The sequence below is a fragment of the Jaculus jaculus genome, chromosome 9, assembly GCF_020740685.1.
Source record: "Jaculus jaculus isolate mJacJac1 chromosome 9, mJacJac1.mat.Y.cur, whole genome shotgun sequence".
NCBI lineage: Eukaryota > Metazoa > Chordata > Mammalia > Rodentia > Dipodidae > Jaculus > Jaculus jaculus.
This window is the reverse complement of record NC_059110.1, coordinates 115,670,465-115,811,093: the sequence shown is the minus strand read 5'-3', so window position 1 is coordinate 115,811,093 and position 140,629 is coordinate 115,670,465. Positions and strand designations below refer to the sequence as shown.

Sequence of the window (140,629 nt, the reverse complement as noted above, 5' to 3'; positions counted from 1 at the left end):
AGTCCTACCCTTCCTTTGGCTCTTACATTCTTTCCGCCACCTCTTCCGCAATGGACCCTGAGCCTTGGAAGGTGTGATAGAGATACTGCAGTGCTGAGCACTCCCGTCACTTCTTCCCAGCACCATGATGCCTTCTGAGTCATCCCAAGATCACTTCCATCTGAAAAGAGAAGGTTTTCAACCAAAAGTGAGAGTAGCATTAATATGTAGGTATGAAAGCTGGGCGTGGTGGCACATGCCTTTAATCCCAGCACTCAGGAGGCAGAGGTAGGAGGATCGCCATGAGTTTGAGGCCACCCTGAGACTCCATAGTGAATTCCAGGTCAGCCTGGGCCAGAATGAGACCCTACTTCAAAAAAACAAAACAAAACAAAATATGTATGTATGTATGTATGTATGTATGTATGTATGTATGAACATTAAGAGAGGTGCTTACTGGGCAGTTTGATGAGCATACATTTAGCCAGACAGCAGCAGATGTTACACCCCTAGGGCTCATGATGACCCCTGTTTTAAGTTTTCAGTATCAGGGATGTATTCCCTCCCATGGAGTTGGCCTGTAGTCTGATTAGAGGGCAGTTGGTTTCCACCATGACAGATGTGCCACTATTGAACCCATTGGCTCATTTGGCCTGGCTGGCAAAATATAAGGCTTGCAATGTCCACTGTTGAGTATCTTCACTGGTGATTTTTCTCTCTCCCATTGAACTGCATGCAGAATGGCTTTTTCAAGGTTTTTGTCAGCTGGTCTACATGGAGGAGGTTATCAGCTCAGTTCCAGCAGGATTTTTCAGTGGCCTTGGAGCCCAAGTATGTGGAGTCTTCAGCAATAGGGTCTCACCATCTATTCCTGGTGGGAAACCAAGAGTCTTGGCAATACCCTGTAATGTTTTGGTGGCATCAGGCACCTTCCTGGCCAACAACTCACTGGAAGGTATCCCATCCCTGGCACTGAAAATTTTCTAGTAACAATCTATGGCTCCTGAGTGTTCCATTGTCCAAAAAAGTAGGTTTCCATATGCGTTATTTATATTGTCTTAGATTTTGATTAGCCCTCCCTCCACCTTTCCTTATTCAATCTCTTCCCCTGACCTCACTTGGGCCTTTTCATCCCCATTAATCTGTTCTTACCTACATATATACAATGCCATCCTTTTAAGTACCCCCCGCCCTTCCTTTATCTTCCCTTTATATCTCTTTTCTAGCTTACTGGCCTTTGCTACTGAGTTTCCTGTTTTGGTTTTTACTATTTTTACTTATTTATTATTAGAAGAGTGAAAGAGAAGGAGAGAGAGAAAGAGAATGGGCCTCTAAACACTGGAAATGAACTCCAGATGCATGCGCCACCGTGTGCATTTGGCTTACATAGGATTTGGGGAACCAAACCTTCGCAGGAAAACACTTTAACCGCTAAGCCATCTCTCCAGTCCTCCTGTTTTGTCTTTTTGTTGTTGTTGTTGATTTTGTTTTTTCGAGGTAGGGTCTCACTTTAGCTCAGGCTGACCTGGAATTCACTATGTAGTCTCAGGGTGGCCTTAAATTCACAGTGATCCTCCTACCTCTGCCTCCCAAGTGCTGGCACTAAAGACATGGACCACCATACCCGGCTTATATTCCCATTTTGAATAGTTAACAATTTAATAACCACATGTGGCAAGTGACTACCATATTGTATAGCTCAGGATTCAGTACCCCAGGCACCTGGGACCCCAGAAGCCTTTGGACCCACACACGTGAGGAGTAGATGTGGGGTTCCTCTGAGAGCCCTGTGACACACAGACCTGCCCTCAGCAAGGCAAGGAAGGAGCTCTTCCTGGGCAGCCTTGGGTCTAATTCTTCCCTGTTCTCCCATTCTTGTCTCTGCTTGGCCATTTTCCTGGTTTGAACAAATCACCCAATCTCTCTGGGCCCCAGTCTCCATATGTATATAATGAGGCTGCTTTGTTTGTTCTGTGTGGCTATAACAGAATGATTGAGACTGGGTATTTATTTATTTATTTAATTTATTTATTTTTAAGGGAGGGAGGGTTATTTATTTCAGTTTGTAGTAGCAGGTTACAGAAGAAGACATACATGCAGGAGCTTGAAGCAGAGCTGATCACATGACTGGGTCCTTTATTAAAAAAAAAGTGAGATTTATTTCTTACCTATCTGGAAACTGGTGCTCCATCACTGAGAGGATGACCCTGGTGAAAATCTTCTTACTATCTAACCCTGTGGTGGAAGGTATCAGGTGTTAAGAGCACACACAAGGCGGGGGCAACCTTACCCTTTTATCAGAAACCCATTACTGGGATACCAGTATTAATCTGTTCATTCATAAATCAGCCTGGGCTAGAGCAAGACCCTACCTTGAAGAACCAAAAAAAAAAAAAAAAAAAGTGTGTACACACACACACACGCCACACGCATACATATTGAGAGATAGAAAGAGAGAGAGAATGGGTACAACAGGACCACCTGTCTCTACAAACAATCTCCAGTCACTCTTGATGCATGCAACATTTGGGAAAGTCCCTCTTCCCCTATGCTTGAGATTGAACCCAAGGTTTACATTCTAAGCAAGTGCTCTACCACTGTACCTCTGAGCTATGCCCTCAACCTGTATACATAGAACTTTTTGTTTGTTTTTCAAGATAGGGTCTCACTCTAGCCCAGGATTACCTGGAGCTCACTATGTACTCTCAGGGTGGCCTTGAAGTCATGGTGATCCTCCTACTTCTGCCTGCTGAGTGCTGGGATTAAAGGCATGTGCCACCTGCCAGGTTTATATAGAACTTTAAAAAAATTTCTTTTTTAAAAAAAATTATTTATTTATTTTTCATTTTTTGAGGTAGGGTCTCACACTAGTCCAGGCTGCCCTGGAATTCACTATGTAGTCTCAGGGTGACCTTGAATTCACAGGGATCCTTCTACCTCTGCTTCCTGAATGCTGGGATTAGAGGCATGTGCCCTTTAAATGGCAATAGTCACTGAAATCTGAACATCAAACTGTGCCAGGCAATATGCCAGGAGCTTTCCACGAGTTACAGGGAGCAGGACAGCAGCCTGCAGGGCAGGTCTTGGTTCTTGGTCACACCTTTAATCCCAGTACTCTGGAGACAGAGGTAGGAAGATCATTGTGAGTTTGAGGCCAGCCTGAGACAACACAGTGAATGTGAATTCCAGGTCCGCCTGGTCTAAAGTGAAACCTTATCTCAAAGGAAATAAAAAGTGGGGGGGCGCTGGCAAGATGGCTTAGCAGTTAAGGCATTTGCCTACAAAGCCAAAGGATCCCTGTTTGACTTTTCAGGATCCGTGTAAGCCACATACACAAGGGGGCGCACGCATCTGGAGTTCGTTTGTAGTGGCTGGAGGCCCCTGAGTGCCCATTCTCTCTCTGCCTCTTTCTCTCTCAAATAAAGAAATTAAAATAGAAGGAAAAGAAAAGAAACAAAGGAAAGGAAAGGAAAGGAAAGGAAAGGAAAGGAAAGGAAAAGAAAGGAAAGGAAAAAAGAAAGGAAAGGAAAAAAGAAAGGAAAGGAAAAAAGAAAGGAAAGGAAAAAAGAAAGGAAAGGAAAAAAGAAAGGAAAGGAAAGGAAAAAAGAAAGGAAAGGAAAAAAGAAAGGAAAGGAAAAAAGAAAGGAAAGGAAAAAAGAAAGGAAAAGAAAAGAAAGGAAAAGAAAAGAAAGGAAAAGAAAAGAAAGGAAAAGAAAAGAAGAAAAGAAAAGAAAAGAAGAAAAGAAAAGAAAAGAAGAAAAGAAAAGAAAAGAAGAAAAGAAAAGAAAAGAAGAAAAGAAAAGAAAAGAAGAGAAAAGAAAAGAAGAGAAAAGAAAAAGTGTCCCAGGCCCACAGGTGAGAGCACCGGATGTTTAATCACGCAGGCAGCCCAGGCTGAGATTAAACAGTACCACCAGCAGAGGGAGATAGAGTTCAAGGCCAAGAAAACTGGTGGCCCTTGGAAGCTACAGCATGGAGGTGGATAAGCGGACCCAGGAGAAGATGACCGTCCTCCAGAATGGGGATGAAGTCTTGGATAAACTCCTGGCCTTTATGAGAGACACTGGCCAGAGAGAGATTCACATGAGCAGGAGAAGGAGCACACGTCCCATGAGTTGGCACTGGAGATACCCTCGTGGACAGGAAACCTTGGCAAAGCTCAAGTTCTGTTCTTACGAAAGGCATTAAATAGCCAGGCATGGTGGCGCAGGCCATAATCCCAGGCAGAGGTGGGAGGATCGCTGAGAGTTGGAGGCCACCCCAAGACTCCATAGTGAATTCCAGGTCAGCCTGAGCTAGAGTGAGACCCTACCTCGCAAAACAAAAGATAAATAAATAAAATAAATTAAAATAATAATAATAACAATAATAATAAATAAGGAATTAAATTATTTCTCGGGCTGGGGAAATGGCTCAGCAGTTAAAGATGCTTTCTTGCAAAGCCTGCTGGCCTGGGTTTGATTCCCCAGAACTCCCGTGAAGCCAGATGCAAAAAAAGGGGTGCACATCCATCTGGAGTTTGTGAGTTTGCAGGGCATGAGGCCCTGGTAGGCTCATTCTCTCTCTCTCCCTTGGCAATAAATAAGGTTTTATTTTACTTCTTGGTTTTTAGAGGTAAGGTCTCACTCTAGCTCAGGCTGACCTGGAATTCACTATGTGGTCTCAGGGTGGCCTGGAACTCACGGTGGTCCTCCTACCTCTGCCTTCCCGAGTGCAGGGATTAAAGGCGTGCGCCACCATGCTTGACTTAAATAAGTATTTTTTTAGAAAGATAAATACAAAAGAAAGGGATTGAATTATTTCTCTGTGCTGTAGTAGGCCCCTTCACTTTTTGGAGAGCAGCAGTTTTAGCTCTTTGTACAGCTTCAGTACTTATCCAAAAGTTTCATATTTTCACTTTGTGTACCTTAGCAATTATATACTGTTTTCCTGTGTATATCAAGCAAAATATAACAATGTTGACTTTTTTCTAAGAATTTTTAAAGAGGCTTTATTAGATTAAGAGGGAAAGAGGAGAAAGTACAGAGAGCTCCTGCTGTGTGGCTGGCAGGAGCCAGTAGAGAGCCCATGGCGGAGTAGGGGCCCCCATCTCAGCCAAGCAGGACCAAGATGAGGGGCTCATCAGAAGCAGGGACCTGGAAATTCAGGAGAGGTGAAAAGCCAAGACAATGCTGACTTTTACTTTCTTTCTTTATTATTATTATTATTTTTGCCGAGGCAGGAGGATTGGTATGAGTTCAAGCAATAACAAATGAGCAAACGAAAAAAAAAAGTGTAAAGCCAGGGGTGGTGGCGCACGCCTTTAATCCCAGCACTCAGGAGGCAGAGGTAGGAGGATCACCGTGAGTTCAAGGCCACTCTGAGACTACAGAGTGAATTCCAGGTAGGGTCTCACTCTAGCCCAGGCTGACCTGGAATTCACTGTGTAGTCTCAGGGTGGCCTCGAACTCAGGGTGATCCTCCTACCTCTGCCTCCTGAGTGCTGGGATTAAAGATGTGTGCCACCACGTTCATTTCTTTTTAAACTTTTAAAAAATTAATTATTTTTAAGTAGAGATAGGGGTGGTCAGAATAGGCATGCCAGAGCTTCTTGCCACTGCAAATGAACTCCAGATACATGTGCCACTTTGGCTTTATATGGTTACTGGAAAATCAAACCCAGGCCATCAGGCTTTATAAGCAAGTGCCTTAAACTGTTAAGCCATCTCTCCAGCCCTGACTTTTTCTTAGTCTACTAGGGAAAAAAAACTCCATTCTTTGAAGAAAGGAAAGGATTGATTTTCTTTCCCTTATACTTTCTTAAAGGTCAGGGGCTTTACCTGTGAATAGTAAGTAAGTAAGTTATTTGTAACTTGCGTGATGTAGCAGCCAGCCTTAAAAGGTCCATTCTGGCTGAGGGTTAGAAGAATGAATAGTAATATAGTTCTTTGGACTGCTGTGAGTTTATCTCAATCAAAATGACGAGAAGATAGGACTCAAGGACTTGTTACATGTTACTATTTGGTGTACTGAAAATTATTTACAAGTGAAGGCTGTCACACATTTAAAAAGAATGATACGGGAAGAAGTTCACTGGGAACTTCTGCTCCTGCCTCTGTCCTTGCCCTTGTTCCCTCAGCACCTTCAAGACACTGCTCTTGTGATTTTCCCTCTGCAAATTCCAACAAGTAGAAATAGAAATCTTTCATCTTCTTTTCTTTCCTTCCTTCCCCCCTCCTTCCTTCCCCCCCCCCCGAAGGAGGGTCTCACTCTAGCCCCGGCTGACCTGGAGTTGGAGTCTCAGGGTGGCCTCAAACTCACAGCAATCCACCTACCACTGCTTCCCAAATGCTGGGATTAAATACTGTTTTTGTTTTTTTTTAAGGGTAGGGTCTCATGTAGCCCAGGCTGGCCTCTAACTTACTATGTAATAGGGATTTGACTTGAACTACTGATCCTTTTTGCCTCAACCTTTCAAGTGCTGAGATCGCAGAGATGTACCCCTGCCTGCCTGGATTTTTTTCTTTTCTCCTCTCCCTCCTTCTTCATCTTCTTGTTTTTCTATTTATTTATTATTGGTTTTTGTTATTTCAAGATAGGGTCTCACTCTACTCCAAGCTGACCTGGAATTCACTATGTAGTGTCAGGGTGGCTTCGAACTCATGGCAATCCTCCTACTTCTGCCTCCCGAGTGCTAGGATTAAAGGTGTGTGCCACCATGCCCAGCTTTTTTCATCTTGTTTTTGTAACAAGGTCTTGCTTTGTAGCCCAGGATACCTTTGAACTCATAATCCTCCTGACTCAACCACTCAAATACTGAGATTTCAAGCATGTGCCACCATACTCTGTTCACCTTCTCCTTCATTTATTTTCTCAAGGTATTGAGGGTTGACCCTTGTGCATGCTAAGCAGGCACTCTACCATTGATCTATATCCCTAATCCTCCTTTTTCTTTATTTTATTATATTTGATTTATTGGAGAGAGAGAAAAAGAGGGAGAATGGGGGCACCAGGGCTCCAGCTACTGCAAACAAACTCCAGATGCATGTACCACCTTGTGCTTACGTGGGACCTGGGAAATACAACCTTGGTCCTTAGGTTTTACAGGTAAGGGCCTCAATCGCTAAGCCATCTCTCCAGACCTCTTTTTATTATTTATTTATTTATTTATTTATTTATTTTTAAATTTTTTATTTATTTATTTGAGAGCGACAGACACAGAGAGAAAGACAGATAGAGGGGGAGAGAGAGAATGGGCGCGCCAGGGCTTCCAGCCTCTGCAAACGAACTCCAGACGCGTGCGCCCCCTTGTGCATCTGGCTAACGTGGGACCTGGGGAACCGAGCCTCGAACCGGGGTCCTTAGGCTTCACAGGCAAGCGCTTAACCGCTAAGCCATCTCTCCAGCCCTTATTTTTTAATTTATATTTTATTTATTTGCAAGGAGAAAGAAAGAATGAGAATGACAGGGCCCCTTGCCATTGCAAATGAACTCCAGACACATGGGCCACCTTGTGCATCTGGCTTTATGTGGGTACTGGTGAACTGAACTCAGGCTGTCAGACTTTACAAGCAAGTGCCTTTAACCATTGAGCTATCTCTCCAACCCTGCTTTTTTTTCTTTGTCTAAAGAGGAACCTACTGGGCAAATATGCTCAGTCACCTGAATTCTTTTAAGGTTTGAAAAAATACTTTATTTTTCTTTATTTATTTGAGATAGAGAAATAGGCAGGGAGAGAGAGAGAGACAGAGAGTGTGTGTGCCAGGGCCTCCAGCCACTGCAGATGAACTCCAGATGCGTGCGCCCCTTTGTGCATCTGGCTTATGTGGGTCCTGGGAATCGAACCTGGGTCCTTTGGCTTTGTAGACAAGTGCCTTAACTACTAAGCTATCTCTCCAGTCTTTTTTTTTTCCCCCTAGTCTTTTGAGGTAGGGTTCCTGGAATTCACTATGTAGTCTCAGTGTGGCCTTGAACTCATAGCAATTCTCCTACCTCTGCCTCCCTAGTGCTAGGATTACAGGCGTGAACCACCATGCTTGGCTTCAGTCTGAAATCTGAATGCCCTCAGTGACTGCACAGTTCTATCAGAGGTGATAAAGTGACAGCAGTCTGGCAATGTCACCTGGGCTGTGTGAGGCCATCCATCATCTCTGAAGCCTTGCTCTGTCTTGGTTGTCATATCACCTGTTCCCAGAAGGGGGCAGCACAGACTTATCAAAGCATTGGTATCAAACTTCACTATAAGCCTCTGTAGAATTTCTTCCTCTGTGGATCATAATTTGGGATGATATTTCCTGCCAACCCAACCAAATTTAATAGGTAATAATTGACTACATCTTATTTTGAGACTCACATATCTGGTTAGCAGGAAGCATAATTGTAGGCTCACTGAGATTGTTATTTTCCACACAAAAGATCCTTATTTCATCCAGCCTTATTTTTAATAGTTTCTTTTTGGGGGGGTGGGAGGTGCTCAGGGAGAAGAATGGTGGTTGATTGCGAATATCCTGATGATCTCAAGGATTGAGAACACAGGCTGGCACTTTTGTTTGTTTTTTCGAGGTAGGGTTTCACTCTAGCCCAGACTGACCTGGAGTTCACTCAGGGTGGCCTCGAACTTATGATGATCCTTCTACCTCTGCCTCCTGAGTGCTGGGATTAAAGGCATGTGCTACCATGGCCGGCTTAAGGGTGCCAATGTTCTAAAACGATATTTTATTTATTTGCAAGGAGAGAGAGACAGAAGAGAGACGGAAAGAGAGAATGGGCGTGCCAGGGCTTCTAGCCACTGCAAATAACTCCAGATGCACACGCCACTCTGCATCTGGCTGTATGTGGATACTGGGGAATTGAATCTGGGTTTGTTAGGCTTTGCAGTCAAGTGCCTTGACCGCTGAGCCATCACTCCAGCCCCAAGGAGTGTCAATTTCTGGTGATGGGGCACACTCCCAGCCTCTCGGTGTCCTTTAGAGAAGTAGTTCTGTGCCAGAGGAAGCATGAATACTGACTGTTTCCACAGGCTGCCTCAGAGCAGCCAGAGGTTAGACCCTGTCCTTTGTTAAACTGTGAACAGTCCAAGAACAGGGACTTGTCACCAGTCACCGAAGCCCCAGGACCAAACACACTGCTGGGTACACAGCTGGCAAGAAGGAAGAGTTTATTGATGAAGTCAGACAGCTATACAGGAATCAGGAAGTAAACTGTTTTTAGAAAGAAAACATGTCTCAGCTATTTCAAGGCCCCAAGGGCCAGGGTCTTGTGTATTCCAGGCTGGGGAAGATGGCAGTGTGGGATTAGATCATCTTCCCAGCAGGCCCAAGGAGACTCCTGCTTTGACCCACGGAGGAGGCCCCTAGTCAGTCCGTGGAATAAGGATTTCATCTCTCACTCGTGCGTGCCAGTGCTAGTGACCTTGTCGGGAGAAAAGCTGACTGAAATCAGGTCGGGCTGGGGGAAGGGGGCTGGTGCATGTTGGGTCTTCCTCAGATTAGATAATTAATTTTTCAGCGTTTGCTTAAACTCTTGTCAGTAGTTCTGAATTTGAGGACAGGAGGAGGAGGGAACTATATCAGAGGAACCATCTCTTATGGCTCTTTGCCTGGCCTGGAGAAAGTCCAGGGCTCACTCCGTGCATGACAACCGCCCCCCCCTCATCCCCTAGAGCAGCAGTGCCCTGGTAGTGTTTGGAGGATCCAAACCTCACAAATAAAATGGGGAACTAGAGGAGTGAGTTCAGGCTGGAGACTGAGCCAGGCCTGAAGGTTGACCTCCCCCCCCCCCCCCAGTCCTCTCCCACCCTGGATAAGAGGGACGGGAGACCAGGCCAGCCGCTTCTAAGAGAGTCTAGATTTGGGAGGTGGACAGAGAGACTAGGCCTGCTTCTGCCTTTTTTATTGGTTGTGTGCCCTTGGACAAGTCACTTAACCACTTTGAAATGAGAGCATCCATACCTACCTTCACTGGTCATTGTCAGGATGAATGAAAGAAGAATCGGAGGCATTTCTGTAATCAGCAGAAGAGAGGCCGCCGAAGGTCCTTAGTGGTGACAACATCAAGATTTTTTTTTTTTTCCTCTCCTCAGCGATGCCTCCTCCTTCCCCAGCCTAGCAGCTGGCTTTCACCCTCCTCCTCAATGCCCCTCTCTTTGGCATCACCGTGGTGGTTTTTCCAGTAGGCGCCCGCATGACAAAGTCACTGAAGATGCCCGGCAGAGGCACAGTCCGGTGCGAGTGGGACCGGTGCTGACTGTCGGGGCTGGCTTGGGTCTGTGCCCCCACCCCCAACCTGTCCTGAGACTCTTCGTTTGCAGACGGTTCTCTGTGGTCCTCATCCCTCTGCTCAACAGAGGAGAGACACAGAGGTGGGGGACCTGGGAGGGGGGCTCCCACCTCCTCAGTCAGAGATGCAAGCAGGGACCGCAGTCCTTGCACACCTCCGCCCCCGCCCCCCAACACCGTCTCAGGTCCCCCACGATGCGCTGGCATGCGTTGGCAATCTTGCTCCGCGGACTCCAGGCCCAGGCTACGACCCCTCTCACCCGCTGAGCGGAGCGCTGCGGTTCTAGGACCCGGAGGCGCCGGCGAACGCGCATCCGCCGCCGCCGCCGCCTCCACGGCCTGGGTCTGTCGCCTGTGGGGCTTCGGGCAGGTGGAGCGGCAGGTGCAGCGGTCGGCAGCCGCCCTCCCCCAGCCGCCGCCGCCGCCGCCGCCGTGCCATGGCTGCGGAGGACCCCCGGGCCCGCGGCCGAGCCCGCCCCCTCCCTGCAGCCCGCCCCCCTGGGGCTGGGTGCGCGGCGGCGGCGGCGGCGGCGGCGAACTGCGGTTTGCGCGCACCGGGAGCCACAGCAGAAGTTCGAAAATCGCCGAGGGGGGAGCCCGCGCCGCAGCTTCCTGCCCCCGGCACAGCCCTCTGGCCCCGGCGGCCTGCAGCCTGACTTCCTCCCCCCACTCACCCCAGCCGCCCTGAGCTCGCCGTCCCGCTCCCCCCGGACGGACGGACGGACGGACGGACGCACGGACCGGGCCGCCCCGATGGGACGTCGCGCCCCGGCCCCTGCGCGCCGCTGAGCCGAGCGCCGCCGAGCCCAGCCCCGCCGCCGCCGCTGCTGCCGCCGCCAGCCGCGGCCCCTCCACCCCACCCCACCCCACCCCACCCCCGGGCCCGGAGCCTCAGCCCCGATCCTCCCGGAAAGCTGGATTTCCGAGGCTGGAGACGCCTGGCCGGCTGGGTGGGAACCACCATGGGCAACGCGGCCGGCAGTACCGAGCAGCCCGCGGGCCCGGCTGCGTCGCCCCCGAAGCAGCAAGCCACCCCCAAACAGCCGATGCCTGCTGCCGGGGAGCTGGAAGAGAGATTCACCCGGGTGCTGGTGAGTGTGACCCGGTGTGCGCGGGCAACGGGCGGTGGGTAGGTAGGTGGGTGGGTGGGGGCGACCGAGGCTCGGCACGCGTCCCCGCCTACCCCCCCTCCCCGGGGTTCAGGTGGCGCTTGGAGATCCCCGGCCCACCGGCGGTCCCTCCAGGGAGTGGGAGTGATACCGGTTTCTTTCAGAGTGACTTAGCACTCTCCCCCCAAAACTTTCTTATCAGTCTGCTAAGATCCCCACCAACCCCCCCTCCCCACACACACCCGCCCCACTTCATGCTCCTGGGTCCAAAGGTATCAAACAACAACAGCAAAAATGTCCCGAGGAGGATGGGAACGGAGCGCGCAAGGGACCCCTGGCGACCCCCCCCCCCCCACTTTCCTATGCACACAGGCCCAGCCGCAAGGTGCGGGTCGGGAGGATCCGCCCTTCTGCGGCTTCAGGGTCAAAGATGGAAGAGGTTACGGTTTAACCCCCGGGAAGCTGCGGACCTCCTGGGAGTGTTTGGCTGGGGTTTGGTGCTGTGGTCTGGGCTGCGAGTTGGGCTGTGAGGTCCTGCAGAGAGGGTGTCTGCTTCTTAGCCCGTGCCTGGAAGAGGGTGCCTGCAGCCCCTCAACTTGGTTACCCATTCCTAACCACTGAAGGGGTAAGATTAGGAAGGGTGAGGTCCGGGTGGGTTGGCCCCACTGGCTTGGAGTAGAGCAAAAGTCTGGCAGTATCCCCCCCCTTCACTGTCACCTGCGTGGGAAATGGAGAGGACCTGGGGGAGACGGAGTCTAGGCCATCAGCTTGGGCTGGGATGCGGGGCGGGGGGGAGGCACTCCAGTGCAGGCGGGGGTCTCTGAGACTGGTGGGAGGCAGAAGCAAGGCAGGAAGGGAACCGGCCACTCATTCTCACTTCCCCCTCCCTACCTCAGCTCTCTCCCTGCCCTTCTCTAACTAGTTGTCCGGTGGCCTGTGTGCTGTCAGCCTTCCACTGCTGGACACCGGGTGACAGGCATTCACACCGGGCCGTTTCCCCAGGGCCGCTAACCAGTGTGAGCAGGCACTGCGGGTCTGAGGGTGAGCACGCGTGGGAGGTGCAGGCAGCAGAGAGGTCCTGGTTCCACTCACTGTCCCCTACACCCCCTAGACAGCATTTCTCCTCCCTGGCTGGCAGGACTTTAAGCCCTGCTTGACAGACCCTCTCTCTGCATGACCTCCAAGGGTCCCTTTCTAGCAGTTCGTGGCAATTCTGGCTGCTGCTGCTGCTGCCTCCAGGAGAAGGTTAAGAGTAGCCTTGGAATGGAGTGGGAGCTGTCCTTGTGAAGGCACCACTGCTTGGTTAAGGGAGAAGTTAGGACTCTGAGGGACACCTCACCCCAGGCTAGCCCCTGACTTCTGAATTGCTCCACCTGCCCCTAAGTCCTTCTTCCCCAAACCTTTGGCGAAGCTCAGCTGAGCTCAGCAGGTGGGGGAGGGGAGTTCCTGATGGGTCCAGCCAGACTGGGGAGGGGCATGGGTCTGCCTTTCTCCCCCGGTGTATGAGTGTCTGTGCCGTGGACAGGGGTGGGGCAGGCTTTGCAGGCGAGATTCAGAGCCCAGGCTGTTCTGTTACACCAACGGCGAGGAACCATGTGAATAATTAAGATCATGGAAAATCCAAAGTCAGGTGGAGATGCTCTGAGGCAGGTGTGCAACCCAATTGCCCTGAGCGGGTTTGCAGCTGTGACTTGACTGGCTGGTGCCACTGGGAGCCCTTGAGTGCCAGGGCATAGACGGAAGGCCCAGGGATGGATCATCGAGGGTGTCCTGGTAGCTGGGTGGACATGTAGGGCAGCAACATCCTCTGGGACCCCATGTCCTCCAGGGTCCTTGGAGCACCAGCCTGCGCACATATCTCTTTCCAGAGGAGGTTTCAGCCAGTCCTTTGTCCGCTTGTGGGCAGGATGAACCCAACCTCAGGTCACTTGGCTGGTGACTGGCTTTTCTCTTGTCCCACCAGCAGGGGCATGAGCCCCACCCTGGGGTGATAACTTTAATCTCTGCCTGAGACTGCCTGGCACAAAAGATCTGGTGAGGCCAGCCGTGGTGGTGCACACCTTTAATCCCAGCGCTCGAGAGGCATAGGTTGGAGGATCACTGTGGGTTTGAGGCCACCCTGATACTACATAGTGAGATCGAGGTCAGCCTGGGCTAGAGTGAGATCCTACCCGCCCCCCAATAAAAAGATCTGGTGAGCCCACAGGCCTGGCAAAGGGTGTGGCTCCATCTGACTCCCACCTCTAGGGTCCCTACCGAGTCTAGCAGGGGAAGATCTTGAGGGTGATGTGGAGACCCTCCCTAGGGATCTCCCATTGTTGATGGGAGAAGCTCAGTTATGTGTTTGGGGATAGTCACATGGCCCCAGGGAACCTCTTCCTGTCTCATAAACTTGGCTCTTGCATTTCTGGTGAGGAGTAGGATTCTACCCCCTTCCCAACTCCTTCTCTCTTGGCCATTGGATTTGGGGTGCCCCCAGAAAGGCAGGAGGTATAGGGAGCCCCTTTCCCATGCAAAGGTGGATGGCAGAGCCCTGTCTTCCTGAGAGATAGAAGTGCCCTGCTTAAAATTGGAGTGGGGAGAAAGAGCAGGTTGAACTAGGGTTTCTGGCTGCTGCCTTAGCAACGGTGGAGGAGCGATGGCTGCCCAGCTACAAGGGCCTGCTGTGATGATGGGAACACCAGCCAGCTAGGCTCTAAGCTCGCGCCTCTCCTACGCCCGTGCCCAAGGTTGGGTGTTTTCCAGCGCCTTTGTGCCTTTCCTGTGAAGCGTGTGGGGTGAGGGGTTGGAATGGCAAGGCACTGTGTCTAGGACTGCCAGGGATTCTGTGTGCATAGCCGGCCACAGGGCAAGCATGATCTGCCAGGGCAGACAGGGCCGAGCCTATGGACTTAGGGTGAAAGGATTAAGGAAGGTGCCTGGTGATGTCTGTGTAAGGCTGAGTGATGCTGTACCCAGGAAGGGCTGTGCCATCTGGAGTGAAGTTTGCTGGAGTAGGGTCTACCTCTCTGGGGCGCTTTTACTGATTGCCAGGGACATGGACACTTGGCTAGACAGTGTAGGGCAGTTGGGAGAACACCAAACAGGGTGTGGGTCCTGGAAGCCCTGCCTCCAGCTTCTGAGGCTGCTGTTGGTCTCTACTCTGCCAGCTTGTGACTGGGGTATGTCTGCACCCAGCTCCTCCTGTGGGTTGGGGCAGAGGGAGTTGGAGCAGGCAGCTCTGGGCCACTCAGGCCCTGTGTCTCCCACAGCAGGGCTGTCTCTTCAGAGAATCTTATTGGGGTGTGACCCTGTGGTGAGACGTTTGGTTGGGCAGAAGCCATGGGTGACATTCCCAGCAGGCAGGGCTGGCACATGCTGACCTGGAGATGTAGGGATGTGGTGGGCATGATTCACCATGGCATCTGGGGCTGGTTGGCAGAGGGCTGGATGAGATGAGCGGCAGCAGGTGCCCTTGCTGTTGAGGCCACCTCTGCATTCTTTCCTGTGAATACAGAGTTCTAGAAGGTGGTTTAGGTCTTCCTTGCTTTTGAGGGGACAGAGACTGCTCAGGAGCAAAGGCAGGGAAGGTTCCTGGGTTTGGGAGTTATGCAGTTTGGCAGATGAATTTTACCCTTGTCACTTGTTATATGTGTGACCTTGGGCAAATTAGCCTCTCCGAGCTTCAGTTTTCCTTATGTGTAAAAAGAGAATAAGGGCTGGAGGGATGGCTTAGCGGTTAAGGCATTTGCCTGCAAAGCCAAAGGACCCAGGTTCAATTCCCCAGGACCCACGTTAGCCAGATGCATAAGGGGGTGCATGCGTCTGGAGTTTGCAGCAGCTGGAGGCCCTGGCATACCCATTCTCTCTCTCTCTCTTTCTCCCTCTTTCTCTGTCAAATAAATAAATAAAATAAAAAGAGAATAAGCTGGGCTAGTGGTGCAGGCCTTTCATCCCAGCACTTAGGTGGCAGAGGTAGGAGGATCGTTGTGAGTTTGAGGCCACCCTGAGACTACATAGTGAATTCTAGGTCAGCCAGGGCTAGAGTGAGACCCTACCTAAAAAAAAAAAGAGAGAGAGAGAGAGAGAATAGAATACTATATAAACATTATAGGGATGGCCTAGGATTATTGAGGTTCAGGATTGAGTGGAGGGTTTAGCACCCAGTGCCTGGTCAGGAGCAAGTATCCGTAGTAAATGCTCTGTCAGAGGAGCAAGGGGAGCAGACCTGGATGTCCCCGTCTTATCTCCTCCCAAGTAAGAACATCCCAGTGGACAAGCATTCCCAAGATTCCCTCCCTCTCCGCTCCATCTGGCCTTCAGCTGCCACAGGCCAGGCACCCTCCCTGTCATTGCACAGGTCAGGAGCCGCCTAAGACTGAAAACTGCCTGGTGGCCGGAAACCGCGAGAGGGAGGGCCCAGCTCTCCTGGAGGGTGGGGTGGCGTGGTGCTAACGGTGGCAGTGTGCGCGTGAGGAGGGGTAGGAGGCCTCCACTTCCCCACACGAAGTGTTCTGGGGAGGGGGGGCTTCCCCAGTGAGTAAGAGCTCAATGTGGGCAACAACAGGAAGTACAGGGTGCTAGGTGGCAGGAAGCCATGCTTGCTGTTCCTGGTTTCTCAAATGGGGGCCACTAGGGCCAGGACTATTTGCAGAAGACCCCCGGTGGGCCAGGACCCTGGTGCTCTTTCATCTGAGAAAACTGTTTTTGATTATTTTTAAATTTATTTATTCATTTATTTTACGGTAGAGTCTTGCTCTATCCTAAGCTGGCTTGGAATGCACTGTGGAGTCTCAGGCTGGCCTAGAACTCATGGAGATCCTCTTCTGCCTTCAGAGTGCTGGGATTAAGTGTGTGCACCACGCCCAGCTTTTATTTACTTATTCACTTATTCCAGATGGTGGAGAGAGAAAGAACAGGCTTGCCAGGGCCCGTAGCCACTGCAAACAACCTCCAGATTCATGTGCCACCATGTTCATCTGGCTGACGTGGGTTCTGGGGAATCGAACCTTGTCCCTTAGGCTTCGCAGGCAAGCACCTTAACCACTAAGCCATCTCTTCTGCCTCAAAACTGACTTTCCTTAGTGTGCTTGCCAGCTAGATCTCCTTGGGCAAGTAACTTAATGTCTCTGTGCCTCAGTTCCCCATATGTGAAGTGGAGATTGTAATGGAAATTACTTTGCAGACTTGTCAACATATAAATGAGTGAACAATGGACGTCACACCCTTAGAATGGCACCTGGCCCAGAGAAGAATGTTTCGGGAGTATTTCTTCTTATTATTGTCAGTGTTACTCTCTCTCTCTCCTCAGCCTGGTGTCCTGGCTCCTACCCTACTTGTCCCTGTTTCGGCTGTAGGGATCCTGGAGATCAGACTAAGAGAAGCTGGTAGCTTTTGGGGTTCTCAGCACCTGAAGCAGGGCGGGTCACCCCACTGCTTCCTCTAAGCCATGCAATTGCTTACAAGAGCTCCAGAGAGTCTGTGTCTGGGGATTTTAAGAAGTGGATGCAATTGATTGTTTCTGCATATGTGCAGAGAGCTTGAAAGCCAAGGTTGAGACAACACAGAAGTGTGTGCCTAGGGTGGGGTGTGGGACCTGGGGGTGAATCTGGCTTTTGGGCTCCTCAGGCTGAGGAACTCCGTGGCTGGGGCAGGCCTAACACTGGGATTGGGGGTCCACATTCAGGACCATCCTGGAGCTTGAGGGGTGGGGCTGGACCTAGATTCTGTACAAATTGAAAGCGAAACTGTAGGGTGTGGCTGTGTCCAGCTGTGGCTGGAGCCCCCTTGGGACAGCCACGTCTCTGAAGTCAACACTTCAGGCCGTGCCCAGCGGGGGAGGCTCATGGTGTGCGTTCACATGGGCTGGGCTTGGATAAGCTGAAACTAGGGTTCTTTCATGGAACTCCAGGAGGTAGGGCCAGAGTGGGAAGAAGATGGTTCCCCCACATTCCCACAGAATAAAGAACGGAATCAGTTCTTTTCTTTTTGTCTCTCTCTTTTTTTTTTTTTCTTTTTAATATTTATTTGGGAAAGAGAGAATGGGTGCACAAGGGCCTCCAGCCACTGCAAATAAACTCCAGATGCATGCGTCACCTTGTGCATCTGACTTTATGTGGGCACTGATGAATTGAACCTGGATCCTTAGGTTTCATAGGCAAGCACCTTAACTGTTGAGCCATCTCTCCAGCCCCTGCTTTTTTGAGGTAGGGTCTCATTCTAGCCCAGTTTGACTTGGAATTCACTATGTAGTCTCAGGGTGGCGATCAACGGTGATCCTCCTACTTCTGCCTCCTAAGTGCTGGGATTTAAGGTGTGTACCACCATGCCCAGCTGTTCCCCCTGTCCCCCACCCTGAAGTAGGGTCTCACTCTAGCTCAGGCTGACCTGGAATTCACTATGTAGTCTCTGGGTGGATTTGAACTCACGGTGATCCTCCTACCTGTGCCTCTTGAGTGCTAGGATTAAAGGCATGTACCACCACACCTGGATTTTTGTTTTTACATATATATATTTGAATGAGGGGAGAGAGAAAGAGGCAGATCGAGAGAGAATGGGTGTGTCAGGGCCTCTAGCCACTGCAAACAAACTCCAGATGCATGCCCTACCTTGTGCACCTGGTTTTATGTGTGTACTAGAGAATCAAGGCTGGGTCCTTTGGCTTTGTAGGCAAACACCTTAAACTCTCTAAGCCATCTCTCTAGCCCTCAGCTCTTTTTTTTTATTTTTTAAAATTTTAGTATAAGGTCTCGCTATGGAGCCCAGGCTGGCCTACAACTCACTGTGTAGACCAGACTAGCCTCACACTTGTGACAATCTTTCTTACTCTACCTTCCCAGTGTTGAGTTTATAGACATGTACCACTATGCATACTATGAGCTCCTTTGCTTGGTCACACCTCCTACGATAAACTCCATCTGTCTAACTCAAAGTTCAAGAAATGCAGGGAAATGGGCTGTTGAGATTTGGCCAAGCCATGGAGCCAGGTCTCTCTTATGTCTCTATGTTTTCATAAGCTTTGGCTCACTCTACCATCCTTACCTCAAGGCCTTCTGTGCACCCCTCTTGTGCCCCAGATGTATGAGATGCTTCCTTTTGGAATTGGGTCACCGAAGAATATTATTACATCAAAGCACAGCTCTTGGGCTGGAGAGATGGCTTAGCAGTTAAGGCACTTGTCTGCAAAGCCTAAGGACCCCAGGTTCAATTCCCCAGGACCCTCATAAGCCAGATGCAGAAGGTGGTGTATGTTTCTGGAGTTGTTTGTAGTAGCTGGAATCCCAGGAGTGCCCATATTCTCTCTCTGAAACAAATAAATAAAATGATTTTTAAGATTAATTTATTTATTTGAGAGTGACAGACAGAGAAAGAGGCAGATAGATAGATAGATAGAGAGAGAGAGAGAGAGAGAAAGAGAGAGAGAGAGAGAGAGAGAGAGAGAAAATGGGCACAACAGGGCCTCTAGCCATTGCAAATGAACTCCAGATGCGTCTGCCCCCCCCCTTCTGCATCTGGCTAACGTGGGTTCTGGGGAATTGAGCCTCAAACCAGGGTCCTTAGGCTTCACAGGCAAGCGTTTAACTGCTAAGCCAACTCTCTAGGCCTTTTTCTTTTTCTTTAAACGTATATTTTATTTATTTATTTGAGAGAAAGAGGGAGGGAGAGAGAGAATGGGTGTGCCAGGGCATCTAGCCACTGCAAATGAACTCCAGACACATGGTGCCTCTTGTGCATCTGGCTTACATGGGTCCTGGAGAATCGAATCAGGATCCTCTAGCTTTGCAGGCAAACGCCTTAACTGCTAAGCCATTTCTCCAGACCTCATAAAATGTTTTTTTTTTTTTTCCGAGGTAGGGTGTCACTGTAGCTCAGGCTGACCTGGAATTCACTATGTAGTCTCAAGCTGGCTTCAAACTCACAGTGATCCTCCTACCTCTGCCTCCCGAGTGCCGGGATTAAAAGCATGCACCACCTTGCCCGGCCATAGCTCTTTTTTTTTTTTTTTTAAAGAAATTATTTGTATGTGTGAGTGTGTGTGTGTGTGTATGGGTGTGCCAGGGCCTCTTGTTGCTACAAATGAATGCTAGATGCTTGCACCACTTTTACATCTGGCTTACATGGGTGGCTTGGGAATTGAACCCAGGCCAGTAGGCTTTGCCTCTAACTAGTGAGCCATCTTTCTTTCCAGCTTCCCAAAGCATAGCTTCTTAAAAGTGTTCCCAGGTCCTCCGTGAGTATGCCACTTTACAGGGGAAGAAGCTGAGGCTGAAGGAGGCTGAGAAGGGCTAGGTGGACCCGGAGACTGGGTCTTTTGAACCCAGATCCAGTCCCTGCATGTCATAGCTGCCCCTCCCCCACCCTCTCAGGAAGTGGGTGTACCTCTCTTACACATGTGGACCACTTGTCTTTTCCTGCCCCATAGAGCAGTGTCAGCCAGCCATCTAGTTGCTCCCCCAGCCTATGGCTCACAGTGTGGCCTTCATGCTGAGGGCCCTGTTGAGGGGCTTGGCTTCTGTTTTCAGGGAGTTTTCACCTCACCCTGAGCACATGGCATGTTCTGGCCCCTCTCCCACTCCCTGTGTGCCCGTGTCCTGGGCGGGCACAGGCATAGCCACAGCCTGGGAGCAGCTGCTAATGAGTTCTCCACGCTGTCAGAGCTATTTCTGATTTCTGAGCCTAAATTTAGCTCGTCTGGCAGGCTGGCACGTGGGTCTGGGGCCTGAGGAGACCCAGGTGGGGAAGGAGCAAGAGGTATTCTGCCCTTTGCCATTGTTGGGCCAGGCATACCAAGCCCTCCCCACCCCGCAGTGTCTCCAGCACTAACCTTGAGGTGGTTATGGGGGGAGTTCAGCCCAGACTGGGGCTCAGAGCCAGCCAGCTCCCATCTTGCTGGCTTTGTAGGTAACCTTGGGCAGGTTACTGGACTAATCTGTAGCTGCATCTGTGAGATGGGCATGGTGATGGTGCCAACAATAGTGGTGGACACAGGAGGTGGTTGGCAGCGTGGGAGCTTTGCACAGTGCTTGGCACAAAACTCAATTTAGGTGAAACTGGCCATCTACCCTGACTGTTGAAGTCACAATTATAACTAGAAATATCACTGGATCTTTCTAGAGTCAGACACGTTCCTGGGTGGGTTGAGGGCCTAGGCCACCCCTGTTAGGAAGGCCATCCCCTCGAAGGCTCTGATGATGGGGTGTAGTGTTCCCCTTGTCTACTGTGCTAGCCCCTGCTCCAGGCTCCTGATGTCATCTGGTCTCCCACTTCCTCTTTGCCTCTGGCCTGACAGCGCCTCAGCCACCGTCCCTTTGTGTAGAGAGGGGATGGATCAGATAGGCAGGGCAAAGAGTGTCACAGGCCCCCTTTAGCAGAGCAGGCCCCCAAGCCAGAGTTTCAATACCTGGTCCAGACAGTTCCTCTCATGTAGCGGGAGCAGGCCTGGTGTGACAGTTTGCTCAGGCCAGGCTCACTTTTGCAATGGGGACAGAGATGATGTTGTCTGATTTTCAGATGGCCTTGGAGTTCGGTGGGTGGGCAGTTTCACCTCTCAAATGGGGCCCCGGCAGGAAAGCTTAGGCAATACGGGCTGAGAACACCCAGCTTCCTGTTCTCTGAGGCTGACTCAAGGCAGTGATTTTGGGGTGAGGTCTGGCCAGAGCTCCAGACTTAGGCCTAGCACCCAAGAGAGGAAGCTGGCCATCCAGCCTCAGGTGGGTGTGGCTCCTCTCTGCTCTAGGTCTGCTCTCAGAGCCATGAGTCAGACAGTATGCTGTCTAAACCACTATAGTGGGTTGAAAGACATAGCCTGACTCTGGGTTTGGGCTCCCTGGGGGTTCCCACATCCTCAGTGGAGACTTCAGCTAAACTAGGAACTCTGAGGTTAAGAACTGGCTTTGGAGCCAGGCATGGTGGCGCACGCATGCCTTTAATCCCAGCACTCTGGAGGCAGAGGTAGGAGGATTGCCATGAGTTGGAGGCCACCCTGAGACTACATAGTGAATTCTTTGGTAGCCTCACACATAGGTCCTCACTAAACCTTGGGTTTCCCATATTGGGATGAGCTAGCCTTGTCTTCTGGGCCTGTTAAGAAGACTTGCTGAGTTCTGGGGTCCAGGGAGCCCTCGTTTCTGGCAATACCTGGTTGAATCCACAGTCCTGGTTGGGCTCTATACCTGCCTTGTGGTGGTGACAGGGGTGCTGTGGCCAAGGGAGGAAGACCCCGGCAGAACTCTGATGACCTTTCTTAGGTCCCTTGGGGAGTCCCAGCACGTGACTCTGTGGCTGAATGGCCTTAGTCCCTCAAATCCCCCCACCTCTGTGGCTGTGAGCCTGCCTAGAACTCCTTGTTTGGCCGACACCCTGCCGTCAGCCTCCTTGGTCCAGAGTACCAGTGTCCTGGGCCGGGTCTGTGTCCACATGGCACCTGGGGACATGTGGGAACAAGGCAGTGACTGCTGGCTTTGCCTGAGCTTGGCTGAAGATGGCTCCCTGTTTGCTTCCTGCCTGATTTGGGGTAAAGGCGATGCCTCCTTATCACCGATGGGAAAAACATCGGATCCCAAGGGGTGTTTGAGGAAACGTGCTCATCTCTTGTCTTATGGCAGGTGTGCCAGGAAGGAGATGTGAGTGGGGTTGGCAGAGCCCAGTCTGACTTGGATTCAGACAGTGCCTTGGGTTTCTTTCTAGCTGTTCACCCCTGGGAAGGTCTCCACCTCTCTGGGCCTTGGCTTGCTCAGTAGATCACACTGCTTTAGTTCCTGGGGTGAGAGCACGACACACCTTTGAGCGCTTCATGGATTCCCTGAAAATGCCCATTCTCTCCTTACCCACGGTGCTGGAGCCCAGGGCTCAGGGGTCTTTGTCTTCCACAGAGCTACATGAACTTGCCCCCCGACAAAGTACAGCTGCTCAGCCAGTATGACAGTGAGAAGAAGTGGGAGCTCATCTGTGACCAGGTACGTGCAGGGAGCCCTGCGGAATCTGCCCTGGAAATGCCAGGCTGGCAGAGGAGCCTGCCGGTGCTGTGCATGGGGTGGTTTCTAGGGAGGTGCTAGGGCCCCTTGGGGGGGGGGGGACTCTGAATACTCCCTCCCCAGGCATTGGCCTCCCCAGAAACCTTCTGATTCACCAACCCCTACTGAAGGCTGCCTGTCCCCCTCTGCAATGTTGGGAAGTGAACCTCCAGCTCTGTGCCTGCTAAGCAAGCACTCTGCCAGTGAGCTACCTCCTCCATGCTTAGGTTTTGTTGTTGTTGAGGTAGGGTTTCACTCTAGCCCAGGGAGACCTGGAATTCACTATGGAGTCTTAGGGTGGCCTTGAATTCGCGGCGATCCTCCTACCTCTGCCTCCTGAGTGCTGGGATTAAAGGTATGTGCCACCACACCCGGCTCTCAAGGATTGGTTTTATTTTTATTTATCTGTTTGAGGGTGGGGGGAAGGGGAAGAGGTGTGCCAGGACCTCCAACAACTACAAAGGAATTCCAGATGCATGTACCACCTTGTGCTTCTGGCTTATTTGGGTCCTGGGGAATTGAACCTGGGTCCTTAGGCTTTGTAGGCAAATGACATAACTGCTAAGCCATCTCTCCAGCCCTCAAGGATTAGGTGTGTGTGTGTGTGTGTGTGTGTGTGTGTGTGTGTGTGTGTGTGTGTGTGTTTTGTGAGATAGGGTCTCACTCTAGCCCAGGCTGACCTGGAGTTCACTATGTAGTCTCAGGGTGGCCTTGAACTCATGGCAATCCTCCTACCTCTGCTTCCTGAGTGCTGGGATTAAAGGTATGCACCACCGCTCCCGGCTAGTGATTCGATTTTTAAGACAAGATATTGCTGCTATGAAGCTCAGGCTGGCTTTCAACTTGTGATTCTTCCACCTCAGCCTCCAGTGTTAGGATTACAGGTGTTGGCCACCATGCCGAGTGGCTGAAGCTCTCTCAACCTTCCCACCCTGTGTAGCATCTTCATTTCCTGCTGGTGGGGGAGGAAGGAGCAGGCTGACTTATCCGTTTTTTATTTTTTTCCTGAGGAGTGAGAGAAGACACAAACAGCCACCCTCCTAAGGCCAGTCAGGTCACACTGCTGCCTCTCAGCTGGGTCCAGGCTCTGGGCTCACAGCCCACTGGACTGCCCCTGTCCCTCAAGCTGCTGAGGACCCAGAGGACTCTCCCAGTGTGGGGGTGGGGTGGCCTGGCTGCTGCAGGTTCATTGAAGAGGATGCAGGAGGCGCTGCCTTTAAGTGGAGGCCTCAAGGCTGGGGGTGGGGAGTTGGGGAGCAGGGCCTCCTCTGAGACCCAGTGAAGCCTTCTGCTAATGGATTGGGATGGGATGCATTGGCTGGGCATATCTATCTCGGGTAAGGCTGGGATGTGGGTAGAGGAGGGAGTGCCTCAGAGGCTCAGGCTGTGGGTGGGAGGTGTCCCTGCTTGGCCTGGCCTCTCAGAAGCTGGGCTCAAAGGCTGCAGAGGAGAAGGTGGAATGACGCATCTGGGCACATCTGAGGGCTCTGAGCTGGGAAGGATAAAGCCCTGTGGGGGTGATGGGGGAGCTTCTGCCACGATCTCGGTCTCTGTGTGAGACGTTGCCAGAGTTGGGACTGGGACAGTGGAGGTAGGAGTTGCTCTGTGGGACACAGGAGAAGGGCATACACACCTTATCCACGCAGGAGACCAGGACTGTCATCCTGGAGCTGTGCCTCTCAGCCTGCCTGGGAACCGGCCCCTGACTCTACCCTGGACTCTACCCCAGGAAGGACAGGGCAGAGTGTGCCATCTATTGCCCTGAGCCCCCCCCCTACACCCCCCAGGGCAGGACTGGCCTCTGGATCCACAGAATGCTAGGACTATAGTCTGCCAAGAGGGTCCAAAGGAAGGGCAAGCCAGACCTGGGCCAGAGTTTCTTGGGTGTTGAGTTTGTGCCTTTTTTTTTTTTCTTCTATATCCAAGGCATCTTATTCAGCCTGAAATCCCAGGCCGGAGCTGAGAAGGGGACACGGGGAGAGCTGGCCATTAGGCAGCTCTGGCTGCCTCTCCCCATATACCTTATCTGTCTCCCTAGGAGCGGTTTCAAGTCAAGAACCCCCCTGAAGCCTACATTCAGAAGCTGAAGAGCTACCTGGATACTGGTGGGGTCAGCAGAAAGGCAGCAGCTGATTGGATGTCTAATCTGGGGGTAGATGTCTCCCCTTTTATTCTGTTCCTTTCCCAGCTCTGGGCAGCGGAGGCAGCCATGTGTACAGACTTTTTCCTGAGGGCCTGTGTGAGTGAGTGTGTGTGTAAGTGTGCATGTGTGTGCAAGTTACTTCTAGTGGACTGTGTGCCCCTTGGACAGGTACTTTTCTAGATGCCTTTATACATCCTCCACGTGTTTACATGGGTGTGCACAGGTATACAGGTATTGCTTTGTATGTGTGCCCTGTGTATCCATGTATACATATGTGGAGGGGTTGGTGAATACTTTTGGGGCTCTTTCCCCCCTCTCTATATATACACATACATATATAAACACACACACACATATAAACATATATATACATATACATATATGTTGTATGTGTACACTCCTGAGTATGTCCATGTAAAAGGTGGGGGGAGAATGGAGATGAATGTGTGTGCTCCATATCTACATGTAGGGGTTTGTGGTCACCCTTTATATACACACATCCAGGGTGCTCTGTGTGGATGTGTATGCTTGTGTCTGGATGTAGGTAAGGATGTGTGTGCTGTGTGGCAGTACGTGTATACACCCTGCATCTTCATGTGTGTATATGCACATGTGTACACCTGCATGTCAGTGGGGGGCAGGGCACATAGGTCATGAGTGATCATTCTACTGCACAGGTGTGTGGGGGGGAGGCAGAACGTGAAAGGCCTTGCGTGCAGGGAGGGGTGAGTATTGCTGGCTGGTGCAGCAAGACCTGGTGGGTCTGTGGAAGGCCAGACTCTTCTCTTAGACTTCTTTCTTTCTTTCTTTTGGTTTTTCGAAGTTAGGTCTCACTCTAGCCCAGGCTGATCTGGAATTCACTATGTGGTCTCAGGGTGGCCTCGAACTCACCATAATCCTTCTTCCTCTGCCTCCTGAGTGCTGGGATCAAAGGGTGCACCACCACACCCTGCTGACTTCTTTTTTTAAAAAACTTTTTATTTATTTGAGTGTGAGAGAGAGAATGGGCCTCCATCCACTGCAAACGAACTCCAGATACATGTGCCACCATGTGCATCTGCCTTAAGTGGATTTGGGGAATTGAACCTGTGTCTTTTGGCTTTGCAGGCTAGGGCTTTAACCACTAGGCAATCTCTCCAGCCCTCTTTTTTTTTTTTTTTTGACTCTAGTTTAAGAGGCGAGTTCAGGAGTCCACACAGGTGCTGCGGGAGCTGGAGACCTCTCTAAGGACAAACCACATAGGGTGAGCTGGGCTTAGATCTCCCCTTTGGGGCCTAAGAAAGCTCTGGTAGCCTCTGGGACTTCTAGTTCACAGACACACCTCCAGGGCTGAACCTAGGAAGGATCCCCCCACCCCCCGCCCTTACCACTCTGTTCTTGCACACAGCTGGGCTGTGTGTCCCAACCTGGCTCCCAGCATCCTCTACTATCTCTGGTTCTATGGATATTGGGGTGTGGTGGGGTCTCCTGGAACAAGGTGGCCTAAGGGCCCTTGCTTTGCCTACTTGCTGCCGACTGGGGCAGAACCACTTTTTGGCTGGCACTCAGGGAGCCCTGTACTCTGCAGGTGGGTGCAGGAGTTCCTCAATGAGGAGAACCGTGGCCTGGACGTGCTCCTTGAGTACCTGGCCTTTGCCCAGTGCTCCGTCACGTAAGTCCTCTGCCCCAAGCCCTCCTGCTGCTCTTCCCAGCCATAATCCAGGTGTCCCAGGCCTCACTGGCTCCTCTGGCCAGTCCCAAGCAGCATCTCTTCCCCAGCCCAGGAGACTTGCACTTGGCTTGGTGGGGTGCTCCTTCCTGAAGGCCTGCCCCAGCCAAAGGCGGCCATTCCCTGTGTCCCCCGCTATGCTCAGCCTAGAGCCCCAAGTGCAGCCTCTGCCCTAGTCTCTCCTGCAGATCTGTCCTCCCCTGCAGGTCTCTCCGACCTCTCCTTAAGTGTCCCCTGCAGTGCTGGCCTCCAAGGCCCTTGCATCGCATCTCCAGGTACGACATGGAGAGTACAGACAATGGAGCCTCTGGGGCAGAAAAGAGCAAGTCCCTGGAGCAGTCCGCGGAAGATCTCAGCAAGGGGCCGCCGGCTTCGGTGCCCAAAAGTCGTCACCTCACCATCAAGTACGCCGGGGCTCCAAGCGGGAGGATGGGGTGGAGGAGGGATAGCCGAGCATGGGGATCAAGGGGGTGGAGGAGGGATAGCTGAGCGTGGGGATCCAGGGGGTGGAGGAGGGATGGCCGAGCATGGGGATCGAGGGGGTGGAGGAGGGATAGCTGAGCGTGGGGATAAAGGGGGTGGAGGAGGGATAGCTGAGCGTGGGGATCAAGGGGGTGGAGGAGGGATAGCTGAGTGTGGGGATCGAGGGGGTGGAGGAGGGATGGCCGAGCATGGGGATCGAGGGGGTGGAGGAGGGATAGCCGAGCGTGGGGATCAAGGGGGTGGAGGAGGGATAGCTGAGTGTGGGGATCGAGGGGGTGGAGGAGGGATAGCCGAGCATGGGGATCGAGGGGGTGGAGGAGGGATAGCTGAGTGTGGGGATCGAGGGGGTGGAGGAGGGATGGCCGAGCATGGGGATCGAGGGGCTGGAGGAGGGATAGCTGAGCGTGGGGATCAAGGGGGTGGAGGAGGGATAGCTGAGTGTGGGGATCGAGGGGGTGGAGGAGGGATGGCCGAGCATGGGGATCAAGGGGGTGGAGGAGGGATAGCCGAGCATGGGGATCGAGGGGGTGGAGGAGGGATAGCTGAGCGTGGGGATAAAGGGGGTGGAGGAGGGATAGCTGAGCGTGGGGATCAAGGGGGTGGAGGAGGGATAGCTGAGTGTGGGGATCGAGGGGGTGGAGGAGGGATGGCCGAGCATGGGGATCGAGGGGGTGGAGGAGGGATAGCCGAGCGTGGGGATCAAGGGGGTGGAGGAGGGATAGCTGAGTGTGGGGATCGAGGGGGTGGAGGAGGGATAGCCGAGCATGGGGATCGAGGGGGTGGAGGAGGGATAGCTGAGTGTGGGGATCGAGGGGGTGGAGGAGGGATGGCCGAGCATGGGGATCGAGGGGCTGGAGGAGGGATAGCTGAGCGTGGGGATCAAGGGGGTGGAGGAGGGATAGCTGAGTGTGGGGATCGAGGGGGTGGAGGAGGGATGGCCGAGCGTGGGGATCGAGGGGGTGGAGGAGGGATAGCCGGGCGTGGGGATCGAGGGGGTGGAGGAGGGATAGCCGAGCATGGGGATCGAGGGGGTGGAGGAGGGATAGCTGAGTGTGGGGATCGAGGGGGTGGAGGAGGGATGGCCGAGCGTGGGGATCGAGGGGCTGGAGGAGGGATAGCTGAGCGTGGGGATCAAGGGGGTGGAGGAGGGATAGCTGAGTGTGGGGATCGAGGGGGTGGAGGAGGGATAGCCGAGCGTGGGGATCAAGGGGGTGGAGGAGGGATAGCCGAGCATGGGGATCGAGGGGGTGGAGGAGGGATAGCCGAGCGTGGGGATCGAGGGGGTGGAGGAGGGATAGCTGAGCGTGGGGATCGAGGGGGTGGAGGAGGGATAGCTGAGCATGGGGATCGAGGGGGTGGAGGAGGGATAGCTGAGCGTGGGGATCAAGGGGGTGGAGGAGGGATAGCCGAGCGTGGGATCGAGGGTATGGAGGAGGGATAGCCGAGCGTGGGGATCAAGGGGGTGGAGGAGGGATAGCTGAGTGTGGGGATCGAGGGGGTGGAGGAGGGATAGCTGAGTGTGGGGATTGAGGGGGTGGAGGAGGGATAGCCGAGCGTGGGGATCAAGGGGGTGGAGGAGGGATGGCCGAGCATGGGGATCGAGGGGGTGGAGGAGGGATAGCTGAGCGTGGGGATAAAGGGGGTGGAGGAGGGATAGCTGAGTGTGGGGATCAAGGGGGTGGAGGAGGGATAGCCGAGCGTGGGATCGAGGGTATGGAGGAGGGATAGCCGAGCGTGGGATCGAGGGGGTGGAGGAGGGATAGCTGAGTGTGGGGATCGAGGGGGTGGAGGAGGGATAGCTGAGCGTGGGGATCAAGGGGGTGGAGGAGGGATAGCCGAGCATGGGGATCGAGGGGGTGGAGGAGGGATAGCCGAGCATGGGGATCGAGGGGGTGGAGGAGGGATAGCCGAGCATGGGGATCGAGGGGGTGGAGGAGGGATGGCCGAGCGTGGGGATCAAGGGGGTGGAGGAGGGATAGCCGAGCATGGGGATCGAGGGGGTGGAGGAGGGATAGCCGAGCGTGGGATCGAGGGTATGGAGGAGGGATAGCCGAGCGTGGGGATCAAGGGGGTGGAGGAGGGATAGCCGAGCATGGGGATCGAGGGGGTGGAGGAGGGATAGCCGAGCGTGGGATCGAGGGTATGGAGGAGGGATAGCCGAGCGTGGGGATCAAGGGGGTGGAGGAGGGATAGCCGAGCATGGGGATCGAGGGGGTGGAGGAGGGATAGCCGAGCGTGGGATCGAGGGTATGGAGGAGGGATAGCCGAGCGTGGGATCGAGGGTATGGAGGAGGGATAGCCGAGCGTGGGGATCAAGGGGGTGGAGGAGGGATAGCTGAGTGTGGGGATCGAGGGTGTGGAGGAGGGATAGCCAAGTGTGGGGATCCAGGGGGTGGAGGAGGGATGGCCGAGCATGGGGATCGAGGGGGTGGAGGAGGGATAGCTGAGCGTGGGGATCAAGGGGGTGGAGGAGGGATAGCTGAGTGTGGGGATCAAGGGGGTGGAGGAGGGATAGCCGAGCATGGGGATCGAGGGGGTGGAGGAGGGATAGCTGAGCGTGGGGATCAAGGGGGTGGAGGAGGGATAGCTGAGTGTGGGGATCGAGGGGGTGGAGGAGGGATAGCCGAGCGTGGGGATCGAGGGGGTGGAGGAGGGATAGCCGGGCGTAGGGATCAAGGTAAAGCTTCACACACAGCTCAGGATGCTTGTATGCTGAGAAGACTTCAGGTGTGTGCGTGGGTGGGGGTCACCTAGAGGCCAGACTCTGGGACAACCTGGTATAGGGAGGGATGTCTGGGTTGCTGGGACCCCGTTTGTGCCCATCTAACCCCTTGTTTTTTCCCATGCGGCCTTCAGGTGCCCCCCTTCTCCCCGGTACGTAGCCCCCCCGGGGGCAGATGCATGCCTGGCCTACTCTCTGGGGCGGTGGGTTGGTAGAGACATTCAGCTACTGTGGATTGGTCTCCTCATCCTAACGCAGGGCTTCCTGCTGGCATGCAGGGAGGGGGAGTGTGAGCCCCGAGCATCACATGGATCCCACATTTTACCCTTGGGTATAGGAGACCAACTGGATATTGAGCACCAAAGCCTCACACTACTTCTTTGTTCATTCACCCACTTAGCAAACTTCTTTTTTTTGCATGTGTGTGTGTGTGTGTGTGATATGCATGTGTATGTGCTCCTGTGGCAACCAAGGGCCTGCCTGCACCCTACACTGGCCTGCGGTGGCTGGAATGGAAAGTCAGGCGTGCCCCACTCCATCACTCTTCTGCCTGTTTTTCTTTGAGCCGGAGTCTCTTACCCCAGAGCTTGCAGGGTCCCCCCATCCCCCCCCCCAACTCCAGTGACTTGTGGCTCCCTGCCCTACCGCAGGACTGGAGTTACAGGTGCACGTGGCCACACTGTGCTGCTCTGGGAATCGAACACATGTGTTCTCAGTCCCCTCAGGCCTTCATGCTTTGGCTGGATGTGCACTTAACTGCTGAGCCATGTCTTCAGCCCTAAGGGTCTCACTCTAGCCCAGGCTGACCTGGAATTCACTATGGAGTCTCAGGCTGGCCTCAAACTCACATCAAACTCACAGCAATCCTCCTACCTCAACTTCCCAGCTGCTGGGATTAAAGGCTTGTGCCATCACACCAGGCAGCAGACATTTTTTTTAAAGTACTTACTAAGAAGCATATGCTGTTAGATATGTGGAAAGTGCCCTCAAGGAGATCATTGTTTTTGGAAACCATGGTCTGGGGATGGGGGAAGGGAGGGAGAAGAGAAATTCAGTGTGACACATAATCACATTGCTATATCCTATATCTCTGAGAAAGGAGGTGGCCAATTGCCTGGGGCATCATGAAGACTTCCCAGAAGAGGTGATCCTGGTGCCATGACAGTGGCTTCGTAGGCAGTAATGGGGACAAGGAAGGGCATTCCAGGGATAAGCACTAGTATGGGCAAAAACAGGCAAGCTGGGCATGGTGGCACACGTCTGTAATCCCAGCACTTGGGAGGCTATGGTAGGAGGATTGTTATGAGTTCAAGGCCAGCCTGAGACTAATTCCAAGTCAGCCTAGGCTAGAGCAAGACCAAAAGACAAAAACAAAAAACAAAAACAAAACTGAAGCGATCTGGGTGTGGTAGAGCACACCTTTAATCCCAGCACTCAGGAGGCAGAGGTAGGAGGATCACTGTGAGTTCAAGGCCATCCTGACATTCCAATGTGAATCCCAGGTCAGCCTGGACTAGAGCGAGACCCTACCTTAAAACATGCCCCCCTCAAAAAAAAAGTGAAGCAAACCAAACAAAAACGCAGCTAAGGCATATTTGAGCAGCAGTGGGAAAGGGGGCTGTGGCGGGTAAGGGGAGGACTCTGCTGGGGGGATTCAGGGCTGGCCAGTGTTGTCGGAAATGTGGCAGAATTGTTGAGGATTGACTGACATGTGGAAGTCATGGTTGGCAGTTCTGCAAAAATGAAAACATCACATGTCTCCTGGCCAAGAATAATTGAGCACACCAGATAGCGTAGTACATATTAGATGCCAAGTACTGTTCAGAGCTCATTACATAGTCTCTCAACAGCCCTCTCGAGAAAGTACTATTGCTGGGCCTGTGAGTTCGAGGCCAGCTACATAGTGAATTCCAGGTCAGCCTGGGCTAGAGGAAGACCTTACCTCAAACAATAACAGCAAACAACAAAGAATTGTTGGGGGTGGTGGTTCAGGGCTGTCTGCAATCCTTACCATTCTGGGCTACACTAGACCCTGTCTCAAAAAAAAAAAAAAGGTACAACTGTTATTTCTTTCACAAATGAGGAAAGTGAGACACTGGAGATTGAGTTTTAGTACTGGTAAACTCACTAGCTGGAACCAACACAGATTCACAGTCAGCCTCTCAGATGTGGGAATACAAATGGTTGTGAGCGCCATCTTGTGGGGACACACTCTGTGGCTAGCTGTTTGCAAGCTTTGGTCATTATTCCCTTGGTGTTCTCTCCATAGCACAGCAGCCCTCACCCCTTTTCTTTTCAACAGGGTCTCATGGAGCCCACATTGGTTTCAAACTTTCTGTATAACCAAGGCTGGCCTTGAATTCCTGATCCTCCTGCATCCACCTCCCAAGCACTCACGTTACAGATGATGTGCTACTCCTGGCTCACATCAGCCCCTCCCTTTATTTATTTTTTTATGTATACTTTTGTTTGTTTGTTTGTTTGTTTTTCGAGGTAGGGTCTCACTCTAGCTCAGGCTGACCCGGAATTCACTATGGAGTCTCAGGCTGGCCTCACACTCATGGCAATCTTCCTACCTCTGCCTCCCAAGTGCTGGGATTAAAGGCATGCACCACCACACCCGGCCATATATACATATTTTTTATATTTATTTACTGATTTGAGAGCTACAGAGAGAGAAAGACAAGGAAAGAGAGAGAGAATGGGCGCGCCAGGGCTTCCAGCAAATGCAAACGAACTCCAGACATGTGCGCCCCCTTGTGCATCTGGCTAACGTGGGTCCTGGGGAATCAAACCGGGGTCCATAGGCTTCACAGGCAAGCACTTAACCGCTAAGCCATTTCTCCAGCCCCTCCCGTTATTTTTAAAGGCAGAATTTTAATATAGCCCAGGCTGGAACTCACTCATTAGCCCCAGCCTGGCCTCAAACTCACTACCATCCTCCTACCCAAGCCTCTTGAATATTGGAACTAAAGGTGTGTGCCACTATGCCTGGCATAGCAGCCTTCCTGTCTGCCTGCCTTCCTTTCTCTCTCTGTTTATTTATGGGGGGGCAGATAGAGAGAAGGGTGCACCAGGGCTTCTAGCCATTGCAAATGAACTCCAGACCATGTGCCACTTTGTGCATCTGGCATATGTGGATCCTGGGGAGTCAAACCTGGGTCCTTAGGCTTCGCAGGTAAGCACCTTAACCACTAAGCCATCTCTCCAGCCTGTAGCAGCCATTCTTAATGTGAAATCTTTGTAAAGGTCTTACTTCTTTGGCCCATTCTGACTACCTTCTCTGAGCATGCCAAACCTGTGAGGGAGATTGCCTGCCTTCAACAGGTCTCTTTGGTTGAGTAGGTGGGAAGCAATGGCTTGAGGTTCCAGATGTATCCCCCTCACCGCAGGGGTCATTTACTGGTGGGCGAGCAGGAAGAGGGAGATTGGGGCTCTGACCCTATGGCCTCTTCCACACCTGTCAGGCTGACTCCTGCCCACAGCCGGAAAACCCTGCGGAATTCCCGCATCGTCAGCCAGAAGGATGATGTCCACGTCTGCATCATGTGTCTGCGAGCTATCATGAACTACCAGGTCTGTTGGTGGCATGGGATTGGGGCCCCGGGGGGAACTGGCCTGTCTGTATGGGGCCTGTACAAACTGCTGTGCTTCGGGGACACCCACACCCCACACTGAACAACCCTGAGGGCTCTGCTCTGTTGGTGTGGGATGTATTTTGAAAGGAAGCCCATCCTTTTTTGTATGCTTTTATGGCTCCTTGTTAGGTCTGCTTGAATGTCCCTGGACATGGCTAGGGATGTTCATGTTCTATACCTGGGGACCGAGCAGGGCTGGGCAGTGAGGTCTGTGGAGTATGGGGTTTGGGGTACCAGCTGGTATGCTGATCTCTTGAGAGAGAGGGAGCGAGAATGGGCACGTCAGGGCCTCTAGCTGTTGCAAACAAACTCCAGATGCATGCACCACCATGTGCATCTGGCTTAAGTGGGTCCTGGGGAATTGAACCTGGGACCTTTAGCTTTGCAGGCAAGTGCCTTAACCACTAAGCCATCTCTCCAGCCCCAAATAGACTTAAAATGGGGACAGGGCTAGGATTTTGGCTGCTGCAGAAGAGGTTATAGCTGAGTATAAATAAAAACTTTAGAGCTGGAGAGATGTCTTAGTGGTGAGACGCTTGCCTGTGAAGCCTAAGGACCCATGTTCGACTCTCCAGATCTCATGTAAGCCAGATCTCATGTAAGCCAGATTCACAAGGTGACACAAGCACAGAAGGTCATCCATGTGAACAACATGGCACATGCATCTGGAGTTTGACTGCAGTGACTGGGGGCCCTGGCATGCAAAATCTCTCTCTCATTAAAAAAAAAATAGAAGCCGGGCGTGGTGGCACACACCTTTAATCCCAGCACTCAGGAGAGAAAGGTAGGAGGATCGCTGTGAGTTTGAGGCCACCCTGAGACTACATAGTTGAATTCCAGGTCAGCCTGGGCCAGAGTGAGACCCTACCTCAAAAAACCAAATTTAAAAAAAAAAAGAAAAAAAGTAGAAAGAAAAAAGGACTTTAGGGGCTGGGATGGCTCAGTGGATAAAGCACTTGCGATGCAAGCGTGGGTACCTGAGTTTGGGTCCCCAAAACAGCCTCTGCAATCCCAGTGTGTTTATAGTGAGAAGGGAGTGGAGACAGGTGAATTGCCTGGGAGCTCACAGGCCAGCTAGGATGGCATATGAATGAAAAACCCTGCCTCGCTGAGCGTGGTAGTACACACCTTTATTTGGGAGGCAGAGGTAGGAGGGTTGCCATGAGTTTGAGGGCACCCTGAGACTACATAGTGAATTCCAGGTCAGCCTAGGTTAGAGTGAGACCCTACCTTGGAAAAAAAAAAAAAAGAAAGAAAGACCCTGCCTCAAACAAAGTGGATGGTGAGGACCAACACCTGAGGTTGTTCTCTTTCACATGTATGCCATGGCATGTGCATACACGCACGTGCACACACAGAATAAAAAGGAACTTCCTGGGCTGGAGAGATGGCTTAGTGGTTAAGGCGCTTGCCTGTGAACCCTAAGGACCCAGTCTCAATTCCTCTGGACCCACATAAAGCCAGGTGTAAAAGGGGGTGCATGTGTCTGGAGTTCATTTGCAGTGCCTGGAGGCCCTGGGGGGCCCATTCTCTCTCTCACTCACTCTTTGCCTCTTTCTCTCTCTCATAAATAATAAAAATATGTTAAGAAAAAGAACTTCCTGGGATGGGGAAATGGCTCAGTGGATAAAATGATTACTGTGCACATATGACAAGCTGAATTCAGATCCTCAGAGTGCAAGTAAAGCCAGACGCTAGTACAAGTGCGCCGTGATCCAGCATGTCTACCGCCAGACGGGAGGCAGAGTACAGAGCCCTCTGGAAGCTTGCAGGCCAGCTAGCCTGGCCTAGGCAGCAGTGAACAGGAGACCTTGCTCCAAACAAGGTGGAAGGGGAGGACTGACACTTAAAGTTCTCCTCTAACCTCCACACGTGTGCTAGGGTACGCTCACATAAACACTTAGACACACATACACACACACAATTAATAATGAAAACAGGACCACTTCCTAAGCTTGAGGGCATCAGAAGCTGGGACTATGCTGGAGGTGCTGGAAGTCTCGGCTGCCTGCCTGAATGCTAACTCTTCTCTTCCCCAGTCTGGCTTCAGCCTGGTCATGAACCACCCAGCCTGTGTCAACGAGATTGCTCTCAGCCTCAACAACAAGAATCCCAGGTGGGGTCCACGCTCCTAACTGGCCTCCCGCTTCTCTCCCCTTGCCTAATCTGTCCTCTCGTTTCCTTGACTGCTCCCCAGGCTCATCCCACGCCAGCTCCCCTGCCCTCTTCAAGCCAGGCCCATGCTCAGCCATGCTGTGGGGGCCTGCCCACTCTTCTCTCCTCAGAACCAAGGCTTTGGTGCTGGAGCTGCTGGCAGCTGTGTGCCTGGTGCGGGGAGGACACGACATCATTCTTGCAGCCTTTGACAACTTCAAGGAGGTACTGGAGACCCAGCTGAATGCCTGCTTGCCCCTCTGGTTCAGCTTGGAACCGGCTGCTGGCAGTTGTTGCCCCTGATGGGGCAGCTGGGGACGTCGGGTGGGCATTTGTGGAATCCAGAGGACAATGTGCGATGGACAAGTTCTGAAAGGAAGGTGCAGTCAGGCAGGGGCACTGCCTAGGGTGACAGGGACAAACGGGACTCTGCTGAGCCTCGGTCTCCCAGCCTTCTCGGTGGAGATATCCTGGCATTGCCAACTCTGGTTCACAGGTTCACGGAATTGGGTGCATAGGAATGTGATACACAATGCTGGGTATGAACCAGGCATGGTGGCGTGGGCCTGTAATCCCAGTACTTGGGAGATAGAGGAATGAGGATCAGGAATTCAAGGTCATTCAAAGACACATAGTGAGTGTGAGGCCACCTACATGAGACCCTGACTCAAAAAGGGAGAAAAATCTATTTTTCTGTAAACAATCTGAGTTCCTCCCTAGGTAGAACTTCCCCTTTCCTAGAATTAAGATTTCAGGGCCAAGTGTGGTGGCTCACAGCTTCAATCCCAACATGTGGGAGGCAGAGGTAGGAGGATCTCTGTGAGTTGGAGGCCAGCCTGAGACTACATAGTGAATTCCAGGTCAGCCTGAGCAAGAGTCAGGCCCCCAAAACCAAAACCTGAAAAATTAAAAATAAGTAAAAAGGAGAAAAATAGCTGGATATGTTCATTCCTTCACAAATGTTTACAGATGATTGGGGCCTTGGGATTGTTCAGTGAACCAAAGAAACCCAAAGGTAGGGAAGACAGATAACAGGTGAACAACTTCCATAGAGAATGCTGAATGTGGGCTGGAGGGATGCCTTTGCAGTTGGGGTGCTTGCCTGTGAAGCCTAAGAACCTGTGTTCTACTCTCCAGGTCCTATGTAAGCCAATGCAGTGACACAAACGTGCTAGGTTGCACGTGTGCACATGTCTGGGGTTTGATCACAGTAGCTGGAGGCCCTTGCGTGCCAATTCTCTCTCCTCCCCTCTACTCTTGGAAAAAAAAAATAAAAGTGACATGGCCTGATTTAGATGTAACTGGAAAGGCATCTACAGACAGCACAAAGAGCAGCCAAAAGATGGTTCAGGAGATGGGGTACCGGGTCTTTAGTGCGCCATCCCCCTCCCCAGGTGTGTGGAGAGCAGCACCGCTTTGAGAAGTTGATGGAGTATTTCCGGAATGAGGACAGCAACATCGACTTCATGGTAAGCTGGGAGGCCAGCAGGCTGAGGCTCTGGTGGGTTCCAGGAGCAGCTTGGGGATCTAGGTGGTTGGGCTCTGGCCTTTGACCTGGTGAAGTGTGAGGATTGAGTGGCGGGGGGGGGGGGAGGGTAAGTGATGGGGGGTTGGGAGCTGCACCCCAAGGGGACACAGAGGTGACAAAACTTGGTTAGTGGAATGAGCACTGTGGAGAGGGAGGGAGAATTAGTGACAAATGTGTGTGGGGGGAATGATGGAAGATACTGAGCCCCCCCTATGAAGAGGGCCATAGATTTGCTGGTGTCCCTGGCCCCCAGGTGGCCTGCATGCAGTTCATCAACATCGTGGTGCACTCAGTGGAGAACATGAACTTCCGGGTCTTCCTGCAGTATGAGTTCACCCGCCTTGGTCTGGACCTGTACTTGGAGGTAAGCCCTGCACCACCTCCTATGACACCCTGACATAACCACCCACTCTGTCTGTGGGGTTTGGCCATATCGTTAGCAGATTTGGGCTCCAATCCTCGTTCTAATAACCAGGCTTGGTCATGCACACCTGCAATCTTAGCCCTTGTGAGGGTAGGGAAGGAGGACCTTGAATTCAAACTAGTCGGAGCTACATAGAGAAACACTGTGTTAAAATAAAACAAGGGCTGGAGAGGTGGCTTAGCGGTTAAGGAGCTCGCCTGTAAAACCAAAGGACCCAGGTTCGATTCCCCAGCACCCACGTAAGCCAGATGCACATGGTGGCACACACATCTGGAGTTTGTTTGCAGAGGCTGGAGGTCCTGGTGTGCCCCATTCTCTTTCTCTATCTGCCTCTTTCTCTCTCTCTCTCAAATAAATAAAAATTATTTTAAAAACTTAATTAAAAAAAAACCCAAAGCAAATAAAGCCCCAGTTCTGCCACTTCCTAGCCCGCGAACTTGTATATGCCTGTAACTGTCTGAGTCTCTTTCCCAACTGCCGGTCACCAGCAGTAATGACTTTGGGTGGAGCAGCGTCTTGTAGGCAAGACTGGAGCCAGCTCAGGCGCTCTAAGTCCAGCCCATAATGGGAGCTCAGAGACACTGGGCAGATGTGGAAGCTGGCTCAGGCTAGAGGTCTGGGTCCTGGGAAAGGGGACAGAGGGACTTGGGGCTTCCTGGGCTAGCCTGAGCAGAGAAACTGCAGAGTTTTGCCTTGATTCCCTTGGGAGGATTCCTGGAGGAGTGGGGTCTTTGGGACTTTTTATTTATTTATTTATTTTAAGTTTTTCAAGGTAGAGTCTCACTCTAGCCCAGGCTGACCTGAAATTCACTCATTCACTCTGTGGTCTCAGGGTGATAATCATCACACCTCTGCCTCTGGTGTGCTGGGATGAAAGGCATGAGCCACCACGTCCAGCTTGGGAGTTGATATTTTTTCTTTGATTATTGCGGGTAGGGTCTCACTCTAGCTCAGGCTGACCTGTAATTCATTCTGTAGTCTTAGGGTGGCCTCGAACTCATGGTGATCCTCCTACCTCTGCCTCTTGAGTGCTGGGATTAAAGGTTGTGTGCTGGGATTAAAGGTTGTGTGCCACCACACCCAGCTGGGACTTGATTTTTGAAAGCTAAAATTGGCAAAAGGCAAAGGGATTGGCAGGCAAGGCCAGCATACCCCCACTGTGGTAGGGTAGACGCAGCCAGAAGGAAAGAAGGGAGGCTGAGGAACGCTACAGCATCCAAGAGCACTGGAAGAAGAAAAAAGAGTGAATGAGGCTACATAAGTGATTTTAAAAATATGCAATGTCTAGAATGGCTAAATCTGTAGAGACAGAACATAAGTTTGTGGTTGCCAGGGGCTGGGAAGGAGAGGCTGCGAGTGACTGCTAGTGACGACATGTTCTGGAATCAGCGGTGATGGTTATACAACATTGTGTCTCTACTAAAATCTACTCAATCATATACCTTTATGTGGTCAATTTTGTGGTATGCGGATTATATAAATAAAAAAAGATATAGGAAAAAGTCCAGTGTGGTGGCTCACGCCTTTCATCCCAGCACTCAGGAGGCACTGTGAGTTCAAGGCCACCCTGAGGCTACAGAGTGAATTCCAGCCTGGGCTAGAACGAGGCTCTTACCTGAACAAAACCCACCAAAAATAAAGAAAAAAAAAATTAGAAGAAGCAAGCTAGGCTCTGGCCCGTTCCTCTGGGTCCCAGTGGTGGCGCTGGCTAGTGGGCCCGTCACCTCAGGTCTCATCACGCTCCTGTCTGGGGACAGAGGCTCCGGCTCACAGAAAGTGACAAGCTGCAGGTGCAGATTCAGGCGTACCTGGACAACATTTTCGATGTGGGAACTCTGCTGGAGGACACAGAGACCAAGAACGCAGTGCTGGAGCACATGGAGGAGCTGCAAGACCAGGTGGCCCTGGTGAGAGCTGGCCCCCACCTAGTGGAGTGCCCAGTAGGCCGGCAGGACGGGCCTTGGCACGGCTCTGCGTGGGGTGCAGGCAGGGGAATGGCAGACAGTATGCTGGGTGTGGATTGGAGGTGGCTCTCAGCCCACCCCCCAGGTTTGACCCGAATTCAGATTCAGAGTCCTTTCTGTGTCTTTCTCAATGAGTCTTCAGTCAGTGCCCACGCTACGTGGGATTTATGCGGAAGGCAGCACCCCCTATCCCCCAAGGATGCTCAGATGCCACGCCCTGACTTCGGTGATCTGGGTCCTTAGAGTCCCTTATAGCTTAGTTTCCTTCCCTACTGCCTTCCTCGTCAGTGGTGCCTTGGTTTCCCCTCCTCATCTATTTGGGTTCAAGTGCCAGGCTCAGCCCACCCTTGGCACGCTGGGCCAAGCGGATGTGGGAGCCTCCCCCAGCCCTCCCGGCAGGCTCGCCTGATGCCGCCCCCTCACCGGAGGTGCCAGTGCCTGGCCGAGGGTGGTAGCTCACCATGTGTTGGTACCATAGCTGACAGAGCGGCTTCGGGACGCGGAGAACGAATCCATGGCCAAGATCGCTGAACTGGAGAAGCAGCTCAGTGAGACCCGCAAGGAGCTGGAGACCATGAGGGTGAGGCTGGGGGCGTGGGGTGGGGGCAGGGGTGGGCTCACGAGAAACGCCACTGGGACTTCTACTCTTGACTTTCCTCCTTCACCCCAGAAAGAGGATTGGATGGGTGGGTTGAAAGGGGGGTGGGAGTGAAGTGGTTTACACCCCAGGTCATTTTTTTTTCTGGGGTTCACAGGAGCGCGCCACCGAGTCAACCCCCATGGGCTCCTCCAAACGCTCCCCAGAGCCTGAGAAAGTCCCTTCCACTCGGGAGCGGCGACCCTCGGCCCTAGAGCTGAAAGTGGAGGAGCTGGAGGAGAAGGGGTTAATCCGCATCCTGCGGGGGCCCGGGGATGCGGTCTCCATCGAGATCCTCCCCGGCGCGGTAGCGACGCCCAGCGGCGATGCTTCAGCTCCGAGGATACCCGCGGGCTCCCCCAGCCCAGGTGCGCCCGAGCTTCCGCCTGGGGAAGGGAATCTTGGGGGACTCACCTGACGGCGGGGAGACACCCCAGAGGGAGGTTTAGATTGTGGGTGTGGCTCGGGTCGAAAGCAGCTGGGTGGAGATGGGTTCTGCACTCATGCGTAAGGCAGGGAGGCAAACAAGACCCCCCAAAGCCAAGAAGCTGACGTGTTCCCACCCCACCCGCCGTCATCGGGCCCAGATCTCCCACCTGCGCCAGCGTCCGTTCCCGGAGTCGCCTCACCACCGTCACCGCCACCGCCGCCCCCACTACCTAGCCTCCCATCCCAGCCGGAAGCCCCTCCCTCAGCTCCCCCGCTGGCTCCGCCTCTCCCGGGCAGTCCGGAGCCCCCACCTGCGCCACCGTTGCCAGGAGACCTGCCACCTCCACCCCCGCCACCCCTGCCCGGCACCGATGGGCCCGTGCCGCCGCCACCGCCGCCGCCTCCACCTGGAGGTCCCCCTGATGGCCTTGGAGGACCGGGCCCAGAGATGGGTACAGGTGAGTGGCGTGGACCACATCGCACCTAGGGTAGGTAGGGCAGCACCCCCACCCCGTACCTCGTACTTCGCCTCAGCGTCCTCCAAGACCCTTGATGGGTCGGTTGCCTCCAGCGGCGCCTCATTGCTTACTGCTCGCTCCCTGCTGGTTCCAGGAGTGAAGGCCAAGAAACCCATCCAGACCAAGTTCAGGATGCCACTCTTGAACTGGGTGGCCCTGAAGCCCAGTCAGATCACAGGCACTGTCTTCACAGAGCTCAACGATGAGAGGGTGCTGCAGGTGAGTGGACTTCCTGCTTCCAGGGTGAGCACCAGAGGAGGGGTCCGAGATCAATCATGCTGGGTAGAGTGGATGGTCATCTCCACTTGGTTTTGCAAGTGAGGATGTGGAGGCCTGGGAATCAGGCTTTAGGACAAGACTGGATTATCCAGTCCATTACCCTGAATCCTCCTACAGGCTTTCCTCTCCTTCCCTGTAGAGGGCGCACCTCTTCTCCATGTAGCCTCTCCTTACCACAGGTCTGCGTTTTCAAAAGGGTTGTGTTCCTTGCTTGCCTCCAGGCTGTTGCTCACAGTTTCTTCTGCCTGAAATAACCTTCCCTTTAAGCCCCTTTTCCTGTCACCTGTTGTCCTTCCTTCAGCTTTAATGGCCCAGTGTCGGGGTCCCCTGGCTTGGTCCCTCTCTACTTCAAGTATAAGGGAGGCCCACTCCAGCTCTAGCTCTGTATGCCATGCTTAGCCAGGACTGCTTCATGCTTGGCCTCACCCAGCCCTACCTTCTTTTCCTGCCCCCCTCAGGAGCTGGACATGAGTGATTTTGAAGAGCATTTCAAAACCAAGTCCCAAGGCCCCAGCTTGGACCTCAGTGCTCTCAAAGGCAAGGCATCCCAGAAAATCCCCACCAAGGCAACGCTCATCGAGGCCAACCGGGCCAAGAACCTGGCCATCACCTTGCGCAAGGGCAACCTGGGGGCAGACCGCATCTGCCAGGCCATTGAGACGTGAGTATCCATGCCCTGCCTGGGCTGGTACACAGCCCAGCCCCTCTGCTAGCAAGAGCCCCGGCTATAGAACAGAGCTCACCAAGCTGCATGCCAATCCTGGCCAGGGAATCTTGTTCTTATTTTCAGGCCAAGAAAACTAAGGCTATACTGTGAGTCCATGCCCAGATTGGGACATCCCCACTCTATCCCTGTTTCTGCTCAGCATGGGCACTCAGGCTGAAGGATTTACAGCTGGGCATCTGCCAGCGATGCCTACCTCCCAGTTTCCCTCAGCTCCTACAAGACTCTTATTCTTCAAAACTGTGGACAAATAGGAAGTATTAAAATTCATTCATTCAAGCTGAGCATAGTGGCGCATGCCTTTAAGCCCAGCACTGAGAAGGCAGAGGTGATAGGATCACCATGAGTTCAAGGCCACCCTGAGACTACATAGTGAATTCCATCCAGGTCAGCCTGGGCCAGAGTGAGACCCTACCTCGAAAAACCAAAACAAAAAAAAGTCTACTTATTCAGGGATAGAGGGATGACTCAGTGGTTAAAGGTGCTTGAAATGCCTAACAACTTGGGTTTGACTCCTTAGTACCCATGTAAATCCAGATGCACAAAGTGGTACATGCATCTGGGGTTTGTTTGCACTGTCTAGAGACCCCGGTGCACCCATGTTCTCTTTCTCCTTAACAAATGACATATTTTTAAAAATTCATTTATTCAATCAAAGTCGGGGACATAGTTTTGGGCTCAGGGACCGGTGAGTGTAGGGTGATTCCCACTCTCTCTTCTGCTCCCCTCCACAGGTATGACCTGCAGACCCTCAGCCTGGATTTCCTGGAGCTGTTGACGCGCTTTCTGCCCACGGAGTACGAGCGCAGCCTCATTGCCCGCTTTGAGAAGGAGCAGCGGCCCATGGAGGAGTTGTCCGAGGAGGACCGCTTCATGCTGCGCTTTAGCCGAATCCAGCGCCTGCCTGAGCGCATGACTACACTCACCTTCCTGGGCAACTTCCCTGACACAGCCCAGCTACTCATGCCGGTGTGGGCGCGACGGGCAGGGCTGAGGGGTGGGTGGGGTGCTACCACCTGGGCTGGGAGTTGGGAAGAGACAGCTTCCAGTCCCTCCCCTTGCAAGAGAGGAACTACTGGTATTAGAGCCTCCTGATAGGGGAGGCCCCGACTTACCTCCCCTCCCCCCCCCCCCAGCAACTGAATGCCATCATTGCAGCCTCAATGTCCATCAAATCTTCTGACAAGCTCCGTCAAATCCTGGAGGTGAGAGCACATGGCAAGGCACCCGGAGGTGGGGCCCACCCTTGCCTGTTCTGCGTCGTGTGAAGGGGACACTCAGGCCCCGCTCACCTGAGGCGCAACAAAACTGTTCCATTGCTCCCATGCGTGCTGTGGGAGACGAGCTAAGGTGGTGGCGGCGGCAGCAGCCACGTGTATAACATGAACCTGAGAAGACTCTGCCTCAAGGGCTCGGCTGTGTAAGCGGCAGAGCCACTGCACCAGCTCAGTGGGATGTCTGGGGACCAGTAGAAATAGCTTTCAGCAGGATCAAGGAATCACAGGTGTTGACAAGCCAATTTTGGGTTGGACTAATGCAGGATACAACTGGGCGTGCTTCGTGGTGTTCATGGTGCACGCGAGTTATGAATTCAGGAGGGGCCGAGTGTGCAGGCTCCTTCCTGAACAGTGTGGACTTATCCCCACCCCTGGGAATGTGTTGAGGCTCTCCCTGTCTCTCCCAGATTGTCCTGGCCTTTGGCAACTACATGAACAGCAGCAAGCGAGGGGCAGCCTACGGCTTTCGGCTCCAGAGTCTGGATGCGGTGAGGAGGGGCCCCTGGCCTGGGGGCTGAGGGCGGGCTGGTGGTCAGGGACTTACGACAGGTCATTGCGCAGCTGTTGGAGATGAAGTCGACCGATCGCAAGCAGACGCTGCTGCACTATCTGGTGAAGGTCATCGCCGAGAAGTACCCACAGCTCACAGGCTTCCACAGTGAACTGCACTTCCTGGACAAGGCAGGCTCAGGTATGGGAAACCAAGGCCATGGGGTGGGAACTAAGGGAACCAACCCTGGGTCACTTGGCTGGTGTGGGCTGGGAGAAAGCAGGGACGGACCCAGAGGATGTAGTCGGGTGTGTTTGCTGCCTGATTCTCTAACTCCATGCTGTCCACTCCAGTGTCCCTGGATAGTGTCCTAGGGGATGTGTGCTCCCTGCAGCGAGGCCTGGAGCTGACACAGCGAGAGTTTGTGCGGCAGGATGACTGCATGGTGCTCAAGGAGTTCCTGAGGGCTCATTCACCCACCATGGACAAGCTGCTGGCAGACAGCAAGACGGCTCAAGTGAGCCGGGGATGGCCTGCCTTAGAGGTGGGAGGCTGGGCTGGGGGGGTCGGCAGAGGAGCACGCTGGCCACTGGAGCCCAAGGTGGGAGTGTGTAGCCACAGCCTGGAGGGGTGTGGCCATAGGTGGGGCCCTTGGAGGACAGAACAGGAGAGGCCACCCTGTGTGAAGGAGCAGAGATGATGTGGCCAGTGCACAGAGCATCACCAGGCTCCAGAGGGTCGGTGGTGCTCAGGGGCTGTGCTTACAGGAGGCCTATGAATCGGTGGTGGAGTACTTTGGAGAGAACCCCAAGACCACGCCGCCCTCCATGTTCTTCTCCCTGTTCAGCCGCTTCACCAAGGCCTACAAGGTACTTACTTAGGTGTGCTGGGTAAGAGGCCGGCTCTGTGGGCCTCTCTGCATGAATGTGGGGGGGGGTCAGGGAGCGGGGACTGCTTTTGTCATGGATGGGACTGGAAAGGAGGGAGTGCTGCCCTCAACCAGACCTACCTTGGCCCCTCAGAAAGCTGAGCAAGAGGTGGAACAGTGGAAAAAAGAAGCAGCTACCCAGGAGGCGGGCGCCGACAACCCGGGCAGGGGAGAGGCCCCAGCACCCAAGGTAGGCGGCTGTTCCCAAGCCTAGTTCTGAAGTATAGGCGTGGGCATTGCCCTCGTCACCCCCTCCACCCCACACCCAAGCACCCAGAAACAGTCGTCCCAGGAGCCAGGAGAGGAAGTGGGTCCCTTCTACCCTAGCCAGCTGTCCTTTGTGCGAAGGACCATGGCAGATGTTCTCGGGTGGGTGGGGGTGAGAAGAATTCTAAAGCTGTCACTGTACATCCCCTCCAGTCCCCGCCCAAGGCCAGGAGACAACAGATGGACCTCATCTCTGAGCTGAAACGGAAGCAGCAGAAAGAGCCACTCATCTACGACAGTGATCGGGATGGGGCCATTGAAGACATCATCACAGGTGAGGGCGTGGGCCAGGCTTCTGTCCTGTCTCCAGTCCGTCCCCGCGTTCTCGCTCTGTATCTCCCTCCACCCCCGATGGGTCTCGCTGCTGCACTGCCTTTTGCTACCTTTTTCTGTTTTTCTTTCCTTCCCTCCCCCCTTCTCTTTCTCTGCTGCTCCTCCTCATCCTGCAACCCTCAGTGCTCAAGACAGCGCCCTTCACGGCCCGCACTGGAAAGCGGACATCCCGGCTCCTCTGTGAGGCCAGCCTGGGAGAGGAGATGCCCCTCTAGGCCCTTCCCCCCACCCAGGTACCCGGATGGCCTGGCCTTCCATCCCACCACTGGGGCAACTCTGGAGATGGGGAGGTGCACAGTCGTGTGTGTGTGTGTGTGTGTGTGTGTGTGTGTGTGTCCGTCCCTTCTGGGCCAGTGCACCGCTGGGATGTTGGGGGGGCTGATTTCTGGCTAAGGTAACAACAGGGTCCCCCTCCCAGATGCACACAATCTGGGTCTTCAGCAAGGTGGGTGTGTGCCCTGGAGCCAGCTCTGGGCAGACTCCTGATGGACCAACGTGTCTCCCCTGCCACCAGATCTGCGGAACCAGCCCTACATTCGGGCAGATACAGGCCGCCGCAGTGGCCGCAGTGGCCGCAGGCGTCCCCCAGGACCTCCCCTGCAGGTCACCACCGACCTCTCGCTGTAGCCCGCTACTTCGGCAGGTGGATTCTGCAGGGGGTGAGGCTGTGGGTAGGATGGGGCTCAGAGAAGGTGGTCCTGTAGCTCGGCTGGGTCGGGCGGCCCCTCCTCCTGCCGTAGGGGCGGTCTCTCGTAGGCCTAGTCCCTCAAATGCTGCTCACAGCACCCCCTTTCCTCCCAATAGCCATACTTAGCCTGAGCAGGAGCCTGGCCTGTAACTTATAAAGTGCACCTCGATCCCCACCCCCCTGAGCCCTGAGGATTCTCCTTGGAACCTTATTTTTATACAAGATTAATAAAGATGTTTGCAAAAGATCTGCGTCGGCCCGGTGCCTGCCGCCACCACGCTCAGCCAAGTGTCACTCAGCGCACGCTTTACTTGAGCAAGCTCTTTGTGGCAGATCTCAGGAAGCAGGCCGGCGGAGGAGGGGAGAGGGGGGGTGCCTCTGCACTAGAGTTGGCGGGGAGGTAGCCAGCTTCGAGGGGCGCACCTGCTCCAGCCGCTGGCCCACTAACCCAGCGGGAGGGCGGAGGGGACCTGCGGAGGAGCAGGGTCGTGAGAATCAAGTTCAAATTAGAGACATCTGGGTTTATCTCCTGGCCCCCCTCCTTTTTTTTTTTTTTTGGCCCACCTGCCCTTTGCGCCGGCGCTTGCCTCGTCCCCATCGTCCCCCCCCCCCCCACGCCCCGGAGGTAGAGTTTCTCTGTAGCTCAGGCTGGCCTGGAATTCACTCTGTAGTCTCAGGCTGGCCTCGAACTCACAGCGATCCTCCTACCTCTGCCTCCCAAGGCGTGCGCCACCACGCCCGGCTCTTGTCCCATTTCTTTCGGCTCAGTGCCCACCCTGCGCCTGCCTCTCCGCGCCCCGGTCAATCACGTCCCCATCTGCTGTCCCGCCTCCAGCCCGCCTCGAGCCCCGGTCCTCGCGCGGTCCATCTCGGGCTCCGGCTCTCACCTTTGCTGAGCGGCCCCAGGTTGGGAGGGAGCTTGGGGCGGCCAGGCTGGTAGGCTTTCGGTAGGCGGATTTCCGGGCACGGGACTCGGCTCCGCGTCCTGCGTTCCGGCCGGATCCTCGCCGCCAGTTTGGGTATCTGACAGTAGGGGCTGCACGGGCCTTGGGTGGAGCGCGGGGCCGGGAGGAGGAAGAGGAGAGAGCGCGTTGGGAGCGGATGCACGGCGACCGGAGGTTGGGGTGGAGGCTGCGAAGGGGCCCCCTGAGCGGGCGACCGTCCCCGCCCGCGGCCGGCTGGGGACGCACCTGCTCGGTACAGCGAGTGCAGCGAGCGCGTGAGCTCGGCGCTGGAGAGGCCGATGGTGCGCGCCGCCTGGCAGAAGAAGGCGAGGCCCGCGTGCGGGCGGGCGAGCCTCGCCAGGCCGCGGGCCCTGCTGCTCTTGCAGGCTGGGTTCAGTCGCAGAGCCCGCTGCTTCTTGAAATAATAGCTTGGGAGGAAAAAGATCGGGCTTCAGACACCGCCTCCCCCTCCCTCGCCCTCTCTCAAGTGGGGAACCCCAAGCAGGACGGGAAGCCACTAATCTCTGGTGGGCCGAGATGGCTTGGCACCCAGGAATGGACCCGTATGGTTCCAGGGCTCCCTTCTCTGGGGCAGCAGGAACCTCAAGGGGCTTCTCCAAGTGATAAGCTGAGCTCCCCCCATCCCGGGCCCTGGAGATGGAGATGGTCATCCTCACCTGGTCACCTCCTGCCCCGATTTGAAGGGCACAAGGCCCTGGCTGAGCAACTTGAATAGCACTTCTAAGAACAGCGTCTTCAGGCCTTGGGGGTCACAGTCCCGATTGCTCCTCTCTTGGCATGTGGGGAAACACACATGGGTAATAGTGAGCAGAGGGTCTCCCCAGCCAGGTCACCCTTGCCCACCAGCTGTATCCCTCACCCAAGTACTGGACCAGGTGTTGGTTGTCAGTGAGGACACCCAGGAAGTCCTTGAAGCTTACAATTCCGTCACCTGTGAAAAGAGGAGAGCGCTGTGGATGTCTGCTTCTGTAGAAAGTCAGCCCTGGGCAGGCTTTAATCATTTGCCAACAGTTCCAGGTGTTACAGAAGCAAAAAGGGGGGTGGGGTGGTGTGTGTGTGTGTGTGTGTGCACGCGCGTGTGTCTGATTCAGCAGCGATGTTTAAGGATCAGGAAACAGGGGTGTTGATCTGGGCAAACTTCCTGGAAGAAGGGACTTTAAAATAGGATCAGGCTGAACAGCATGTGGTGGCGCAGATCTTTAATCCCAGAACTCTGGAGGCAGAGGTAGAAGGATTGCTGTGAGTTGGAGGCCAGCCTGATACTACACAGTGAGTTTCAAGTCAGCCTGAGCTAGAGCAAGACTCTACCTTGTAAAACAAACAAAAAATAGGACCAGGGCTGGAGAGATGGCTTAGCAGTTAAGCGCTTGCCTGTGAAGCCTAAAGACCCCGGTTCGAGGCTCGGTTCCCCAGGTCACACGTTAGCCAGATGCACAAGGGGGTGCACGCGTCTGGAGTTCGTTTGCAGAGGCTGGAAGCCCTCGCGCGCCCATTCTCTCTCTCTCCCTCTATCTGTCTTTCTCTCTGTGTCTGTCGCTCTCAAATAAATAAATAAATAAATTTTTAAAAAAATAGGAACAGTCCAAAGATTTTGTGGACAGGGGCAGCATTCATCAGTACAGCGCCCCTGGTGGTGGGAGAAGACAAGAGGGTCGAGATGGGGCACCTACCATCCAAGTCGGCCAGACGCAGAGCCTCACACATCTCCTGTGGGCCCAGCTGGATGCCCACGTTACGCAGGGCCACTTTCATGCTGCGCATGTCCACGGTGCCAGTTGGGCTGCAGCTGAACAACTGGAAGATATCCTGGAAGGCTGAGGGCAGAGAGGGGGCAGGCAGCATGCTGAAGTTCATGCAGGGGAGCACTGAGACCTCCCCTTTTCCAGCTGGGGTAGGACAACTTCCAACACACAGGACAGTAAAGGGCTGGAGAGATAGCTTAGTGGGTAAAGGCATTTGTCTGCAAAACCTGCTGGCCTGGGTTCAATTCCCCAGAACCCACATAAATCCAGACACACAAAATGGCACATGCACCTGAGATTCCTTTGCAGTGGCAAGAGGCCTTCATGCACCCATTCTCTCTTCAAATACATTTAAAAAAAATTTTATTTATTTGTGAGAGGGAAAGAGGGAGGGAGGGACGGAGGGAGAGAGGAAGAGAGAGGGAGAGAGAGAGAGTGAATGGGCACATCAGGGCTTCCAGCCACTGTAAACGAACTCCAGATGCATATGCTACCTTGTGCATCTGGCTTATGTGGGTACTGGGGAATAGAACCTGGGTTCTTTGGCTTTACAGACAAGCACCTTAACTGCTAAGCAATCTCTCCAACCCTTAAAAATGATTTAAAGCCTGGTGTGGTGGCACATGCCTTTAATCCTAGCACTTGGGAGGCAGAGGTAGGAGGATTACTGTCAGTTCAAGACCAGCCCGGGTCTACAGAGTGAGTTCCAGGTCAGCCTAGAGTGAGACTCTGTCTTGAAAAAAAAAAAAAAAAAAAAAAAAAAAAAACTCCAAAGCCACACTAGGCAGTCTGGCTCTAGAGCTATTGTGCTTTGGTGCCCTGTTAGTGCCTGGCATATAGCAGGTACATGAACCTCATCTTCACAGTACCTGCTGCATGCAAGGCACCAAAAATGGTTGATGGTGTGGAAAATGAGTCTTTTTTTGATGGGTCCATGGCAACATCAGGTGAACTCTTTGGGGAATGTTAGAGCATTGATTCCTTCTGTACTTACTCCTTGTCCCCCATTCCCAGACAGTGGGAAATGGGAGTGCTGGGATTAAAGGTGTGTGCCACCAAACCTGGCTGGGTGCTCTCTTTTTTAAAAGTGTGTGTGTATATGGTGGCACATGTACCACGCAAGCACCACTTTCCATCTGGCTTTATGTGGGTGCTGGGAAATTGAATCTGGGCCAACAGACTTTACAAACAGTGCCTTGAATGGCTGAGCCATCTCTCCAGCCCATCATTCTTTTTTTTTTTTTGTCCTCTGTCCTTCCCGCATAGCTCCCTTCTTCATCTTGTCTGTCTGTCCTATCCACCCATTTACTTTCATCCACCTATCCAGCAGCCTGTCTAGTTTTGTTTTATTCGAGGTAGGGTCTCACTCTAGCCCCAGCTGACCTGGAATTCACTATGGAGTCTCAGGGTAGCCTCGAACTCACGCGACCCTCCTTCCTCTGCCTCTTGTATGCTGGGATTAAAGGCATGCGCCACCATACCTGGTTCCCTATCTAGTTTTCTCTCCTCACTTTGGCACACACACACATGCGCGCGCGCGCACACACACACACACACACACACACACACATTCCTGAGGCCAGACACATCAGTGAGCCCTTGGGTCAACAAATTAGAATGGGAAGGTTACAAGGATCATAAATATGCTAGCCCAGGGCAGGCAACCTCTTGAAGTTTGGTCCTGAGCACCCCCTAATTTTCCTCCCTACCATCAGCCCTGGGTAGGGCTCTCACCTGTCAGCTGCCGGGGTGTCAGGGGCAGCAGACTCTCATTTGTCAAGCTACCTCAATGGAAGAGGTTGGACAGAACTTTGTACCTGTTGCAAAGAGATCCCAGGGCCAGGCAGGGCTTCCCCCAAACCCAGCCCTCCCCCCTCCAAAGTCTGGCCTCCATCCAGTCCCCACCCTCTCCTCTGAGACTTGGCATCTGGGTCCGACAGAGCTGGGTGTGTAGCCATAGGGCTTTCACATTCTCTTGCCCTCCGTGTGGTCTGCTCATCCTTTGTGGCCGTGCCTGCTGCTGGCTGTATCGGCAGCTGCACCCTCCCTTTCCGCATCCTGCCAGTCGGCTCCTCTCCTGAGTCTCGTGTGAGCAGACTTCGAGCCTTCTGCGGAGACCTTAGAGGCAGAAGACAAGGTGAAGGGGTCTGGTCCTCTTGGAGAGCACAGACTCCAGGGGACCAGGCCCATGGGAAAGTAGGTCTACCTCCTCCCAGGACCCTCTGTACCAGGCTATACCCACAGCCCTCCATCCAGGGGATTCTGCAGCAGGGCTAGGGCATGAACCCTCACCTCAAAGGACAGGGACTACCCCTCAGCCTGATCACCTGTACCTTCTATGTGTCGGTGGGGATCTCCTGATCTTCTGGTCTCTGCTGCCTGAAAGGCAGAGTCACAGGCTCTGAGGCTGCCCCTACGTTGCCTCTGTGGTCGTTTTGTCTTTTGAAAGAGCTACAAGCCTTCTTTTACTTTTACTTTTTCCTGCCAGGTACCTGCTGCTTTATTCTTCCGAGTTTCTGCCTCCCTTCAGGCCTCTGAACTTGTACCTCCATTCTAGATGCTAAGTCACGATGGCAGAAGCCCAGGAAGATAAGCAGGCCACACAGTACCAAAGCCAGAGTCTGAAAGGATGGGGTCCAGCCCAATCGAAACCCTCCTACTCCAGTTAAAAAATATTCCATGACAGCTGAGCATGGTGGCGCACGCCTTTAATTCCAGCACTTGGGAGGCAGAGGTAGGAGGATCGCCATGAGTTTGAGGTCACCCTGAGACTACATAGTGAATCCAGGTTGGCCTGAAGTAGATTAAGACCCTACCTCAAAAAAATATGTATATTATATAAATTATATTACATATATATTCAAATATATATAAGTATATATAAATATATATTCCATGAAACCTTAATGATTTGAAAAGAATAGAAATCAAACAATGTCTGCTTTTAGATCATAGCAGAATTAAGCTAGAAATCAAAAACAGAAAAACAGTTGGAAGATCCCCAAATACTTGGTGACTAAATGATATACTTCTAACTAACTCATGGGGCCAGGTGTGTGTGTGTGGGGGGGCATGCCTATACTACAGCATTATGGAAGCTGAGACAGGAGGATTATGAGTTCAAGGCTATCCTGCACTACAAAGCAAACCTTGTCAAGGAGAGGAAGAGAAGAGAAAGTATATTATTAAAAAAGAGAGGGAGGCTGGAGAGATGGCTTAGCAGTTAAGGCATTTGCCTGCAAAGCCAAAGGACCTAGGTTCGATTCCCCAGGACCCACATAAGCCAGATGCACAAGGTGGCGCATGTGTCTGGAGTTTTTTTCACAGTGGCTGGAGGCCCTGGCACACCCATTCTCTCTCTCTCTCTCTCTCTCTCTCTCTCTCTCTCTCTCTCTGCCTCTTTCTCTCTCTTGCTCTCTCAAATAAATAAATAAAATTTTTTAAAAAAAGAGGGAATGGAGCAAGGGTTCAGTTGTTAAAGGTACTTGCTTGCAAAGCCTAACAACCTGGGTTCAATTCCCCAGTACCCATTTAAAGCTAGATGAACAAAGCAGCACATGCATCTGGAATTTGTTGCAGTGGTAGGAAGCCCTGGCATGCTCATTTCCCCTCCCATTGATCAAAGGCTCTTGCTTGCAAGGCTGGATGGCCTGGGTTTGATTCTGCAGTACCCACGTAAAGCCAGATGCACAAAGTGGTACTTGTATCTGGAGTTTGTTTGCTATGACAGGAGGCCCTGGTGCACCCATGGTCACTGTCTTTTTCTCTTTCTGTGAAATAAATAAAAAATAAATAAACACATGGGGGCCAGGGAGAAGGTTCAGCAGTTAAAGGCATTTTCTTGCAAAGCTGCATTCAGGTCAGGCTGGTTTTTAGTGGCACCTCACAGGAGGTGGAGCAGAGACAACGTCTCTGACCCCCACACTCTGCCCCATGGCATACATGTACCCTCACAAACATAGATAAATAAACTTAAAAACAAATTAACAAGAAACCGCGAAAGCTGGGAAGTAGAGACAGGGGTTTCAGGAGTTCAAGGTCATCCTCAGCCACATAGCAAGTTTGAAATCAGCCTGGGCTATATGAGACCCTGAAGCAGGGAAGGAGAGAGAAAGAGAGAGGGGAAGAGAAAGAGAAGGAAACATGGGACAAAAAAGAAAATTTGGGCGCAGCGCCCCGGGAAGATGGCGCTGGAAGCTGGCGATGTGGAAGACGGGCAGCTTTCCGACTCGGATTCCGACATGACGGTGGTACCCAGCGAAAGCACTAGGAAGGGTAGTGCTGTGAGAGCGTTGCAGAGTACTGCAGCAGCATGTCCACCAGTTTCACATTATCGCACTGTTCAAAGTGTGGATTCAAGTGAAGAGAGTTTTTCTGATTCAGATGAAGACAGCTCTCTTTGGAAATGCAAACGGCAGAAGTGTCTTAACCCTCCCAAACCAGAGCCTTTTCAGTTTGGCCAGAGCATTCCAAAACTGGCTGTTGCTGGAGGAAAGAAAGTGAACAACATATGGGATGCTGTGCTGCAGGAACAAAACCAAGATGCAGTGGCCACGGAGCTTGGCATCTTGGGCATGGAGGGCAATATTGACAAAAGCAGACAATCTGAGACCTACAACTATCTGCTAGCCAAGAAACTTAGGAGGGAGTATCAAGAGTGTACAAAAGAATTAGACAAAGAGTTGGATGACTATATGCATGGTGACAAAAAACTAATGTCAAAGGAAGAAGCAAATGGACAAGGGCATCTCAAACGGAAACGCCCTGTCAAAGACAGACTAGGAGACAGACTGGAAATGAACTATAAAGGTCGATATGAGATCACAGAGGAAGATTCTCAAGAGAAAGTAGCTGATGAAATTTCTTTCAGGTTACAGGAACCAAAGAAAGATCTGATAGCCCGGGTAGTGAAGATAACTGGGAACACAAAGGCAATTGAACTTCTGATGGAAACTGCAGAAGTCGAACAGAATTGTGGTCTTTTTATAATGAATGGTAGTCGAAGAAACACATCAGGTGGAGTTTTCCTGAATCTTTTGAAAAACACTCCTAGTATCAGTGAACAAATTAAGGACATTTTCCATATTGAAAATCAAAAGAAATATGAAAATAAAAAAGCTGCTAGAAAGAGAAGAACACAGCTATTGGGGGAAAAAAATGAAACAGGCCATTAAAAATCTGCATTTTCAAGAGGAGGATGACACATCCCGAGAGACTTTTGCAAGTGACACAAATGAGGCCTTGGCCTCTCTGGATGAACCACAGGAAGGACATGGGGAAGCCACATTGGACACAGAGGAAGCCATTGAGGTGGATCATGCTCAAAATTTGGACATCTTTTAAGTGCATTTTGAAGAATAAACCTTCCTAAAATAAGATTGTAACTATTTGTACTGAGGTTGCTTTACTTTTTACTGAATGTGGAGAAAGAAGAGCTGTTTCTTCTAAAAAGCAAAGTACGTGGGAAGATGGATGCAGATAGAAGGATTTAAAGATGGTTTACATCTGACAAGTAGATAGCATAGGATTTAATTTCTCAGTCTGCTGCATGTGCTGATTATTGTAAATAGTACTAGTTGATAATCATTGTCTGCCAGTCCATTATAATATGCCATTCAAAAGTATTTTTTTTCCTGTTTTATCTTTGTAGTTAACTATACTTTGGTTTAAAAACATTCCATTAAAAGATTTTACTAGGATGCAAAAAAAAAAAAAAAAAAGAAAGAAAATTTGGGAAAATTTAAAATACCTGTTGGGGATAGAAAAAATTCTGTAGTCAGAGGCACTTGTTTGCAAAGCCTGTCAGCCTGGGTTTAATTTCCAAGCCACCCATGTAAGCCAGATGCAAAATTGGTGCAAGCGAGATGGAGAGTTTGCTTAGCAGTTAAGGCGCTTGCCTGCAAAGCCCAAGGACTCAGGTTTGATTGCCCAGTTGCCACTTAAGATGAATGCACAGGTGGAGCATGCATCTGGAGCTCATTTGCAGTAACTAGAGGCCCTGGCACACCCATTCTCTCTCTCTCTTAACTAAATAATGTTTTTAAGAATTGGTGCAAGTGTCTGGCATTTATTTGTAGCAGCAAGAGGCCCTAGTACATGCACACACACACACAAATACATAAATAAAAATTTAAAATCTCTAAACAAAAATAAAAATGCAACTTAATCAAAATATGTGGGATGTAGCAAAAGAAGTATTAGGGTAATTTTTAGCATTATATGCATATTTTAGAAAAGGAGAAATAACTAAAATCAATAATCAGAGCTTCTATCTTAGGAAATTAGAGGAGTGCAAATTAAATCAAAAATAGAATTAGGATAATAAAAATTAGAACAGAGGTAAAGATTGAAAGCAGGGACTCAATAGAGAAAATAATAAAAGCCAAATGATGGTTCTTTGACAGAGCAATAAAAATAAGGCTCTCAAGCTGGGCATTGTGGCCAATGCCTTTAATCCCAGCACTTGGGAGGCAGAGGTAGGAGAATCACCATGAAGGTTTGAGGCCACCCTGAGACTACACAGTGAATTCCAGGTAAGCCTGGACCAGAATGAGACCCTACCATGAAAAAATAATACATAAATTAATTAAATTAAAATAAATAATTTGAAAAATTAGGACTGGAGGGATGGCTTAGTGGTTAAGGCATTTGCCTGAAAAGCCAAAGGACCCAGGTTCAATTCCCAGGACCCACATTAGCCAGATGCACAAAGTGGTACATGAGTCTGGAGTTTGGTGGAGGCCCTGATGAACCCATTCTCTCTCTCCCTCCCTCTGTCAAATAAATAAATAAATAAAATATTTTTTAAAAAACATGAATGAGTCTATGCCTATAAATTTAATAATCTTAATGAAATAAACAATTTCTTGATAAACGGAATGTTCCAGGACTTACATGTGAAGAAATAATATGAATAGATCTAAATCTACTAAAGAAATTAAATTAAATAATTAACAGCCTTCCAAAGCAGGGAGTAGGAGGCCCCAATGAATTCATTACTGAATCTGCTAAATATTAAAGAAATTTAAATATCTTTAAAAAATTTAAATTTTGCTCCTGTGTGTGTGCATGCGTGTGCACACGTGTGTGTACAGGGGAGAACCAGTGCCTCTTGCTGGTACAAATACCAAATGTTTGTGCCACTCTTTGTCTGGCTTATGTGAGCGGCCTGGGAATTGAACCCTGGGCAGCTAGCTTTGCCTGGACTAGAGTGAGACCCTACCTTAAAAAACCAAAATAATAATAATAATAATAATAAATAAATTAAAAACTTTTGGCTGGGCATGGTGGTGCACACCTTTAATCCCAGCACTCAGGAGGCAGAGGTAGGAGGATCACCATGAGTTCGAGGCCACCCTGAGACTACATAGTGAAATCCAGGTCAGCCTGAGTTAGAGTGAGACCTTACCTCGAAAACAAAACAAAACAAATTAAAACCTTTTGGGGGTGGGGAGATGGCTCAGTAGCTGAAGAGCTTGCTGTGTGAGTGGGAAACTGTAGTCCAGTTCCTCACGCACACAATGCTGCATGAACACGGTAGTCTGACTCTAACCCCAGACCTCGGTGGGCGGAGGAAGTGAATCCCCAGGACAGGAGGGCTAGGTAGACTTGCTGAGTCAAGCAGCTCTGTGTTCAGGTGAGGAACCCTGCCTTCGTAAATAAAGGGGAGCAAGTGAGCAAGACACCCAATGTCAGCCTCTGGCCTCCATATGCTCTGCACACACGTGTGCCCACATGCATAGGAACAAGCCCACATACACGCACGGACAGCACACACATACACCTCCCAAGAACATTTTGGAAGCTGTACTCTGCAGATGACAAAGCCAAGAGAATTAGAAGACAAGTCAGAGAATGGGAGAAGACATTTGAAAAGGAATATTATGCAAAATATACAAACTACCTGTTAAAATAAGAATATTAGAAACGGGCAAAGCCAGCCATGGTGGCACATGCTTTTAATCCTAGCACTTGGGAGGCAGAGGTAGGAGGATCTCTGTGAGTTCAAAGGCAGCCTGAGACTACAGAGTGATTTCCAGGTCAGCCTGGGCTAGAGTGAGAACCTACCCCAAAAATAAAATAAAATAAAATAAAATAAAATAAAATAAAATAAAATAAAATAAAATAAAATAAAATAAAATAAAATAAAATAAAATAAAACAGGCAAGGAGCTGGGGAAATGGCTCAACAGGTAAGAGTGTATGCTGCAAAAGCATGAAAGGCTGATTTGCCTTGAGTTCAATTTCCCAGGTACACATAAACAGCTGGGTGTGGGCCACACACATCTATAACCCCAATCCCATGGGGTTATAAAAACAAAAGAGGACTGGGGAGATGGCTTAGAGGTTAAGGGGCTTGCATGCAAAACTAAAGGACCTATGTTAGATCTCTCTCCAGATCCTACATAAGCCAGACACACAAAGGTGAGGCAAGCGCAAGATTGCACATGCCTACTAGGTGACCCAAGTGTCTGGAGTTTGATTTCAATGGCTAAGGTCCTGCTGTGCCAAATCTTTCTCTTTCTGTGTCTCTCTCTCTCTCTCTTTCTCTAAAAAAGAAAAAAGAAAATAAAAAAGAAAAGCCAGGCATGGTGGAGCACACATTTAATCCCAGTACTTTGGAGGTTGAGGTAGGAGGATTGCTGTGAGCTTGAGGCCACCTGGAGACTACATAGTGAATTCCAGGTCAGCCTGGGCTACAGCAAGACCCTACCTCAAAACAAACAAATAAAAAGAGCAGCTCTGGGTCCAGTGGGTGATTCTATCTCAAGGAAACACACAGATCAGTGAAAAGAGGATACCTGGTGTTCTCTGGCTTCTGCATGCATGTGCATGGAGTGTGTGCATTTGAACACACACATTTGCACACACATGTACGCACACACTAGACAAATATAAAAAATGTGCAAAAGTAGGAACATACACAAATGTATTTGAAGTGTTCGGCATATGTCATTAGGAAATTGCAAATTTAAACGAGGAGACAGCACTGTCTAGCTACTAGAATGCCAAAGTCCCAAACACTGACACCATCAAATGCTGATGAAGAGTGGAAACAGCATGCTGGTGGGAAAGCAAGTGGCAGAGACTTCGGAAGAATGTTTGGCAGTTCCTTACAAAACCTAACCCACCTTTATCATCTACAGATCCAGTATTCACAATCCTTGGTATTTGCCCAAATGATTTAAAGGCAAATCCACACAAAACTTGCCCACAGATGCATATGAGCATTTTACAGCAACTTACTTCAAAATTGTCCAAACATGGAAACAACCAAGATATACTTTAGCAAGCCGGGCGTTGTGGCACACACCTTTAATCCCAGTGCTCAGGAGGCAGAGTAGGAGGATTGCTGTGAGTTCAAGGCCACTCTGAGACTATACAGTGAATTCCAGGTCAGGCTGGGAGAGAGTGAGACGTACCTCAAAAAAAAACAAAAAAACAAAAAAACAAAAAAAACAAGGGGCTGGAGAAATGGCTTAGCAGTTAAGGCATTTGTCTACAAAGCCAAAGGTTGCTGGTTCAACTCTCCAGGACCCACATCAGCCAGATGCACAAGGTGGTGCATGCATCTGGAGTTCATTTGCAGTGGCTGGAGGCCCAGGCATGCCCATCCTCTCTCTCTCCCTCTCTTCCTCTTTCAAATAAATAAATTAAAAATATATATATATATTTTAAACAAACAAAGAAGATATCCTTTAGCAGATGGATCAATTGTGGTACACCTGGATATGGAAAAAAATGAGCTATCAAGCCAGGTGTGGTGACGCACACCTTTAATCCTAGTACTTGAGAGGCAGAGGTAGGAGGATTGTCCTGAGTTGGAAGCCAGCCTGGTACTACATAGTGAATTCCAGGTCAGCCTGGGCTAGAGACCCTCACTCAAACTCTAGTCAAAAAAAAAAAAAAAAAAGAGCTCTAGAGCATGAAAAAACACGGAAATAGGGAATGTTCACTACTAAGAGCAAGAAGGTAATCTGTTCAGGCTGCATATGGAACTACGCCAATCCATTCTGGAAAAAGCAAAAGGAGATGACAAAAAAGGGCACCAGAGGCTGGGGGCAGGGAGGGAGGGACGAATCAGTGGAACAGAGACTTTTAGGACAGTGACATTGTTTTATAGGATGCTGCAATGTAGACTCATGTCACTATATATGTGTCACAGCCCACAGGAAGTACAACCTGAGTACACAGGAAGTACCAGAGTGAACCCTAATGTAAACTGTGGGCTTCAGGTGATGGTGTGCCAGTGTAGGTTTGATTGTAACAGTGTGTGCCTGTGGTTCAGGGTGTCCATAGTGGGAGAGGTTGTGAGAGATGGGGGCAGGGATCATGTGCAAACACTCTGCTTTCAGCTTAGTTTTGCTGTGCACCTAAAAGTCTGTAAAAAATAAATTTGTTTACGCTGGGCATGGTGGTGCATGCCTTTAATCCCAGCACTCGGGAGGCAGAGGTAGGAAGATCGCTCTGAGTTTGAGGCCACTCTGAGACTACATAGTGAATTCCAGGTTAGCCTGGGCCAGAGTGAGACCCTACCTCAAAAAACCAAAAACATGGTGCATGCATCTGGAGTTCATTCTGGTGCCCCCATCTCTCTCTTTTCTTGCAAATAAATAAATCAAACATATTTTTAAATCGGGCGTGGTGGTGCACACCTTTAATCCCAACACTCGAGAGGCAGAAGTAGGAGGATCGCCATGAGTTCAAGGCCACCCTGAGACTACATAGTGAATTCTCGGTCAGCCTGAGCTAGAGTGAAACCCTACCTTGAACAACAACAACAAAAAATAAAATAAATTTTAAAAAGTATTAAAAAACAAGAAAACATCAAAGTTGGGCGTGGTGACACACGCCTTTAATCCCAGCACTGTAGAGACAGAGGTAGGAGGATTGCTGTGAGTTTGAGGTCGGCCTGGGACCTACAGTGAGACTCTACCTCAACAATAAATAAATAAATAAAATAAAACACCAAAAGTGTTCGTGAGAGGATTGCTCAGTGGTTAGAGACACTTGCTTGCAGAACCTGCTGGCCTGGGCTCAATCTGCAGCACGCACATAAAGCCCCTCATAACCAGATTCATTTGCAGTGGCAGGTGACCCTGTCTCAAAGAAAGTGGAACAAGACAGCTCTTCTGACCTTCACACATGCTTCCATGGCACATGTGTACCTGGGCATGTATGTGCGCACACATGTGCACATACACACACACACAAATAAAAAAAGTTTAAAACCCATCAAAACAACAAATTACAAAACGATGATCCCTAAGAGCTGAATGTTACTTCTGGCCAAGTCCCTCCCCAGCCACTCACCTCTTCATCTCCTCATCTTCTTGAACCCTCCTTCCAGCCTCCTGTCCCTTTTTTCTGGCCCAACCTATGCTCAATCGCTCACCCTGCCTCCTAATCCCTTAGTCCTGGGTGCACCCCTGCTCTGCCCCCTCCCAGGGTCTTGAAGATGAGCTTTCCCAGGCAAGGGAGGCTGGGGCCCTGGTCAGGAGGCTACACGGGGCTGAGCCCGGAAGCACAGCCCTCTGGAAACCCTGGTAGCAGTTGGGAAAATGAAGCAGGGCAATGGCGAGCTCACAACGAAGCTGGGAGTGGTGAGGCAAGCCTGCAGACGCAGCACTCTAGAGACAGAGGCAGGAGGATGGCAATAAGTTCAAGGCTAGCCTGATCTGCATAAGAAGTTCCAGGCCAGGCATGGCCAGAAACAGCAAACAAACAAATGCAAGCTGACCAGGCCCAGGTGGAGCTTTTCTCTTTCTCCCTTCCATACTCCAAATTCCTTTTCCCACTGGCCTGGGCCAGAAGCTACACTACATTCCTCTCTTCTGGGATCTCCAAGGTCTAACAGCAGACATGGGGTCACGTGTGCATTGGTGTGTGTGTTTGTATTTTATTCATCCATGTGCCTGTTTCCTACGTCTGCGTGCGTACATGTGTTATGCAAGTGCCAAGCAGGTGATGTGCGTGAGCACCATTGGGTTGCATGTGGACGCATCGTGACTCAGGCTCTCCCCACACTAGAAGTGAAGCCAGTTGTTCAAGGACTATGGCTTCCTGGAGGGACCTGTCCAGGGGCCTCAGTCTTCCCTCCTCCTCCTTTTTTTTTTTTTCCCAAGGTAGGGTCTTGCTGTAGCAAGACCCTGCCTTGGAATATATATATATATCTCAACCAAAAAAAAAAAAAAAAAAATCCAGGGGCTGGTGATGATGTAGGTCAGTGGTACATACTTGCCTACTCTTCCTAAGGCCCTTGTGTTAGATCCCCAACACCTCAAGAAAAAATTAAGAAAGGGGCTGGAGAGATGGGTTAACATGTAAGGCACTTGCCTGCAAAGCCTAAGGACCCAGGTTTGATTCTCCAGGACCCATGTAAGCCACATACACAAGGTGGTACATGTATCTGGAGTTCGTTTGTAGTGGCTGGAGGCCCTGGCACACCATTCTCTCATTATTTGCCTCTTTCCCCCTCTCTCTCAAATAAATATATATTTTTAAAAATTAAGAAAGAAGCCGGGCGTGGTGGCGTATACCTTTAATCCCAGAACTTGGAGGCAGAGGTAGGAGGATCGCTGTAAATTCGAGGCCACCCTGAGACTCCATAGTGAATTCCAGGTCAGCCTGGGCTAGAGTGAGACCCTACCTTGAAAAACAAAACAAACAAAAAAAATTAAGAAATAAAAATAAGTCTGAGCCGAGGCTAGCACTGGAGGCTTTACTGCTTTTGTCTAGTCATTTCTCTGGGGCTGAAGGGGAGGACAGCTTAAAATGGATTTTCAGCAGTAATGGATTCCCTTTCTTGGTACTTGGCACCGAGCTGCAACACAAAAAAGACAGTGTCACTAGGGTCCCAGTGAGATGACAGAGATGGGGCAGGCGTGCCAGAGGGAGGAGGTCACTCAGCTAAGGGGTTTCCTACTGGGTCTGCTGGGAAGCTGGTGTTCTGTGTCTACACATCACCAGAGGCCAGGAGCCCTGCTCCCTCACTCTCCTTCTCCGAAGTGTCCTGCGCCTCGGGACTGCGGCCACGGGGACCTCAGAAGGGCAGACACTAGCGGAACATTTCTGCTCCTGTCCACTTTGAACCCCCAAGTCTCTTCCCCAGCCCTGGACAACTCACCCTCCATGGTCCCTAGGTCTCTTCTGGCTCTGGCCTTTCTAATGTATCTTGGGCCACCGGAACCTAACTTCCAGTGTGCTTTGTGAGGTCACTGAGGCTGGGTCCTCAGTCACCTGCTTGTGTCTGCTGCCCAACCCCCCTCCCTCCCTGCCCCACTGGACACCCCAACCTGACTATGGGGGGAGTGAGCCCACCCCAACACGTTAGCACGTAGGCCAGCTTCACTCACTCTTCCTTGACTTCTTGAAGCTGGGTTGATGAGGGCAGCGGCTGTAGAAATTTGACTTTCCCTTTGAAGGTGGCCTTCTTCACCCCTGGCTGGCTGAAGTATAGGTGACAGGGGATGCTGCTGTTTTCCCAAGTCCAAGGTTCGTGTAGCTCCCCAGCTTCAGGTAATTTCTCTGGCAGCTCTTGGTTCTCTGAGGCAGGCTGGTCAGTCTGAGTGGACTGTTCAAATTGGGTGGACTGGTCAGACGTCTGGATGAGGATGATGGGCTCCTCATCCCTGTGGAGTGAGGCTCTGATCAGGTTCTCCAAAGTGGGCAAGTCTATGTTACCAGAGGAGGCCATGGCCAGGGAGGTTGCTAAGTTGATCAGCTCTTTCAGGTCCATGGCTGTGGGCAGGTTGGCGCAGGGCACATGGGGGCTTGGTGACAGTTGGGTGTTTTCTCCTGGGAGAAGTGGCTGGGTAGGGGGGATGGACTTCTGCTCTGGAGGACTCTTGTCACCCAGCATTTCGACGGTGCATTGTAGGCTGTGCTGTGATGTCTGGATGAGCTTGTTTGCCCAGAAGAGGTCCTCCGAGGTCTGCACGCCGATGGAGCAATACGTGGGGGTCACTGGCTCCTCCTCCAAGTGTTTGTAGTTTGCACTGATATTCCAGGGCTTGATCTTCTGCACGGACGACAGCTCGTCCATGTAGAGCTGGAGGGTTTCTATCCTGTAGCTCTGCGGCCCCCACTTTTCTCGGTAGCACACAACCTTAGCTTCAGATATGGGCTCAGGGTGCCATTGCTTCTCCTCCTCCGGCTTCCTCGTCGCCTGTGGTTTCAGGTCTGAGTCTGGGGCTGGGTCCCCGTGTGGGTCTAGATTCAGGTCTGGGGCTGGGTCCAGGTGTGGCTCCGGAATCAGGTCTGGGTCTGAAATCAGGTCTGGACATGGGTCCGGGTGTGGATCTGGATTCAGGTCTGGGTCTGGAATCAGGTCTGGAATCAGGTCTGGGCATGGGTCCAGGTCAGGCTCTTCTCCGTGTGGAGTCTCCTGCTCTGGCAATGAAAGGTTTTCGGCTGAAAGCTGAGGAAACAGGGGCTGACCCCGCGAGATCCCCAACATCAAGCCCCTGCCCCACCTCTGCAGGTTTACTGCCTCCTCCAGAGGCCTGCCTGGGGCAGGGAAGGGGCAGTGCGGGCAGGTGGTGAGAGTGGGTGCTATAGGCATGTGACCATGCTGGCCTAACAGTATAGGCATAGGATTGTCAGTGACAAGGGTTAAGATTTAGGAAATAAGCCAGACAATGAATCTGCTTATCTGAATGTGTTTCTGCAGAAATTTAGAAGTAGCTAGTAATAGTGATGCCATTTTATGAGCCATAAGGACAAATTGAGATCATTACAGTCCCTCACAATGACTACAATGTAATGATGAAGTGATAAGCTTAATTAAAATTTGACTGTAGGGGCTGGAGAGATGGCTTAGCGGTTAAGACATTTGCCTGTGGTGGTTTGATTCAGGTGTCCCCCATAAACTTAGGTGTTTCTGAATGCTAGGTTCCTAGCTGACAGAGATTGGAGAATTAATGCCTTCTGGAGGCAGTGTATTGTTGGGGGCAGGCTTATGGGTGTTATAACCAGTTTCCCCATGCCAGTGTTTGGCACACTCTCCAGTTGCTATGGTCCATCTTATGTTGGCCAGGGGGTGATGTCCACCCTCTGCTCATGTCATTTTCCCCTGCCATCATGGAGCTTCCCCTCGAGCCTGTAAGCCAAAATAAACCTCTTTTTCCCATAAGCTTCTCTTAGTTGGATGATTTCTACCAGCAATGAGAACCTGATTGCAATAATGTTGAAGTGAAAAGACTTAATTAAAATTTTACTGTATGGGCTGGAGAGATGGCTTAGCGTTTAAGATATTTGCCTGTGAAGCCTACGACCCAGGTTCCATTCCCCAGTACCCAAGTAAGCCAGATGCACAAGGTAGTACATGCATCTGGAGTTGGTTTGAAGTGGCTGGAGGCCCTGGCATGCCCATTCTCTATCTGCCTGTTTCTCTCTTAAATAAATAAAAATGTTTTTAAAACTTTACTGCAACTTGTTCAAAGTTAATAAATTGCACGAAAACAATCAAACAAAAAACTTAGGATGGGTGAGTCTCAAAGAAACCTATCCTCTTGCCCGCCACCTCCCCACAAAGGGTGACCTTCTCACCTCTGTTTCCTTTTCTTCTTGCTCTTCATGGGGGTGGGACTGGAAGCTGTCAGTCCTGTAACAGAATGAGTCAGAATGGATGATAGGTTCTATGGGTGAGGGGTGGGCTTCAGGGGAAGGTAGTCTTTAGGTCCCTCAAGTTCCCTGGCTTTGTATAGGGCCTGGGAAGATGTCCTCAGCTCATCTACTCCTTATTGACTCCACTTCCACTGGGAACTCTGGGAAGGTATTCTTAAACTTCCCTGAGCTTCAGAAGCTTCTGGAAAGCTTGCTGACCCATCCCTCACCTCCACAGCAGATTCAGTTTGTTGGAGGAGAGGCCTGAGAATCTTCAATTTTTTGTTTTTGAGGCAAGCCCCACAAACTGGCCTTTTTTTTTTTTTTTTTTTTTTTTTTTTTTTAATGAGAGAGAGAGAGAGGAAAGAGGAGAGAATTGGCATGCCAGGGCCTCCAGCCACTGAAATCGAACTCCAGACACGTGTTCCACCTTGTGCACATGTCTGACCTTGCGGTCCTTCCATTGCTGTGAGGCTGGCTTATGTGGGAGCTGGAGAGTTGAACATGGGTCCTGAGGCTTTGCAGGCAAACGCCTTAACCACCAAGCCATCTCTCCAGCCCAGAATCTTCATTTTTTTTTTTTTTTTTTTTTTTGGTTTTTTGAGGTAGGGTCTCACTCTGGTCCAGGCTGACCTGGAATTAACTCTGTCATCTCAGGGTGGCCTTGAACTCATGGCGATCCTCCTACCTCTGCCTCCCGAGTGCTGGGATTAAAGGCGTGCGCCACCACGCCCGGCCAGAATCTTCATTTTTATCAAGCATTGCATGAGAACCAGTGCCCAGAAAGTGGCTCCCTTATAGAGGGAAAGCCCAGAGTAAGGCCCAGTTTAGCTACTTACTTACCCACTCCAAGTGGGCAGAACTGGGAAGCCAGATGTTTTACTATAAATCTTTGGTGAGGGAGGGGTGGAGAATCTCAGTTCACCTCTGTTCTTGGCCAGTGTGCTCCCATCCTTTCTTCAGCTAACTGTCTACTGAACTCACTCTGCAAGGAGCTTCACCCCTCTAATGTGCCGCACCACCCCTCAACCCTCCATCCTGCGTGGCACAGAGAGGAGGGGGATTCTAAACAACCCTCTTGCTTTGCCAGCTTTTGCTCTGGACACTGGTCCCAAAGAGCAAAAGTGAGGAAGATCCTAGTTGGGTGGGGTCCATGGTGACAGGAGAAGTGAGGTGAAGGGGGTCTGCAGGTTCGGGGTAGGGGGGGAAGTCCTGCGATGAAAGAGACTGGTTCTCACGGTCTCTCCGCGATCTCCACCGCGTTCTTGCCGCAGCAGGGAAATGTGCTGATACCTGGCGGGAGGAAGACAGCATAGGGAGCTTGGTGGTGGGGGCCGAGAGGGCAGCCCACCAAACCTCCTCCCTCCCTCCTTTCTCTCCCCTCATCTCATCCACGGTTGCCTCTCCTGTTCACCCCTCCTTCTGTCACCCTCATCGCTGGCCATCATGTCCTGTCCGCTGCCCTCCTATTTGCTGTCCTGTCCCTGCCCCAACTTCTGAGACCCGCCCTCCCCTGTCTGCAAGCGTGAATGACCGCAGTACCTCCCCATGCTGCAGCGGCCCACTTCACGTGCTCGATCCCACTGGTTCTGTACAAAACATTAGAGGGATGCATCTGCCCAGGGTTCCCACAGCTCATGGTTGCTAAGGCGTGGACTTGAACGCAGGCTTATGAAATGATTAACTGTGTGTGTGTGTGGGGGGGGATGGTGCAGTGGATAAAGTGCTTGCTGCACAAGCATGAGTGCCTGGGTTCAAATCTCCAGACCGCATGTAAAAGCTGGACGCTATGGTGGGCTTCTGGAATCCCAACCGTACATACCTAAGCCTACTGCGAGGTGGGTGGCAGAAACAGGAGAATTTTCCAGTAGTTCAAGGGCTAGTTAGTCTGGGGAACTAAGTAGTAAACAAGAGACCTTGCTTCAAAACAAGGTGAGAACACACACCCAAAAGCTGTCCTCTGACTTTCACATGTGTGACATGCCACATGGTGCCTGCATTTACACACATACACTCTTTCTTTCTTTCTTTCTTTCTTTCTTTTTTTTTTCTTTTCTTTTTTTGTTTTTTCATGGTTGGGTCTCACTTTAGCCCAGGCTGACCTGGAATTCACTGTATTCTCAGGGTGGCCTTGAACTCACAGCGATCCTCCTACCTCTGCCTCTCGAGTGCTGGGATTAAAGCGTGTGCCACCACGCCGGCTTTGAAGTCTTACTTTTTCACATAATAGATGATTGGTGTAACTTGAGCTGAGTTATCCATGTTATAGTTTTGTTTTCATTCAGTTCACAATATTAATAAGTGGTTACACTCCTTCTTTGACATGTCATTCAGAAGTGCATCATTCTCTAAATATCTGAGTACTTTCCAGTTCTATTTCTGTTATTACATTCTATACATAGAGCTTTTCTTTTCTTTTCTTTTTCTTTTTTTACTTTTCTTTTTATTTTTTTGAGATAGGGTCTTACTCTAGCCCAGACTGACCTGGAATTCATTCTGTACTCTCAGGGTGGACTCAAACTCACTCCTACCTCTGCCTCCCGAGTGCTGGGATTAAATGCACATGCCCCTATGCCTGGCAATTTAGAGATTTTAACTGCCCTTAACACGGTCTTGTTTTGTGAACTGAGAAAGAGTGTGGATTCTGCTATTGAGCCGAATGTTCTGAAAAGGTCAATTAAGTTATGTTAGAAGGTTGTACCATTAATCTCCTTATTGATTTTGTGTCTAATTAGTCTATCAATTCTTTTTTTTTTTTTTTTTAATTTGAGTGAGAAAGAGGCAGAGAGAGCGAGAAAGAGGCAGAGAGAGAATGGGCGCACCAAGGCCTTCAGCCACTGCAAATGAACTCGAGGCGTGTACGCCCTGTGTGCGTGTGCAACACTATGCGCTTGCATCACTGTGCATCTGGCTTTGGAACACAAGTTCTTAGGCTTCGCAGGCAAGCACCTTAAGCACTAAGCCATCTCTCCAGCCCACTTATCATTTTATTTATTTATTTATTTATTTATTTGAGAGCAACAGACACAGAGAGAAAGACAGATAGAGGGAGAGAGAGAGAATGGGCGCGCCAGGGCCTCCAGCCTCTGCAAACGAACTCCAGATGCGTGCGCCCCCTTGTGCATCTGGCTAACGTGGGACCTGGGGAACCGAGCCTCGAACCGGGGTCCTTAGGCTTCACAGGCAAGCGCTTAACCGCTAAGCCATCTCTCCAGCCCCACTTATCATTTTTTAAAAAGATTTATTTTTATTTATTAGAGACGGGAGGAGAGGGAGAGAAAGTGAGTGAGAATGGGCACACCAGGGTCTTTAGCCATTGCAAACGAACTCCAGACACATGCACCACGAGGTACATCTGGTTTAGGTGGGACCTGGAGGATTGAGCCTGGGTTCTTAGGCTTCACAGGCATGCGCCTTAACTGCTAAGCCATCTTCCCAGCCCCCGTCTATCAATTTTTTAAAAATTAATTTGGAATGTGTGTGTGCGTGTGTGTCCCAGAGGACAGCCTTGGGTGTCAATCCTCAGGCACTGCCCCCCATTTTGTTTCTAAAACAGGAGGTCCCAGAGACCCAGAGCTTGACAACTATGTTAGCCTGGCTGTCCAGAGAACCCCAAGAATCCTTTTGTTTCTGAGCTCCCAGCTCTAAAATTGTAGGCATGGGCCACTCAGTCCAGCTTTTATTTATTATTTATTTATTTATTTATTTATTTATTTATTTATTTATTTATTTATTTTTGAGGTAGGGTCTCGCTCTAGCCCAGGCTGACCTGGAAGTCACTATGGAGTCTCAGGCTGGTCTAAAACTCCCAGAGGTCCTCCTACCTTGGGCTCCTGAGTATTGGGATTAAAGGTGTGCACCTTCATACCCGGCTAGTCCCGATTCTTTTACTTGGGTTCCAGGGATCAACCTTAGGTCCTCATGCTTGCTAGAGAAGCACTTCACTGACTGAGCAATCTCTCCAGCTCCTTACTCTATTAATTATTAAGTGATAAAATCTTTTAACTATAATTTATTTATTTGAGAGAGAGAGAGAGAGAGAGAATGAGAATGGGAGCTCCAGGGCCTCTAGCCACTGCACACGCACTCCACACACATGTACCACCTTGTGCGTCTGGCTTACGTGGGTCTTGGGGAAATTGAACCTGAGTCCTTTGGCTTTTTAGGCAAGTGCCTTAATCTCTAAGCCATCTCCCTAGCCCTTTTCCTAATTCTTTTTTTTTTTTTTAATTTTATTTTTAGAGAGAGAGAGAATTGGCACGCCAGGGCCTCAGCCATTGCAAGTGAACTCCAGACGCTTGTGCCACCTAGTGGGCATGTGTGACCTTGTACTTGCCTCACCTTTGTGCATCTGCCTAAAATGGGATCTGGAGAGTCAAACATGGGTCCTTAGGCTTAGCAGGCAAGCATCTTAACCACTGAGCCATCTCTCCAGCCCCCTTTTCATAATTCTTTTTACTTTTTTTTTTGTTCATTTGTTTTTCGAGGTAGGGTCTCACTCTAGCCCAGGCTAACCTGGAATTCACTATGTAGTCTCAGGGTGGCCTTGAACTCATGGTGATCCTCCTACCTCTGCCTCCTGAGTGCTGGGATTAAAGGCATGCCCCTCTTTATAATTATTTGTTTTAATTTTTTGTTTATTTTTATTTATTTATTTGAGAGTGACAGACAGAGAGAGAAAGAGGCAGATAGGTAGAGAGAGAATGGGCACATCAGGACCTCCAGCTACTGCAAGTGAACTCCAGATGCATGCATCACCTTGTACATTGCTAACGTGGAACCTGGGGAATTAAGCCTCGAACCGGGGTCCTTAGGCTTCACAGTCAAGCACCTAACCACTACGCCATCTTTCCAGCCCCCCTTTTCATAATTCTTTTTTTTTTTAAATCAGCCTGGTGGCACACACTTTTATTTATTTTTGTTTATTTTTATTTATTTATTTGAGAGCGACAGAGGAGAGAAAGAGGCAGAGAGCAAGAGAGAGAATGGGCGCACCAGGGCTTCCAGCCTCTGCAAACGAACTCCAGACGCGTGCGCCCCCTTGTGCATCTGGCTAACGTGGGTCCTGGGGAATTGAGCCTCGAACCGGGGTCCTTAGGCTTCACAGGCAAGCGCCTAACTGCTAAGCCATCTCTCCAGCCCCCTTTTTCATAATTCTTGATGAACTAGCTCCTTTATCATTATGAAATAACACCTCTTTATCTGTTCTTTGATCTGAAATCTGTTTTGATGTTCATACAGTTACCTCAGCTTTCTTTGTTTCGGTGCTTTCCTCTTTGTGGTGCTGAGGATAATCCCAGGGCTCTCATATATTAGGCAGAGTCAGCTAGCTAGCTCTCTCTAGTTCCTTAAATTATATTATTTATTTACTTAAGAGAGAGACAGAGTATGGGCACACCAGGGCCTCTTGCCTCTGTAAACAAGCGCTAGATGCATGCACTGCTTGGTGTATTTGGCTTTTCATAGGTACTGAGCAATCAAATGTGGACTGGCGGGTTTTGCAAACAAGTGCCTTTGGCCACTGAGCCAGCTCCCCAGCCTTCTTTCTCCTCCCTCCTCTTCCTCTTTTTCCTCCTTCTGTTGTTGTTCTTCTTTTTCTCCTTCCTCTCCTCCTCCTTTTTATTTATTTATTTTTTTAATTTTAAAAATTTTTATTAGCATTTTCCATGATTATAAAAAAAATGTCCCATGGTAATTTCCTCCCTCCCCACACTTTCCCCTTTGAAATTCCATTCTCCATCATATTACCTCCCCATCTCAATCATTGTACTTACATATATACAATATCAACCTATTAAGTACCCTCCTCCCTTCCTTCCTCTTCCCTTTATGTCTCCTTTTTAACTTACTGGCCTCTGCTACTAAGTATTTTCATTCTCACGCAGAAGCCCAGTCATCTGTAGCTAGGATCCACACATGAGAGAGAACATGTGGCGCTTGGCTTTCTGGGCCTGGGTTACCTCACTTAGTATAATCCTTTCCAGGTCCATCCATTTTTCTGCAAATTTCATAACTTCATTTTTCTTTACCGCTGAGTAGAACTCCATTGTATAAATGTGCCACATCTTCATTATTCCTCCTCCTTCTTTTTTTTTAAATTTTTATTTATTTATTTATTTATTTGAGAGCAACAGACACAGAGAGAAAGACAGAGAGAGGGAGAGAGAGAGAATGGGCGCGGCAGGGCTTCCAGCCTCTGCAAACGAACTCCAGACGCGTGCGCCCCCTTGTGCATCTGGCTAACGTGGGACCTGGGGAACCGAGCCTCGAACCGGGGTCTTTAGGCTTCACAGGCAAGCGCTTAACCGCTAAGCCATCTCTCCAGCCCTTCCTCCTCCTTCTTAATCTTCTCCTCTCTCTGTCTCTCTGTCTCAGTCTCTCCCTCTCTTTAGCCACAGACTGAGTTGGGACTCACTTTGTAGCCCAGGCTGAACTCATAGCATGAGCCACCATGCCCTGCTCAGAATCAGCTTCTTATGAGTGTTGGCCTAGGATAGCTTTTGTATCCTTTTACCTTTAACTTCTTTGAGAAGCATACAGTTGGGTTTTGCTTTCTATTTCTTAGGACTGAGGATTGAACTCAGGGCTTTGTGCCATGCCAGGCAAGAGCTCCACCAACCAAACTGTCTCTCGAGCCCAAGTCTTCCTTTTTCTGTCTACCCTCAAATCTCTGCCTTTCAACAGTGACTATCAACCAGGCTTGGTAGCACATGCATTTAATCCCAGCATGCAAGAGTATTTTTGTGTCTAAGTTTAAAAAAATGTATTTATTTGTAGGTGTGTGTGCATACACCAGGGTCTCTTGCCACTGTGAACAAATACCAGACGCTTGTGCCTCTTGTTGCATCAGGCTTTATGTGGGTGGCTGAAGAATTGAACCCTGGGCTGGCAAGCTTTGCAAGCAAGCGCCATTAAGCCATTTAGCCATCACTCCAGCCCTGATTTTTGTGTTCCAGTGAATCATTTTGTTATTTGCTTTCCACTTGTTCCATCTGTTCTTTGGTCCTTTTCCTTCTTTCTTTTGTAGTTTGGTTTTTCTTTTCTTTTTTTCCCTAGCCCCCACTTGTTTTTATTTTATTTTTATTTTTTTAATTTTTATTAACATTTTCCATGATTATAAAATATATCCCATGGTAATTGTAGTTTGGTTTTTCAAGGTAGGGTCTTGCTCTCACCCAGGCTGACCTGGAATTCACTATGTAGTCTCAAGGTGGCCTCAAACTCATGGTGATCCTCCTACCTCTGCCTCCCAAGTGCTGGCATTAAAGGCATGCACCACCATGCTCGGAAGAATTTTGTATTTTTTTAAAAAAATATTAATTTATTTGAGAGAGAGAGTGACTGACTGACTATGGGCATGCCAGGGCCTCCTGCCACTGTAAACTTCAGATGCATGCCCACTTTGTGGGACTGGCTTTACATTGGCACTGGAGAATCAAACCTGGGCTGTCAGGCTTTTCAAACAAGCACCTTTAACTGTGAAGCGCTCTACCCAGCCCCTGGATTATGTATTTTATGATTCTGTTACTTCTTTTCTGTTGGCTTTTATGAGCTTTGACTCTACTGTTACTCTAGTTGCTGTAGGGTTGAGAATACATGTCTTAAACTTATCCCAATCTACCTTCAAACGGTAATGCACTGCACTCCCCATACAGTGTAAGAATTCTAAACAGGTACCTTCACTGTTCCCCCTCCTGCCCAGGCCTTTCACACTGAGCTGAGAAGAATGACAGCGCGCTGGAGATTCAGCTCAGTGGTGGGACACCTGCCTAGCATAGGGGAGTCCCTATGCTCAATTCTCAGCACCACAAAAATAACTGCAGTGTATGAAGCTCCCAGTGATTAAGTAGGTCAGGGGAAAAAAGGAACAGTACACAAGAGAGTGCTTCATGCTTCTGGGATGTGGGAAGAGAGAAATGGCATGTGAGGAAGAAGCAGAGGCAGAGGCAGCTGTGGCCAGGAGGAAGACCATGTAGGATCGTAATAGTACACTCTGCACAGGTGAGTCCCAGGAGGACTCCATCAGAGGCACCATGGAGATGGGACTATGGGCTGAAATGTCCCCGTCCCTTACCAAGTATGGAATCAGAAGATGTCCACATTCAGGTTGTCCCACAGATATGTCTAGCTCCTGCCTTATCACCCTAAAGTGACACCTGTTAGGCATTGAGTCCTATGGTCACAGGGATCCCTGACAGCTCTATATGATTTTTTTATGTGTTTTGGTTTTCGAGGTAGAGTCTCACTCTAGCCCAGGCTGACCTGGAATTCACTCTGCACTCTCAGGGTGCCTCAAACTCATGGCGATCCTCCTACCTCTGCCTCCCAAGTGCTGGGATTAAAGGCGTGCGCCACCACGCCCAGCTTTATTCTTTATTTAATTTATTTATTTTTATTATTAGAGGCAGGATCTCACTTTAGCCCAGGCTGACCTGGAACTCACTCTGTAGCCCAGATTAGCCTTAAACTCACAGCTATCTTCCTACCTCAGCTTCCAGAGTGCTGGGATTAAAGGCTACGCCACCATGTCTGGCAGCTTTTCTTTCTTTCTTTCTTCCTTTCTTTTTTTTTTTTTTTCGAGTTAGGGTTTCAGTCTAGCCCATGCTGACTTGGAATTCACTCTGTACTCTCAGGCTGTCCTTGAACTCATGGCAATCCTCCTGCCTCTGCCTCCCGAGTGCTAGGATTAAAGGCGTGTGCCACCACACCCGGTTTTCTTTTCCTTTTTCCCTTCTTTCTTTCTTCTTCTTTTTTTTTTTTTTTTGTAGGAGGAGGGAGAATCTTGGGTATAATAAACTAGTTGACTATTTATGTTGAGGCTGAAGAAAACCATGTCTATGATTAAACCAATCAGTGTAAAAAAAAATCAAGTAGGGACTTCAGGCTATGTGGGGAGAAGGGGGCAGAGAGCTGCACAGAGAAGAAAGATGACTGTGGTACCTTTCCTGCCTTTGCAGTGATGTGCTTACAAAAATGTGCACTTGGCCCATTCATTTCCAAGTTTTGGACTCAACCCGGGAGGCTGGATTAAAGATGTGACAGGCAGCGCTGGGGATCCATCCTCCCTTCCCTGCCTGGGTTTTCCCCCTCCCTTGATTATCTACATGGATCATTTCCAGAGCACAAGACCACTTTTACTATGGGCCCAGGACCCCTCCAAGAAGGTGCGGAATTTAGCGCATGTGCGCTGGTGCGCACGCGCACGTCTTTTGCAGGGCTGAGGAGGTGGGGGGCTCAGGCGGGGGTCCGCCTTTCCAATTTCTCCGCTGCTCCGCCCGCGCCCTCCTCATCCCCCCGCGTCGCCCGCTCGCACCTGTCAGCCCCATGCTGATAGAGGCTCTGTCCGGGAGGCGGGGCGCGGGCTGGTGGCTGCTGCCCCTTCACCTCCAGTGCGCTCTTTGGATGGACTGGTGGGGAGGCACTGGAGTTGTTGGGGGTGCTGGGGTGCCTGTGAGGTTGCCGCCTCTGTGACGTTCCCGCTGGGGTCTGGCAGGTAGGAAGCCACGCTCAGTCTTCCCGACCTGGGCGTGCATGGTGACTGGCCAGGGACTGCGGGTCCTCGCGCAACGGGCGTTTGTAGCGTGTGGACAGCGAGCAGCGGCGGGTCTCTGGACAGGGCTTGGAAAATGCCCTAGGCACACAGCTACTGCTGGCTTCGCATTCTGGCACCAGCTCTGAATCAAACCCAAGGTGCACGTGTGCTGGCATTCACACCTGTGTACACTTTCCAGGGACTGGGGCCACATCAGACAACGCACCCTGTGTGCTGTGGCCTGCTGCACTACCAAGACAGTCTGGGAAAGCAGCCACCACCCATGCAGATGCTCAGGCCCACAATAGGTCAGTCCTCCCGTGGTCAGTCCTCAGGGACAGTGCCATGCAAAGCCCCTTCCCCCACCTGAAGTCCTTTTTGGTGTTACTGGGCTGCCTGGCCTCTTGCTTTCAGCCCAGCAGTTTGGCTAGGGATGCTCCTGCTGTCACTGGGAGATGACATCCCAGAGGTGGGACTGGAAAAACCCACTGGAAGTAATGGTGGGACTTCCCTGATCAAGGGACAAAGCCAATCCTGATTCCAAACAAGGGGAGACTTGAAGAGACCCACTCCAAAGGCAAGCAGGCAGGCAAGAGAGGAGATACCACGGACTAGAGACTTGTCATCACCTGGTTTTATTGCTTACATATTTTGTACAGCCCAAATGCTGAAGCACCGTGGCTACAGTTCTTCATGTGTTGGGGCCTGTGACTCCCTGGAGCAGCCCAGCTCCTTGTGAATAGCTGGCTAGAGACCATCCTGGCTAGATGGGGGCACAAGGTCTCAGGGCCTTTCCCTGCGATCATTCACAGTTAACTTAATGCTACATGAGTTTCAAGCAGCTATTCACAAGCCCCATTCAGGAGTCTGGGCTGGGGCAATGGGGCACGGAGTGCTCATCTTTTACCTGAAAGGGGCTGTGTGTGTGTGGGGGGGGGTCACATGCGGGGATGGGTCATGACTGAGTCCCTTCCCTCATCCTTTGGCCTGCTTGAGCTCATGCAGAGCCTATGCCCTGCAGGAGGGCATTCAGGAAAGTGCTTTGAGGTCATTGGAGTGCAAAGTTCTGCTGGCAGGATCCTGCCACCATGAAGCTGAAATGCTGGGTGTTGACCACGTGGCCTAGAGGCAGCGAGTACCTGCGTGTGTGGAGCCTCGGCCACAGACCATTCCTGTCAGTGGGTCTCACGCTGCCCTTCACGGTCAGACAAGGGAACTGAGTGCCAGCTGGTCAGAGGCAGGGTGCAGGGCCTGCTCCTCTGGAGAGTGGTGGCCAGTGGCAACTGGACACATGCTTAAGGGCTCTGAGAACCACTTTAGTACCTTGTCTGGTCCTTGGCTGAAGCAGAGTTCAACTTAGAACCGGGGCTGCAACATCTGTGGGTGTGACGCATCCTACCAACACCCTCCCACCTGCTTGGGGGCACCGCCCTTCCTGGCCTAACCCGGAAGATGCTCCCTGACTGCTGGCAAAGTGATCACTGATGCAAACTGGTTCATGCCAACTTGCTTGGTAGAGCGTAAGGAACACTCCTCCTGGAGGATGAGAGCCCGCCTTCCTCATCTCCTCGTGTGGGCGGATGCTCTCTGGCTAGGGGCAGGCAGGACACAGCTGGGAAGTCCTGGGAGGCGGTTCACTGGCCTTCTTTGCTACTGTGAGGCCTGGTCTCATTCTGAACCAGGGCCTGGCAGATCCTTATGAGCAGACCGAGCTCGAATCCCAGAGGAGCGCTGAGCACAGAAACTCAAAGGCAGTGGAGCTGGTGATGGAAGGCAGGGTTAGGGCCGGTTCTCCAGCTGGCCGTGCTTGACCCTCCAGCTCCAGGCAAAGCTGCCATCAGGGGCCAGGGTGCACTGGAGGTCGATGCCTGAGTCTGGTACCTCCATGTCATAGTGAACAGGCTGCCCATCTTTGGTTACCAAGCTGAAGGCTGGGGCTGGGATCTGGGGGTGGAACAAACAGTGAGCTCAGCACAGGGCACAGAAGCCACCCAGAAGTGTAAAGCTGATGGCCTCTGAACACGCTGAGACATCGCCTCTAGGCAAACAGCCAGCCGGTGGACACTGTCTGTCATTCTGGAGGACTTGGAGAATCCCTTAACCCGGATGTGGGTCCTACAGATCCTCAAACACCTCTGCCAGTCTCAACCTGAGGCCTGGGGACAGCTGAGGCCATCACCAGCCATTTCTTTGTATTTTTTACTTACTTATTGAGGAGGAGATGGACATGCCAGGGCCTCCAGCCACTGCAAACTCCAGATACACATGCCACCATGTGCGTCTGGCTTATATTGGTTCTGGGGAGTCAAACCCGGGTCCTTAGTCTTCACAAGCAAGTGCCTTAGCCGCTAAGCCCTCTCTCCAGCCCCATGGCCAACTATTTCTAAGTACTTGGATGCCTTTCTCCTGGAGGGCGGGGCCTCTGCCTCCTTACCTGGCTGCTGATGCCTGTGGCAATGTCCCCCACCTTGACCCGGTGGAACTCCCGGATGTGCAGGTGCTCGCCATTGAGAGACTGTATTTGGACTTTAACACCTAGAAGGTGGGCAAGAAGACAGCTGGCAGAGCCGAGCAGCTGCTGGCTCTCAAAGGGAACTGGCAGGGGCTGGGGGAACCTTTGTTAAGTGACTCTGCCCTCTGTGGCGTGGAGCAGGTTTGGCCGTGATAAACTGCAGCGATGAAATTTAGGTGGAGCAGCCCTAACCTCACACACCTGCCCATTCTCCCAGGTCGACAACACCTGGAATTTGGCCTATGTATCATTAAAAGCTAAGGGTGGTTCCCAGAAGGAAGCAGTATTCCGGCCTGAATGTAGAGCACAGAGGAAATGAACACAAGGTTTTATTCCCACCCTGCCCCTTAGATTGAGTTATTGGCTCATTGCCTGTGTCTGTCTGGACATTTTGCTCTTTATAACCTCTTCACCTAGTTTTTTCTTTTCCTGAGGTAGATCTTGCTCTAGCCCAGGCTGACCTGGAATTCACTATGCAGTTACAGGGTGGCCTCGAGGTCACGGTGAGCCACCTGCCTCTCTCTGCCTCCCGACTGCTGAGGTTAGTCTTGTGCGACCATGCTCGAGTTTTTTTTTTTAATCAACCGAGACAAACTTGGCCAAAGATGTATGTGATATAACAAGTAGACACACTTTTGTTTTTTTGTCTTTTAGAAACTCAAATAAGATGACGAACTAAAGAAAGTTCACAATCTGCTTCATAACATAGACTACATTTCTCTTTTAATATAATGCACTTAGGGTTGGGGATGTAGTTCAAAGGTAGAGCTCCTGCTCAGCATGTGCAAAGCCTTGGGTTAAAACCCCAGTACCATAAGGGAAAGAAAAAAAAAAAAGCCTTAATACTTGTTTTCTACAGCCGACACTGACATCTCCCTGTCAAAGCTATTTCTTCAGGCTTCGCTGGTCCCGGGCACCCCCCAGCTGCCACTGCCCTTCTCTCCATGGCGGGGCCTGGCGTCCCTCCACACAACCACCAGGGCCTGCGCTATAGGACTTTGGTAATTATTTGTTTCAGCTGAGCTGTTTTCAGTCTAGGCTAGACTGTGTCTTGTAATGTGTATGGATTTGCTAGTAAATAAATCCCCTGCTTCTAACCCCTGTAATAAATGCATTTGGAGTAATCTGGCCAAAAAAAAAAAAAAAAAAAGTTATTTCTTCATTTACTTGTGTGTGCATGCTACAGCACACGTGTGGAGGTCAAAGGGTAACTTTGAAGTGTCTGTGCTCTACCTCCTTTGAGGCAAGGTCTCTTGCTGCTGCTGTAAATGAACTCCAGATATAGGCGCCACTTTGTTCATCTGGTTTAACGTGGGTGCCGGGGAATCAAACCCAGGCCATCGGGCTTTGTAAACAAGCACCTTTAGCTGGGCATGGTGGCACACGCCTTTAATCCCAGCACTCAGGAGGCAGAGGTAGGAGGATTGTCATTAGTTCAAGGCCACCCTGAGACTACATAGTGAATTCCAGGTCAGCCTGGGCTAGAGTGAGAACCTACCTTGAAAAAAAAAAGAAAGCTCTTTTAACCTCTGAGCCATCTCTCCAGCCCACCATCTCCTGTTTAAAACCTTCTAATCTATGAGGTCTGGCTGTTGCCTTTGCCATCAGAAGTTGATTCCCCTGTTCAAAGTTACTGTCCTGACTGCTTGAAGGCTTTTGGCTGTTCACATGGGTAAACAACATGATTAATGATGTGCAATCCGTAGTTTCCCAGGACCCATTAAAAATCTTCAAGGAGATGGATAGAGACATCTCATCTATTAGCACAAAGATCAAAGGCTTTTTCATATTTACTTATTTATCTGCAAACACAGACAGAGAGGGAGGGAGGGAGGGAGAGAGGGAGGGAGGGAGGAAAGAAGGAAGGAAGGATGGATATGAGAATGGGTACACTAGAGCCTAGTGTGTACGTGCAAATAAACTCCAGACACACTGCCACTTTGTAGAGCTGGTACTGGGGAATTGAACCCAGGACATCAGGCTTTGCAAGCAAGTGCCTTTATTTAAAAAATATATATATAAGAGAGAGAGAAACAGTGAAGATGAGCACACCAGGGCCTCCTGCCACTGCAAATGAACTCCAGATGCATGTGCCATTTTGTACATCTGGTTTTATGTGGGTACTAGGCAACTGATCCCCCGGGTGGTCAGGCTTTGCAAGCAAGTGCCTTTAACTGCTGAGCCATCTCCTCACCCTAAGATTTTTTTTATCTGTTTATTTGAGAGAGAAAGAGGCAGACTGGGAGAATGAGTATGGTCACACCAGGATCTCTTGCCACTGCAAATTAACTCCAGATGGACGTACCACTTGTGCATCTGGCTTTATGTGGGTACTGGGGAATCAAACCTAGACCATCAGGCATTGTAAGCAAGTGTCTTGAACCACTGAGCAATCTCTCTTGCTTTGTTTGTTTGTTTTTTTTTTTTTGAGGTAAAGTCTCATTCTAGCCCAGGCTGACCTGAAATTCACTATGTAGTCTTAGGGTGGCCTCAAACTCATGACAATCCTCCAATCTCTGCCTCCTGAGTGCTGGGATTAATGGCATGTGCCACCATACCCAATTCATCAAGATTTTTGTTTTGGGTTTTTTCTTTTTTCCTGGAAGCGCTACAGATTGAACCTGGAGACTCGAGGATGCCAGGTAATCACTTAGATATACTCCAAGCCCCTGCTATTTCCATTATGCCAACTTTGAGCAGATTACATGTTTTATAAATAACAAGCCAATTCCAGGATATTCAAGATTCTAAAGGAAACTTGGTTTTTGAACAAAGGGAGGGGAGAGAAAACCTAAAGACCTAGAGGACAGATTACTGATCTTGACTTGGTAAACATTTTACCTGATGCCACCACAACATTACATTTCTAGTAAGTTTTACAACCATTTCTTTTGAGTCTCTCATCCTAAAATTAAGTGTCAAATAGGACACAAGCTTCTGATGCTTCAAATAGCAGCCTTTGCTTCCATTCTCCTAAGATTCTCTTTTAAAAAAAAAGGATTTATTTATTTGGGGAGAGGGAGAGAGAGAGAGAATGAATGGGCGTGCCAAGGCCTCCAGCCACTGCAAATGACCTCCAGATGCATGTGCCCCCTTGTGCATCTGGCTTACGTGGGTTTTGGAGAATCAAATTAGGATCCTTTGGCTTTAGAGGCAAACAACTTAGCTGCTAAACCATTTCTCAAGCCACCTAAAATTCTTTTATTTTTAAATTTAATATTTAAAAAATTTTTGGGCTGGAAGGATGGTTTACTGTAAGATGTTTGACAGCAAAGCCAGAGAACCCAGGTTCAATTCCCCAGGTCCCACGTTAGCCAGATGCACAAGGGGACACATGTCTGGAGTCCGTTTGCAGTGGCTGGAAGCCCTGGCATGCCTGTTCTCTCTCTCTTTCTCTGTCAAATAAATAAATAATTAAAAATATCAAAAAATATTTTAAAATTTTTATTTATTTACAAGGAGAGAGAAAAAAATATATATGTGTGTACACACACACACATTTTTTTTTTTTCGGTTTTTGAGGTAGTGTCTCACTCTAGCCCAGACTGGCCTGGAATTCACTATGTATTCTCAGGGTGGCCTTGAACCTATGGCAATCCTCCTACTTCTGCCTCCCAAGTGCTGGGATTAAAGGCGTGAGCCACCACGCCCGGCCAAAATATATACATATTTTATTTGAGAGAAGAGAGAGAGAGAGAATGAATGGGTGCATCAGGGCTTCCTCCTGTGGCAAGTCACTCCAGATGTATGCACTACTTTGTGCATCTAGCTTTACATGGGTACTGGGGAATTGAACTGGAGCCAATAGACTTTGCAAGCAAGTGCCTTTGACCGCTGAACCACCTCTCCAGCCCACCTAAAGATTTTTGTTGTTGCTTTTGTTTGTTTTTTGAGGTAGGGTCTCACTCTAGCCCCAGCTGACCTGGAATTCACTATGTGGTCTCAGGGTGGCCTCGAACTCACGGCAATCCTCCTACTCCCAAGTGCTGGGATTAAAGGCGTGCGCCACCACGCCTGGCTCTCTTGCCCACTTTTTGACTAGACTGCCCATGGTCCTCTTGTAGTACCCCTCAGAAGGTATTTAGTGACCCAGCTTCTTGGCCCTAGGCTGGGAGAGGCTCCCCTCCTCAAGCTGTGGGCTGTGTCTGGGGCTCCAGCAGTAGCCAGGGTGGGGCAGGAGCAATGCCCTTCACTGCCCTATCAGTAACAAGGCTTGTAGGGGGATAGGGGTCTCGCTCTACTTCTCACTTTCTGGCCACTTATATGGGCCTCTGGGTGGCAGGTGCCTTCCTTTTTTCTCCCTCTCCCCTTGTGCTGGGGAATGGCTGTGAGCTCTTCCTTACCTCCGGAGTCCCTGGCAGCAGGTTGTGGGGAAGCGGGGAGAGGGCAGTGAGCAAGGGATAATCCGGTCATACCGTTGAAGTAGCTTGGGGTGTCGGTGGGCCGTCCCCGGGCCAGCACCATGTTGTAGCTGGAGCTCCTAGCCTCGGCCTGGCTGCTCCACGAGTGCACGCCGGAACTCAGGGTATCCCGCGAGCTCTGAGAGGCCTTTGATGGGTTCTGAACACAAGAGTGGGCAACGGACTCAGCCCTGTGCTCGGGCCTTGGTTTCCTTTGGGGCAAAGGGGTCTGGGGGTAAGGAACTGCTCATCAGAAGGAGGGGCAGGTGCGTTTCTATGGGAGAGCCAACCTATTGCCCACTCCACTAGCAGCTAAATCTGTTCCTGGGGTTCCCAGGTGTGCTAAAGGTACATGGCCTCACCGCAAGGCCCTCTCCTTGACAGAAGGGGTCACCTCCCTGTCCTCCCCTCTACCCACCACTTGTACCATCTGCTCACCAACTCACTTTTTCACTGTCATCTGAAAACAAGAGGCTGTCGATGCTGAGGCACGAGAGGATCTGTTCCTGCTCCTCCAGGGAAAAGGGCTGCGACAGGCTGTTCAGAAACAACTCTGCAGGGAAAGGTGGGGGACGGCTATGAAGGGCAGGGGAGGCGCAGGCGCTGCCCAGCCGGGGAGCAGGCTGGGGGATCAGTGAGGCTGGAGCGGAGGGGTCGCCCAGGGCTCGGTGGGAGGCCGCGGCCACAGCTGGGTGTCCTACCTATTTCCAGCTGCTGAAGCTCCAGCTCGGGGAAGGTTGCTCTCCGCTCCGGGGAGCTGGTGCCCTTGCCAGGCACTGGGTCCAGGGAGGACAGAGGCAAGGGTTCCCATGCGCCGCACTCCTCCTTGCTCAAGTTCAGGGCTGCGGTCCTGTTCGGCTCTGGCGGTTCTGGCGGTAGAAGGGGCTCAGGGCTTCCCCCCGGGCTGTCCTTGACCGGCGGGTCCTCCCTGGGTGGGGCAGGCAGGGTCTGGTGGCAGGTGGCTTGGTCTGGGGGTGGAGGTCTGGGTTCTTTGTATTCTCCCCTCCAAGGACTCTTCAGACCTCCCACTGTAAGAAAGGGCACACAAGGGGAGGTGGGAATGTGGACAGCAGCTGGGCAAGAAGAACTTCTGTAGGAACACCAGGGGTGAGCAGGGGGGAACAGCGGGGGACCCCTCCCCACTATTCCATTTGCACACAGGCATCAGAAGATCCCCATGCTCCAGAGGGCTTTAAAGAGTAAAAGCAAGACGCCACAAAAGCTCTGGGGCTGTAGCTGCGTGGCAGAGAGCCAGCCGAGCACTGCAGACACGCACCATGGCTCTGTGGTGACACCAGCCCATTCCAGGTGAGGTAGCCCTCGCTGGCCCACTGGCTGACTGTCTGTCTGTCTCTCTCTCTTGTCCCTATACTGACTTCCCCAGCGTGTCATTTCTCTGGTGTGGAGCAATTCAGCTTGGGCCTAGCCTTTTAACTGTGGCTACAACCTGATTTTGATGAGAAGCTAGGCAAGGTCTCCTCCTGTTTTCTTTCCTTTTTATTCCCACAACTGCTGTCTTTCCTCTTCCCACTTGTCTAGATGACATTCTACCAGGCTACATGGGTCACTTTGACACAATTTTTACCTTTTGATTTGACCATGTGTGTACGTGTGCACGTGTTCGTGTGTAAGTGTGGGCGTGCATGTGCCACAGTGCACATGTGGAGGTCAGAGAACATTTTGGTCAGCCCTCCACTGTCCACCTCATTCGAGGCAGGGTGTCCGGTCTGGATTCTCCGTCTACTGCTCTTTGCTGGGTTCACCATGAGCTGCTGGGAGATTCTCTTTCCTGTCTCTCATCTCACCCTCAGTGTCATCGGGGTGGGATTCTGGCTTTTTTTTTTTTCTCTCTAAGATAGGGTCTCACTCTAGCCCAGGTTAACCTGGAATTCACTATGTAGTTTCAAGCTGTCTTTGAATGCACAGCAATCCTCCAACCTCTGCCTCCCGAGTGCTGGGATTAGAGGCGTGTGTCACCACTCCAGGCTTACTGGCTTTTTATGGTGGGTCTTGGGACCAAACTCAGGTACTCTAGCTTGAGTGGCGAGTGCTTTACTCACTGAGCCTGTTTATATTTGGGGCAGGGGGAGGGGGCGCAGAGTTTTGCTATGTATCCTAGGCTGGCCTAGAACCCACTATGTAGGCCAAACTCATGGCAACCTCTCAGCCTCCTGAATGCTGGAATACAGGCGTGAGCCACCACACTTGGCTTTACAAATGTGTGTTGTAGCCAGGCGTGGTGGCGCACGCCTTTAATCCCAGCACTCGGGAGGCAGAGGTAGGAGGATTGCCAAGAGTTCGAGGCCACCCTGAGACTACATAGTTAATTCCAGGTCAGCCTGGACCAGAGTGAGACCCTACCTTGAAAAACCAACAAAAAAACAAACAACAAAAAAAACCAAATGTGTGCTGTTTTATGGAATTATTTTTCAAAAAATATTTGATATATTTATTTGTAAGAGAAGAGAGAGAGGGAGAGAGAAGAATGGGTACACCATGGCCTCCAGCCTCTGCAAACAGGCCTCCACATGCATGCACCACTCTGTGCAACTGGCTTTATGTGGGCACTGGGGAATCAAACTCAGGTTGGCAGGCAAGGGCCTTAATCTCTGAGAGCCATCCCTCCAGCCCTGTTGGTACAGTCTTTTTTTTTTTTTTTTTACTTTTTGTTCACTTTATTTGTTTTTTTTTTCCTCAATTTTTATTAACATTTTCCATGATTATAAAAAATATCCCATGGTAATACCCTCTCCCCCTTTCCCCTTTGAAATTCCATTCTCCATCATATCCCCTCCCCATCTCAATCAATCTACTTACATATAAACAATACCAACCTATTAAGTACCCTCCTCCCTTCCTTTCTCTTCCCTTTATATCTCCTTTTTAACTTACTGGCCTCTGCTACTGAGTTTTTTCCTTCTCATGCAGAAGCCCAATCATCTGTTTTTAAGGAATTTTTTGCATGTGTATGTGTGTTGTGTGTGCATGCATGTGAGGATGAGCGTGCACTTGAGTATGGAGGCCAGAGGTGGCTATCAGGTGCCTTCCTCCATTACTCCTCACCTATTATGAGCGTGTCTTTAATCCCAGCAGAGGAGGCATAGGTAGGAGGTTTGCCGTGAGTTCAAGGTCAGCCTGAGACTACATAGAATTCCAGGTCAGGGTCTCTTACTTGAACCCAGAGCTAGGCTGACCTGGAATTCACTATGTAGACTCAGGGCGGCATGGCAATCCTACCTCTGCCTCCTGAATACTGGGATTAAAGGCGTGTATGCCACCATGCCCATGTGGTTGTTTTTTTTTTTTTAAATATATTTATTTACTTATTAGAGACAGAGAGACAGAAAGAGAGAGTGAGGGAGAGAAAATGGGCATGTCTAGCCTTCAGCTGCTGAAAACAAACTCCAGATGCATGCGCCACCTTGTGCATCTGGCTTACATGGGTCCTGGGGAATCAAACCTGGGTCCTTTGGCTTTGTAGGCAAGCACCTTAACAACTAAGCCATCTCTCCAGCCCATGGTTGTTAAGTTTTGAGTGGTGGTCCAACTCTATCACTTGCCTCTCCACTCTCCCATGAGGAACCCTTGATCATGCCCAAATCCCCTCTACCCAATGAGGCCACAGTAGTCCATGGGTGGCAAGCCAACTCCCAGATGCAGCTGTGTGCCTGAGTGCTGCTGGGTGCCCTCCAGCAAGGCTGCAGCCTTGTCTTACACCTTTCCAGTGCCCAGGGGACCTGCTGCCCCGCAACCCCACCAACACTTGGTGCTGCCGACATGACATCCCTCCCAGTTGAATGGCTGTTGGGCAGTGAGTGGCTTTACTCTGCACTCTGATCCCTAACAGTCTGCGTCCTCTTTCCACATCAGCCTCTTCTCCACCTCTTAAGCATGGCCTCTGCCCTAAGCACCAGTACTTAACACGTCAATCTTCCCGGAATCCTGACACTGAAGCATCCGGGCATCTCAGATGGGAGACTGAGGCTCTCAGAGGCCAAGTATCTGACTCTCAATCACCCTGCAGCCCCACCTGTCTCTCTCTCTGCCCATGGCTCTCCCCCCTCCCCCTTGGCAGGCAAAGCTCTTACCTTGCTGCAGCGCCTGACCCACCTTCCCCCTCAGCTCCATGGCAGATGCCCGATGGATAGGCTCTTTCCTCAGGCCCTCTTGGATGGCCTGGGCTGTGAGGGGGGCACAGGAGGTCGGGATCTCCCTCACAGGTGGAGGCTCACTGGCGATCTGGAGGCCAAAAGACAATATGTAAGGCATGCTTCTGCCTAGCCTTCCCCCAGCCTTCTGTTCTTATAGCCAACCCTTTCTTCATACGGGGCTGGAGGTCTGTCACAGGAAGGGAGAAGGTTAGGCTATAGTCAGGGAGGGGCTCTCTCCAGAAAAGAAAAACAAGGAGCCAAGCAGAGTACGCCAGAGCCTGGCAGCAAGACAGCCCCATGCTCCAGGCCCAGCCTATCAGGAGGCAGATGAAGGTGGCCCAGGAAATAGGCAGAAGACAGCTCTACTGTTGAGACCCATTGTGAAGAGTCCTTCTGCTCACATTTACCACCAAAGAGCAGCTCAACCTCGAGGAAGGCTTCTCAAGCCACTGCATTGGACCTATAGCGCTGATGAAGGCCTCCCCTCCTGGACATTTCAGGGGCCACCACTGACCTTCAGGCAGAGCGGGCCTCGGTAGTACTGAGTCCAGGGGTGGCAGCCATTCAGCATGTGCAGCATCATGCAACAGCTGCTCCATATGTCCACCTTGGCATCGCAGGGCTTCCCCATTACCACCTCCGGGGCCATGTGGGTTTCTGTGCCAGGGATGTAGTCCCCTGAGGTGGGCAGGGCCAGAAAATATGATGTTTAGATTTCATGACCAAGAGTCTGGGCAATCCTTGCTCCATTTAATTCCAGGGATGCCTTGAATTTGCCCCAGGTAAAGCACTTTCCTTTTTAACTTTTTTAAAAAGTTTTTTGTTTTTTGAATTTACTTATTAGAGAAGAAAGTGAAGGAGGCAGATAGAGAGAGAGTATGGGCACAGCAGGGACTCTAACCACTGCAAACAAACTTCAGATGCATGCACCACCTTATGTATCTGGCTTATGCGGGTACTGGGGAATTGAACCTGGCTCCTTAGGCTTTGCAGGCAAGTGACTTCACCACTAAGCTATCTCTTCCGCCCAACTTTTTAAAAAATATTTTATTTTTAAAATTTAGTTACTGACAGAGAAAAAAGTGAAGGGATGGAGGGAGAGAGAGAGAACGGGCACACCAGGGCCTCCAGCCACTGCAAACAAACTCCAGATGCATGTGCCCCTCTTGTGCATCTGGCTGACGTGGGTCCTAAGGAATCGAACCTGGGTCCTTCGGTTTTGCAGGCAAGCGCCTTAACTGCTAAACCTTCCTTTTTTTTTTTTGGATGTAGGGTCTCACTATAGTCCAGGCTGATCTGGAATTCACTATGTAGTTTCAGGCTGATCTTGAACTCATAGCAATCCTACCTCTGCCTCCCAAGTGCTGGGATTAAAGGTGTGTACCACCATGTCTCACTCTTTTTTTTTTTTAACTTTTTATTGATAACCTTAGAACATATATAGACAATATACCACAATTAAAAACATTTTCAGTAAAGAAATACAGCCTCTAAGTCAAACTTAGTGGCAGTAAACCAGCTGGGTAATACACTGTCCACACAGGGGCCCTGCTCTCTGGGTTGAAGCCTGAAAATGAGGAAGGGGCTGGACAGTGGAAATGAGGTTGTAGACAGTTATTGTTAGTGATATGACATCCCTAAAATATTAGCTAGAAAAAAATACAACCAAACTTACTGAGCATGGTGGCTCATTCCTGTAATCCCAGCACTTGAAATGCTGAGAAAGGAGAGGTGCTATGAGCTGAAGTCTCAGCTAACAATGAGTTATAGAGTGAGACTCTGTCTCAAAACAAAACAAAACAAAACAAAACAAAACAAAACAAAACAAAAAAATCCCCAAGCCCCACGAAAACAAAAATCAGGCTGGGGAGATGCTCAGTGGTTAAAGGCACTTGCTTGTAAAGCCTGTTGGCTTGAGCTCAATTCTCCAGCACCCAAATAAAGCTAAATGCACCAAGTGGCACATGAGTCTGGAGTTCGTTTGCAGCAGCAATAGGCCCTATCATCCATTCTGTCCACTCTCTCTTGAAAATAAATTAAACTATAAAAAAATACCCAAAACAAACAACAACAAAAGTTAAAAGTAGCTGGGCGTGGTGGCGCATGACTTTAATCCCAGCACTCGGGAGGCAGAGGTAGGAGGATTGCTGTGAGTTCGAGGCCACCCTGAGACTCCATAGTGAATTCCAAGTCAGCCTGGGCTAGAGTGAGACCCTCCCTTGAACCCCCGCCCCCCAAAAAGTTAAAGTAAACATTTCACCACCTACAGAGCCTGGACCTAGGGTGGATCTTGGAGCTCTTTCCTACTGTGTGAAAGAGCACTACCAGGGAACACTTCACATCCATTAAGCATTTACACCTAACAAGAGTCCAGTAACGGGCTGGAGAGATGGCTTAGCGGTTACGTGCTTGCCTGTGAAGCCTAAGGACCCCGGTTCGAGGCTCGATTCCCCAGGTCCCACGTTAGACAGATGCACAAGGGGTGCACATGTCTGGAGTTCGTTTGTAGTGGCTGGAAGCCCTGGTGTGCCCATTCTCTCTCTCTCTCTCTCTCTCTCTCTCTCTCTCTGCCCCTTTCTCTCTGTCACTCTCAAATAAATAAAAAAAAATTGAAAAAAAAAAAAAAAAGAGTCCTGTAACAACCCAGGGATGTTGGGGGCCTGAATTCTACTGGGAGTCAGAGAGTGACTGCGTCTTGGTTTGCATTACGAAGAGCACAGAAGGCACAATGCTGATGCTCAGGAAAGCTCACAGGCCTGGCTCCTGTCATCTTGAGGTAGACTACGGGCTTTACCTGTGAGCAAGGATTTCCCCAGGCCGTCAGGCTGCAAGCACAAGGCATGGCCGAAGTCACAGAGGGCTGCGCAGCTCCCATCGCTGGACAGGAGCACATTGTCAGCTGCGGGAGGCACCCAGCAAAGGGAGGAAGGGGGACAGTTGAGTCACAGGGCCCCAGCCCACCCTGGCTCAGTGTGGCCTGGCCTGGCCTCCAGGGAGGTAACTTTCTGGCCGACCCTAGCGGGCAGCTGCTGCTTCTGATTAGTTTCATTAGTCATGGAAGAAGGGGAGGGGTGTCAGAGCGGGCTAGAGGCAGGACCTTTGGGGGGAGGGGCAGGAGCAGAGTTTACTCCAGTGGACAGCGCTGCTCTGCTCTGTCCTCCCCTTATCTCAGGGTCGTGAGTGGGAGGAGCTTGGTCCTCAGCTCTCTGTGGGCATCACCCACTGGAAACTACAGTGTCAGCCTGAGAGCTTGGAGAACATCATTCCCCACCCACTGGGCACTGCCCTGTCAGCTGATTCAGGCTCCTCCCCTGGAGACAACCACACAGGCTCAAAACTGGGAGGAAACCAGGCAAGAAGACATGGCTAAGAGCCCGGAGGGACCAGAGGCAAGAAGGCTGCGTCCTCACCTTTGACATCGCCATGTAGGATCCTTCGTGTATGGAGATACTCCAAGCCCTCCAGGGCCTGGCCCAAGTAGTACAGGGCCCGGTCCTCTGGCAGACAGCCCTTCTGTTTTATGAGTTGGCCTAGCGAGCCTCCTGTGAAACAAGTGGTGCATCTTTATGTGGGCCTTGCCCAGGCCTCCAGGCAAGCCGAGGTGGTGTGGAAAAGCAAGATGTCGCAGGGTCAAGATTAAATGAGGGTTGACTACAGACCAATGTCAACCTGGGCAAGACTTTCATTGGTCTTGGCCTTGAACTGTGAGACAAAAGAAACATGGGATCTGGCTCCTTACCTTCCAGCAGCTCCATGAAAATGTTGACCCAAGGGCCTTCCCTCACGGCACCATACAGAGGAACGATTCTGGGTGAGGTCAGTCCTGCACAGGCCATCAGTTCCTCAGCTCGAAACACCTCAACCCGCACCTGAAAGACCCAGAACACCCACGTCCCAGTGAGGGGGACTGGCTGACACCGGCATCTGGGACCCTTGGTGCTCCATGCAGAGGCTGCTGATGCTCTTCTGTGAAGAAGTCCAGGCCAAGCAGGGCCTAGGGGGTCCGCGGGGGCCCTCAGGTGCTAAACTTGCACCATGTGCCCTGGTTGTCAGGAGCAAGTTCCATGATGGTACTGACTGCAGAAATAGCCACACAAAACTGTATTTCTTGGGCTGGAGAGATGGCTTAGTGGCTAAGGCACTTCCTACAAAGCCTAAAGGACCCAGGTTCAATTCCCTAGAACCCACGTAATCCAGCTGCACAAGGTGGCACATACATTTGAAGTTTGTTTGCAGTGGCTGGAGGCCCTGGTGCACCCATTCTTGGTTTCTCAAACAAATAAATAAAACACCAAACAAAAATAACCATATTTCGCCGGGCGTGGTGGCGCACGCCTTTAATCCCAGCACTCAGGAGGCAGAGGTAGGAGGATTGCTATGAGTTCAAGGCCACCCTGAGATGACAGAGTTAATTCCAGGTCAGCCTGGACCAGAGTGAGACCCTACCTCGAAAAACCAAAAAAAAAAAAAAAAAAAAAAAAAAAACCAAAAAAAACCCCCATATTTCTTATCAAGGCTCCTAGACTGCTGTCCACCCTCAAATCTGCCAAACACATACTCTTTCCTCCCCAGCCCAAGTCCTGGAAAATCTCCAGGACATGGAGCCTTTTAAAATCTTTTTTTTTTCCTTAAGCTCTTACTGTGGGTCTTACTATGTAGCCCAGGTTGGCCTTGAACTTGCAATACTGCCTCAGTTTTTTTTTTAATGGGAGAGAGAGAACTGGTGTGCCACCTTGTGCACATATGCGACCTTGTGTGCTTGCGTCACTTTGTGCGTCTGGCTTATGTGGGATCTGGAGAGTCGAACATGGGTTCTTAGGCTTCATGGGCAAGCACCCTAACCGCTAAGCCATCTCTCCAGCCCTTTCTAGGTGTGTACCACTACACATGCTCTCAGGTGCCTCTGGAGCCTCAGTGTCCCATGTGGCAATTTTGTCTTTTCCCACAGGACTAACCCATCCAGGTACACAAGCCTGATTTTCACTGCTAACTCTGCAGCTGTTTCCCAGGCATCTGGGCACACAGAAGCTTCTGGGGAGGAGTAAGCCAACACCACTTCTGCAGTGGGCTGGCAGTCTGGGATTCCCTCAGTCCTGTGAGGACCACGCATAGCAGTAAACAACAGGCCTTGGATACGGGAACTTAGATCCTGGCAGGGCCATTTATACAAAGGCTGCATACTCCCCGTTAGCTGTGTTTCTAGATAGAAAGGTGGAGACAGTGGGGCCTGCTCCAAGGTAGTGAGTGAGAGGATTCAGAACCATCCTGGTCACCTCCATGCCCGGTGACCGGCGGGAACTCAGGAGGAAACTAGGTTTCTACTTCTTCCAACTCAAAGTTAACACTCCTTACAGGCTGCTGCTGCCTGGCAGGAGCCACACCACCAGGGGGCACCAGTGGTAACAGACCAACTTAGAAGAGATGAGCCAGGCCCCAAGTTTTGTTTGGAGACTTGCTGCCTTGGAAAACAGGAGCATCGCTGGTGTGTGTGTGGGGGGGGGGGGGGGGGGCAGAGGGGACGGGTTTAGACTTTTGCCTAACAGTGGAAAATGCCTCTATTGTTTTTTATTTATGAAAAATGTCTCTCTGCTAGTTACTTAAAGAATATCAGGTCTGGTTAATGAACTCACATGAACTTTGACTTTTGGTCAGTGTTTCCTCTGAACTTGAATGGAACCAATTCACCTGCAGGACTTGTACCAGCAAGTGTCTTTGCCCTTCTCCCTTCCACTGTAGGGTGAGGCGCCCAAGATTCCACAGAGAACTCAGAAGGGTGCCACAGGCAGTTCTGCACTGAAGAAACTGGGGTGCTCATCATCTGTGGGGGACAGTGTAAACTACTTGTTTGAGATGGTTATGGCCCCACATTGGACTGCATTGCATTCCTTATGCTGAGATACCTTTAGAAAGATTTAGAGGTTGTACTGGGGAGGGGGTGTTGGGTGTGGAATGCGGGACAGGAAATGAAAGTGCTGTGTGTGATCCAATCTGATGTTTAGACTGAGAAACTATAGAATGCCCAAGAAAGCCTACATCCCAATAGTGACTAGCTGCTTAAGAATGAAAGGTAGCTGGGTATGCTGACACATGAATTTATAAAGGACAGCTAGGGGACTTAGTGAGACTCTGTCTCAAAAAAAAAAGCAGGGGCTGGAGAGATGGCTTATCACTTAAGGCATTTGCCTGTGAAGCCTAAGGACCCATGTTCTACTCTCCAGATCCCACATATGCCGGAAGCACAAAGGTGAGGCAAGTACAAGGTCACACATGCTCACCAGGTGGCACAAGTGTCTGGATTTCGATTGCAGTGGCTGAGGCCCTGGCACTAATTCATTCTCTCTCTCTCTGTTGCTCTCTCTAAAAAAATAAAAGAGAGAGAGGCTGGGGAGATAGCTCAGTGGATAAAGTGCCTGCCTCACAAACCAGAGGACTGGAGTTCAATTCCCGGTACCCGCATGACAGCCAAGGATGGTGGTTCTTGACGACAGCACCCAGCTGCACTTGTGTCCACACACGTATATGCAAATATTAAATAGCTAATTTTAAAAAGGAAGATTATTCTTTTTTTTTTCCTTCAACTGACATGACTTGCTTTTCAAATAGCTGATAAATTTTAGAATAAAGACTTACTGACAGACCTGAGTGGCATTTGCCTCTGAGAATAGGATTAGAGAAGAGGCTGGGGTGCCATAAAAAGTTGATGAGACACCAAGGGCTGTGGCCTAGGAGGCCCTTCACTATTAAACTACCTGTTGAGTCTTTAAGAGCCCAACAATGCTTAACAGACTTCCAACACTTACACCAAAGCTGGTAGAAAGGGAAACCTTATGATTTAGAGGCCTGGTGAGCCTGAGGAAGCAAAGGGAAGGGTCATCAATACTGTCGGGCAGAGAAAGCCCCAGACTCAGGCAGGCAGATCTCTCCACTCTGGACTCAAGTCCAAGGAGACAGGGATGTGAATGAGAATTAACTGCATCTAAGGCCTGCTAACATAATCCAGACATGTTCAGCACTTTTCTTTTTTTGGATTTTCAGGGTAGAGTTTTGCACCAGCCCAGACGGACCTGGAATTCACTATGTAGTCTCAGGATAGCCTTGAACTCACGGTGATCCTCCTACCTCTGCCTCCCGAGTGCTGGGATTAAAGGCGTGTGCCACTATGCCTGGCTCTTTTTTAATTTTAATTTTTAATTTTATGAGAGAGAGCAAGAAAGAGGAAGGAGAGAAAATGACCACTTTACACACATGCGTCACCTTGTGCACATGTGTTACCTTGTGCGTCTGGCTTATGTGGGTTGTGGAGAATCGGAACCTGGGTCCTTTGGGCTTCGCAGGCAAGCACCTTAACCACTAAGCAATTTCTCCAGCCCATGTCTAGTACTTTGTAAGATTAATTATTCACATGTTACATTAGCCTGCAAAGGGTTGGTATTGTTCCCATTTCACTGATGGGGAAGCTGAGGCCTAAACAAAAATCTCACCCAAAGTCATTGGGAATACAGAATCGCAACCAGGATTTTGGTTGGAAAAGCCCGAGCCCAGACGCTCTGCCACTGAAAGAACTTTACCATGGGATTTTTTTAATAATCATGGGAAATGCTAATAAAAACATTAAAAAAAAAAAAAGAACTTTGCAGGCTTAGCCTTTGCTCCTGGCCTTTCTATGTATTTTCAGGAGTGAGCATGCCCACGGGGAAGGGTGGGCAGCAGCGAGCTTACTGCCCTACAGAGAAGTCACTCCCTCCCCTTCATGGCCTGGGAGCCTGACACTGGAGAAGGCTTTTTCCTCCCTGAGTTTTCCTGAGTATACTAATCCATTCCGGCCCATCAGTAAGAAGGGGATATGAGGAGCTCTCCCAGTTCTTCAGAAGATTCCAGGAGCGTGAACTGTGGCCGCTGAGACCACGAGCACCGCTGAGACGGTCTCCCCACAACCAGTGCTGTGCTCACTCTAAACAAGCGCTCAATGCTAATGGCCACTTCACCCACACAACATGTCAGGACTATCCCCGCTTAAAACTCTAGTTCCTTCAGGTCACAGACATGCATTCCACTGTCCCCAGTCCTGTACAGTGTCTGGCCTGGAGCAGGTGCTCAGTGACAGCTGGTTTGACTTGGCCAAGTGACAGAGTCATAGGGAGGCTCCCAGAATTCCATGCTTGAGCCAGATGTCTTGAAACAAACAGTTCTTAACCCTCGTTGGGCCAGACTGCAATTCTCCTTGGAGAATCTGCTAAGTGATAAGGCCCCTTCTCTGACAAAGTGTGTTGGCACCCACACATGCAACACAGACCCTTATGAATCAAGTTCCAAGAACTCAGGGGTCCTATAAACCACCCGGTGACTAGAATAAGAACTTAGAGGGGCTGGAGAGATGGCTTAGTGGTGAAGGCACTTGCTTGCGAAGCCTAAGGAACCATATTCAACTCTTCAGATCCCACATAAGCCAGACGCACAAGGTCACACATGTGCACAAGATGGCATATGCATCTGGAGTTCGATTATAGTGGCTGGAGGTCCTGGTGTGCCAATCCCTTCCTTCCCCTCCTCTCTCCCGCATTAAAAACAAAACAAAACAAAAACCTTATACACTGATTGCTAAAAAAGCACAAGAGTTCTACATGTACCAAGGAACTCATTCTAGGATATATACTACATGAGAAAAACTGTAGAATAATTGTTAGAATAGGATCTAATTATTATTTATTTAAAATAAAAAAAGGGCTAGAGAGATGGTTCAGTGGTTAAGGCACTTGCCTGCGAAGTCTAAGGATCCAGGTTAGATTCCCCAGAACCCACATAAGCCATATGCACATGGAGGTGCAGGTGCTTGGAGTTCATTTGTAGTGGCTAGAGGCCCTGGCACACCCATTCTATTTTTTTAATTTTTACTTATTTGTTAATTTGACAGAGACAGAGAGAGAGAGGGAATGGGCAAGCCAGGGCATTCAGCCACTGCAAACTTAGTCTAGACATGTGTGCCCCCTTGTGCATCTGGCTAACATGGGTCCTGGAAAATCAAACCTAGGTTCTTTGGCTTTGCAGGCAAATGCCTTAACCGCTAAGCCAGCCCTCCAGCCCCCATCTCTCTCTTTCTAATAAATAAGTTAAAATCTTTTTTAAAACTGTGTAAATTGTGTGCATGCATTTTTGTATATGAAGTGTGTACTTGTAGAGGCCAGAGGACAACTGAGTGTCATTCCTCAAATACCCTGGCCACTTCTTTTTGAGACAAGGTCTCTCATTGGTTTGGAGCTCACCAATAGGTTAGAATGGCTGGCCAGAGAGACCCAGGGATTTGCCTGTCTCTGCCTCCTCAGTGCTGCGGTTAGATGTGTGCCACCCACCACATCTGGCATTTTTACATGGGTACTAGGGACTGAACTCAGGTCCTCATGCTGGCAAGGCAAGCACTTTGCCAACTGAGCTCCCTCCCTAGCCCCTAGGATCTCATTTTCATAAAAGGAACAACCACATGTATACATACATCAAAAGCCTGAAAAGATTTGTGTTAAATAGTATTTACCTTTGAGAATGAGACTGGGGAACAGGAAATCTTTTGCCTTTCACAAAAATTTTTTAAGTCTGCCTTTAATCCCAGCACTGGGGAGGCAGAGGTAGGAGGATTGCTGACAGTTTGAGGCTACATAGTGAATTCCAGGTCACCTGGGTTAGAGTGAACCCCTACCTAGAAAAACCAAAAAAAATAATAATAATAATAAATTTTTTTTTTTTTTTTTTGAGATTGGGTCTCTAGCTAAGGCTGACCTGGAATTCACTGTGTAGTCTTAGAGTGACCTCAAACTCAAGTCAATCCTCTGCCTCTGCCTCTGCCTCCCCAGTGCTGGGATTAAAGGCATGTGCCACCACACCAGGCTTCAAAAAATTATTTTTAAAAAAGTCATTTGGATTCTTTTATAGTTAGCCTGTATTGTTTTGCAATTCAAACAACAAAGACAACCTTAAAAAATGTTTTTAAAATGACATTAAATCCTGGATCTGTGGTCAATCAGCACATGACCTAAGGCCAACGAAGTTCTAGAAGGAAGACGAAGGCAGTGCTGGCACCTTGTAACTTCATATGTTCTGGATCTTTCCCAGGAGTACTGGAGGGACATGGACTTGTCCTGACTCCATGGGCAGCTTGGCCACTGGTCTTTGGCCCACTTCTCCTGTCCCTACTCCCTAGCCCTATTAGGGGACCTTGTGTGTGGTGTTGAGTTTGAACACAGGCCTCATGCTTGTGAGGCAAATGTTCTAGAATGAGCTCCATTCCTCGGCTCAGGGAATGATCTCTCATGTGGTTTTCCAGCTGAAAATCCTACTGGACAAATTACATGCCCTAACTCCCTTCCACTGAGAGGAAGGAAGGGCTATATGCCCCATCACCAGCTATGTGAGCTGCCATCCAACTGGGCGCTCCTGGTAGAAAGAAGCCCTAAGTGGGACAGCCTCAGTGGTGGGAAGTCTAGGCCTTGTGCCTGGAGCTTTCCTGACCAACCTGGGTGCAGGGCATGAGAAGTGGTTCAGGACTGTTTACCTTGTTGCCTGGGACCCAGAGGACCTCAGCGGAGGAACAGCTGAGAAGCCTGGTGACTAAGCTCCCAGCACTGGGCATCTGTCTCTAGGACACTTCACACTCTCTCGCCCTCCTCCCACCAGCTCTTTGGAGGGACAGCTGAGCCTTCTCCGGTGGCCTGGGGAGGGGAACTGCAGCTGAGGATGTCAGGCACGTGGCCCTGGCATCCAAGTGGAAGAGGAGGACCTGCACTGGCAAGAACTTGGCGCGAGTTTCTGCTGCTGAGGGCTAGCAAGGGTGGCGCGTGCTCTTCTGACACTCCCTGTGAAATCTGGGAGTGAAACCGACAGGTTGCTCCCTCTCATCCCACCATCCTGAAGTTCAAATCTGAGAGCTCCCAGAGCCTGGCTCAAGCACAAACCTGGGAAATCAGGCTTCTTCACATCCCAGCTGGAGCCTCTTTCCCAAAGCCACAGGCAGCGTGACATCAGTGGTGGTGTCCTTTCTGAGTGGGCCTGTCCAGTCTAGCCACTTGGTACCTTTCCTTTTAGGGATCAGGATGTCTCTGACTTAAGCCACTTGAAACCATGTCTGTGTCGAGCTTATTTCACACTAGCCATGGGGCCAAGTAAATGGCCCACAGAGATGCAGGTCCTGAGCTGGGACTGGGGACAAGGTGGCTTCCACTCAAGGGGAGGGGACCTTTTGGGTCTGAGAACAGGTGCTGAAGGGCGCAGGGCTGACACTATTGAGATCTGCGGGTCCACAGTTGTTGCTACTTCTCATGGGGGCTGTGACAGCGTGATGTGACAGGAGGAAGCCTAGCTGGGTGGCCTTGGGCAATCACTGGGATGATGAGAGGTGACTTGAGTTTCTGCTGCTCATCAAGACCTTAGGAGTGCAAGTCTCCCATTCCTTCCCCTCTTCAAAGCCACAGTCTCGTGACAAATCTGGACCGGAACCCCCGTTCAACACCAGCCCAGCTTTATGTCTTGATGAACCAAGTTTCCCCATGGTGCCGTGCCTTCCTCATGGGACCACACTGCACCTGACCAGATCTAATTCCCAGAGTTCTTCCTTCCCTTGGGAGGCACCTGACAGGTGCTGGTTAGCACTCTAATCACCCTCTGGGTCAGGAGTGGGTGTCCCTCTCCACGTGGCTTAAGGGTTTTCACTAAACATGAACTTCCTGGGAACCTGACCTTCCAGGCCTGGACTTGCCTCTACAGGCCCTGGCGTCTGCAGTGGCCCATGCTGTAATTCAGGCCTGAAGACGCATTCTTGCACTGCTTCTCACAGACATGCATTCCGAGGACAGCAAGCAGGCCAGGCCATGTAGCATACTGCACCCTTCTAGTTCCAGCCGGCAGTGGTCAGCCTGTTCTCAAGGCAGGCCCTTGGCTACCTATGACTATCCTTGAAAGAAAGCTGAGGTGGACTTCAGCAGGCCCTGGCAGCCTCTCCTTCAGGCCCCTGGAGCTCTGCCAGGTATACCTTTTAACCTTTCAGGTTTATTTTATTTATTTGCAAGCAGAGGGAGTGAGAATATCTGAAAGAGAGCAAGAAAGTATGGGCATGCCAAGGCCTCTAGCCACTGCAAATGAACTCCAGATGCATGTGTCACTTTATGCATCTGGCTTTATGTGAGCACTGGGGAATCAAACTCAAGATGTCAGACAACTGCTGAGCTATCTCTCCAGCTGCTCACCTTTTAAATTCTATTCATTTATTTGCAAGGAGAGAGGGGAGAGAGAGAGAGAGAGAGAGAATGGGCATGCCAAGGCATCTAGCCGCTGCAAACAAACTCCAGATGCATGTACCACCTTGTCCATCTGGCTGTACATGGGTACTGGGGAATAGAACCCAGGTGGTTAGGCTTGGCAGGCAAGTGCCTTCAGCCCTACCTTTTGGGGTTTTTTGTTTGTTTGTTTGTTTTTGAGACAGATTCACACACTTGTACCCCAGGCTGGCTTGAAACTATTACAGGTATGAGCTGGGTCCAATGTACCATTTCTTTGCATGCATGTATATATATATATGATTTGGTTTTCCAAGGTAGGGTCTCACTCTAGCTCAGGCTGACCTGGAATTCACTATGTATCTCAGGGTGGCCTCAAACTCACAGCGATCCTCCTACCTCTACCTCCAGAATGCTGGGATTAAAGATGTGCACCACCACGCCCGGCTGCTTGGCATACCTTTTTGACAGCACACTGGAAGCCTGTCTGCTTGTCTTTCATCCTGTGGACCTCTCCAAAGGAGCCTCTGCCCAGGCGGGGCTGGTGTGTGGTCCAGTGGACTTCTTCTCGGTATTCGTAATCCACTGGCTTGAGTTTCTGGAGTTGGTAGGAGGGAGAAAGGGGTCGATTTCAGTGGCTGGGCAGCAGGAAGACAAAGGGCTCTCCAGTTGGTGGCCCTCGCCATGGTTTCTGGGGTTGAACTGTCACAAGTAAAAACACCATCAGGCAAAGAAAAGGGCAAAGGGGACCTCCATGTACTGCCAGGGAAGAAGGGGGCAGCTCATCCCTGTGAAGAAAGCAGCCTCTCAAGTGTGTGACTGTGGGACAGAAATGGAATTTCCAACAGCTTTAATAACTTAGCAGCTAGAAGGCTGAGGGAGGAATAATGGAAAGGAGCAGGGGTCAAGGGCCAATGGTAAAAGTGAACAGAATAAATTCAGAAAGTAAAGCTGAGCAGAATCATTTCAAGTTCCAAAGTTTTCAGGAAGAGGGAGGGACAGGCAAAATGCTGCCCCTCACACCAGCTCCCCTACTAGGTCAGGAGATGAACTCTCAAGTTGCTATTTGCTAATCCTGAATTGTATTCATATTATACAATTCAGCAATAATGAAACCAATTGGAAGAACCAAAAATAGAAGCAGCTAGAAAAGCTGTGGAAAGTGAGGTGGCAGGTGGAAGCAATACGACTGCATTTCAACCTCGCTATAATTTATGACCTAAAAGCCCACACACTGAAGGCTTGCTCACCACCCTGTGGAGCTACTGGGAGGTGGTGGAACCTTTGAGAGGTGAGGCCGAATGGGAGAGAATATTGGCACCCCCTCCTTTTTTCTCCCTCTTCCCAGCTGACACAAGTGAGTACATCTTCTCCAGCCGGTGCCAGGCCGTGACCTAGTGGCCATTCATCAAAACCTCTGAAATTATCAGCCATGGCAGTTTTTTGGTTATTTTAGGCATTTTGTTACAGTAACAGAACGCTGACCGACTTAAGCCCTGAGTAGCACTTGACTGCTCTTTGTTACGCAGGCAGGAGTGACTGGCGGGAGGGGAGCTATGCCCTAGGTCTGATGGCCTAGAATGATGCCTCACCCAAGCCCCGGCCACGGTCCCTGGCTTGGGAAGTGGGGGAAGACTAGTTACCTCAGTAAGCAGGACCCCTTCATTCTCCTCGGTTTCTGGGCTGAGCCTCTGTGTCCTGGAGCCCCGTGCTGACCAGGTCTTGGCCAGGCTGGCCAGGCTGTGGGCCTGGCCTGAACTCACGCTGCCTTGCAGGGCATGTACCAGATATTCCTCCACAGGAAACTTCTCGTGGGCACGAGACAAGTAGCTGGACTCCAGGTGTGGGCTAGACAGGGGCTTTTGATTGTCTCCGCAGGCCAGTTTGCCCAGGTGTGGGCCAGGGAGGGGCTGCTGGCCTCCAACACTGGCTAATTTGTCCAGGAATAAGGATTCCAAGGGATGAGGCTTCCAGGGCTGGAGGGGATGGAAGGGGAAGGGATGGGGTGGTCTGCGGCAGGGGAAAGGGTGAGCAGAATGGGGCAGCGGGCTTTTGGCAGTGGGGTGGTGGAGTTTCCAAACATGGTTCAGACACTGTAAGGGGCTGATCAGTTTGTGGAGTTCTGGTCGAGGCATCACTGGCCGAAGGCCCTCGCCTTGTTTCTTAAAGCAGGGGTGGCCAAGGTCTAGTTCCTTCAGAGGCTTGGTGAACTGGGGGTCACGTCTGATATAGAAGGCACCTAGTGGTGGCTCATCTTCCTGCAGGGAAGACACAGATGTCAGGACACAGCACCAGGACCAAGACACAGGCCCAGTCCAGAAACCCCAGGAGCTGGGCAGTGGGCAGTGGTCTTACCTGCACTGGCACGGTGCAACTCTCCTGCTCAGGGGTTCTGGGCAGGGGCTTAGCTAAGGCCACTCCTGCCTGGGCCAGAGACTTCGAGTTCTTCTTCCTCCGTTTCTTCCGGGCTTTGCTACGACGCTTTCCCTTCCGACACACGCGAGCCAGCTTGCCCTCGGTCGCATGGGCCACATTGTTGGGGATTTGGTCAAGACTCTCAGACTGGCTGTCAGAAAAAGGGAACATTCAGGACTAGGAAAATGGCTGAACAGGTAAAAGCATTTGTTGCACAAACAAGACGACCTGAGTTCTATCCCCGGCACCCATGTAAAAAGTTGGTATGGTCATGCACATGCCTGGAACCCTAGCACTGAGAGGAGCAGAGACAGCTGGATCAGTGGACTTGCAAAAAAACTGTGACCTCCAGGTTCAGTGAGAGGCCCTGTCTCAAGGAAATAAAGGAGGAACGAGATAGAGGAGGACACCCAACATCCTCCTCTGGCCTCTGCACGTGTGTGCACAGAGTGCACGCATCTGCACACAATGTGCATACACTACAAACACACACATACCCCCCATAAAAAGGGGGGCAGATCCTCATCCTGAGTGTGAGAAACCAGGAAGATGGCATAGTTCTGTAACTACGTGAAGTCATACAGTGTCCGAGTACACACCTCCACTTTGCTGTTATGCCACGCACTCTTAATGACATGCTGTGAGAGATGGGCTATTAGGTAAATTTGTGTGAGGACCACAGAATGCACAGAAACCAGGATGCTCATATGTCACTAAGGAGATATAATCTTACACTGGGCTGGAGAGATGGCTCAGTGGTTAAAGACACCTGCTTGCAAAAGCCTGATGGCCTGGGTTTGATTTCCCCAGTACTCACATAAATCTAGATACACAAAGTGGTGCACGCAAATGGAGTTCATTCACAGCAGCAAAAGGCCCTGGTGTGCCCATTCTCTCCTTTCTCTCCTCTCTTCTTTCCCTCTCCCTTCCCCCCTCCTCTCTCTCCCTGCAAATAAATTAATTAAATACTTGATTAAAAAAAAAACTAATAATCTTAGGACCACTATCATATACATGACCAAAATGTCACTATGTGACAGAACTTTACTTATATGGGAAAAATGATTAAATCCCAAAGAAAGTCAAATTTTCTCACTTATGAAATAAGTGCAGTATTTTCTGCCATGATAGCTAGAGATGAAGCTTAAGTAAAATAATTCCTTTTAAAAGCCTTCCTTGGGGTAGAGAGATGGCTCAGTGGTTAAGACATATGCTAGCCTATAAAGCTGAGTGACCTGGGTTTGATTCCCCAATACCACATATTCTCTCTCTGTGTATCTCTCTGATTGTAAACAAATAATTTTTTAAAGATTTTATTTTTATTTATTTATTAGAGACAGATAGAGGGAGAGAGAGAGAGAGAGTGAGAGAATGGGCATGCCAGGGCCTCTAGCTACTGCAAACTCCAGATGCATGCACCACCATGAGCATCTGGCTTATATGGGACCTGGAGAATCAAACTTGGGTCCTTAGGCTTCACAGGCATGTGCCTTACCTGCTAAGCCATCTTTCCAGTCTTAAAAAAATTTTTTTTAAAGCCTTCCTCAAGCTGGGTGTGGTGACACATGCCTTTAATCCCAACACTAGGGAGCTGAATAGGAGGATTGCTGTGAGTTCAAGGCCAGGCTGGACTACAGAGTGAATTTCAGGTCAGCCTGGGCTACAGCAAGACCATACCTCAAAAAACAAAAACAAAACAAAAATCTGTCTGGTGGGAGGAGGGAACCTTTTCTATAGGATGACCTCTTGGTGATCAATACTCATCTTAGGGGTGTTGGAGAGATGGCTTAGCAATTAAGGCGCTTGCCTGCAAAGCCAAAGGACCCAGGTTTGATTCCCCAGTACCCACATAAGCCAGATGCACTAGGGGGCGCATGCATCTGGAGTTCATTTGCAGTGGCTGGAGGCCCTGGTGTGCCCATTCTCTGTCTGTCTCCTCTTTCTCTCTCCTTGCAAATAAATAAATAAAACAAAATAAACTTAAAAAAAAAAAAAACTTGTCTCGGAGAATGGAAGGCATAAGGATAGACTAAACCAGCCTGGACCTAGCTCTCTACCATGCATTACTGAGGGAATGGATTCTGCATTCCTCCTGCTCCCACAACTTCCATGTCTGCTCAGTATGTCTCAAAAGGAAAAGGAACCCTGCCCAGTAGGAAATTGGCTCGCCCAGTAGAAAACTGCTGCTGTTTCCCAGAACCCTCCCTGTTGATAGGAAAACAGGAGAGCATCAAGGACTCGGAGGAGAATAAAAATAAAATGTCAAGTTGATGGGAGCCAGGGACAGCTTCTGAGCTGATGTGGCAGAGGGAGCAGTTGGGCCAGGAGAGCTGGGCAGCTGCCAGGAGCAGAACCCAGGTGCTGAAGCAGGAAGCCCAAGGATCGGTGGGTGTGGCCTAAGCAGGCGGCTGGGGCACTCCACTCCAGCTGCCTTCTTACCTGTACTGCTGCGAGCCCGCGATGAAAATGCGTTCTGAAAAGGTAGGGCTGAATTCTTGGCTATTCTCACCTTCAAGTTAAAAGGAAAAGGGGTTCGATTAACAGAGAAAAGAGGAATTCACACTCAGGAGAGAGCCAGTTCACTGAGCCCTTTGGTGGCTACTCTTTCCCCTTCTCAGACTCTTCGGTCTGGTGGCTCACCTATCAGCCACCCCTTGTCTTTCACTGGAGTCAACAGCACAGGGCTGTCTATACAATGGGGATCACAGGAAACCCGCTCATCTCATGTACTCTGAAGTTTCCTAGAACATAACCCACAGTGCTGGGGTGCACTGTCAACCCTCGGTAAACACAAGCTATTATGAATTTCTATTTACACGTATGTGTTCATGTGTGTATTCATCTCAATTTAATTTTTGTCTCAGCTGTCCACCCACTTGTCCCAGTGCCCACAGCAACCCCACCCCAGGCCCTTACATTCGGCCTGGGCAATGATGGAGATGGCGGCCAGCCCGCCCTCAGAGCCCTCCTTGGCTGTCCCTTTGGTAATGACGTCATTCAGGATCTCCCACTTCCTGCAGAACACAGAGCTCTTCTCTACCATCTGGAGCTTGTAGATGCAGCCCTGCTTCTGCTCGAGTGGCTGTGTCTTCTCCTTGGCCTTGGTGAGCTCCTTCTGCTGTTCAACTGCTGAGCCAGGGGCCCCCGGGCAGGCCACTTCCATTACTGCCATCTCCTAGGTTCACGCACACCCTGAGAGAGACAGACACAGAGCAAGCAGGTCACCTCGAACCCCAGACCTCTTGTGGTGGGCACAGGTTAGGCTTGGGTTAAAGGAGAAATGCAGGGGGCAAAAGTCTATGCCATATACACACCCATCCTCCCAACAGCCTGAGTGGTCCAGGAGCCAACCTCACATACACACATATGCCCTGTGTGGGAATCCTGACCTCACTGGTCCCCCATTACAAATATGCTCGGTTGCTGGGCCACTAAGAAAGATTCTGGCCTGCTCAACCTCTCCCCACTGTTAGGCAAACTTGGTTCCCCAAGAGAGTGGTGAGTCTACTCCCAAAACCATCATTTCACTAAGCCCATGTCAGAGAAGACACATCTACATGGCTACATGATTCACAGTGGCTTTCTTCCAATGAAGGAAATCAAGGTTGCTTTGTCCTTAGCAGGAGGTGTGTGTACGCAGTCACGCATCACTTAATGATGGGACACATTCCGAGAAATGTGTTGTTAGCTAATTGTGGCATTGTGAATATAAGAGTATATTATGACATCACTAGGCAGTATAATTTTACGGAGCCAGTTGTATATGCAGCCTATTATTGACAGAAACATCATATAGTGCATGACTGTATATAAACATATGTGTATAATACATCTTAGAAAGCCTGCAAAGAGTGATCAGCACTTGGCTCCTTTCCCATGATGCAACAGCTTGTCCCCTCCTCATGTCCAAATTCATTTGCTAAAATCTTCTAGGCATCATTTCTCTTCCAGGCAATGTCAGTAGTAGCATTATTCTGGAAACCCTCGTAGCATCTCTAGAGATCGGAGTACAGAGCACGAGGCGCCACCGCTCTCTGGGCTCAATGTGGATCAGCCCTGTGCCTTCCAAGGAAGCTGCATCGAGAGCAGCACTGCCCACAACCCACGCCCTCAGCGTGCAGACGAGAAGTGTCACGAAAGAAAACAGTGACAATCGGATTGCCAGCACTTAGAAGACTTTCTAAATAGAGGAACTCCTTTCATCCCCAGCACTCAGGAGGCAGAGGTAGGAGAAGCGCTGTGAGTTCGAGGCCAGCCTAAAACTACATAGTGAATTCCAGGTTAGCCTGGGCTAGAGCAAAACCCTACCTTGAAAACCAAAATCAAACTAAATTAAATACAGGAACTTATTATTATTATTATTACTATTATTATTATTATTATTATTATTATTATTTTGGTGGTATTGGGGACTGAACCCAGGGCCTTGAGCATGCTAGACTAGATAAGCATCCTACCATTAAGCTATAACCCTCGTCAAGATAGGGACTTTTCTGAAGGTCAAGGCCCTTCTGAAGTCAACTTGTTTTAGACAGTCTGAAAAGGTACCAAATACACATTTTTTTTTTTTTTTTGTAAATTGCTTTCAGATGGCCAGTACTCAAAGGCAGTCTTCCCAACGGTAACACCTGGACCATGCCTATTTGTTCTTGGGGCAGAAATGCCTAAGACATGAAGCCAGATCTCTAAGGCCTCTGGTCTTCTGTCCGATCAGGCCTGAGGCTGAATGAGACAGTGGGAAGCTGAGGATCAAGAGGATCAAGGCTAGATGCCTACTGAAGCTGCCACATTCATTTGTCTCCTCCCCAATGGCTATGAAAGGCTGAGCCAGCTTGACTACAGGGTGGGATGGTTTGCTGGGCTCTGTTCATTTGTTCCTTGCATTTCTGTCTTTATGCACCTGTGAGCTCAGAGCCTCCAAACAAGAATGTGTGGTTCTGGAGGCCAGATGCTGAGCAGGCCAAAAGGGTAACTTCACCATCATTTGCTCACCTTAAGAAGTCTGAGGTGGGGCAGGGATATGGCTCAGCAGTTAAAGGCACTTGCTTGCAAAGCCTGGCTGCCTTGGATTTGAATCCCCCAAACTCACATAAAGCCAGATGCACAAAGTGGCATATGTATCTGGAGTTTGTATGTATTACCAGGGGGCCCTGGCATGTCCATATTCTCTTTCTCTCCTCTCTCTTTGCCTCAAATAATAAACAGATAAATAAATAAATATACTATTATTATTAAAAAAGAAGTCTAGGGCTAGATAGATGGCTTAGTGGTTAAAGAACTTGCCTGCAAAGCCTAAGGATCCAGGTTCAATTCTCTAGAACTCACATAAGCCAGATGCACAAGGTGGCGCATGCATCTGGAGTTCATGTACAGTGGCTAGAGGCCCTGGTATGCCCATTCTCTTATCATCATTTTTTCTTCTCCCTAACTTCTACCATCTGCAGAGAAGAAATGACTTAAGGCCTACCATACACCCTACTTTTCTAGGCTTTTGAAATATATATATATATAAACCTAGCCAGGTGTGGTGGCACACACCTTTAATCCCAGCACTCGGGAGGCAGAGGTAGGAGGACTGCCATGAGTTCAAGGCCACCCTGAGACTCCATAGTGAATTCCAGGTCAGCCTGGGCTAGAGTGAGACCCTACCTCAAAATAAATAAAAATAAAAATACAACCTTTATTTATTTATTTATTTGGCAGAAAGAAAGAGGCAGATAAAGAGAGAGAGAGAGAGAGAGAGAGAGAGAGAGAGAGAGAGAATGGGTTGCTAGGGCCTTCAGCCACTGCAAATTAATTCCAGATGACTAACGTGGGTTCTGGAATTGAACCAAGGTCTTTAGGCTTTGCAGGCAAATGCCTTAACCATTAAGCAATCTCTCCAGCTCTGAAAAAATATTTTATTTATTTATTTGCAAGGAGAGAGAATGGGTGCACCAGGACCTCCAACTACTGCAAACAAATGCCAGACTTGTGCATTTGGCTTATGCCACCTTGTGCATCTGGCTTATGTGGGTACTGGGGAATCGAACCCAGGTCCTTAGGCTTTGCAGGCAAGTGCCTTACCTGCTAAGTCATCTCTCCAGCCCTCTAGACTTTTTTTCTAACCAGGGAGAATGTAATCTTAAGAACAAATCAGGGCTGAGGAGATGGCTCAGTGGATAAAAGTGCTCGCTGTGCGCGCATCATGATTTGAGTTCAGACCCCCAGAACCCAGTAAAAGCTGACAGTAGTAGCGTGAGCTAACCATGCAGTCCGAATATGTGTATGGTAATAACGGAAGGAAAGACAGGAGAGACACCCAAGACTCATGGGCAGCTAGTCTGGCACACACAGTAGTGAACAGGAATCGCTTCCTCAAACAAGGTGGAAGGCAAGGACCAACCCCTGGATTGTTCTCTGACCTCCACACAGGCACTATGGTACGTGTACACACACACACACACACATTAAAAAAAAGAACCCAGAAAATTCTCCAAATTTGCCAGCAGTAGAGTGTGCTTAAAGGGAGCTCAGAGTTACTTTGATCTTCTCATTTTCATGTGAAAAAACCTTATGTCTATGTCAAATGGGGACTTGCCCAAGGTCACTTAGCTCATGTGTGGTAAAGCAGAGGTAGGGCCCAGACCCAGGCCTCAGGCTCTTCAGGGTGGATGCCTAGTCCTCAAATATCCAAGGCCACAGGCAAACACGGTTGTCCCAGGTCAGAAGGCTCTTGAGGGCGGGGGCGGGGGGTCGCTGAGCACAGTGGCACAGCAGCGTATAGCACACCACAGCAAGAACAAGATGATCCATGTTGGCTGAGCAAGGGGATCCAGGGACCAACAGTGCCTTCCAGACCTTCAGAGACAGGAGGATCCCGAGTGACAACGATTAAGAGTGCAGCTGGCGAGGGCTGGAGAGATGGCTTAGTTGTTAAGGCACTTGCCTGCAAAGCCTAAAGACCCAGGTTCAATTCTCCAGGACCCATGTTAGCCAGATGCACAAGGTGGCACATGTGTCTGGAGTTCGTTTGCAGTGGCTAGAGGCCCTGGCGCGCCCATTCTCTCTCTCCCTCTGTATCTAATAAATAAATAAATAAATAAAATGATAAATTTAAGAAAAAAAAAGTGCAGCTAGTGAATGAGGAGTCTGAGGAGGAGAAGTGGGGTATCTAGCTGCGCTTGGGCTCGGGGAGCCTGTCTCTGACTGGTGCAGGCCAACCAAATGTGCTGGAAAGTTCAGTCTGAACAACAGTTCCCCTAGAGGCTATGGGGTGCTCCCCAGACTAGGACATCCTTTCACCTAGGTGGCTAGCTGGGCAGCAGGCCAGGAGCTCTGATCCTCCTCCACACAGACACACAGACAGACAGACAGACAGGCACACACACACACACCAGAGCCCTCTCCCTGGGGAGCTGCGGTGGAGGCTGCCTATGTACTCCCTGGTGACTCATGCCCAGCCTGGCAGGCAGAATGACAGGGATGCTATTGGGAAGCTGAGCCAGAAGATGGCAGTTGGACCTGAGAAAGGCACGGGAAAACAGAATGCCCCTCGCCCTCTTTGGGGCAGAAAGTCACGGCCAGCTGAGAGCGGAGAAGCGTCTCCTGTGGCTGGCTCTCCTAGTGCCATGTGACCATGACTCAGCCCCTCACAGACAGCCTCCAAGTTCAAAAGGTTGCTCTTGGGACACTTTGGCCTGATGGCAGCTTTCCCACATGGAGAACAGGCTTGCTTCCTCCCGCCGTCCCCACTTCTCTAACAGTCTAGTGGACCAAACTCAAGGCAGCGCTGCCAAGCCCAGGCCTGCCGACTAGGTGCCTTCCCCGCTCCGGGCTGGGGGCTGGCTCTTCCCCGCAGCTCAAAGCACGTGAGGAGGACGCATGCCCGTCTCTGCCTCTGAAGGAAGGTCATGCTCCTGCCTCACGACTTGGCCTGACCTCCCTGGCCCCACTCCCGCCTCGAATGCACTCAGCCCGCCTCTATCAGTGCTGTACGGGAGCCAGGGATGAGTGCAAGGGCAAGAGCCCCACCTCGAAGCCCACACAAACAGAAAGAAGGGGGCTCACTCAGCATTCCTCCAGGCCTGAAGCAGACACACAGCCTGGCCTCCCCTGTGGCGGCTCCAGGACCCTACAGAAAGAAGTCTGGGGGCGGGAATGACGAGGTGTTACAGCAACACGGGCCATGTCTGTAACAGCAGTTCTTGGCCTGCGCTCGAGGGCCAGAAGCAGTATGTGATTTGTATGTTTCCAGGGCAAGGATCCACAGCATTTGCCACACTGCCCAAGGGCCTGCTGATTCTGCCTTTACTGCAAGGAAGAGGTCTCTAATGCAGTGGCTTCCAACCTGAGTGCAAGTTCCAACAGCCAGATGACTTCTTTTTTTTTTTTTTTTTTTTGTTTTTTTTTTTTTTTTTTTTTTCAAGGTAGGGTCTCACTTTGGCCCAGACTGACCTGGAATTCACTATGTAGTCTCAGGGTGGCCTCGAACTCATGGCGATCCTCCTACCTCTGCCTCTCGAGTGCTGGGATTAAAGGCGTGCGCCACCATGCCCGGCTCAGATGACTTCTTTTTTTTTTTTTTTTTTTTTTAATATTTTTTGTTCATTATTTATTTATTTATTTATTTGAGAGCGACAGACACAGAGAGAAAGACAGATAGAGGGAGAGAGAGAGAATGGGCGCGCCAGGGCTTCCAGCCTCTGCAAACGAACTCCAGACGTGTGCGCCCCCTTGTGCATCTGGCTAACGTGGGACCTGGGGAACCGAGCCTCGAACCGGGGTCCTTAGGCTTCACAGGCAAGCGCTTAACCGCTAAGCCATCTCTCCAACCCTCAGATGACTTCTTAAATGCACTCGCCCTAGACCTGCTGAATCAGTCTCTGGACATCAGAACCAGAATCTGCTTCTTGTGGTACTGGGGATTGAACCCAGGGCCTTATGTGTACAAGTCAAGCACTTTACAACTGAGCTACACCCTTAAACCTTTTTAAAAGGTTTAAAACAAATTTATTTTGAAAGCCAGACATGATGTCAAATGCATATGCCTTTAAATCAATCCCAGTACTGGAAAGGCAGATGTAGGTGGATTGCCATGAGTTCAAGACCAGCCTCAGACTAGAGTGAATTCCAGGTCAGCCTGGGTTAGAGCAAGACCCTACCTCAAAAAAGAAAGAAAGAACATTTATTTTGAGATAGGGTCTTCCTAAATTGCCCAGATTGGCACTGAACTTGCAATTTTCCTGTCTGAGCTTCCTGAGTACCTGGAATTGTAAGTGGATCCCACCATGCCAGCCAGAATCAGTCCATCAACCAATCTATTTATTTGGAGGCAGGGTCACTCTGGTCCAGGCTAATCTTTCACTCACTCTGTAGTCCCAGGCTGGCTTCAAAGTCATAGTGACCCTCCTACCTCTGCCTTCCAAGTGCTGGGATTAAAGGAGCTCACCCCACCTGGCCTGATTCAATCAATCAATCTATCTATCTATTAATTAATCATCTATATATTTTGACAGTGGTCTTCTTCTTTTTTTTTTCAAGGTAGGGTCTCGCTCTAGCCCAGGCTGACTTGGAATTAGTCTCAGGGTGGCCTTGAACTCATAGCAATCCTCTTATCGCTGCCTCCCAAGTGCCTCTTCTTTATTTATTTGAGAGAGAGAGAGAAAGGAGTTGGTTTACCACGGCTGGAGGTCCTGGTGCACCCATTCTCTCTATCTGTCCCTCCTCAAATACATAAATTTTAAAAAAGCCCAGGTCTTCTGTTACAGTAGCTACCATATTAGACAGTGCAGACAGATAAGATTTTATAATGGTAGAAAGTTCTATTGGACAGTGCTGGTCTAAGGATCTGACAGAAATGTTTTCTTTCCTTTTTAAATAAAAAATATTTAGGAGAGAGAGAGGGGGAGATGAGAGTGCCAGGACCTCTTGCCAGTGTAAATGAACTCCAGAAGCAGCACCACTTTGTTCACTTTGTGCAACTGGCTTTTACCTGGGCACTGGAGAATTGAACCCAGAATGGCTTGGCAAGCAAGTGCCCTGAACCACTGAGCCATCTCCCCAGCCCAGCAATGTTTTCTTTACAGCAAAAGGTCTGTTTCTGGGCTTCTGGGACTGAAACGAGGATTAGGCTAACCTCATGAGCTTTCAATTCACTAGGAGGTACAGAAGCAGTATTTTATTTTATTTTATTTTTTCAGAAGCAGTATTTTAAATGTGGGTCTTCAGACAACCTCACCTTTCTGAAGCGCACATTTCAGTGCTTTCTTCTATACCAGAAGCTACGGGCTGGCTTAGCACTGGAAATGGAGCCATTTTGTCAAGTGAAATCATACCTCAATCCCAAAGGCATGAAAGTTAGAATACGCAACTAGTTTCTAACTCACACCAGGAACAGCTGCTCTGGCTGGAGGAGGTGGGCAAGAGCTCCCTCACTCAGCCTTGCTCCACATGCCAAGGTCCCTGAAGAATCCTAGATAGCCAAGAAAAGTGTTTGGAAACCAGTTTTCTTAGAAGTCCCCTGTGGTTCCTTCTAGTTTCCAGAAAATACCAATTTAGTGTGGATGATGATGATATTGGTTTTCCGAGGTAGGGTCTTCCCTCTAGCCCAGACTGACTTGGAATTCACAATGTAGTCTCCAAGTGGCCTTGACCTCATGGCGATCCTCCTACCTTTGCCTCTTGAGCGCTGGGATTAAAGGGGTGCACCACCACACCCAGCCTTGGGCTATTATTATTTTATTTATGTGTGTATATGGGCAAGTCAGGGTCTCTGGTTGCTGCAAATCAATGCCAGAGATATGTGGCACTCTGTGTTTGACTTTATCTGGATGCTGGGGACTTGAAGCCAGGCCAGCAGGCTTTACCTTTAAGCGCTGAGCCATCCAGCTCAACCACCTAGCCCTGGTCCAGATTATTTGAGGGCTGTAATGACTGATCCAGAACAGTAGTGTCCTGTATTTACTAGGCAATTACTGTTATTTACCATATTTTCAGATATGAAAATATGGCTTAGGGAAGTTCAGTAGTATACCTGAAATGTTACATAGCCACAGAAGATGGACTGAACTTGACTGCTGCCCCACAGCCTGTGTATTGCCTTGAACAGGCCCCCTGACTTCTCTTAGTTTCCTTGGGATTTTGGAGAGCTGTGATTGGTAGTAAGTCTGAAATGCCAACCAGCTAACCTGGCCAACAGAAGATGCTAAAAGCCACCATGGAGCCACTGGGACTTCCGTGTTACAGCATCATGTAATCAAGGTGTGGACAGCCTCACCTAAGGCATTGTACACTTGAAGCCTCGCTTCTCCCGACTTAAAAGGAAAATTAAAATCTTTCAGGCCATCTCCTAATGTCCACTGAGGGAACAGAGCAAATTTTCACGACTAGTTCATCCAAAAATAAAAACCTTGTCCTTCTCTGAATGCCCAGAGGGATAAATTGCAGAAGTAGAATGACTCAACTTCCTTAATAAGATATTGGTCAAAAACCAATGTCGGCCTTATGCTTCCTCTTTTTAGCCTCCAACTTGTGGGGCCATCAGGCCACACCAAGTAACCTTTAGCCTATCAAAAATGAGGGGCTGTGAAGCCGGGCGTGGTGGCGCACGCCTTTAATCCCAGCACTCAGGAGGCGGAGGTAGGAGGATTGCCCTGTGTTGGAGGCCACCCTGAGAATAGAGTGAATTCCAGGTCAGCGTGAGCTCAACCCTACCTTGAAAAAAAAAAGAGAAAGAGAGAGAGAGAGAAGGGCTGTGTAGGAAGGGAGAAGCTAGGGCTAGGGAGATGGCTCAAGGAGTAAAAATGCTTGCAAAGCTTGCCCTCCCAGGTTCAATCCCCAGTACCCACATAAAGCCAGATGCACAAAGTTCTACATACACCTGGAGTTTGGTTGCAGTGGCAAGAGGCTCTGGTGTGCCCATTCTCTTCCTCTGCTCACAAATAAATTTTTTAAAAATTTAATAAACTTTATTAGAAAAAAATTGTAGTTAAGTATGTATGTGCAATTTAAGGGTAACTTCTGTAAGAAGAGAACTACAATTCAGGGGCTGGAGAGATGGCTTAGTGGTTAAGGTGCTTGCCTACAAAGCCTTAGGAATCAGGTTTGATTCTCCAGTTCCCACATAAGCCAGATGCACATGATATTGTATGCATCTGGAGTTTGCTTACAGTGGTAGAAGCCCTGGCATGCCCATTCTCTCTCTCCCTCTCTAATAAATAAATAAAAATAAAATATTTTTAAACAGAAGGCCTGGTGTGGTGGTCCAAGCCTTTAATCCTAGCGCTCAAGAAGCAGATGTAGGAGAACATGGTGAGTTCATGGGTTTGTGGCTAGCCTGAGTGAGTTCCAGGTCAGCCTGGGTTACAGTAAGACCCTAACTCAAAATAAATAAAATAAAACAAATACAACTCAGAGCTTTTAAACCCAAAGGGTAAAGAAGGAAAGTTAGAAAACTGTTACTCTTAACAGAACAAGAATGGAGGAGGAAAAGAAGCAAAAAAAAAAACCCAACAAAATATAAAATAAAAATACAAGTTAAGGAGGCTGAAGTAAAAACACTAATATGCCATTAATTATAATACACATGAAGAGATTAAACAATCAGACAAGATTTTTCCTTTTCTTTTTTTTTGAGACAGGGTGTGTCATCCTGGCCTGGAACTCATTGGTCTACAGACCAGACTAACCTTGAACCTCCAGCAATCCTCCGGCCTCCGCCTCCTTACTGCCAGGCCACGTTGCTCAGCTAGGGTTTCCAAAGATTCTAACTATAAGAAACAAACAAGGGGTGGGGACTGTAGGTGCTTGTTTCAGGGGTCCCCCATAAACTTAGGGGTTCTATTCAGGCTCTACGCTAGGTTCCCAGCTGGTGGAGATTTGGGAATTAATACCTCCTGGAGGCAGTGTATTGTTGGAGACTGACTTTCGGGTGTTATAGCCAGTGTCCCCCAGTGTTTGGCACACCCTCCTGTTGCTGTGGTCCACCTTATGCGGGCCAGGGGGTGACGTCCACCCTCTGCTCATGTCATTTTTCCTGCCATTGTGGAGCTTCCCCTCGAGTCTATAAGCCAAAATAAGCCTCCCTCCCCCCCCCCCCGAAAGCTGCTCTTGGTCGGGTGATTTCTGCCAGCAATGCGAACCTGACTGCAACAGGGACCTAGCTCAGTGTAGAGTACTTGCCTAGCATGTACGGCCCTGGGTTCAATCTCCATACCAGAGTACTACCAAAATAAATAAATAACAAAATAAAACAATATTGGGTGTGATGGCACACACCATTAATCACAGTACTCAGAAGGCTAAGGTACCAATTTAGGGCAGCCTGGACTACAGAATGAGTTTTAGGTCAGCTTAGGCTAGAAAAAGACCTTACTTGAAAGAAAAAACAAACAAACCAAAAACCAACTACCAAAAACAAAAAGAAAGAAAGAAAATAGTTATATAGAAAAGATGAAAAAATAAAGTAATGGGGCTGGAGAGATTGCTTAGAGGTTAAGGCTAGAACCCATGTAAAGGCAGACGCTCATGGTGGTTCATGCATCCAGAGTTTGTTTGCAGTGGCTAGAGGCCCTGGCATGCTCGCTCGCTCTCGCTCTCTCTCTCTTTCTCTCTCTCTCTGAAATAAATAAATATTAGGGCTGAAGAGATGGTTTAGCAGTTCAGATGCTTGCCTGTGAAGCCTGAGGATCCAGGTTTGATTCCCCAGAACCCATGTAAGTCAGAAGCACATGGTGGTGCATGCACTGGAATTCTTTTACAGTGGCTAGACGCACTGGTGCACCTGTTCACACTCCCTTCCCCTCTCTCTTCCTCTCTCATAAAATAAAATAAATTATGAAAAATTATTTTTAAAAACTTTAAAGGGCTAGAGATGGCTTAGTGGTTAAGATGCTTCCCTGTGAAGCCAAAAGACCCAGGTTCAATTTCCTAGGATCCACGTAAGCCAGATGCACAAGGTGACACATGTGTCTGGAGTTTGTTTACAGTGGCTGGAGGCCCTGGCACGCCCATTCTCTCACTCTATCTGCCTGCCGCCCCTCTCTCTTTCTCTCAAATAAGTAAGTAAATAAAATATTTAAAAAAAAGAAAATATACAGTAACGGAAAGAGATATGGTCTGAAGACCCTAAGTCAAACTATAATCAGAATACTCAGAAGCCAGAGGCATTAACAATCACTCATAGGCACTCAATAAAAAGCCTCACAGTCAATGGTGCAGCTTCTGGGTAAGGCGTCAGAGAGTCCTGCCCTCTTGCAGAGCACCTCAGGACTTGGGCATCTATGGGCCTACTGGGTGCAGGGCCCCTATGTTGGATGTGGTGGGAAACACTGAAGAAGATGCCAGTCCCTGGAGGGGCTGACAGTCTGCTGGGAAAAGAGACAAGGAATGAGAGAGGTACAAATACAGGAGTGCAAGGACAGAAATGTGCTCAGAGCAGAGGCAACGGGGACGCGTGGCGCGCAACCAGGCTAGCTGGGGCAGTTGGAAAGGGCTTTCTAAAGGAGGGGGTGCCTGTGAGTCTCAAGGATAAGCAAGAATTGTCCAAGGAGAGGGGACTGGGAGGGGGAAAAAGGAAGATGGTGGGAGGGGATTATGACCATGGTATATTGTTCATGTTTATGGAAGTTGCCAATAAAGTTAAAAGAAATAATTGTCCAAGGAAAAGGAGAGGATACTCTGGGTGAGGGGCCTGGGGTGAGGGAGAGCAAATGGTAAGTCCAGAGGTGAGTGTGTAGGAATCACAAGTGCCCTGAAGTTGCTGGTGGGTGAACTTAAGACCAGCAGCTAGAGCAGATGAGACAGACGGTGCGACTCAGGCACCAGCTCAAGGAAATGAAGTGGGTCTTTTTTTTTTTTTTTTTTGCTTTTCGAAGTAGGGTCTCACTCTAGTCCAGGCTGACCTGGAATTCACTGTGTAATCTCAGAGTGGCCTCAAACTCCTGTGATCATCCTACCTCTGCCTCCCAAGTGCTGGGATTAAAGACAGGCGCCATCACGCCCGACTGGAAATGGGTCCTTTTGCACACCACGGCTTCACACTCAGAAGAGTGAGCTGGGTATAGTTCTGCATTCCTTCACATTCTTAGGGTCGGAGTTTCAGACAAGGAATCTGCGGGGGAGAGCCACACAATGGATGCTGGGCGTGACGTGAAAAGCCTGTCACTGATATACTGCACAGGGCTGCGGAAGGCTTGCTGGGTTCTTGCTCCGGGGTGGGGAGAGTGGGGGACAAGTGATCACCGGGAACGAGGGGGCCTCGCTGGGGCAGGTACCTGGGCACTCTTCCTAAACAAGGAATATTAAAACTGCCTCTCTGGCCAGCTCGAAGCCCGCTTCCCTGGAGAGCGATTTCTGCATATGCATTTTCCCACTAAGGAGGATATGAAATGTGAAGGTTCATTAATTATTAAAATCTTATAGATCCATTACAAAAAAAAAAAAAGGACACCTGTCATACCCACAACTATGCAGTTTCTCTGCCAATCCCACAGGTCCACCGGCAGAGTCAATACAATCTGTGGGATAAAAACTACAACAGCCCAGCTGCCACTGCAAGCCTGGCAACACTGGCTGGCTCCGGGTCTGCGAAACACCAGTGTCTCGGAGGCCACCTGGGATGCTAAGGGCCATCACGTCACACCTATCTATTCTACTAGCCTAGGCCTCCCTGACCTCTGCTGTCCCCACTGGCTGAGCTCATCCTAAAACATCATGTCCTTTAGACAGCCTTAGGCTCAAAGCTATCTGTTGGCTCTGCACTGCTTATGGGCCCGGTCCCAAGTCTGTGGTCTATAATCTATCTGACCACCATTTCCCTAAACATAGGCCTGGGCTCTGGCTGGCCTCTCTCTCTCCACAATTTTCTAACTACTAAGTCTGCAGGTCTCCTGGTGGGCTACCTTCTTGTGTGGGCTGCCTGGCACCTGCTGCCTATCCTACCCAAGCTCAGCTTAGGTTTGTCCACTTCCAGGCTCTGCCTCCTTTCCTAACCACCCACAGCACTTGCCAATCTCTCTCCTCACATGTAGCCCTGGGTCACACCCTCACGCCCTTTTAGTCATCAAATGAAACAATGCAGCTGAAAGCGACTGAGACAGTACACATTGTAGCAAGAGACCACAGCATGTGCGCGGCCTTCAGCGCCGCAATCCGTGTGTGAAACAAACAGACATAGAGAAAAAGACGCACCGCCGCAGATGTTTGGAGTGTTTCTGCAATAACGAAAGCATGGTACCGAATTATCTAATTACAGGGAAATGTCTATTAAATAAATCACAGCACGTCCATTAAAATGTTTACAAATAAATTTTGACAATATGAAGAAATCTTACAGGATATAATGTTAAAGAAAAAGGATATAGGGCTGGAGAGATGGCTTAGCGGTTAAGCGCTTGCCTGTGAAGCCTACGGACCCTGGTTCGAGGCTCGATTCCCTAGGACCCACGTTAACTAGCTGCACAAGGGGGTGCATACGTCTGGAGTTCGTTTGCAGTGGCTGGATACCCTGGAGTGCCCATTCTCTCTCTCTAACTGCCTCCTTTTCTGTCACTCTCAAATAAATAAATAAAAATAAGCAAAAAAAAGAAAGAAAGAAAAAGGATGGAGGGCTGGAAAGATGGCTTAGCAGTTAAGGCGCTTGCCGGCAAAGCCAATGGATCTGGGTTCAATTCTCCAGTACCCACGTAAAGCCAGATGCACAGGGGACACATTCATCTGGAATTCATTTGCAGTGGCTAGAGGCCCTGGTACACCCATTCTCACCCACCTCCCATCTCTCTCTCAAGTAATTAAATAAAAATAAATAAAAAATATTTAAAAAGAAAAAAGTAGTTTTAAAAGGGGGAGGGGGAAGCTGGATGTGGTGATGCATGCCTTTAATCCCAGCACTCAGGAGGCAGAGGTAGGAGGATCGTGGTGAGTTCGAGGTCACCCTGAGACTACATAGTGAATTCCAGGTCGACCTGGACCAGAGTGAGACCCTACCTCAAAAAAACAAAAACAAGGGGTGGGGGAAGAATATGGAAACTATGAGCCTAAACAGCACCTGTCTCTGTAGTGTTTTGATTGATAAAAACACAGACTTCTGCGGGGGGGTGGGAGAGGTGTGCACACCTTTAATCCAAACACTTGGGAGGCCAAGTTAAGAAGACCGCAGTGAGTTTGGGGCCAGCCTGAGACTACTCAGTACATTACAGGCCAGGCTGGGCTAGAGTGAGACCCTGCCTCATTAAAACAAAACAAACAAAGCAAAGCAAAACACAGACTTCTAAACTGGATGACAGGGGCTAAGAAGATGGTTCAGCGGTGTTAGAAGCTTGCTTGCACCCCGGCCAGCCTGGTCTTATTCCGCAGCACCCATGTGGAGTGAGATGTGAAAACTGGTGCATGCATCTGGAGTTTGTTTGCAGTGACAGGAGGCCCTGGCATGGCCATGTGTGCGCCTCTCTCTCTCAAACAAATGAGTAACTCACTGGCTGGCCAGCATGACTGAAAAACATAATAGTTCTGGGTTCAGGAAATAAAATGGAGCAACAGGACACTTGAGGTTCTCCTCTGGCCTTTGTGTGTGTGGACATGCAGCGTGAACACCTGTGCACACATGTGCATACACCATATATACACATACTGCACACATGCAAAAAAATCATTACAGTGGGAACAGTGGCTCACATCTGTAAGGTCTGCTTGGGTAGCAGAGCCAGAACAATTTCAAACTTGAGACCAGCCTGGTGACACCCTATCTTAAAACAAAACAAACTGCCTGCGAAGCCTAAGGACCCAGGTTCGACTCCCCAGAACCCAGCTAAGCCAGATGCACATGGAGACACATGCATCTGGAGTTCGTCTGTACTGGGAGGAGACTGGTGCACCCATTCTCTCTCTCTCTCAAATAAATAAATAAAAATTTTAAAAGTCATGTCAAGTAATCTGGGGTACTTGTCTCTTTCTTGGAGCTTTCTCTGATTTCTGGGGGTGTTAATCAGAGGCTTATTATCAAGGAATGGGTGTCCCACCCGTCCTTATAGCTGGCACGGAGAAAGGGAAAAAAAAAACAACTAAGAATCCCAAACACCTACCAGTCACAGCAAAGTCTCTCCTTGGTGGTGGCTTCATGGATTGTTTAGTATTTAAAAATGCTAATTCCTGGGCTGGAGAGATGGCTTAGAGGTTAAGTGCTTGCCTGTGAAGCCTAAAGACCCTGGTTTGACACTTGATTCCCCAGGACCCACATTAGCTAGATGCACAAGGGGGCGCACGCATCTGGAGTTTGTTTGCAGTGGCTGGAGGCCCTGGCGTGCCCATTCTCTCTCTCTCTCTCTTTTTCTCTCTCTGCCTTTCTCTCTGTCTGTCACTCTCAAATAATAAATTAATTAAAATGGACAAAAAGTAAATTAAAAAACACTAATTCCTAATAGTTTTCAAATTTTAATTTTTTTCAGTAAATTAGTGTTTTCAACTGGTTGGAAAAACAACAAACAGAAAGGATAGACCACAAGAAGCTTATTCCCTTCCCACCCTTCCCCCATTCCTTGGAGGGGATCCCCACTACCAGTTTCTTATCTATCCCTCCAAAGGTGTTCTCTGCAGAGTATGACTTTTATAATGAAAACAAGTTATGGCTGAAAAACTCTCTCTTGGGATGGGACAAGATTTGAGGAGGCATGTTTATGAGTGAGACTTGCTGAATCTGGGACGGCCCACGTCCCCCCAACGCTCACGGTGAAGGAGCAGCGTAACTAGAGCTCCTGGCAGCTGGGCCACCTGAACAGGAGGAGGGCGATTTGAGCTCGTCCCTCTGGTTTTGGTTTCCATTTCATTCCCTTTCATTCTCTCCCTGGGGACTGTAGGTTATCAGCTATGACTCAAGGAGTAAGAGGCGATAGGCACCCTCCCCTGCTCTTATTTACAATCTACCCAAGAAGATCGCATGCAGTGGCCACAGGCCATGCTCCTGCTGAATGCCAGGGATGCTCCTGGGCACAAGCGGGCCCATAAAGAATGGAAAGCATGGCAGACAGGACCAGAGAGAAAAACTACTGGCCCCTCATCTACTGTTGAGTAAAAGCGGGGGGGTGGGGGTGGCACTGGAAAGCTGCTTCCCATCCTGGAAGCCCAAGTGAGACCAAGTCTTTCTGGCCAACCTCTTATGACAGTTTGAATGTATGTCCCCACATTGACTCAGGTGTTGACATTCAACTTGGAATGGGATTCTGGCTGCCTGGCTGACAGAGGTGTCAGTGGGGGTGGATACAGGAGTCCAGCCCTAAGGATCAGTAGAGGCGGATCTGAATACCAGTCCAAAGGTGTCCAGAGGGGTGTGAGCTCTGGGGTTCCTACTTGCTGCTGGTTTGTGTTGCGTTTTTAAATATACATATATTATTTATTATTATTATTATGTGACAGAGAGAAAGAGGGAGAGAAATAAAGAGAGAGAGAGAATGGGTGCTTCCAGGGCCTCCAGCTGCTGCAAAAGAACTCCAGACCCATGTGCCACCTTGTGCATCTGGCTAATGTGGGGCCTGTGAAATCAAACCCGGGTCCTTTGGCTTTACAGACAAATGCCTTAACCACTAAGCCATCCCTCCAGCCCTGTGTTGCTGCTTTTTGATGTTTGCTGGTTGGTTTTTCTTCTCTCTGCTTGGATGTATGCAAGCAGCTTCACAACAGACAGAACTTCACTGGATCTGTGAGCTTGAAAGAAATCCCTCCCTCCCCTAAACTATGCCTGGTTTGGATGTTCATCCCAGCAACATGGAGTTGTCTACAACACCTCTCTTACCTTCTTTAAAAAAAAATATATTATAACCTCCTCCATGTAGACCAGCTGACAGAAAGCTGGAATTCTGCATGCAGTTCAATGGGAGAGAGAGAAATTACCAGTGAAGATACTCAACAGTGGACACTGCAAGCCTTATATTTGGCCAAACAGGCCAAATGAGCCAACGGGTTCAATAGTGGCACGTCTGCCATGGTAAAATCCAACTGCCCTCTAATTGGACTGGAGGCCCGCTCCATGGGAGGGAATATATCCCTGATACTAAAAACCTAAAAATGGGGTAGTCATGAGCCCTAGAGGTGTAACATCTGCTGCTATCTGGCTAAATGTATATACTATGCTCATCAAACTGCCCAGTAAGCACTTCTCTTAATGTTCATACCCTTATATTAACGCTACTCACACTTTTGGTAGAGAATCTTCTCTTTTCAGATGGCAGTGACCTTGGGATGACTCAGAAGGCATCATGGTGCTGGGAAGAAGTGACAGGAGTGCTCAGCACTGCAATATCTCTATTACACCTTCCAAGGCTCAGGGTCCATTGCAGAAGAGGTGGCAGAAAGAATGTAAGAGCCAAAGGAAGGGTAGGACTCCTTACAATGTGCTCCCCCCAGACACAAAATGGCCTGGATATCCATGACCTCACGGGGCCTGACACTACCTACACAAGACCATCATAATATGAGGAAAAGATCATGACATTAAATAAAAGCCTGACTGAGAGGGGGAGGGAATATAATGGAGAATGGAGTTTCAAAGGGGAAAGTGGGGGAAGGGAGGGTATTACCATGGGATATTGTTTACAATCATGGAAGTTGCTAATAAAAAAAATTAAAAATTAGAAAAAGATTATTCACCTCTAAAAAAAATTATTTATTTCTTTGAGAGAGAGACAGAAAGAAGCAGACAGTGGGGAAGGAAGGAAGGGAGGGGGGAGGGAAGAAAGGAAGGAGGGAGAGAAAGAATGAGGGGGAGACCCAAGGACCTCCAACCACTGCAAATGGAAGTACAGATGCATGCACCACTTTGTACATCTGGCTTTATGTGGGTACTGGGGAATCAAACCCAGGCTATCAGGCTTTGCAAACAAGTGCCTTTAACTGCTGAGCTATCTCTCTCTAGTTGCTCTTTTACCTTCTTTATATATAATCTCTGATACTATTTTTCTGTAAAAAGAAAATTGATTTTTTTCCAAGTACAATGTAGTTATTCACAATGTAAGTGGCCAGGCATACTGGTCCACTTCTGTGAATTTGAGGCTAGCCTGGGCTATATAGCAAGCTTCTGTCTCAACATACCCCCACAAAAAAAGAAAGAAAGAAAAAACCTTATACCATAAAAAGCAATCTGTAGAATTCCCTCCTACCTACAACATAAGAAACAAGTTTGGTGTAAATCCTTGTTATTCCATTACTAAACATATACAAGCATATTTTATGTCTTTTTTGTTTTTTTTACCAGGTAGGGTCTCACTCTAGCTAGGGCTGACCTGGAATTCACTCTGTAGCCTCAGGGTGGCCTCGGGCTCACAATGATCCTCCTGCCTCTGCTTACCGAGTGCTGGGATTAAAGGCGTGCACCACCACACTCAGTTTACAAGCACATTTTAGAGGAACATACTATTCCATAAATTCTACCTTTTACTTATGGACACTTTCCTTTCAGCTTACAAGGATCTATTTTGTTATTCTTAGTGGCTCCCTAAGATTCAATGGTACAATCGTTCACCCATCTCTTTTTGTTTTCCGGTTTTGCTTTTTAAGGTAGGGTCTCACTGTAGCCCAGGCTGACTTAGAATTCACTATGTAGTCTCAGGATAGCCTTGAACTCACAGCAATCCTACTACCTCAGCCTCCAAAGTGCTGGGATTAAAGGTGTATGCCACCACGCCCAGCCCCATCGCTTCTATGAATAGATTTTCTTTCATTTAGGAGTAATACTGAAAAAGTCAAATCTTCCTTACTTTTTTTTTGTACAGTTGGGAAAGTAATTCTAGGTGGTAAATTGTTGGAATTAAAATTTCTGGGCGATTCTTTTGCTAGTGGGTACTCTTTTTTCTCCCATGGAGTAGGTATCATGAGACAGGGCTCCCACATATACTAAAGGTCTATCCTTGTCCTCAAGCAGCAGGGGAGAAAATGGATAGGTGGCTTCTTTAAAAGTTATTTAGAGCCGGGCATGATGGCGCACGCCTTTAATCCCAGCTCTTGTGAGGCAGAGGTAGGAGGATCGCCATGAGTTTGAGGCCACCCTGAGACTACATAGTAAATTCCAGGTCAGCCTGGGCTAGAGTGAGACCCTACCTCGAAAAAGAAAAAAAAAAAAATCATTTATAGCTGGGTGTGGTGGCACATGCCTTTAATCCCAGCACTCAGGAGGCAGAGGTAGGAGGATCACCGTGAGTTCGAGGCCACCCTGAGACTACATAGTAAATTCCAGGTCAGCCTGGGCCAGAGTGAGACCCTACCTCAAACAAACAAAACAAAAAATCATTTATTATATACTTATTTAAATGACAAGGGAATCCCAACACTTATTTCAACATATCATTTACTGACCCTGGGGGTTGGCTATGCAGCCACAAACAAGATGCAAGAGCCACATGCAAATCGCAGGCCTTCAACCCTGGTATGCAACTGTGCAGTTTCACTTAATCTGAGACGCGGTATGACACCTGCAAAACAGGCATCCTCGAACTACAGAACAGAATTTTACTGGATGATTCCTATAACAAGGTTTAACTTGTAAAATTCCATGCCTGGCATGCACTGCATACTCCCTGAATGTTAGTGAGACCTCCAGAGAGACGGAAGCTGTCACAGCTTAGCAGCCCTTTCCTGGGCTGGAAGCTCAAGATGCTTGAAAGTCCTTGCCTACGGAGGCTCATATCCGCCCCTCAGCTTCTAGCCCAGAGCTCTACTATCGGAAAGAAAGTCTGCAACCCGGGCATTTGGTGCAAGCCTTTAATCCCAGCACTCAGGAGGCTGAGGCCAGCCTGGGGCTACAGAGTGAGTTCCAGATCAACCTAGGCTAGGGTGAGATCCTACCTTGAGTTGGAGGAGGTACAAAAAGAAAGAAAATCTGGAACACTGTCAAAGGAGGAGGAAGAGAATCCTGAGAGCTGGCAGGCAGAGCAGTCGGCAAGTCCGCCCCCCCCCCCCCCCCCCCCCCCCCCCCCCCCCCCGCCCAGGATGGCTTTGCTAAGCTCTCTGGATGCAGCTCTGGCCTCCATCTCTACTGGTCATGTCTCGGCAAGAAATGGACTGGGCAGTGACCTGATAGTGCACAATTCCTGCCTGAAGAGCTGAAATTAGTTGCTCTGTTGTTATCTTTGGGTGTTTTCAATCTTTCTTTCCATTTGCATACACACAATTATGTGCTCACTCATGCTAATCAAATATTTACATAAATTATATATGTAAACCCAAATTAATGATGGTAATGATTATTGCTTCCTGGATATTCTGTAATGTATGCATTATTTCTTAACTCCTTACAACTATGTGAGCAAAGGACTAATATTATGCCATTAATTTTTTTATGAGTTCACTTATTGACTTAAGATAAGGTCTAGCTATGATCCCAGGCTGGCCTCTGCTTCGTGAGTCTTCTGTTTCTGCCTCCCAAGGGTTGGGATTACAAGTGTGTGCCACCATGCCTGGCAACACATACATATTTTACGTGTGCGTGTGTGTGTGTGTCACAGTGTATGCACATATATGTACCCATGAAGCACCTGATGTGTTCATCTGCTGTGGGGTATGCTTATCAAAGCCCATGCCCAGTCATGTCACTGAATCCCCTTTCTTTTTTTAATTTTTTAAAATATATTTTATTTATTTATTTATTTATTTATTTATTTATTTATTTATTTATTTATTTGAGAGAGAAACAGGTAAAGAGTAAGACAGCGAGAGAGAATGGGCGCAGCAGGGCCTCCAGTCACTGCAAACGAACTCCAGACGCACGCGCCCCCTTGTGCATTTGGCTTACGTGGGTCCTGAGGAACTGAACCTGGGTCCTTTGGCTTTGCAGGCAATGCCTTAGTCACTAAGCCATCTCTCCAGCCTACCCCCCCCCATTCCAATAAGCTAAACTTTTTTTTCCTTTTAAAGTTTTTATTTTTATTTGTTAGCGACTAAGAGAGACAGAGAGAGAGAGAATGGGCACACCAGGGCCTCTAGCCACTGCAAACGAACTCGAGATGCATGCTCTACCATGTGCACCTGGCTGACACGGGACCTGGAGACTTGAACCTGGGTCTTTAGGCTTTGCAGGCAAGCCCCTTAACTGCTAAGCCATCTTCCAGCGCCAATAAGCTAAACTTTCAAAAGTGGCACTCCAACACAGAATCTGTCATGAGCCACAGATGTGTTAGTGAGAAGCCTAGGGACGGACCCAGGAGAAAGCACCCTAATGAGAAAGCATGAGCGGACAGCCTGTGTTCTGGAGAAAGGGGCTAGGCTCCAAGCTGGACTTGAGGCAGGTCCGTGTCCTGAGCTCAGCCAGTGGCACCGAATCTGTAAGAATGTTCAAATCTGCCATTCCTTTTACAAAGTCTGGCTTTAGGCTCCTCAAGTCGATGCTGCTGTTCTTCTGTAACAGCCTTAAGCACCAGCCGCCACCGTCACATATAGTTATTACCGGTTCTACAGGCCTGATAAACATCTTTCCAAAATATTTTTATTTATTTATTTGATAGATAGAAAGACAGTGACTATGGGTGCACCAGGGCCTTCTGCCTCTGCAAACGAATTCCAGGCACACGTGCCACTTTGTGCATCTGGCTTTATGTGGGTACTAAGGAGCTGAACCCGGCCCACCAGGCTTTCAGGCTTTATAAGCAAGGGCCTTCAACTGATGAGTCAGCTCTCCAGGCCCTGATAAGCATCAGAATTCAACTTACAACTTTTTTGTCAAGTAAAAAGGATGTCATAGGGAGCAGCTCTGGTCCAGAGACCAATATGAGAGTGGAACTCATGGGCACTGGGAGGAAGAGAAGTGCTGAGAAAAAAACAACTGCATATATACTCACATTGTACAAGCAGCAGCAAGAAGAGTTTATGTATGTTATGAAAAAAAATTCAAATGTCATTGAACTCTACAGATTGGGATATTTGGTATCAGTGAACGTTCTCAGGAAGTGAGGACTGAAATGTCTATCATTCAACAAAGACTATAGTGCTGCCCATTGTCCTCAAAACTAAATCCTTTCCTCCTGTTTGTCCTTTGAGGCAGGATCTAGCAATGTAACTCTTGGCTGGTCCTGAACTCATAATCTTCCTGCCTCAGCCTCCTAAGTGCTGGGATTAGAAGTGTGAGCCACCATGCCTGGCTGAAAGCAGTTTCTCTGATAAATCAAAATGCACTTCATGGTCTTTCCAAGCCCTGAGGTCATCAATGTGAGCAACACTTCAGTGGTGAAAAACAATGCTGGTGAAATATCAACAGTGCCCTCCTTTCTGGGTTTGTAAATCTGATTTTCATAAGTGGGATTGGCTTGAGGCTTGTAGTAAATTGAAGACAGGTTCAGGCTTCCCATAAGGGAGGAGGATTCAAGTTCATTATAGTCACTGGTGACTGGTTCTGAAATGGAGGAAGTAGATTGAGGAACTTCAGAATAAACAAGAAACCCAAACAACTTGACTTTCCACAAAAGACTTCCAGTGCATTGTGGGGGGGGGGGAGGCAGGGGGGGGCGAATGGAAGGAAGCACATGGTCCACTCTACTCTTGCTGTGGAACCTGACCATGACCTACTTTCAGATGCTGCCCTACATACTCTTTGACAAGTTGTCCTGAGTGACCATGTAAGGATATGAGTGGCAGGGATGTATCTGATACACCAGTTTTCACTAAGGGGTCATGGGCTGTATCTCTGCTCTCTCCTGGAGAGAGGAAAGGGTTTGGGTCAGAGTACCCCATGTCCTCAGGAGAATCTCAGACTGGGAAACAGCCTGTGGCTCTCATCTCATTCTGACCAGCAGGGCCTAGCAGGGGGACTGTAGATGTGTCTTGCATTTTCTTCTTCTTTTTTTTTCTATTTTTTAAAAAATTTTTATTAACATTTTCCATAAATATAAAATATATCCCATGGTAATTCCCTCCCTCCCCACCCCCACACTTTCCCATTTGAAATTCCATTCTCCATCATATTACCTCCCCATTACAATCATTGTAATTACATATATACAATATCAACCTATTAAGTATCCTCCTCCCTTCCTTTCTCTACCCTTTATGTCTCCTTTTTAACTTACTGGCCTCTGCTACTAAGTATTTTCATTCTCACGCAGAAGCCCAATCATCTGTAGCTAGGATCCACACATGAGAGAGAACATGTGGTGCTTGGCTTTCTGGGCCTGGGTTACCTCACTTAGTATAATACTTTCCAGGTCCATCCATTTTTCTGCAAATTTCATAACTTCACTTTTCTTTACCGCTGAGTAGAACTCCATTGTATAAATGTGCCACATCTTCATTATCCACTCATCTGTTGAGGGACATCTAGGCTGCTTCCATTTCCCAGCTATTATAAATTGGGCAGCAATAAACATGGTTGAGCATGTACTTCTAAGGAAATGAGATGAGTCCTTTGGATATATGCCTAGGAGTGCTATAGCTGGGTCATATGGTAGATCAATCTTTAGCTGTTTTAGGAACCTCCACACTGTTTTCCACAATGGCTGGACCAGATTGCATTCCCACCAGCAGTGTAGAAGGGTTCCTTTTTTTCCACATCCCCGCCAACATTTATGATCATTTGTTTTCATGATGGTGGCCCATCTGACAGGAGTGAGATGGAATCTCAATGTAGTTTTAATCTGCATTTCCCTGATGACTAGTGACGTAGAACATTTTTTTAGATGCTTATATGCCATTCGTATTTCTTCCTTTGAGAACTCTCTATTTAGCTCCATAGCCCATTTTTTGATTGGCTTGTTTGATTCCTTATTATTTAACTTTTTGAGTTCTTTGTATATCCTAGATATTAATCCTCTATCAGATATATAGCTGGCGAAGATTTTTTCCCATTCTGTAGGTTGCCTCTTTGCTTTTTTCACTGTGTCATTTGCAGTGCAAAATCTTTGTAATTTCATGAGGTCCCAGTGATTAATCTGTGGTTTTATTGCCTGAGCAATTAGGGTTGTATTCAGAAAGTCTTTGCCAAGACCAATATGTTGAAGGGTTTCCCCTACTTTTTCCTCTAGCAGTTTCAGAGTTTCAGGTCTGATGTTAAGGTCTTTAATCCATTTGGACTTAATTCTTGTGCATGGCAAGAGAGAAGAATCTATTTTCATCCTTCTGCAGATATATATCCAGTTTTCAAAACACCATTTGCTGAAGAGGCTGTCTCTTCCCCAATAAGTATTTTTGGCATTTTTATCGAATATCAGGTGGCTATAGCTACTTAGGCTTACATCTGGGTTCTCTATTCTGTTCCACTGATCTACATGTCTGTTTTTCTTCTTCTTTTATTATTACTATTTAAAAATTTTATTTATCCATTTTGAGAGAGAGAGAATGACAGAGAGAGGCAAATAGAGAGAGAAAATGGGTACACCAGGGCATCCAGCCACTGTAAATGAACTCCAAATACATGCACCACCATGTGCATTTGGCTTATGTGGGTACTGAGGAATTGAACCTGAGTCCTTAGGCTTGGCAGGCAAGCACCTTAACCATTGAGCCACCTCTTCAGCCCCTTCTTTTTATTTATGTCTTTGACAGAGAGAAAGAGAGGGGGAGAGAAAGAGACAAAATGGGCACGCTAGGGCCTCCAGCCACTGCAAAAGAACTCCAGACACATGTGCCACCTTGTGCACCTGGCTAATGTGGGACAACCTGGGTCTTTTGACTTTGCAGGCAAATACCTTAACTGCTAAGCCATCCCTCTAGCCCCTTCTTTTTATTTCTTAAGGGGGTTATTATTGTTTTACTGCTTGTCTGTTTGTTTATTATTTATTTATTTATTGGTCTTTTTCAAGGCACTGTCTCACTGTAGCTCAGGCTGGCCTCGAACTGACAAGTGATTCTCCTACCTCAGCCTCCCAAGTGCTGGGATTAAAAGGGATGAACCACCATGCCTGGTTTGTTTCCTTTATTTTTTTAAGCCTCCTTGTTGTTGTTTGTGTGCCTATGTGTGGGGCAGGAAGGGGTGTGTGCGCATGCCCAGGCGTGCATGTGGAGGTCAGAGGACAACCTCTAGGTCCCGATGTTTTTCTACCTTCTTTGAGACAGGGTAGTGTCTGCCTCTTGCTACTAAAAGCATGATAGTCTAGCCGCCACTCCTTCACCCCCTCCCCCAAAAGATTCTAATTCTCTCCTGCCTCTGCCTCCCATTGTCACAGGCACACTGGGAATCACAGATGCATGTGCCACTTTGTGTCCGGCTTTTCTTTTCTTTTTTTTTTTTTTTTTTTTTTGGTTTTTCAAAGGACAGTCTCACTGTAGCCCAGGCTGACCTGGAATTCACTATCTAGTCTCAGGGTTGCCTTGAACTCATGGTGATCCTCCTACCTCTGCCTCCAAAGTGCTAGGATTAAAGGCGTGCACCACCACACCTGGCCATGTGCCCAGCCTTTTATGGACACCGGGGAATGGAATTCCGGCCAGCAGACTCTACAAACAAGCACCTTTAACCACTGAGCCATCTCCCTGCCCCATATCTTGCAATCTTGCACTATCATTCAAGAACAAACACCTATCCTACCCAGCGGCCTCCACATTCCAAGTGCTGGAGTGGCCAGTGGGAATATGACAATGACCAAGACCGATAAGAACTTTCCTTGTTCAGATGACCCAGAAAGGCCATCTTGGAATGCTGACCCTTGTCAAAAGGCCAGCCATGGGTCAGGCCTTGGACCATCTGCCTACGATTCATGTCTGAGGGACGCCAAGCACTGTGTGCTTCTGTGTAAACCATGCTTGAGCATGTTTCCACTACTGTGCCTTCACTTTTGAACATGCATGCCTGTGCCCTGGAGGGCTGAAGTTTCCAGATTGTTATCAGGCTCCTATTCCAAACTGACACACAGAACATGGCCCATGGATGAGAGAAATACTGAGGCATTCCTGCCCAGATACCTGCAGGTGATAAGGGATGTGTGGGGGGGGTTCCTCCTGCCAGGGAATTCTGTGTGAACACAGCAGTGTACACTGGCTCTAGCTGTGTTGTGTCTCCTTCCCTCCACGGTGAGCTCCTTCAGGGAAGTACCTCAGCTCCACTTGTTATTTTTATTATTTTTATTTGAGAGAGAGAGGTAAATAGAGAGAATGGGAACACCAGGGCCTCCAACTACTGTAAATGAACTCCAAACACATGCGCCACCTTTTGCATCTAGCTTTACTTGGGTATTGGGGAAATGAACCAGGGTCCTTTGGCTTTGCAGGCAAGCACCTTAACCGCCAACCCATCTCTGCAGCTCTCTACCTACTTTTCTAAAAATATTTTTATTTTTATTTATTTATTTATTTGACAAAGAAAGAGGGAGAGAGAATGGGAGCGCCAGGGCCTCCATCCACTGCAAATGAACTCCAGGCACGTGTGTCCCCTTCTGCATCTGGCTTATGTGGGCCTGGGGAGTTGAACCTGGGTCCTTTGGCTTTGCAGGCAAACGCCTTAGCTGCTAAGCCATCTCTCCAGCCCTCCATTGTTTGTTTTTTTTTGTTGTTGTTGTTGTTTTGTTTTTTTAACAAATGTTCAACTTACAATGATTTAACAGCCCAGCAAACTGAGAACTGGGTAGAGAGGTGGCTCCAAAGTTAAAGGTGCTTGCTTCCAATAGGCTGACAATATCATAAACATGTATGTACTTAATATAGCTAATGTCATAGCTTACCAGCCGTCATAGATTAACAACACAGCAAGCTAGAGTGGTGGCTGTGACCCCTCGTGATAGTGGGGCTGACAGGGAGCTGTATCTCATTGCCTCTCCCAGTCCTGGAGCATGTATAACTAGCCCAGGAAGAGATCAAATTAAGCCAAAGTCGTTTCTAATGAATGCCTACTGCTTCTGCACCAGAAGGTCCGAAAACCAAGATGCACCATAAACAGTGAGGCGACAGCACCCAGCAGAGCGGGGCTCAGCCGACTCTTGCTTAGCATTCCTTGAGTGGAGCAATATTTGAATCGCCAGGTGTGGGTGGTGGCATGTGCTTATAATCCCAACATTTAGGAGGTGGAGGCAGGAGGAGCACTGCAAGTATGAAGCCAGTTTGGCCTATGTAGTGAGGCCTATGTCAGTCAGGGATACGTAACACTAAAGAAATTAATGAATGCAGGCCACAGGCTCTGAGAGCCTGCCTAGACTAGGACATGTGCGCACGGTGCGTGGCGATCATCTGGCACACTAAGGGGATGCAGTCAGAGGCTGCAGAAAGGGTCACATCACGGTGGTGGCATTCTGACTGTGTCCCAACAAGAAAGGTGAGTCTGCCCATAAACCTCTTCCCGAAATGCTGACCTGGTGACCCATTTATTTCTAATTGAGTAAGAAGAGGAACCTCGGAACTACAGAATATTCACCTGGGCTGATCTGCGTACCTGTGCGACACGGGGGGGCTGGGACACAAACCCCTCAATCCTCTCAAAGCACAGCATCACCACGTGAGACTGCTAGCACGGGCTCAGGGAGCCACACTCACCAGATTAACTCTCCAGGGCAAAGAACTCTCGGGCGATCCTCATTGGCAATCGCATCCTCATTTGATGCTGCCTAAGCCCCTCTTTCCTGCCAAGCCTCCCAGCTACTCCTTATCAATCAGAAGAGTCATTCTGGCTCAGTAAAGGCAAAGGTCAATGTCAGCAGAAGGACGAGCTACAACAGCTCTCGGCTCTTACAGACCACCATCCAGGTATGACCTCATGTTTCGCCCTCAAGGAAGGACCTCTCACGAGAAGCCCAGCAGATCCAGCTGGGATGACTTGGGCTCCTCTGGCTACCTGCAAACCACAGGCAACATGTCACTTTTCTATTTATTTGAGAGAGACAGAGAGAAAGAGGTAGAAAGAGAGAAAAAGAAATAAGAATGAGCACATCACGGGCTGGAGAGATGGCTTAGCAGTTAAGCGCTTGCCTGTGAAGCCTAAGGACCCCGGTTCGAGGCTCGGCTCCCCAGGTCCCACGTTAGCCAGATGCACAAGGGGGCGCACGCGTCTGGAGTTCGTTTGCAGAGGCTGGAAGCCCTGGCGCGCCCATTCTCTCTCTCTCCCTCTATCTGTCTTTCTCTCTGTGTCTGTCGCTCTCAAATAAATAAAAATTAAAAAAAAAAAAAAAGAATGAGCACATCAGGGCTCTTAGCCCTGCTAACAAACTCCAGATGTATGTGTCACACTGTGTATCTGACTTCATACGGTTATTGGGGAATTGAACCCAGGCCGTCAGGCTAACAAGCAAGGACCTTTAACATCTCCCTAGTACCATGCCACTTCTTTAGAGAAAAAGATGCAACTGGGTGTGGTGGCACTTGCCTTTAATCCCAGTACTGAGGCTGAGGGTTGCTCTAAGTTCAAGGCCAGCCTGACAGTACATAGTGAATTCCAGATCAGTCTGGTCTAGAGCGAAACTCTACCTCAAAAAAACTAAAATGGGCGAGCATAGTGGCACATGCCTTTAATCCCAGCACTTGGGAGGCACAGGTAGGAGGATCACCATGAGTTCAAGGCCACTATGAGACTGCACAGTGAATTCCTGGTCAGCCTGAGCTAGAGTGAGACCCTACCTTGAAAAAAAAATGGGGCTGGAGAAATATCATAGCAGTTAAGGCACTTGCCTGCAACGCCTGAGACCTCCTGTTCCAGCCTCCAGGTCCCACGTAGCCAGTCGCAAACTAATGCAAGCCTGCAACGTCGCACATGTGCCACAAGGAGGTGCACACGTCTGGAGTTCATTCACAGCAGCTGAAAGGCCTTGAAATGCCCATTCTCTCTCTCTGCCTCTCTATCAAAAATAAAAGAAAGCCGGGCGTGGTGGCGCACGCCTTTAATCCCAGCACTTGGGAGGCAGAGGTAGGAGGATCGCCGTGAGTTCGAGGCCACCCTGAGACTACATAGTGAATTCCAGGTCAGCCTGGGCTAGAGTGAGACCCTACCTCAAAAAAACAAAAAATAAATAAATAAATAAATAAATAAAATAATATAATATAGGCCAGGCGTGGGCGTGCTGGCGTTTACCTTTAATCCCAGCACTTGGGAGGCAGAGGTAGGAGGATCACCATAAGTTTGAAGCCACCTGAGACTACATAATTAATTCCACGTCAGCCTGGACCAGAGTGAGACCCTACCTCAAAATAAATAAATAAATAAATAAATAAATAAATAAATAAATAAATAAAATAATAATAAAAATTAATAAAATAATAAAAATTTAAAAATGAGCCAGGCATGGTTGCACATGCCTTTAATACCAGCATTTGGGAGGCAGAGGTAGGAGGATTGCTGTGAGTTCAAGGACACCCTGAGAATAGAGTGAATTCCAGGTCAGCCTGGGCTACAGTGAGACCCTGCCCAGCAGGTTTTGAGCCATGTGATCAATTACCATAGTCACTCAATGCCCACTTTGTATAAGACACTGCTTGGAGACTTAGAAAAGTGCCCAGAAGGTACAAACAACCTTTGAGACTTCCAGGTAACCCTGCCCAGAATTGTATGTTGTTATCAACCTTGGCCTCCTTTTGATCACATGAAGATATAAGAGAGCCTGTTTATTTTTTTCTACATAGGTTTTCCAAGCCTAGCAGAGCTTGCAGGAAGGCTGACAGTGACGGATCGGTATGGTGAAACAAAAGGAGGAGTTGGTTAAAAAAAGTAAAATTCCTGAGTTGGAGAGATGGCTTAGCGGTTAAGGCGCTTGCTTGCAAAGCCAAAGGATCTCGGTTCAATTCCCCAGGACTTACGTAAGCCAGATGCACAAAGGGGCACATGCGTCTGGAGTTGGTTTGCAGTGGCTGGAGGCCCTGGCACACCCATTCTCTCTCTCTTCTCTCAAATAAATAAATAAAGATATTTTAAAAAATAAAATAAAATTCCTGCTCCAGGAGAAGCTCCTTTATTCTGTAGCAACAGAACACAGTGAAGTGGCCTCGGGCAACTTTATTCTGCCTTTTGCAAAACAGGGGTACAAATACTAGTGAACATCTCCATTCTGTATTGTTCAATAACTTTTTGGGAGGAGGGGGTTCCGAGGTAGGATCTCACTCTAGCCCAGGCTGACCTGGAATTCACTCTGTATTCTCAGGGTGGCCTTGAACTCACAGTGATCCTCCTACCTCTGCCACCCAAGTACTGGAATTAAAGGTGTGTGCCACCAGGCCTGGCTAATAACTTCTTTTTTAAATGTTATTTATTTGAGAGAGAAAGAGAGAATGGGCATGCCAGGGCCTCTATCCACTGCAGACGATCTCCAGATGCATGCATCACTTTGTGCATCTGGCTTTACATGGGAATCAAACCTGGGTCCTTTGGCTTTCTAGGCAAGTGCCTTGACCACTAAGCCATCTCTCCAACCCAAATAACTCTTTCTTGACAAAGTGGTTGAGGCCCAAGATTATTTAGCTATGCCAGCCCAAAGCATGCCAGAGGGACTGCTGAGATGTGGGTACAGGGCCTGGGGAGGACGCTGTGTCAGGAAACCACAGCACTTGCAAGGGAGAATCTGCTCCTCTGCTGTAGCCCATACAGCCAAGCCCGCCTTGAACACGATCCTGGACATGCTTCTGGGTGCGATGCCAAGTGCACGAGGCCAGGAAGGACACTGAGGGACACGACCTGAGGGATCATGGCTTTAGAGGATGAGGGTCAGCAAAGACTACAGCCACCAGAAACTAGGAGGGAAAGATGGTTGTGGCCATCCCCCATGCATCTTTATCAGACAAAACGTAGACTCTAGAAGGAGAGACAACAGAGGAGATAGTGGGTTTGCGGTCATCCCCAAAGCTTCCAGAAAGCCAGGGTGGAACAGCCTTTCCGATCCCTGGAGCTCTTGAGAGCCTCGGCACAGGTGGCCAGAAGGAAGGCAGAGGTACAAAGGGTTCCCCAAAAGGTCTTCCATACCAAAGTACAGTTTGTATCGCTCTGTTCTGTGCCAAGGGATTTCCCAGCTCTCCAGGGCTGAAGCTCCCCTCCTGCTGCTCTGTCGACTGTCATTGGAAGGGAGCCATTTTCCACCCTCAAGGTGGCTTGACTCAGGAGTACGGTGACACTGCTGACCTGGGCTCTGAGCCCTGTCCACATGACTGGCCAGAGGATGGACCTGTCAGTCAGCAGGGCCCCAGGAGCCTCTCATTGGTTTCCTGCTCTAATCCTAGCCCTTGGGCTGGAATGAGGGTGATCTTTGGCAGAGGGCTCCTCAACAAGGTCTGCTCAGGACTTCCTCTGCAACTGAGCTGGGGAACAAACTGCCTGTCACCTACACCCCTGCATGGGTGACTCACCTTCCAGAGAAAGTGCTCCACTCACCTAAACAAAGCTGATTGGAAAATGACTAAGGCGCCTATCAAATGGGGCAGGCAGTGACTGAACAAGGTCCTGAAGCTCTGCCCTCCCCGCCTGCCTGAGGGCAAGTGCCACTCCAGGCCTGCCACCGCTGCTTTCATTTTCAGCTGAGCTGAGCTCCGCACGGGGCTTGACATCCGGTGATCTATTTTTTCTAAAAACTAGGTTCACTTTAGAAATGACTCTTCGGCCATCAAGACAGCTTCCCCAAGACAAAACAAAATGTTCTTTCAAAGGAATGTCAGCCTGATGGGAGAAGAATTCAAAATCTAAGATGGATTTTTCTTTTCTTGTGAAATCTGAAGAAATATTTGCAAGTTCCCGACTGCAAACCCAGCCAGACCAGGTTGTGGAGATAAACTGACACACAAATGTATGAAGGAAAAAAGAGGAAGGGGATGGAGTGCTGGGTGCTGATGGGAACCATACCCCCAGAGAATCTAAGGTCTCCCAGTCCTCTAAACAAAGACCCAGTCCTTACTGTCTTCCATTCCACAAAGTCTTCTCTTCCTCACCCCAAGGTAATACTGGGACCTGCTTAACCACATGGAGGACACTGGGGAGCCCCTAGACTGGCCCAAACTTTGTTTGGCTCAGAGTCCTGGGAGGCTTGTGGGTATCCCCTACTTAGGGCCACCAACTCTGGGCCTTTTTAGGCTCCTCTGGAGTGTAGCGAAGGCAGAATATAGGTTAAGACTGGGAGGACTTGACAGCCAAACCTTCCTGGATGGAAAAGCAGACCTTGGAGTTCCAACTGAGAAAATGACTCTGGCTGGTCAGGCAGCCTGACTCTTCTTGACATCATCTTATAGAAAACAGGTTTGGTGGCTGGAGAAATGGCTTAGTGGTTAAGGCGCTTTCCTGCTATGCCTAAGAACCCAGGTCCCATTCCCCAGAGCCCATGTAAGCCAGATGCACATGGTGGCGCATGCATCTGGAGTTCATTTGTAGTGGCTTGGAGGCCCTGGCTTGCCCATTCTCTCTCTCTCTCTCTCTCTCTCTCTCTCTCTCTCTCTCTAAAATAAGCAAATAAGTAAAAATAAAAATATTAAAAAGAAAACAGGTTTAGTCAGTCATGTAGTAATTGGCAGTTTGCTACTACTGATATTACTATGAAAACAACGACCAATAACAGTGACTGCCACTGTGCTGGGCCCTGCACACAGACCTCCTCATTTCTTCTGCTTGCAACCTTTTCAACAGATGAGGCACTCCAAACTGAGAAGTTAAGGGGTTTGCCTGAGGGCGCACAGACTGCAGACCCAGATCGACCACAGCAGACAGCCTAAACCTACTGGGCACGGTGGGTGACACCACAGATGGGCTGTCACTCTGGACACATCACTTGACCTCTGTCCTTAGTTTCCATATCCAAAAAATGGGCAGAAGCAAACCTTTTCAGATAACTGGCTATCTATCTTTTAGTCTTTTGTTGTTGTTTTGAAGCAGGGTTTCACTCTAGCCCAGGCTGACTTGGAATTCACTCTCTAGCCCAGGGTGGCCTCAAACTCACAGCAATCCTCCTACCTCAGCCTCCCAAGTGCTTGGCTTAAAGGTGCATGCTACATGCCCAGCAAGGCTTTTATTAATTAACAACCAATATAAATTAATTATTCATTGATTCCTGATGTCAGTTAAAAATTGTTATAATTAGTAGGGCTGGAGAATTAGCATACAGGTTAAGGCACTTGCCTGCAAAGCCAATGGATCTAAGTTCAATTCCTCAGGACCCATGTAAGCCAAATGCATAAGGTGGTACATGTATCTGGAGTTCATTTGCAATGGCTGGAGGCCCTGGCATGCCCATTCTCCCCACCCCCCGCCTCCTTCTCTCTCTCTCTCTCTCAAATAAATAAATAAAAATATTTAAATATATACATATTTCAAAATTGTTATAATTAGTAGATGAATAAAGCTGCTTTCCTGGTTCAATTAGGTTCAAAACTGACATTTTTTTGGAGGGGGGGAAGACCCTTATCATTTCTTCAGCAAATTACTATTATAAAGCAGTAGTAAAGTAGGTGCTGGAGAGATGTCTTAGTGGTTAAAGTGCTTGCCTGGGAAGCCTAAGAACCCAGGTTTGATACCCCAGTCCCCACATAAGCCAGATGTACAAGGTGGTGCATATGTCTGGAGTTCATTTGCAGTGGCTGGTGGCCTGCACACCCATATTCTCTCTCTCTCTCTCTCCATCTCAAATAAATAAATAAATAGATTTAAAAAGCAGAAAAGTATATGTCAAGAAAAGTGGGTTTCCAAGGACTCATGTCCATTTCACTTCAGCTTCATTTTATTTATTGATTTATTTGGAAGCAGAGAGAAAGAGGAAAAGAGAGAATATGGGCACAGCAGAGCCTCTTGCTGCTACAAATAAACTCCAGATGCATGTACCCTTTTGTGCATCTGGCTTCCTCTGGGTACTGGGCAACTGAACCTGGGCCAGTAAGCTTTGCAAATAAGCACTTTTAACTGCTGAGCCATCTCCCCCAGTTTCTAGGCTTCACTTTTCTGATCTTTATCCCAGACTTTCTTCACATAAGTACTATAAAAAAATGCAGACGCTAGAGAAATGCCTCAGCAGTTACGGCGCTTGCCTGCAAAGCCCAACGACCCAGGTTAGATTTCCCCAGTACCCACATAAAGATGCACAAAGTGATGCATGCATCTGAAGTTTGTTTGTATTGGCTGGAGGCCCTGGCATTGTTAATGAGTCCTTGTCAGTGTCTGCATTGTCACTGAGACAGTAAGACAAACCCAGAACTAGGGACCCCACCCCCGCTTCCTGCAGCTGAAATGCTCTCCTGTGCTGCCTGGCCTGGCCTTCCCTTCCTGCTCCGCTTCCAGCCACCTTTCAGTAAGTACCAGCAAGTAGCTGCAGAGCCTCCAGTTTAATGCTTACTCTTTTCCATGATCATGCTCAACCCCATTCCTTGCCCCTATTCAGGATCCTGGTGTGCAGAGCCCAGGAGGGCTGGCTTATCCTTAGAGCTCCCCAAATCCACTCCCCAAACTGTCCTCCCCCAGCCCACTTCACACTGGTGCCATCAAAAGTGCCCAGAATACACAGATGCTTCCAGTTTAACTGACACACTAAAATGGGGCAAACAGGAAGCATCAGACACAACTGCGGTAGTGACTTATTAATCACGAAAGCAGAATTTTAGTTGCATTTTAACCTTTTGCCAGGAAAAAAAAAAAAAAAAAAAAACAGTTTTGAGATGGTGGGAGCCATTGGTAAAAATATGCTGCCTCTACGTGTAGCAAGCTGACTGACTTCTTACTTAGTTTTAAGATTTCTATTTTCTCCCCCAAAATGAACAGCTGTCAAGCCAACCAGGATGAACCTGTCACCTCTTCCTGGGGAATGCGTGCGTGTTGGGAAAGCTCATGTCCAGCAAGAAAGGAAAAAAATAGGAAATGAAAAGTGACCTCACAGGTTAACGTGATGACACAACCCTCTTAAGAGGGGCCAAAAGGCCCAAAGCAAACAAGCCTGGGCTAAACTTTTATCTCCTTCACTACCCTACAGGTGGCTCATCAGCCCCTGGCCAGGGGTGGACCTGTATCACTCACCAAAAACCTCACAATAGTTATCTAGTGCTGAAGAACCAATCAGGGCCAGCCCTCTTCTTGGTCTTCAGTGATACACAAATACTCCGGGCAGATCACAAAGGAGTTAGTGTTCGTCAGGAAAACCAGAATGAGGAACCAAGCCTCCATCTGCTGAGCCTACACGGCACAACCAAACGTTTTTGTTTAACAGATAAAGGTTCATTTGGCAAGGTCTCTGTTTGTGGTACCATTCCCACAAACCCTTAACAGATACCAGAAAACAATCAGAAGATTGCTATCTGATTTCACAAACTGCTACTATATATTTATGTATATTCCTGGGTACTTATTTCTAAAATTAAAGTCACACACGCTTACTTTTATTCTGAGATCTTCTGAGAAATGTATCACAACCTTCCAAATACATTAGGATGCCCCTCCCCTTCTGGTGTTTTGAGGCAGGGTCTTGCTATGTAGAACATGCTGGCCTTGAACTCACAGCAATACTCCTGCCTCAGCCTCCCAAGTGTTAGGATTACAAGTATGTACCACTATACTCAGCTTTAAAGATGTCTTAAAGGTGTTTGAAAAACTCAGAAGTCAGGACTAGAGAGATGGCTTAGTGGTTAAGGTGCTTGCCTACAAAGCTAAAGGATCTTGATTCAATTCCCCAAGACCCACATAAGCCAGATGCACAAGGTGGCACATGCATCTGGAGTTTGTTTGCAGTGGCTGGAAGCCCTGGCACGCCCTTCTCTCCCTCTATGCCTCCTTCATGCTTTCAAATAAATAAGCCGGGTGTGGTGGCGCACACCTTTAATCCCAACACTCGGAGTTCAAGGCCACCCTGAGACTACATAGTGCATTCCAGGTCAGCCTGGGCTAGAGCAAGACCTTACCTTGAAAAAACAAAATAAATAAATAATAAAGTAAAATATTAAAAAAAAATTAAACTCAGAAGTCAGAGCTGGAGAGATGGCTCAGTAGTTAAAGACACTTGTTTGCAAACCCTGACGGCCCAGGTTTAATGCCCCAGTACCCATATATGATGCACAAAGTGGTGCATGTGTCTGGAGTTTGTTTGCAATGGCAGGAGGCCCTTGGCACACCCATGCTCACTCACTCTTTGTGTTTGTCTGCCTCCTTCTCTCTGTCCAAATAAATAATATATTTAAAAAAAAAAACTAAGCCGGGCGTGGTGGCACAGGCCTTTAATCCCAGCACTCGGGAGGCAGAGGTAGGAGGATCGCCATGAGTTCAAGGCCACCCTGAGACTACAGAGTTAATTCCAGGTCAGCCTAGATCAGAGTGAGACCCTACCTCGAAAAACCAAAAAAAAAAAAAAAAAAAAAAAAAAAAAAACCAAAACTCAGAAGTCTGGCATCACTCTAAAGGAATTGACTTTGATATCACTTTGAAAATATCAAGAGAAAATCCAAACACATCCTAAGTAAGGCAAGCACCTTCTAAATATCCTCTTCCATTGAGAACGTAAACACCACACCGAGTTCTCTTATGTGGCCCTGATTGAGGGATGTAGAGAACCCATCCTCATTCCTACCTATGGAATAGGCTCAGACAAGATATGTGTTGCCTCGACCCCACCTGCCTCCCCTTATGAACTGACAATACTATACATCTTACCACACAGAGGTAAGGGGAAAAGGTGCAGGTATAAAGATACTACGTAAGAAACGCATCACTATGTTAAGATTCTATCTCCAATCTTTCAGAAAGATCATGTTTCTAGTCATAGGGTTTTCAAAAATTTTCCTAGAATTAAACTTCAGTGTACTGAGTTCATTGCTCGCGGCCCCACTCTCCTCATTTAATTTCAACTCGCTTTTAGAATCCTTTAGTCATTGGTGTTCATCGTCTACAGGCAACAACAATAATTTTGTCATCCACACCACTGACTGTTGCACCTTTTCTCCATTCGTCTCCTCTTGCCACACTCATCACACTCCTTTTAACCTTAACGTGGAAGAAAAGAATTTCTGAAGTTAACGGGCAACAATGAAGCCCTTGGGAAGGTGGGGATCTCTACGTGGAACCAGTGGCTTCTTTCTACGGGGTACAAGACGACTTCAGCTTCCACTACCACGAGTTTCCAAGATGGGACTGTTAAAGCTAAATAAAACATTTCAAGTCCCCGAGTGGAGCACACAGAATTACAGAGAAGGTCCAGTGTCCGCGAAGGGAGAGGGTACGGCAGGTAGACAGCGCGACTGTCCCCTCGGGGCGCCTTGGGCAGGCTCGGCGCCTTCTCCCATCGCCAGTGGCCCAGGGACGGCTGGAGGAGTTCCCGGCCAGGGCAGGTCGGGAGTGCGCACCTTTGGAAGGACAGCACCCAGGAAGCGGGGTGGAACAGTGCCGGGCCCGTCGCTGGGACAGCTGAGCTCGGTGGCTCCGGGCTGGGGAAGGGGAAGCAGGGCATCCCCGAGCGCGCGTGGCCTGTGGGTGTGCAGCCGGGAGGAGGCGCGGCGCGAGCGGCCGCGGCGCCGGCAGCGCGTGCACCGGTGCGAAAGGGTCAGACCGCGGGCGCCGCCGGGCCGCCCATCCCAACCATGCTGTCGCCCACAGCCAGGCCGCAGCCTGACCCCCGCACCCGCTCCCCGGGGCAGAGGGGCGACGCGTTCCCGCCACTCCCTCGGCGCCCCGCTTTAGGTCTCGGGGTCGCGCCCAGTCACCTACCGGCCGAGCGCCGATCTCCCCAAACAAGCGACTTGTGGCGCGTCGCTGGCCAGCGATCTCCCGCCGCCTGTCGCTGACCGCAGAGCTCGGAGCCCACGGTCGCCCCGCCCCAGGACCGCCCCTGGGACCACGCCCCTCGCCCCCCGGGCTGCCTCTTTGCCGGGCTTCGCGCTTCCTCTCTCGGGCCGCACCGCCCGACGACGGACAGGCTAAGGGGAGATGTCTCATTGGCTAACTGGAGAAGTGGGCGGGGTCAAAGGGGTCGCACTCCCTAGCGATGATTGGCTGTGAGACATGGTTTCCAAATATGGGCACTATTTCCGGCTAAGGTTTCCAGCGATAGCTGGGCGGACTCGCAGACAGAAGGCGTAAGTGGCCACGGGGAGGTTGATGTGTAACCACACATGCGCGTTTAGCTTTTTTTTTTTTTTTTAAACTGTTCGCATTCTTTTAGGGGTTACGAGAGGAAAGGGCTGGTGTGCGCATGCGTGGGCATTCCCAGTTCTGACTTCGGTTACCTTGGAGACGGCAAGGCGCTTCGGGCTCTGAGTCTGGTGTTCTACTTCCTTTCTGCTGGAGGGCGTGGCTCCTTCAGGGGAGCGTAGTGGGGCTAGAAACAGCTTACTGTGTGCTTGGCTCTGCGAGTACCTGAGGCTGGGTTAGGTTACGTGAGGAGCAGACCGGCCTGTGTGTTGGAAGCCAGATTTAAAGCAGTGTGTGGGGCTGGAGAGATGGCTCAGCGGCTAAGGTGCTTGCCTGCGAAGCTTAAGGTCCCAGGTTCGATTCCCCAGGACCACGTAAGCCAGCTGCACAAGGTGGCTCAGTTCGTTTGCATTGGCTAGTGGCCCTGGCGCGCCCATTCTCTCCATCTGCTTCTTTCTGT

At 49.6% G+C, this 140,629-nt stretch overlaps 3 protein-coding genes, 1 non-coding gene and 2 pseudogenes across 8 annotated transcripts; 3 read left to right on the top strand and 3 right to left on the bottom strand.

The window, feature by feature from the left end:
- Nucleotides 1-11,166: 11,166 nt before the first annotated feature.
- On the top strand, nt 11,167-45,914 carry Fmnl1 (formin like 1). Of its 4 annotated transcripts, XM_045159594.1 has the most exons (28): nt 11,167-11,326; nt 22,195-22,278; nt 24,374-24,487; nt 25,648-25,721; nt 26,046-26,129; nt 26,462-26,590; nt 29,526-29,543; nt 32,859-32,967; nt 35,069-35,145; nt 35,315-35,408; nt 36,578-36,652; nt 36,965-37,075; nt 38,893-39,042; nt 39,578-39,679; nt 39,855-40,104; nt 40,324-40,623; nt 40,778-40,902; nt 41,421-41,623; nt 42,421-42,655; nt 42,823-42,891; nt 43,371-43,451; nt 43,525-43,654; nt 43,807-43,970; nt 44,221-44,322; nt 44,476-44,571; nt 44,802-44,922; nt 45,105-45,214; nt 45,496-45,613. In XM_045159594.1, the coding sequence occupies exons 1-27, from the start codon at nt 11,198-11,200 to the stop codon at nt 45,194-45,196; spliced, it is 3,318 nt and encodes a 1,105-aa protein (XP_045015529.1). In that variant the 5' UTR covers nt 11,167-11,197; the 3' UTR covers nt 45,197-45,214; nt 45,496-45,613. The 4 variants fall into 4 exon arrangements, with proteins under 4 accessions (XP_045015529.1, XP_045015527.1, XP_004655382.2 ...); XM_045159592.1 differs by lacking the exon at nt 45,105-45,214 and having other exon boundaries at nt 45,496-45,914; XM_004655325.2 differs by lacking the exon at nt 29,526-29,543.
- Nucleotides 45,915-45,976: 62 nt separating this feature from the next.
- On the bottom strand, nt 45,977-50,762 carry LOC101595726 (annotated as a pseudogene).
- A 1,798-nt stretch (nt 50,763-52,560) lies between these two features.
- LOC101602490 lies at nt 52,561-53,883 on the top strand (annotated as a pseudogene).
- A 7,230-nt stretch (nt 53,884-61,113) lies between these two features.
- On the bottom strand, nt 61,114-65,426 carry Spata32 (spermatogenesis associated 32). The gene is made up of 5 exons (XM_045159561.1): nt 65,411-65,426; nt 65,220-65,274; nt 63,925-63,979; nt 61,731-62,794; nt 61,114-61,198 (listed from the first exon to the last, which is right to left on the bottom strand). Exons 1-5 carry the CDS (start codon nt 65,424-65,426, stop codon nt 61,114-61,116), a joined length of 1,275 nt encoding a protein of 424 aa, XP_045015496.1.
- Nucleotides 63,005-63,136, top strand: LOC123463873. Its single transcript, XR_006639244.1, has one exon. It is a non-coding gene; the product is annotated as a small nucleolar RNA SNORA33 (small nucleolar RNA).
- Nucleotides 65,427-74,132: 8,706 nt separating the features above from the next.
- On the bottom strand, nt 74,133-139,860 carry Map3k14 (mitogen-activated protein kinase kinase kinase 14). Of its 2 annotated transcripts, XM_004655326.2 has the most exons (16): nt 139,747-139,860; nt 102,165-102,440; nt 101,688-101,757; nt 99,189-99,399; nt 98,477-99,091; nt 97,294-97,431; nt 88,316-88,445; nt 87,987-88,118; nt 87,371-87,475; nt 85,091-85,254; nt 84,514-84,664; nt 81,127-81,453; nt 80,872-80,978; nt 80,441-80,585; nt 75,948-76,048; nt 74,133-75,457 (listed from the first exon to the last, which is right to left on the bottom strand). In XM_004655326.2, the coding sequence occupies exons 2-16, from the start codon at nt 102,418-102,420 to the stop codon at nt 75,293-75,295; spliced, it is 2,817 nt and encodes a 938-aa protein (XP_004655383.2). In that variant the 5' UTR covers nt 102,421-102,440; nt 139,747-139,860; the 3' UTR covers nt 74,133-75,292. The 2 variants fall into 2 exon arrangements, with proteins under 2 accessions (XP_004655383.2, XP_045015667.1); XM_045159732.1 differs by lacking the exons at nt 74,133-75,457; nt 75,948-76,048 and having other exon boundaries at nt 80,493-80,585; nt 80,864-80,978.
- Between the last annotated feature and the right edge of the window lie 769 nt (nt 139,861-140,629).

Bases quoted from the DNA above. Each gene is read 5' to 3' on its own strand.
- Fmnl1 (XM_045159592.1), top strand. From the start codon at position 11,198: ATGGGCAACGCGGCCGGCAGTACCGAGCAGCCCGCGGGCCCGGCTGCG. The intron at 40,903-41,420 runs GTGAGTGGACTT...TGCCCCCCTCAG, and splicing joins ACGATGAGAGGGTGCTGCAG to GAGCTGGACATGAGTGATTT. The intron at 44,572-44,801 runs GTAGGCGGCTGT...CATCCCCTCCAG, and splicing joins GAGAGGCCCCAGCACCCAAG to TCCCCGCCCAAGGCCAGGAG.
- Spata32 (XM_045159561.1), bottom strand. The intron at 62,795-63,924 runs GTGAGAAGGTCA...CTGTTTCCTCAG, and splicing joins AAGAAGAAAAGGAAACAGAG to CTTTCAGCCGAAAACCTTTC. The intron at 61,199-61,730 runs GTGAGTGAAGCT...TTTGTGTTGCAG, and splicing joins CTTCAAGAAGTCAAGGAAGA to CTCGGTGCCAAGTACCAAGA.
- Map3k14 (XM_004655326.2), bottom strand. From the start codon at position 102,420: ATGGCAGTAATGGAAGTGGCCTGCCCGGGGGCCCCTGGCTCAGCAGTT. The intron at 88,446-97,293 runs GTATGCCAAGCA...TGGGTCTTTCAG, and splicing joins TCCAGTGTGCTGTCAAAAAG to GTGCGGGTTGAGGTGTTTCG. The intron at 80,979-81,126 runs GTAGGACACCCA...CTTTCCCTGCAG, and splicing joins GCTTCAGCAGCTGGAAATAG to AGTTGTTTCTGAACAGCCTG.